At 42.1% G+C, this 144179-nt stretch overlaps 1 protein-coding gene and 1 long non-coding RNA gene across 4 annotated transcripts; both read right to left on the bottom strand.

Annotated features, from left to right (window-relative positions):
- Positions 1-38381: 38381 nt before the first annotated feature.
- Positions 38382-126108, bottom strand: LOC122224627. 3 transcript variants are annotated; one of them, XR_006204872.1, is made up of 5 exons: positions 126095-126108; positions 125076-125149; positions 49625-49805; positions 49378-49460; positions 38382-39041 (listed from the first exon to the last, which is right to left on the bottom strand). It is a non-coding gene; the product is annotated as an uncharacterized LOC122224627 (long non-coding RNA). The 3 variants fall into 3 exon arrangements; XR_006204871.1 differs by lacking the exon at positions 126095-126108 and adding an exon at positions 125243-125265; XR_006204873.1 differs by lacking the exons at positions 125076-125149; positions 126095-126108 and adding an exon at positions 54175-54341 and having other exon boundaries at positions 49625-49711.
- A 1806-nt stretch (positions 126109-127914) lies between these two features.
- On the bottom strand, positions 127915-129696 carry LOC122225394 (cationic amino acid transporter 3-like). The gene has a single exon (XM_042948305.1). It carries the CDS (start codon positions 129694-129696, stop codon positions 127915-127917), a length of 1782 nt encoding a protein of 593 aa, XP_042804239.1.
- Between the last annotated feature and the right edge of the window lie 14483 nt (positions 129697-144179).

The raw sequence follows: 144179 nt of genomic DNA, 5'->3' as shown, positions 1-144179 counted from the left end.
ATATTTAGTTTATCCCTTTCCCCTAAACACCACAGTCATATATTCAACTTCCAATTCAAAGTTTCCACTTGGATGTCTAATAGGCATCTCAAGGGGCACCTGGGCGGCTCAGTCAGCTGGGTGCCCAACTCTCTCTCCCTCTCTCTCTGACCTTCCCCACTCATGATTGCACTCTCTCTCTCAAAAATAAATAAACTAAAAAAAAATAGGCATCTCAAAATTAACATGTTCAATACAAAGGACAGTATTCATTCACTACCCCCCCCCCAAATCTCCTCCTCATGAAAAGTTCTCCCTTTAAGAAAATAGCACCATCATTCATCCATTTTCTTAGGCAAAAAACTTGAGTTATCTTTGACTTCTCTTTTACATAATATTTATCAAATCCATTGGATAATCTTATTAGGTCTAACTTCTAAATATATGCTGAATCTGTCCAATTCCGTGATTTTCTCTGCTACTACCCTGATCTAAGTCACCATTACCTCTCATTTAAAATATAGCAATAAACTCCTAGCCAGTCTTTCTGTCTCCATTTTTACCTGTTGGGTTTTATGACAGTAGCCATAATAATCTTTAAAAAAATAAATCACTCCCCTAACTCAATATTCTCCTGAAGAAAATCCTTGGCAACTTACCTGAAGAAACTGCTTATCACTCTTTCCCTTGATCATGCCGCTTAGCCACACTTGCCATTTTCTCAATATAAATTGGCTGATGAAATTAAACAATGAGTTTATAATAGCAAAGATTTGGAAGCAACTTCAATGTTACCCCAAAGGAAAATGGCTAAATAAACTGTGGCACATTCTTTTTAGTGGAATACTACACAGTAGTTAAAATGAATAAATTAGAGCTTCATGAATCCACATAAATATCAAAATCATAATACTGGCCGACAAAAGCAAGTTGAAGCATAAGTATGGTATGACACCACTTATAAAAATTAAGAAGCATATTAAACAATACTGTATATAGCTTATGTTACATGAATATGTAGTAAAAGTATAAAAACTTTGATAATAATGATAAGCATCAAATTCAGCACAGAGTTACTTCTGAGAATAGAGAGACAGTACTGTGATAGGGGAAAGGTTTCTATGGGGTTTCCATTATATCTGCGATGTTTTATTTCTAAGCAGGAAAGTGAGCACATAAGTGTTAATTTTCTTATTATCTACACTTTTTGTGTGACTGAAATATCTAATAATAAAATTAAATGAGGTAGCAGTGACTAGCATGTAATAATAGTCAATATTTATACTGAGCTTGCTTTGTGTTAGGCACTATTTTAAGTGCTTTATATATGACAGCTAATTTAAATTCTCACAATGAACTTGGGAGGTGAGTAGTATTTTTATCTCCAGCCTAAGGATGAGGAGAGGAAGACACAGAAAAGTTATGTAAGACTAGTGGTGAAGCTGATCTAAAAAAAAAAAAAAGGCAGTCTGGCTCTGGTTTTTACCTATTCTACCACATTGTCCTATATTCTTATTAACCACACAGTAGGTTCATTTAAAAAATTTTTTATTTTAGGGGCACCTGCGTGGCTCAGTCAGTTGAGCGTCCACTTCGGCTCAGGTCATGATCTCAGGGTTTGTAAGTTTCAGCCCCGCGTTGGGCTGTGTGCTGACAGCTCAGAGCCTGGAGCCTGTTTCGGATTCTGTGTCTCCCTCTCTCTCTGCTCCTCCCCTGCTCATGCTCTGTCTCTGTCTCTCAAAAATAAATAAATAAACATTTAAAAAATTAAAAAAAAAAATTTTTTATTTTAGAGAGGGGGGCAGAGGGAGAGAGAGACAATCCCAAGCAGGCCTCATACTCAGCATAGAGCCCAATGTGGGGCTCGCCCCCAAGACCCTGAGATCATGACCTGAACTGAAATCAAGAATCGAATGCTCACCCGACTGAGCTACCCAGGCGCCCCACACACCGTAGGTTCTTAATAGTCAGGTGAAATTTACAAGGTTACTATTTTGTAGATCAAAACGTTCAAACATGTCAGCAATCACATATGGTCCAACCTAATAAATTGCAAATAAAAGCAAATACAACTGAAATTATTATATCACAAGGCTCTATGATGATTCTGCAATTGCTCTTAAACATATTAAAATCTTGCCTCCCTGGGGCGCCTGGGTGGCTCAGTCGGTTAAGCGTCCGACTTCAACTCAGGTCACGATCTCACGGTCCGTGAGTTCGAGCCCCGCGTGGGGCTCTGGGCTGATGGCTCAGAGCCTAGAGCCTGCTTCCGATTCTGTGTCTCCCTCTCTCTCTGCCCCTCCCCCGTTCATGCTCTGTCTCTCTCTGTCTCAAAAATAAATAAACGTTAAAAAAAATAAAAAAATAAAGTCTTATGCATGCATGTCCTATATGTTGTTACCCTTAAAGCATGAAAGACTTAAGTTAAATGCCCAAAGTTAATTCCCAATCATTAATATTTGAATCAAGGGAAGAAAGGAAGAGTGGTCACAATCAGTACAGAGTGTACGAAAACCAACCATAGCAGGAGCATAGCTGAGCTGCCCTCTCAACAGCCCAAGCCTCCCTTCCCTTTGCCTCTCTGTTTGTTTAAGAGGTTGCTTCACACCAGCCAGGGCTTAGCCATGGGTTTAGCTCAGAAGTCCTTGTCTGCAAGCCTCTGAGTGAACTCCTGAGAAACCCAGACAGGGAAGTAGGCTTCCTTATTACAGCACCCAAGGGCATGAGAGCAAAGATCCCTTTCCCCCAGCTCCTGGCTGTACCCCAACTCCCAGGAAATTAGAAATAGAAGGCAGGACACAGATACACATTACCCTAGAATCAATCTGTCTCATCTTGGCAGTTAGTCCTTTTTTTTTTTTTTAAGTTTTATTTATTTATTTATTTTGAGAGAGAGAGAAAACAAGAAAGCATGCATGCAGGGGAGGAGTAGAGAGAGAGAGGAAGAGAGAGAATCCCAAGTAGGCTTTACGCTAGTAGAGCCTGTTGCTGACTCAAACTCATGAACTGTGAGGTCATAACTTAAGTTGAAATCAAGAGTTGGACACTTAACCGACTGAGCCACCCAAGTGCCCCAGTCCTTATTTTTATCTAAAGTTTCCAGGAGCCACTATTTGTATCTGTTCAATGGCAGAGTCTCCTTCTCAGTCTTCCTGTCTCTAGTGATGAAAACTTAACTCCCTTTTACATACAGTTAAAGGAGTAACCTGCATGAAACACTGCTTTCTTCATGTCCTTCCTCAAGAAAAATAATTCCCCATATTCAGTTTAAAATCCTTAGTGCAACTTCTGCAACTCCTCATCTCTTTTATAGGTGCCCCTCTCATCCCATGTCAACCTGAACAAAACTCACATCAGTGGTTGGATCTACCTTGGAACCTGGTGGAAACAAGAATGGTCAGGGTTATTTCTGCAGTGTAGTGAAATCATGTTGCACACTATTACATACACACTGTTTCTATGGGGGGTGAATGTATGTGTATGCATGTGGGGAGGGGCGCATGCATGAGCGCACAGATGTAGTTGGTAAGTGTGCCTGAAGGTGGTGTGAGCATTTTCTAGCACCCTATGCTTGGAGTTTTCACTCCATAAATCTCTTTTACTGGCGGTACTCTGAAAGCCAAGGGCTGTGTAATAATTTACACTGCATTGTCCTTCCTCTCTTGCTCCCCTTCACTAGCTTAGGATGAAAAACTAAAGATTGATGGTGATGTCCCTTTGGAGGAGCCAGGAGTGTCATTCATCCCCCTCTGTCAGTCTATTCCTCTAGAGCTTCTCTTCTCACTCCACTCCTGCTTTCTGTCTCCTCGTCTTTCCCAAACATTCTCTACTGGCTCCTTCTGAAATGTCCTCCTTTTCGGGGCGGCCACCCTGGGTTAAGTAGAACAAGAAGGATTTTTCAGATGACCCAATCATGAGACTGAGAAAAAAACCCTCTGCCAAGATCCAAATAGCTCCAAAGTTCTCCTTCATCCACTCAAAGCCATTTTAGTTGGACTTTCAAAGGCTCCAGAGAAGATGAGTTCATACTTCTGTTGGTCCTCAAGTAGAGTATTTCTAACTCTCAGTGCTGTGCTTTTTATCCTTTCCACTGTGGTTTTCACCATATTCTCTTGAGATTGTTTTATTTTTGCTATATAGGAAGTTCTAAGTGAAAGATAAGGGGTAAGTATGAAAACAGAGACAGAGCTGTAACACTTATTTTTACTTTGTGCCTTGCAGCCTGTTAGCAATATATATGGGTTCACAGAGAACTAGTAATCATTTTGTCTGTGCCTTGCCTCTTCACCTCTTCCCTTCCAAGTGAATTATAATCTCTCTAGTGTTCAACGACCCCCAAGCAACCACCCCCTGCTACCAAACAAAATGAAATAGACTCCATTGCTTCAATAAGCCAATGAAACTTTGCAAACCCTCATCCACAGGAAACCCTTCCTGAGGTTAGACCAATTCTCTCTTACACCAGCTTTGGCTCTAACTCCATGTAAGATAGATTACTTTGGACATCTGCCTCCCATGAAAGAAAGAAAGAAAGCCTCTCTTGATTTACCATTCCAGGTTCTCACACCTCTTCAAAATTCAATTCCACCACAACTTTAATTTTTTAGGAGAGAACATAGAATGTCTCTGTGATCTCAGGGTAAAAAAAAAAAAAATCTTAAGTTAAGATACAAATAGAGTAACTCATAATGGAAGAGATGGAGAAATTTGACTACATAAAAAAGATTATTTTCTTCAACTGTCTCCATTTTAAAAGTGACAAGACAAGCCACAAACTGGGGGATATTTGCTACTCAGTTGACTTATAAAGGATTTACACACAGAAGATACAAAGAACTGATAAAAATCAATTGAAAAGACAAACAGAACAATAGAAAAATAGGCAAAAGACATGAATACGTCATTCACTTAACTGGAAATCCAAATAGCCAATAGAGAACTGAAAAGATGCTCAAACCTTCTAGTAATCAATAAAATGTGAATTAAAACTGTCAGAGGTGAAATTTTGTTTATTTTCTATTTTTTTAAAGTTTATTTATTTATTTTGAGAGAGAGAGAGCATGTGTGCAAGAGGGGGAGGAGCAGAGAGAGAGTGAAAGAGAAGGAGAAAGAGGGGGAGGGGCAGAGACAGAGAGAGAGAGAAGGGGGAAGAAAAGGGGGCAGAACCTGATGTGGGCTTGATCCCACGAACCCAAGAGATCGTGACCTGAGCCGAAGTCAAGAGTCAGATGCTTAACTGACTGAGCCACCCAGGTGCCCCAGAGGCCAAATTTTAAAAGAATGACAATACCGAGGCACCTGGGTGGCTCAGTTGGTTAAACATCCAACTTTGGCTCAGGTCATGATCTCGCGGTTCATGAGGTTGAACCTCACATCAGGCTCTGTGCTGACAACTCGGAGCCTGGAGCTGCTTCGAATTCTGTGTCTCCTTCTCCTTCTGCCTCTCCCCTGCTCACGCTGTGTCTCTCTCTCCTTCAAAAATAAATAGAAACCTTAAAAAATATTTTTAATTAAAAAAAAAAAAAGAGGATGACAACACCAAATGCCGGTGAGGGTGTGGAGCAAAATTCTTATACACTGCTAGTGAGAGTGCCAATGGCACAACCAATTTGGAAACAATTTAGTTTTATATTCTAAAGTTGAAGCTACCCATACCCTATTATCCAGCAATTCTGTTGATCCTTTGTGTGGGGAGGAGGGTTTAAAATATAACAGAAAATTTATCATCTTAACCTTAGGTATATAGTACAGCAGTATTAACTATAGGCACTTTTACACTGCATTGTCCACTGGCTCTTTATCCGTTTATCTGTTGATAGATAGTTTCCTTTTTTTATTTTATTTTATTTTTTTAATTTTTTAATATATGAAATTTACTGTCAAATTGGTTTCCATACAACACCCAGTGCTCATCCCAAAAGGTGCCCTCCTCAATACCCATCACCCACCCTGCCCTCCCTCCCACCCCCCATCAACCCTCAGTTTGTTCTCAGTTTTTAACAGTCTCTTATGCTTTGGCTCTCTCCCACTCTAACCTCTTTTTTTTTTTTTTCCTTCCCCTCCCCCATGGGTTTCTGTTACGTTTCTCAGGATCCACATAAGAGTGAAACCATATGGTATCTGTCTTTCTCTGTATGGCTTATTTCACTTAACATCACACTCTCCAGTTCCATCCACGTTGCTACAAAGTGCCATATTTCATTTTTTCTCATTGCCACATAGTATTCCATTGTGTATATAAACCACAATTTCTTTATCCATTCATCAGTTGATGGACATTTAGGCTCTTTCCATAATTTGGCTATTGTTGAGAGTGCTGCTATAAACATTGGGGTACAAGTGCCCCTATGCATCAGTACTCCTGTATCCCTTGGATAAATTCCTAGCAGTGCTATTGCTGGGTCATAGGGTAGGTCTATTTTTAATTTTCTGAGGAACCTCCACACTGCTTTCCAGAGCGGCTGCACCAATTTGCATTCCCACCAACAGTGCAAGAGGGTTCCTGTTTCTCCTGATAGATAGTTTCCAATTCTAGGTAGTTATGAATAATGCCGCAATGAACAAGGGTATACAAAATATCTTTCTGAGATCTTGTTTTCAACTCTTTGTGATAAATACTTAGAAATGGGACTGCTTGGTCATATGGTAGTTTTATTTTTAATTTTTTTGTGGAAACTTCATACTGTTTTCCATCATGGCTGTACCATTTTGCATTCCCACAAGAAACAGCGCAAAGCTCCCAATTTATTTATACCTTCACCAACATTTATTATTTTCTGTTTGTTTGTTTTTTATATTGGCCATCCTAACAGGTGTGAGGTGATAGCTCATTGTGGTTTTGATTTGCATATTCCTAATGATTATAATGTTTAGCAACTTTCAATATGTTTGCTGGCCATATGTATATATATATATATATGCGTATGTATATATATCTTCTTTGAATAAATGTCTTTTAAGGTTCTTTGCCCAATTTCTAATTGGATCTATTATTGAGTTGCAGTTTCTTTGTATGTTCTAGATATTAACCTCTTATCAGATATATAGTTTGCAAATATTTTCTCCCATTCTGTAGGTTTTTTTCAACTGTTTATTGTTTCTTTTGCTGTGCAGAATTTTTAAGTTTGGTGTGATCACATTTGTCTATTTTTGTTTCTGTTGCCTGTGCTCTTGGTGTCATATCCAAGAAATCATTGCCAAAACTTTTCCTATATGTTTTCTTTTAAGAGTTTTATAGTTTCAGGTCTTACATTTAGGTCTTTAATTCATTTTGACTTAATTTTTTTATATAGTGTAAAGTAAGCGTCCAACTTTATTCTTTTGCATGTGAATAGCTAATCTACCCAACATCATTTGTTGAACAGACTACCCTTTCCCCATTGTGTAGCCTTAGCACCTTTGTTGAAGATCATTAGATCATAATTGTGAGAACTTATTACTGGGTTCTCTATTCTGTTTCATTGGTTTATGGAACCAACTGGTTTGTGTCTGGCTTTATGCTAGTACCACACTGTTGTGATTACTACAACTCTATAATATGTTTTGAAATCAGGAATTGTGAGGCTTCCAGTTTTGTTTTTCTTTGTGAAGCTTGTTTTGGCTTTGGGGGGGTCTTTTGAGGTTGCATATGTATTTTAGAATGTTTTTTTTTCTATTTCTGCAAAAAATGCCATTGGAATTTTGATGAGGAATATATTGAATCTATAGATCTATAGATCTATATGATCTAAAATCTGTATGATCTAGATCTAAATGATCTGGAATCTATAGATCATTTGCATGGACATTTTAACAATATTAATGCTTCAAATCCATGAACATGGGATGTCTTCCCATTTATTTGTGTCTTTTTAAATTTCTTTCAGCACAGTTTTGTAGTTTTCAGTGTATAAGTCTTTTGCCTCCTTGGTTAGGTTTATTGTTTTGTATTTTGTCTATGAGATTGTCAGTCAGGTGTGGCCACTAAAGGAGACAGAGGAGGAAAACAAAGTTTCTCGTGCCCACAAGTCATAGAAGCAGGATGCATGACAAGACCTGCAAAGCCACATGGAAAAACATCAAGGTGGTCAGAATACAGAAGATAAGAGTAAGGGTAAGGTTTAAGTCATAGCCTTTATTGGGTTTTCCATGCAAAAGGCAAGGCAAGGCATGGTGGACAATTTAGGATTGGCTAGTTTGAATAATTTGGCGGTTTTGAGCTGTACGTCTCTAGTTTCCTGGTAGCTGGCCTTGGGATGATTAAGGCAGGGGAATATTGCTTCCTGTGTGCATTGGCTAGATAAAGGAGGTATGACTCTGAATTGGTTACTTTGCATATCAAAGTCATGGTCCCAGCTGAGCTCTTTACTGTTTCTAAGAATTGGCTAACTACAGGAAGGGTGGTCCCTCCCCAGCCAAAAAAAAAAAAAATTAAGGTATCAAGACATCATAATATAAAGAAGAAAATGTAAATACAGGTGTTTTATTCTTTTTGATGTTATTGTTTTTTTAATGTTTTATATTTGAAAGATAGAGGGAAAGAGAGAGAGTGTGTGTGAGCAGGGTAAGGGCAGAAAGAGAGGGGACAGAGGATTCAAAGTGGACTCTGCACTGAGAGCAGACAGCCTGATGTGGGGCTCAAACTCACAAGCCGTGAGATCATGACTTGAGCCTAAGTTGGACGTTTAACCAACTGAGCCACCCAGATGCCCTTGTTTTTGTTTTTGTTTTTGTTTTTTGTTTTTCATTTTTAATTAAGCTCTGTGACCAACATGTGGCTTGAACTCATGACCCTGAGCTCAAGAGCTGCATACTTTACTAACTGAACCAGGAAAGCACCCCTGTCTTTTGGTGCTATTGTAAATGGGATTGTTTTCTTTTTTTTTAATTTTTTAAATGTTTTTATTTATTTTTGATACAGAGAGAGACAGAGCATGAGCAGGGGAGGGTCAGAGAGAGAAGGAGACACAGAATCCGAAGCAGGCTCCAGGCTCTGGGTTGTCAGCACAGAGCCCGACTCGGGGCTCAAACCCATGGACTGTGAGATCATGACCTGAGCTGGTTGGACGCTCCACCGACTGAGCCACCCAGGTGCCCCGAGATTATTTTCTTAATTTCCCTTTTAATTGTTGATTGGTTTTTTTTATGTTTATTTCTTTTTGAGAGACAGAGGCTGGAGGAGGAGTAGAGTGAGAGATACAGAGGATCTGAAACAGGCTCTGCATTGACAGCACAAACTGCAAGATCATGACCTGAGCCAAAGTTGAGCACTTAACCAACTGAACCATCCATGTGCCCCTGTTGATTGTTAATGTATAGAAACACAACTGATCTTTGTGTGTTGACTTTGTATCCTGCCACTTAGCTGAATTTGATTATTAGTTTTAACAGTTTTTTGGTGGAATCTTCAGGTTTTTTACATACAAGTCATATAATCTATGAACAGAGATAATTTTACTTCTTTCTTTCCTATTCAGATGCCTTTTATTTCTTTTTCTTGTCTAATTGCTCTGGCTAGAACTCCAAGCACTTTTGTGAACAGAAGTGGTGAAGGTGAGCATCCTTGCCTTCTTCCCGATCTTACAGAGAAATTTTTCAGTTTTTCACCATTGAGTATGATATTATCTGTGACCAGCAGTTCTATTTGTAAATATATATCCTAGAGAAAATTCTGCATGTGCATTCCTGAAGACCTATATAGCAACGTTTATAACAGTATTGTTTGTAAAAACAAAGATCTGAAAACAACTTGATTATTGACAGGAGAATGGCTAAATAAGTTGAGGCATATTCACTTATTTAACTATTTAATACAGCAGTTAAGATGAACTAAAGTTATATGTTGCAATGGGGATGAATCTCACAAACATGATGATGAGAGAAAAAAGGAAATCACCAAAGAATTTATACATCATGACAGAGTATTTAGAAAAGTTCAAATACATTAAAATTTAAGTAATTTATTGTCAAAAGATCTGTATGTAGTAAAACATAATGAAATGCAAGGAATGGTAAGCACAAAATTTGGAATAGAGGTTTTCTCCAGGAGAAAAGGGATATAATCAGACAGATACACAAAAGAGGCTTCACTAATATTAATAACAGTCTATTTCTTAGCTGGGTGGGAGGCACATAGTTATCTGTTTTACTTATTTAATATTTATATTTATATGTATTCTTTTAAATATGAAATATATATTCATGTATTCAAATATATTAAATATCTGAGAATAATAAAAATATATTCACTTATTCAAAAAATAATTATAAAATACCTATTATGTCCCAGTCACTGTTCCAAGTGCTTGAGATATAGGAGTAAATAAAACAGAAAGAAAAAAAAAGGATTTTGGAGTTAGAAGATGAAAACAACACACATTTAAAATAAGTCAACAAATCAATACCACAATGAGATACCACCTCACACCTGTCAGAATGGCTAAAATTAACAACACAAGAAACAGAAGGTGTTGGTGAGGATTTGGAGAAAGGGGTATCTTCTAGCACTGTTGGTGGGAATGCAAACTGGTGCAACCACTCTGAAGAACAGTATGAGGTTTCCTCAAAAAACTAAAAATAGAACTACCCTAGGATCCAGCAATTGCATTATTAGGTGTTACCCAAAGGATACAAAAATACAGTTTCAAAGGGGTACATACACCCCAGTGTTTATAGCAGCACTATCAACAATAGCCAAACTATGGAGAGAACCCAAATGTCCATTGACTCAAGAATGGATAAAGAAGATGTGGTATATACACAATGGAATATTAGTTATCAAAAAGAATGAAATCTTGCCATTTGCAACAATATGGACAGAGCTCAAATGTATTATGCTAAGTGAAATAAGTCAGTCAGAGAAAGACCAATACCATATGATTTCACTTATATGTGGAATTTAAGAAACAAAACAGATGAACATATGGGAAGGGGGGGGAAAAGAAGAGAGAGAGAAACAATCCACAAAAGATTCTTTATGATAGAGAACAAACTGAGGGTTGATGGAGGGAGGCAGGTGGGTGATGGGCTAGATGGGTGATGGATGTTAAAGAAGGCACCTGTTATGATGAGCACTGGGTGTTGTATGTAAGTGATGAATCACTGAAGTCTGCTCCTGAAACCAATGTTGCACTGTATGTTAACTAAAATTTGAATTAAAAAAATTAAAATAGGGGCCCCTGGGTGGCTTAGGTGGTTAAGCATTCAACTTCAGCTCAGGTCATGATCTCACGGCTTGTGAGTTCAAGCCCCCATGAGGCTATCTGCTGTCAGCACAGAGCCCACTTCAGATCCTCTATCCCCCTCTCTCTCTGCCCCTCCCTCATTTGCTCTCTCTCTCTCTCTCTTTTAAAAATAAACATTTAAAAAATGTTAAAATAAATAAATAAATAAATAAATAAATAAATAAAGGCACCTGGGTGGCTCAGTCAGTTAAGAATCTGACTTCTGCTCAGGTCATGATCTCACAGTCTTTGGTTTCAGCCCCGCGTTGGGCTCTGCGTTGACAGCTCAGAGCCGGGAGGCTGCTTCGGATTCTGGGTCTCCCTTTCTCTCTACCCCTCGCCTGCTCACACTCTGTCTCTCTCTTCCTCTCTCAAAAATAAGCATACATACATACATACATACACAAAAAATAAGTCTTCCAGCCAGGAAAAGCTTTAGTATATCCCTACCAAAATTTGTTAGGTATGACTGACAATAGGCCAGGAGAGAGCACCCAAATCTGCTATTTCAGAATGAGGCAGTATTTATAACTAACTTCCAATTTCTTATCCTGGGCAAGAAGTACAATTGTGTGGATAACCTCAGAGAAGGATTTATATACTCAACTAGATCAATATTACAGGAGGGAGGTGGAAGCAGAATTCACACAAAATAGTAGTTAATCGAAAACATCAGTTAATACAGGGGCACCTGGGTGGTTCAGTCGGTTGAGTGTCTGACTTCAGCTCAGGTCATGATCTCATGGTTTGTGGGTTTGAGCTCCACATTGGGCTCTGTGCTGACAGCTCAGAGCCTCAAACCTGCTTCAGATTCTGTGTCTCCCTCTGTTTGTCTTCCCCTCCCCCACTTGTGCTCACTCTCTCAAAAGTAAATAAATAAACTTAAGGAAAAAAAGAGAAAACATCAGTTAATCCAAATAATAGAAAAAGAGCAAATAGCTTTTTGCATTTGTCTTTGGGGTATATTGCCCTGCAACTGTAGCATAGTGTCTTAATGCACTTTTTTTTTTGCACATTGGAAAAGGTGGTGATGTTAATTTCACATCAACTGCCTGGGACTGCCCAGTAGAAAACTGCTGCTGGTTCAGTTACTCACTCAACAAAATGCTTATTGGCCTCTAGTAACATGTCAACTATTGCTCTGGGCAGATACAAAGACAAAAAAAATTTGATTCTTGTCCTGAATGAGATTAGTTTATGGAGGGTAGTAGAGAAAGAGAGATTTTTTTCAAAAACTTGAAAACAACACGATAAATGTTAAAATGAAAATATAAGCAAATTGCTATGGGCACACAGAGGACAGAGCATCTAACTCCTTGGAAGGGAATGTATCTGTGCAGTGTTGTTGGAAGTGGTGATAGCTGGGCAGTATTGGAAGACAGGTAAGAATTTTCCATACGAAATAAGCATGTGGCTTCACAGAGCATGGGACAACATGGAAGCTCAATGTGGCAGTAGCCTAGAGTGACCCATGGGGAGCTGGACTGATGGGCACTTAGAGGCACACCAAGGTGCTTGCCTGTGTCTCATAGAGAGACAAAGCCAAAGTTTGAGCAGAGGAGTGACCCCATCAGATTCATATTCTAGAAAGATAATTCTGGTGGTAGTCGTGGTGTGGAAGTTGGGCTGGAGATGGAAGACACCTAGTAGAAAGAAGTGAATGGTGGATGTTGCAATAGTTCCGGGTATTGGCGATCAGAGTCTGAACCAAAACAGGGCAGAGAAGAGAAATGTCTTTAAGAAATGATTCTGAAGTACAATTCCATTGGTCACAAGCCCGGATGATCAACTTGATATAAGTGAGGATAACTGCAAAGGTTTTAGCTTGAAAGGCTGTGGATGGTGTTTCCATAAACCAACATCAGGAATGCAGGAGAAGGAGGCGTTAGAAAGATGATGGAGTGAAGGGTGAGAGGGAATTGAAGAAGTTTCAGGGGAAAGAGATTCAAAGAAAGGTTATTTTGGGTGAGAAAAATGAGAACATGGGTCAAGAATGGGTAAAAAGGAAGATGGAGTGGGAACAAAAGTGGAGAGTTTGTTCTGAAGGTAGAGAGGCCATATAATCCTCTAATTAACATGAGACTTGGAGGCAAAGCCACATGATTATAACATTTTAGAGGTCAAGGGGAGGGAAGTTGTAGGAATTAGCATTAGAAGGTTTTAATGGTGGAGGGGGAGTAGGACGGGAGCTCATGTGTTGAGGGTGCATGCATAGGAGGTGTGAGAAAGCACTATTGCATGGACTTCCCCATCTGAATATATTAACAAGATTGAAATTGTAAGCCTGTAGTTACAACCTACAGTTTAAACGCTTACTGTTCTCATAGATGTCTGGCTTATCAGTCTTCATTTCTCTTAGAACTTCTGTCTTCAAAGTAGACACAGACATTCACAAAGTTAGTTGACACCAGAACAAGTTTAGTTAACATACCAGTGTCATTTCTTCCCAGCTTTATGATTAAGTGTAAAATTGGAACCACTGAGAACTGAGACACTTGCAAAAGCATCTTGATGTGGCTCTTTCAGTTTGGGCAATCCAATGAGTGTTTAGCAAACTGCTTAAACGTTTGAATTCTAATGAATCAGTGGGAATTCCTAAGAAACAACGACCTCTGTTCACCATTTATTGAGAATGTCTGTCCCAGGCACCGCACTAGATGCTAGAGATTAAGGACCAGTAAGAGGTAGCCTTTGTCCTCCCGCAGCTTACAGCCTAATGGAGCAGTTTTGCTGTGGTGTGTAGAAAGCAGTATGTTTTTACATACAATGAGATCTAGTGAAATTGATACTCTGTTTTTGCTTTTAATGTAGCATTACATCTGTGTGCAGATTATTAATATATAGCTTTTTAAAAATTTTATAAATTTTAGCATAAGTATACATTTGCAAAACCAGCATCACAGTCAAGGTAATAAAACATATCCCCCACCACCATAAGTTTCTTCTTCTTGCTCTTTGCCATCTTCCCCTCCAGCCTTAGCCCCTGCCAAGCAACCAGTGATCTGAATTCTGTCACTATGGAATAACTTGCATGTTCTAGAATTTTATATAAATGGAATCACACAGTATGTTCTCTTTATTATTTGGCAACAGTCAGCTTTGACAGACCATATTAATGGAAGGAAATGTGGATACTTTCTTAAAGTAGATATCTGTTGTTTTAAATCATAAGGAAAATATTTAAAAAATAAGTTAATACTCAAGATCATGGGAACTGATTAATCAGATCTTCTGTAATTTGTGTGGGAAATTTAAATGCATGTAAATGAACCATTGGCAAAAGTGAATTACTTGGAGTGTGAGTATTGTGCAGATTTTGAAGGATTGACTATGAGTAGAAAGTGAACACGTTTGGGAGGCAGAACTACATTCACATTTAGTTTCCCCTAGCTATACAAGAATGACTCTGAATGAATTACTTAGCCACTCTGAGTTTCAGTTGTTTAATCCATAAAATGGGGAAAATAATGACCTCTTTATTGGGTGACTGGGAGGATTCAATTAGACATGGATATGGAAAGTGTCTCACATTCAAATATTAGTTCCTCTTCCCTTAACTGTGATTCTTGTTTCTATGAGGATATTACTTCAGAATCGTAAAGAAAGTCATCTAAAAACTACCCAACATAAAAATAGCCACTTACCAAGCTTTATAAGAACATATCTAGGGTGCAGAGCTGTATTAATCTACATAATATTTTTTACAGCGGCAGGTTGACCTTCCTAATTCTGCTCCGTCCTAATGACATGAGAAAGAATTTGGTATTAGTGTTCCCTGACTTCTCCCTGATAAAGGGTGGGAGAAGATAGCCAAGAGGCCAAGGAAAAGATTGGGACTTGACCAAAGAAATGACCATGGATAAACTCAAAAGTGGATAACCCACACAGAAAAGAGAGTGAGGTGATGGTACATTCCAGGCTTTGTGCTGAGGTTGTACCTGAACTGCTGAATTTAACCTTCACAACAAACCTTTGAGTTAATTACCATTACTTGGCCCATTTTATAGATGAGGAAATCAAGGCTTAGAGAAGTAACTTACTCAAGTTCAAATAGATAGATGGACGTGGCAAAGAAGGATTCAAACCTAGGTCTCTGATTTCAGAGCTCAAACACTTAATGACTTCTAGAGAGGCACAGAGCAATCCCAGGCCTAAACCTTGTCCATAATTTGCAAAACACTCAATTCTCTTCTGGTAGGCTCCTCCTTTAGAAAAGGAGAAAAAGAAACTACTACCAAAACTGTCCTGAATTTTAGGAAAGCAGCCATCCATAATGACTTAGTAGAATTCAATCACTTCTTGATGATCTTTTCTGGACTATCTGACCATGTGTTGTCAGGAAGACAATAGGAAGACAATAGGAAGACCTATTCTAGGCCTTCCCCACCCCTACTCAACACCCTCAACATTGATTTCCCTCATTCTTGGAAAATTCCTCCTGTGGCTGAATCTCAGTCTTTCATTGAAGTGGAGGCCTTCCATTTCTGGCTAACACCCACTTCCCTCCAGGGCTATTTGTCGAGGAGGGGGTGAGTAGGGACTTAATGACATGCTTTCCTTAACAATCTTCCAAACCTATCATCTAGGATAGATTCATCAACAACACCCTAACAAAGTAGGTTAGTAGGATGAACCCACTACCTGTTTAGGAATCTGGAAGGCTGAGAAATATTTTTCGGGACTCAGGACTCAGGGGTTTTAGCCCCAGCCCCTCCTGTACCACGTGGGCTTCAGTAATTGCTCAGCTGCTCTGCTTGTCCATCTTCTACTTACCTTCCCTCCACCCCCACTGCCATCATCTCTGTGGCAGAATGAAGGCTAAGTTTTGCCTTACTTCCCACAGAACTAATTAAAGTCTACAAAGTACTTTGAGAACATTCAGTGTGGGGTTCTTGCCAAGACAGAATTACAGGTGGGAATGGCAAGGAATGTGAACAAACTAAAACTAGGGTAGTTGACTTGCACTACAGAAGGCTCCAATAAGCCTCTCTCCACTGAATCTTAAGGCTCTTTCTTTCCTGTTTGTTCAGCCATCTCAAAGAAGAGTTCACTTCTTTTCCCTTTTCACAGCCTCAGACACAAGGCAAAGCGGTACCTGAGTTCTGCAGCTCTGTTTGCCCTTTCCCCTTAAAATCACACACAGACCCTTTCAGTCAACACTTATCTTAGGAAAAGGAAATGGTTGGATTATGTCTTAGACTGGAGCAAAGTCCTCAGATGCAGGATGTTGATTGTTTTATTTTCTGGGCTTTCAGCTGTGGTTGGTTAATCACTCCTCTTGAGCTTCTGCTCTAGCATCTCCTTGACATGGGCACCTCTGGGGGGAGATTAAAAAATTCCTCTGAAGAGTCAGGCCCTACCCAGGAGTTTACCTGTGAAGGCAAAACACACACAATAAAAGCAACCCAAGAACAATTACAAAGCAACACATTACTATAGGCAAATGAAAAAGCACTGGAAGGATTAAGGTTAGACTCCAGAAGAACTTCCTACCCATAACAGGTGTTATGGATTCTTTGTTTGGTAGGTTTAGGAATATCCCTACTTGAAAGCAGGAGCCTTTTGGCTTTTTTGAAATTAAAATTAAAATTTTATTTTAATTCCAGTGTAGTTAATATACATTGTTGTATTTGTTTCAGGTGTATAATAGAGTGATTCAACAATTCTATATATTATTCAGTGCTCATCAAGGTAAGTGTTTTCTTAATCCCCATCACTTATATCACCCATCCCCCCACCCATTTCCCCTCTGGTAACCATCAGTTTGTTCTCTATATAGTTAAGAGTCTGTTTCTTGGTTTGTCTCTTCCCCCCTACCCCCATGTTCATTTGTTTTGTTTCTTAAATTCCACATATGAGTGAAATCATATGGTATTTGCCTTTCTTTGACTGACTTATTTCACTTAGCATAATACTCTCTGGCTCCATCCACGTCATTGCAAATGGCAAGATTTCATTATTTTTAATGGCTGAATAATATTCCACTGTATATATATATCACATACTTTTGTTTTTTTATCCATTCATCTATCAGTACATTTGGGCTTCTTCCAAAACTTGGTTATTGTAAATAATGCTACAATAAACACAGGGGTGTATACATCTTATTGAATTAGTGTTTTCATATTCTTTGAGTAAATACCCAGTAGTGTGATTGTTGGAATGTAGAGTAGTTCTGTTTTTAACTTTTTGAGGAAACTCCATACTGTTTTCCAGATGGCTGCCCCAGTTTGCATTGCCACCAACAGTGAATAAGGATTCTTTTTTTCTCCACGTTCTCACCAACACTTGTTTCTTGAGTTTTTTATTTTAGCCTTTCTGACAAGTGTGAAGTGGTATATTGTGGTTTTAATTTGTATTTCCCTGATGATTGGTGATGTTGAGCATCTTTTCATATATTTGTTGGCCATCTGGATGTCCTCTTTGGAGAAATGTCTTTTCATATCTTCAGCCCATTTTGAATTGGATTATTTGTTTTTTAGTGTTGAGTTGTATGTAGGAGTTCTTTATATTTTTTTGGATACTCACCCTTTATCAGATATGTCATTTGCAAATATCTTCTTCCATTCAGTAAGTTGCTTTTTAGTTTTGTTGATTGTTTCCTTTGTTGTGCAGAAGCTTTTTATTTTGATGTAGTCCCAATGGTTTATTTTTAAGGATTTTTTTTTAATTTTAAGTAATCTCTATGTCCAACATGGGGCTTGGACTCACAATCCTGAGATCAAGAGATGCATACTCTACCAACTGAGCCAGCCAGATGCCCCCCAATAGTTTATTTTTATTTTTGTTTCCTTGCTTCAGGAGACATATCTAGAAAAATGTTATGGGCAGGAGAATTTTGGCTTTAACATATTTTATGTTACAAAAGCCTCAGTTTGGAGGGCCTTATGTCCAGTTTTTAAGTAGGTCAACTGTACTTTGGGTGTTTCTGCCATTTCTTCTCTCACTGTCCTATAAAACATTTTCTGGCTTCATTTACCCCTTTCCCATATCCCAAATAGCAAAAGCCTTCTACTGTCCAAATCAACATACCCTTTTGTGGGACATGTCATGGAACTTGTCAGTATACTACCAGGTGAGCAATATCATTTAATATTCTTTATTACATGTCTCAAATGTACAAATGCTGACATCATGGGGCAGGGAGGATTAAGGCTGGCAGAGATGTCTACACCTCCTAAATTCTCAGGGATTAAGTTCCACATTCTTTAAGCCAAAGGCCTCCAAGGCCTTTGACTATTTTAGGAAGGGTTTTCTGTTGTCTCAATTGTCCACACTTCTGGTGGCAAACTACGACACTGATAGCCAAGATAGGAGATCTCTGATGCAGTGTGGAAAGGGTCTGATCTAGCAAGAAGTGCTTCTCTACTAGTAATGGATATCAGGAGGGATTTGTTTCATTGTGGGCTCACAACATGATAGAGTAAGCAGACAGCCAAGCTCAAAGATACAAAGTATCAGGACAAGCTGGACCAAGACAAGACATTTGCTGTCAATGATTCCAAAAATGGAGAACACACACAGATTCCAAAAATGGAGAACACCCAGAGATATGGGAAAAAAGGAACAGGCAAGGAGAAAAGGAAACTCATCAGAAGAAGAAACAAGGAAAAATAGAAGTCTAGTTTGGGGAAGGGAAAGGGATTAAGAAGATGACCCCCAGCGCCAGGATTACCCTGAAGCTGTGTTTTCAGGCCAGAGTTCATGTTTTCAGACTGGCAAAGCTCATGCCTGTAGCCCTGGAAGAGAAGATTCCATTCAGTGTGTGGGCTCAGCCAAGTCTGATGGGCCAGATTTTCTCATCCACCCCTATTTACTGCACAAGTTTTCTATTCTTCCCTACCACCTTCAGTGTACATGTATGTTCCTACCTTCTGTTTTCTTCGAACCACATATAAGATTTTTGGACTCCCCTAGATGCATTTAGGAAAGTGGATCAACTGTATCTTAATACAGAGCAAGATCCTCTGATATAGATCAAAATAACACATTTCATGGGTTTAAACTGGCAGGTGGGCCAATAATAATTATTTGGTACCTGGGCAGGAACCCTGCCCTAAAACCTTTTGTGCAATTCAAATATATCAAAGAATAATATCAAAGCATACCAGCTCCTAGAGGAGCTTACAGTCTAAGTGGGAAAACAAAACACAAAGGTACATGAGAACAATCACAAAGCTCATACAAATCTAGGCAAAATTACATAATGCACACTAGAAAAGGAGGGACTGAAGCTAGTTTGGTTTTTTCCTCTGAACTATCATTTTTGAGCATTCACCATCAGCCAGGCACTGTGCTAGGAGGTACCTTATGTCCTTCTTTTCTATTAATCCTCACAAACCTTTGTGGTAGGTATTGTTACCACCACTTCAGAGATAAGATTAAGTGACTTGCCCAGGAATGTGAGTTGGAGCTCTCCTGGATTGAAATCCAGATGTATGTGACTTGAAATTTATGCCTTTAATCACCATGACGCATTGCCTCCTTCTTCAGAGGAGCTTCCTACCTTAAAAGAAGTTATAAACTCTTTCCTTGAGAAGAGGCTGTACAACTCTGAGGCAATAGTGTAAAAGTAGTGAAATATTTTGTATGAACTTCTATCTTCTAGTTGCCTGATGGGCCCATCCAGCACTAACCCCTGAGCTGAGGGAAGAACAAAAACAGAAACAAAAAACTATAAGCTCAAGAGTTATTAAGGTTGCATGAGCTTCCAGAAGCTTTGGGCTAAAAGGCACTTTGAGAAATCATTCTCCTGCTTTCACATAAAAACCTTTTTAGACTCCATGGTATTCACTTTAGGAAAGTGGATGAACTACATCTTAATACAGAGCAGCTTCCTTTGACAGAGAAGATCACATAGAACATTTCACGAACCACTAGATTGATTAGTCCTCAGTGTAGCTTTCATTGTTCCACTGGACTCAGGAAAATTAACAGAAAGGGATATTCTAGGAATCTGTCCATTGACTTTCTAGCAGGCAGTTTTTCCTTATGTCTAGTCCCAATCCTTGCTGCTGCAAAACAAGCACAAGAGTTTTACTCAATATACACTCCATGAAATATAAAACTATGTAAAATAGTCATTATTGTCCAAGAATGTATGCTCCTATACATGGGTAATTATAATAGAGGCAGGATTCAATATGGGAAGAGTATGAAAACAGCCCTTGGTTCTTAGTACCAACAACCCTTTTAGTCAATGATATTTACCTAGATGCCAGTGGAGCCATAATCTATTTGAGAAAGTTTTGAGTAAGAAAGCAGGACACTTGGGTCCTGTGCTTTAAGCCCACCCTTTCCCAGAATTCATGGAACATTTATTGGGCACTTACGGTGTGCAAGTACAGGGAATACAGATATGACTGTGATGTGACCCTACCAGCAAGGCGCTCCCATTTACAGTGGGGAGCTGTGTCCCATCCAACACATCCACTTTCAGCAAGGAAGTTAATTTGGGAGTGTAAGGGGAACACAGACATTAATGCTAAGAGTGCTGAGTCAACAGTTTCTCCACTCCCACTTCCTCAGTAAGTGGGGGAGTTAGAGGAAACCACATGAGTTTCACTAATCCCCCATCAATAGTACCCACTGCATTACTGGCCTCATTATTTCTTAATAGGACCTTGTTGATTACAGACTGCTTAATTACAGTGACAGCTTCCCTCTTGTTTGGCGGTGGGGGGGGGGAGCTGGGGCAAGAAAATAAGGGTGAGAAGGTATGGGGGAGGGAACTATGAGTACAGGCAACCCCCCTACTCCTGCTATCCAGGGCTGGAGCTAAGGTGAGGAAGAAGTTTCTGCCCAGCAATATTGGCCCTCTCACCACTGCCTGCCCCCCAAATAGCAAAACTTCCAGGGATAGGGAAAATTAATCAACTTCTTCTTACAGGTGTTTTCCTAATATAGCCTTCTTTATTAAGATTTTTATTTTTTTTTAATTTTTAATGTTTATTTTTGAGAGAGACAGAGTGTGAGCAGGGGAGGGGCAGAGAGAGAGAGAGGGAGACACAGAATTCAAAGCAGGCTCCAGGTTCTGAACTGTTAGCACAGAGCCCGATGTGGGGCTCAGACTCATGAACTGTAAGATCATGACCTGAACTGAAGTTGGATGCTTAACCGACTGAGCCACTGAGACGTCCCTTTATTAGGCTTTTTAAATATCTGCTAATTAGGAGAAACAGCAATATTGTGTCACTATCAAACCACGAGTACAATATAATTCTTGGTCCATAGTAAGCACCTAATAGGTATTTGTTGAATAAATGAAAGATTACAGAGAAACAAAATAAAAGAGACAAAAGCATACAAAAAGCAAATTGACAGTGGATCTATGTTGGGCGACTTGAATCAAGCTGCCCTTTCAGGAAAGCACTTTTCCCCTACTAAAATTACCAGTTGCATGACAGAGTTGACAACACTAAAAGGCATTTTTACCTCTTTTAAGATAGGATTAAAATTTTTTTCATGTTTATTTATTTTAAGGAAGAGAGATAATGATTGCAAGTGGGGAGGAGCAGAGAGAGGGAGAGAGAGAGAGAGAGAGAGAGAGAGAATCCCAAGCAGGCTCCACACTGTCAGTGCAGAGGGGCTCAATCTGAGCCACCCAGGTGCCCTAATCTCAGGCAACTCTTGATCATTCAAAAAAAACGAAGTGGACAACAAAATATTAGAAATTATCAGACTAATTTTTAAATTTGGCTTTGCCCAAGGAGTTTACCAGAGCAATTATGATTTTTACATAAGCATCATTGCAAAGGGTTTGCAATGCCAATTTGGGAATGACCAGAGTAGGGTAGCCAAGATGCATGCTGACAGGCAAGGAACAGTCAGGTTAGGATTTTAAATTTTCTAAAGATAATTTATATGCCAATATTTATGAGTTGACTATTTGTACCCACATTCTGAACTATATAATTTATAGAAATTTTTCTAATGTCCCCATCTTTCATTTGTCATATCCATCATCAGAGGCAGATATATCTGAGTGTTCTTTCTGTCTTCTTTTATATAAACTGGCTTATTCCTTATGCTGGTAGAGTATTAAACTGTCTATAAAACTCCATAAATTAATCACCCAATAGTTTAAACATAATAAACATGTGAACTGCCTCTGTTAATTGGCCCAAGAAATTGTGTTCAACCCTAGAATCATATTTTTCTCTCTCTCACATTTCCCCTGTCACCCTGAGCTAATGTCATAAGCAAGAAAAATTGTTCTTGACAAATGCTAGATTCATATCCAAAATTAGAGCCAGAACTTAAACAAGAATTTCAGCAATAATTCGCTGACTTGGAGAATCATCAGATGATGTGTGGGCCAGTCACTTCTGAGATGACCACCTTGTGTTCAGGGAGTAGAGGGAAATCCAGCGGTAGGCAAGGATATAGTCCCTTCCACCAGAGTTCAGTCCTAGGTGGAGATGGGACGGCACTCATGACATAAGGACCACAATAAAGGGAGACAAGGAGAGCCCAAGAAGCACCTTACTGAGCTCCAGAGATAAGTGTTGGAAAGCTGTGGAAAAACTAAATTGAGAGAAGCCAAGTCAGGGAGTAAAGGATTAAAATGGAGGCCTATGCACAAGATTTTATGTGTGTGTCTACATGTGTGTTTTGCAAGGAGTGGCAGGAAAAAGCGGTGAAAAAGGAGTGAACTTAGATCTGTAGAGAGAAGCAAGGAAAGGTTCCTATGTCCAGGGAAGAAAGCTAGGAGATACGAGACAGGAGGGCAAGTTGAAAAGGCTGGGGAAAACCAGGCCACCAACATTCTGTCCTCCCTGACTGTCTATTCAAGTCCACACTCACCGCCAGCGGGCAGGCCAGTAGCTTTTCGCAAGGCTATTTGACCCATGTGAAGTATGTCTTCTGGGTCCAGAGAATGAAAAAGAGTGGACCCACTTACATTATTCCTCTTAGCTTCCACTGAGAAACACTTGGAGTTAAGTCCACTCTCATGTGAAATCATGGGGACTGGGGGACAACGGTCTTCAACAGCACAATGGGCTTCAGAACTCTGAAGAATTATTACTCACAGGACCACCAGCGGCTATTCTTCATTCTTTCTGGGGAAATAAAAATCACAACGAAATAGAAAAAAAGCTGCAGAAACAGGGATTGAGTTAGAGGAAACATTCTCTGAGTGAAACAACCCCCCTCTTTGGTAGCTTATAGGGCAGTCATCACAGCCACCAATCAGGATGACTTAGACACCAATTAGCAGAGCTTATTAGAAAATAGTGTTAAATTCAATGTTTCATCATATGATCCAAACATATGTAAAATGGGTAAAATCTGTAAAATGGGTAAAATAATAACTTTTCACAGAGATGATGTGTGAGAAAATGCATAACTCTACGAGAGGCCCCAGTAAGGTGTGTGTGTGTGTGTGTGTGTGTGTGTGTGTGTGTGTGTGACAGAGGAAAAAATCATTTCCTCAGCAAGTAGGGATCCTTTTTCTTTGTTTCCCCTCAGTTTTCTTAAATAAAATGGGCATGGACTATATCCTTCAGAGGGCTTGGTATGAAGATCAAAGGGGCTCAATGGATGGGAAACATTTAGAAATTGTAAACCACCGCACACAAAGGCATATGTTGCCCTTAGACCTCTGTGACAGTGTTTTACCAGCTGCCAACATACACAGACCCCTTTTGTTACAGGTCAGTGTCTTTGTTTCATGAATGTGGGCTATATCCATAATGCTTTCCACTGGCTCAGAACAACACCCCTGCACTGCTGAAGAAAAACCAGACCAAAAACTCACACATCCCTGCAGGTGGCTCACTCCTAGCATGGGAAAAGAAAGATCATAAGCTAGGAGTCAGTCAGGTCTGAGTTCAAATCCCAATACCACTTTTTTTAAGCTTATTTATTTATTTTTTGAGAGAAAGAGAGGATGACAGATGGAGAGAGAGAGAATCCCAAGCAGGCTCCACGCTGCCAGTGCAGAGCCAATGTGGGGCTCAAACTCACAAACTGTGAGATGAACCTGAGACAAAATCAAGAGTCAGACCCTTAACAGATTGAGCCACCCAAGCAACTCCCACCACGACCGCTATTACTTAATATTTTTTAATCTTGGTTTCTGCATTTACGAAATGGAGATAAGTAATATCTACCATTTGTATAGTTTTGAAGTTTCAATAAAATAAAATATATAAAGGGCCTGGTCTATTGGGAATGGTCTTTAAGTATTTGTTCCCTTTCTCTTTCTCCTTGACCATCTCATTTTAAAAGTTGCTTCACAGCACTCTCAACAATAGCCAAATTATGGAAAGAGCCTAAATGTCCATCAACTGATGAATCGATAAAGAAATTGTGGCTTATATACACAATGGAGTACTATGTGGCAATGAGAAAGAATGAAATATGGCACTTTGTAGCAACGTGGATGGAACTGGAGAGCGTTATGCTAAGTGAAATAAGCCATACAGAGAAAGACAGATACCATATGTTTTTACTCTTATGTGGATCCTGAGAAACTTAACAGAAACCCATGGGGGAGGGGAAGAAAAAAAAAAAGGTTAGAGTGGGAGACAGCCAAAGCAGAAGAGACTCTGAAAAACTGAGAATAAACTGAGGGTTGATGGGGGGTGGGAGTGGGGGGAGGGTGGGTGATGGGTGTTGAGGAGGGCACCTTTTGGGATGAGCACTGGGTGTTGTATGGAAACCAATTTGACAATAAATTTCATATATTGAAATAAATAAATAAATAAATAAATAAATAAATAAATAAAATTTTTAAAAGGTTGCTCCAGTGTGAGTACATGATACTTTTCTGAGATTCTTCCCCTGAAAAAATGGACCATGTTTGCATATCCCATTCCATGCTATAGAAAGGAGGAAGGCGAGGTGGAGGAAAAGCCAAAGTCTGCAGGTGTGTTCCAGGTGCACCCACATGCACACACATTAGAAAATGCATCTGAATGGGGAGAGAAGGTGGCATGATTTGTATCTCATATCTTGTAATTTGTATCTTGGGAGGTTTGATATTTGGGTGAATGGATGATTAGTGAGTGAAAACATTAGGTAACTATTGAAGTGTAGTGTGTGTATATAGATACCACTGTCTACTTAGCATGGCATGGGCATATGTGTCAGTGTTCATTACTGGGAAATATGATGACAGAAAGCCACATGGAGATAGAACTCAATTAACAAATCAAAGTGGAAAGACAAAGATATGTAGAAAGAGAGATGAGAGAAAAAGAGATCTGGAATTAAATTTATCAGACAAAAGGCAAAAAAACTCACTTTTCCATTCTCAGTCTGTCTCTCAACCTAATTTCAGACTAAATCACTAGAATAAAAGCATCATGAAAGCAAGGATTTTGATTATCTCGTTAATTGATGTATCCTCAGCACCTAGAACCAAGAGTACCTGGCACATAGTACATGTGAGATAAATATTGAGATAGATACTAGAATAAATATCTTATAAATGAACACATTATTTACTTAAACCACCCGTGGGCCCATTCCAGCCCTGCCAATTAACGGGGATTTGGGATGATGGCAAGGACAGACTACAATCAGATGAACACTGATCCTTGAGGAAGAGAAGGCATGTGAGGAATGAAGCTGGAAGAATCAATCCAGGCAGGCACCTTGGAGGGATGGAGGGATAGAACAGAGAGCTCTCAACATTCTATGCAACAAGTTATCCACTGAGTGTTTATTCTCTAACATTTATGAGTATCTGCTGTGTGGAGGACTCAGTATTTGGTGGTATGGTTATAAAGATGAAAAGGCTGTGGTTTTTTTTTTTAATTTTTTAAATTGTTTTTTTATTTAAAAAAATTTTTTTAATGTTTATTTATTTTTGAGAGAGACAGAGTGCGAGCAGGGGAGGAGCAGAGAGAGAGGGTGAGACATAGAACTTGAAGTGAGCTCCAGGCTCTGTGCTGTCAACACAGAGCTGGATGTGGGGCTTGAACTCACGGACTGTGAGATCATGACCTGAGCTGAAGTTGGACGCTTAACCGACTGGGCCACCCAGATGCCCCTAAATTGTTTTTTAATTTATTTTTGAGAAGCAGAGTACAAGTGGAGGAGGGGCAGAGAGAGAGGGAGACACAGAATCCGAAGCAGGTTCCAGGCTCTGAGCTGTCAGCACAGAGCCTGATTCAGGGCTCGAACTCATGAACCATGAGGTCATGACCTGAGCCAAAGTTGGACACTTAGCCTACTGAGTAACCCAGGTGCCCTGAAAAAGCTGTGGTCTTGAGGTATGCATTTTGGAAAAGACCAATATGAAAACATACAACCATTTAAAAACGGACATAGACCTTAGCCGAGGTCTGTAAAAAGTGTCATAGGAGCAGATAGGTTGGGAGAGGAGTCAGGCTTTAAACTATTTGAGCTAGGTTTTGAAGCATGAGTTCTCCTTCACTTGGCAAGTATAGAAGGGGAAAGGGTTTTCCAAGCAGAGTAAGGCCAAGTCCAACAGGAAGGGGCTCAGCTTATTGTGCTGGAGGCAATGACACAGAGAATGTACCAGGAACCTAGGTTTTTAGATGCAAAGATTTCCTAGAGATGTTGTCTTGAAGTCAGATTATCTATAAAGCAAAAACCTAACAGCTCATGTGCTCTATCCTAGCTGCACATGACACTGCTTTCATACTTGGAGTCAACAGCAGAAAGAAGCAATGTGTGGAGAAAGGTTTTAAGAAGTTACATGGTGATTTTTATGAGACAATATCAAATGAACATAGTTATAAAATGCAAATGAAAGGAACAAGGGAAATGGCTACCATAGAAACCATCTGAAAGAACATAAATCCACTTAAGGGTACATGGGACCGATAGAAAAATGGCTTGAAAACACTTGCAAAGCAACATATAAGTAAGTGCAAATAAATACAGTACACACTGAGTCCCCTAGTGAACATGGAACACACAAGAAACCAAAATTGGGTGAGGAGGACTAGGGACTGCTTCCTGGATGATGGAAATTTAATTATTGCAAATGCTGGAGTATGTGTACACCACATAGAGTTACCTGGGAATGAATCAACCCGCGGTCAAATAATAGAGTGAGAAAATTGTCAGAGACCAGCCAGAATTTGTCCCCCTGACTCACTTCCAACCTGGGTTGATTTTTTGCCTACCACAATGAACATGTTACTCATTGGCCACTTTGAACAGTCTGTTTTCATTTCTTATGCTGCAGACACCTCCTCAGATGCCCCATTCAGTTTCTCACAGACAATTATGGCTCTCAGATTTTCTGTGGCTCCAATGGTTCTAGGGCTCAGGTTGCCCTAGACCACAACGAGGCAATTATCCAGGTAATTTAGGTGTCAAACTACTTTATTTGAATAATCAAGCTCCTCCATCCAATTTTCTGTTTCCCAGAACCCTGGCAGCTAACTATCCTGAGACCAGCAACAAAGCACAAACTCTTGGACAACCTAACAACCTGCAATAAAACATGGCTGTGTGGATGTTGTGTGGGGTATTTTGGGTCCCTCAACCCCCTTTTCTCTCTGTCATTTGTTTTGACACGCACAGAAACCTTCAAGAGCCTATGTCAATGTCCCACAGATGGAAGGGTGCAGACAAGCTCCTGGTTTTGTCTGCTAGGTTTGAAAATCAATGTATGTTACTCACCTAGATGAGGAACGTGAGTCCTCACCATGGGGATCTCTAAGCTGGAAGATTTTAGCGCAGACTCCCATCAAAACAGCCTTCCTCTCCTAGAAGTAGATTTGAGAAACAATGAAGAGTTAAAACCGAGAGGGTTTCATCATTTAAATAATGGTGGAAAGAGAGAGAAGGAGTCAAGAATGATGACCAGGTTTCTGGCACAGGCAACTGAATGTGCCTTACTGAAGTAGGGACGTCAAAAGGGAGAACAGATTTAGAGGAAGCAGAGACGTTGTGCTTTTGGGCACCGTCAAATCTGAGCTACTTGAGGGTGGACAGCAGCTGGATACTTCAGTCTGCACGAGACTTGCTTGCTCTGTGTACATATTCAGGTTCCTTTCATTCACATGGTCTGGCCCTCCTACCATACTTCACATCCTCAGAGGATAAGTCAGAGGGCTAATATTTCTTTAGTATTCAGCTTCAGAGCTTGCAGTTGGAGCTAATACTTGTTGTTGATGAATAGGCTGGAAAAAAATATTTGAATGACCTTAAAGAGAAGCCTCCTCCCTCACAGCTCCAATCCTTTGTTTGTCTGTCTGTTTGCTTGTTTGTTTGTCTCAGGGGAGAGTGTTTCTTTGGACCCAGCATAGCTCAGTTTAGACAAAAGTCTTTACTGCTTTGGTCTGCTCATTTTCTTTTTTGAGATGGTACTGGTGTATCTAGTCATTGGGTTTTTTAAGTTGTTAAACTAGATATTAAGCTGAAGATAGGAAAGGTGATTTCATAAGTCTGTCATCCTGACTGCATTTCTTTTTATTCAACTTTATGCCACAAAATGGATCGAGAGCCAAACCCAGCTTGTTCAAACCCCATTGCAAATGTACACATATCAAATAGTAATACAAGGATACAGGGAAGGACTCTGATCCAGGAGACCGGAGACTTTTGAACCACCTTTTTGGTGATACAGACAACTTAAGTCACCACACATTAAGGAGCACTAGGGTTGACGCTTATCTCCTCACTGCTATAAAGAATACCTTTACCCACCTCCATCCCCAGGCCCCCAGGTCCACAAACTTGGAGCTAATTTTTAAATTTACCTTAATATTTGCAATATATAATCAAGCTATTACCAAATCCTTCTCATTCCTCCATCGTATTCTCCATTGGACTTCTACTCTTCTGATTTCTTAGCTCTAGAAATCAGAGCCTGGAGCAGAAGTTTATGGGACAATACCTTATTGAGAAATGCAATCCCAGGGAAGCAAGAGTGTAGGAAAAGGAAAACAATGCAGGAAAAAAGAAAGAGCAAATCAAAAGGAATGTGTTACATAGCTGGCCAGAGCTTCTTGAAAAGTGGGTTTCTTCACATGGAAAGGTGTCTTCTTACAGGCCACATGAAGCAATGCATCGCCAAACTGTATTTGAGGGAAGTAGGAGAAAGATTTAACTTCTAGCTATTATTCAATTTGTGTTCCTTGAGGTGTTAACTAACTACCCTACACTTCTGTGTGTTGTACACATATGTACTGTGCACAAGCTTCTTACTCATCAGTGGCAACAGGGAAGACCCAGGGTGGGGGACAAAAGATGCATAGCATAGGTGTGAAGTGAGGCCAGTCTGTGCATGCTCACAAATTACCTGAGGGACCTTGTTCAACTGTAATCAAGCTGCCTGACCCTCCAGCAACAGCAGACACCCCAGCCAGAAGGCAGAGCAAGACCTAGATCTGGCCTGGCCTGGCCCATCAACTGAATCTGACATTTGCGTTAGTCCTAAACGTGGTCTAGACCAAACTGGTTATGTCTGGATTATCTTGACAGACTCCTAACCACCTTTCACGCATCCAGTCTTTCTCTTCTTTAAATTAACCAGTCACTGGTAAAAACTCAACAATCCATAAAAGCTGTTTCATGCCAGTCAGAGTGGCCAAAATGAACAAATCAGGAGACTATAGATGCTGGTGAGGATGTGGAGAAACAGGAACCCTCTTGCACTCTTGGTGGGAATGCAAACTGGTGCAGCCACTCTGGAAAACAGTGTGGAGGTTCCTCAAAAAATTAAAAATAGATCTACCCTATGACCCAGCAATAGCATTGCTAGGAATTTACCCAAGGGATATAGGAGTGCTGATGCATAGGGGCACTTGTACCCCAATGTTTATAGCAGCACTTTCAACAATAGCCAAATTATGGAAAGCCTAAATGTCCATCAACTGATGAATGGATAAAGAAATTGTGGTTTATATGCACAATGGAATACTACTTGGCAATGAGAAAGAATGAAATATGGCCTTTTGTAGCAACGTGGATGGAACTGGAGAGTGTTATGCTAAGTGAAATAAGTCATACAGAGAAAGGCAGATACCATATGCTTTCACTCTTAAGTGGATCCTGAGAAACTTAACAGAAGACCATGGGGGAGGGGAAGGAAAAAAAAAGGTTAGGGAGGGAGCCAAAGCATAAGAGACTGTTAAAAACTGAGAACAAACTGAGGGTTGATGGGGGGTGGGAGGGAGGGGAGGGTGGGTCATGGATATGGAGGAGGGCACCTGTTGGGATGAGCACTGGGTGTTGTATGGAAACCAATTTGACAATAAATTTCATATTTTTTTTTTAAAAAAAAGCTGTTTTGGGGCGCCTGGGTGGCTCAGTCGGTTGAGCGGCCGACTTCGGCTCAGGTCATGATCTCACCGTCCGTGAGTTCGAGCCCCGCATCAGGCTCTGTGCTGACAGCTCAGAGCCTGGAGCCTGTTTCAGATTCTGTGTCTCCCTCTCTCTGACCCTCCCCCGTTCATGCTCTGTCTCTCTCTGTCTCAAAAATAAATAAACGTTAAAAAAAAAAAATTAAAAAAAAAAAAGCTGTTTTAATGGGGTCCCCTCATTATGCTGTAGCGTAATGTTCATCATATCACATCAGAGCTCCTCGGTTTGGCTTTAACTCACCTCTTGTACTGCTTCCCCCTTCCCCCCAACTCTAATCCCTCCCTCTAATGAATTTCTTTTTTTTTTCTTAAGTTTATTTATTTTAAGAAAGACAGAGATAGCACAAGTAGAGGAGGGGCAGAGAGAGAAGGCAAGTGAGAATCCCAAGCAGGCTTGGCACTGTCATCATAGACCCCGACACAGGGCTTGATCTCACAACTGTAAGACCATGACCTGGGCCAAAATCAAGAGTCAGATGCTTAACTGACTCAGCCACCCAGGCGCCCCTGTAGGTTTCTTTTCTTATGTCTTTGTATGGCTTTGATATCAGGGTAATCCTAGCCCCATAAAATGAGTTAGAAAGTATTTCCTCCTCCTCTATTTTCTGAAATTTTTAGCATTGGTATAACTTCTTCATTCAGTGTTTGATAGAATTCACCAATGAAACTATCCAGGCTTGGTATTTTCTTCAGAGGAAAGTTTTTAATTATAAATTGTTTCTTTTTTCTTTTTCTTTTTTTTTTTTTTTTGTTTAATTTAAATTCAAGTTAGGTAACATACAGTGCAGTCTTGGCTTCAGGAGTAGAACCCAGTGATTCATCTCTTACATATGACATCCAATGCTCATCCCAAAAAGTGCCCTCCTTAATGCCCATTACCCATTTACCCCATCCTCCCCCACCTTCCCTCCAGCAGCATTCAGTTTCTTTAATAGAACTAGAGTTATTCACATTTTGTGTTCATTGATTAGTTTTGGTAACTTGTGTCTTTCAGGAATTTGTCCATTTTATCTAAGTTATCAAATTTATTGATATAAAAGTTATTTGTAATATTCCTTATTAGCCTTCTAAATTCTCTTGACTCTATAATATCTCCTGTTTTATTCCTGATATTTATAATCTGTATCTTCCTTCTGTTTCTCTTTCTTTCTTTTTTTTTTTAAGTAATCTCTACAAACAATGTGGGACTCAAACTCATGACCCCAAGATCAAGAGTCACATGCCCTACCGAATGAGCCAGTCAGGTGTCCCTTCCCTCTGTTTTTCTTAATCAATCTAGCTAGAAGTGTATCAGTTTTATTAACTTTTTCAAAGGATCTACTTCTAGTATCACTGATTTTTTCTATTGTTTATTTTCTATTTCACTGATCCCCACTCTAATCTATTATTTAATCCTTCTACTTACTTTAGGTTTATTTTGCTCTTCTTTTATAGCTCCTTACAATGGAATCTTAGAACACTGATTTGAGACTTTTCTTCTTTCCTAATATAAACATTTAGTTATACATCTTGCTTTAGGTTCTGCTTTAGCTAGATCCCACAAATTTTAATATATTGTTTTCCTTTTCTTACAGTCAAAGAATTTTCTGTTTTATCTTATGATGTCTCCTTCTTTCACAGACTATTTAGAAATATCACATTTAGTTTTCTAAAATGTGGAGATTTTCAGGGCTCCTGGGTGGCTCAGTCTGTTGAGTAGAGAGCTCTTGGTTTCAGCTCAGGTCATGATCTCACAGTTCATGGGTTCGAGCCCTTAGTCGGGCTCTGTGCTGCCAGTGTGGTGCCTGCTTGGTATTCTCTCTCTCCCTCTCTCTCTGCCCCTCCCTGCTCTTGCTCTCTTTGTATCTCTCAAAATAAATAAATAAATAAACTTTAAAAATAGATAAATAAATAAATAAAAATAAAATATGTAGATTTTCCAGATGTACTTTTTGTTAGGTTTTTAATCTAATTTTGTTGTAGTCAGAGAGGATACTCTGTAAGATTTCAATCTTTTTAAATTCAGTAAGACTTGTCTTATGGTCCAGTAAGTGGTTTATCTTTGTGAATGTACCAGTACTTGGAAATAATATATATTCTGCAGTCACTAGGGTAATATCCTATAAATAGCTAGGTCAAATTGATTAGTAATATTGTTCAAGCCTTCTATATCCTTACTAATATTCTGACCATTTGTTCTATTGATTCCTGAGACATGAGAGTTAAAATCTTCAATTATAATTGTGTATTTGTCTGTTTCTCCTTATAGTTATGATAGTTTTTGCTTTATGCATTCTGATATTCTGTAATTTGCCAACTATTTTTTTTTTAATTTTTTTTTAACGTTTATTTATTTTTGAGACAGAAAGAGACAGAGCATGAACGGGGGAGGGGCAGAGAGAGAGGGAGGCACAGAATCAGAAGCAGGCTCCAGGCTCTGAGCCATCAGCCCAGAGCCCGACGCAGGGCTCGAACTCGTGGACCGCGAGATTGTGACCTGAGCTGAAGTCGGACACTTAACCAACTGAGCCACCCAGGCGCCCCGCCAACTATTTATTATTATTATTATTATTATTATTATTATTATTATGTGCTTCCAATGACCTAAATATTTAATTTATAAAATATTTCTTTATTTCTGATACTATTCTATGTTTACTTTCTCTGAGATTAACATAGTACCTCCAGCTTTCTTGTAATTTGCATTTGCATGTCACATCATTTCCCACCCTTTAACTTTTAACCTGTCTGTGTCCCTATATTTAAAATGCATTTTCTGGGGGCACCTGGGTGGCTCACTTGGTTGAGCATCTGACTCTTGGTTTCAACTCAGGTCATGACCTCGCACCTCGTGGGATGGAGCTCCAGCACAGAGCCTGCTTGGAATTTTCTCTCTCCCCCTCTGTCTACTCCCCCCCCCCCCTGCTTTCTCTCTCTCTCTCTGTCTCTCTCTCAAAATAAATAAAAATAAGTAAATAAAATGCATTTTCCCTAGACAACATATTGTTTGGTCATGATCTTTTAATTTTTTCTGACAATTCCTATCTTCTAGTTGGAATATTTAGGCCATATATATTTAATGTAATTAGCAATATAATTGAGATGAAGTCTATTGTTCCCAACTGTTTTTTGTTTCCTCTTGCTTCTTTTTGAATTAATTTCATTTAAGATTCCATTTTTATCTTCTCTACTGGCTTAAAAGCTATACTTTTTATGTTATTATTTTATTTGGTTGCTTAAGGGTTTACAATATGCATCTTTAACTATCAAAGTCTATATTCAGGGATGCCTGTCTGACTCAGTTTTTGGAGTGTGTAACTCTTGATCTTGGAGTTGTGAGTTTGAGCCCCACATTGGGTGTAGAGATTACTTAATAAATAAATAAATAAATAAACAAATAAAATAAAATTTTTAATTTTTTAAAACATTTATTCATTTTTTAAGAGAGAGGGACAGAGTATGAGCAGGGGAAGGACAGAGAGAGAGAGAGATACAGAATTGGAGGCAGGCTCCAGGCTCTGAACAATCTGAACCTGACAGAGCTAGATGCAGGGCTCGAACTCATGAACCATGAGATCATGATCTGAGCCAAAGTCAGACGCTCAACCGACTGAGCCACCCAGGCACCCCAATAAATAAAAATCTTTTAAAAGTCTATATTCAAATATTATACCATGTCAAATATAATGTAAGAACTTGACAACAGTTTACTTCCATTTCCTTTGTGTTATTCTCATACATTTTATTTCTATGTATAATCCCCATCATGTATTATTATTTTTGCTGCAAACATCCAGTTATCTTGGGGCACCTGGGTGGCTCAGTCGCTTGGGTGTCCTACTTCAGCTTGGGTCATGATCTCATGGTTTGTGAGTTTGGAACCGGCGTCGGGCTCTGTACTGACAGCTTAGAGCCTGGAGCCTGCTTCGAATTCTGTGTTTCCCTCTCTCTCTGCTCCTCTCTCGCTCATGCTTTGTCTCTCTCTCCTTCAAAAATAAATAAAAACTTTTAAAAATTAAAAAAAAACCCATCCAGTTATCTTTTTTTTATTTTTATTTTTTCCAGTTATCTTTTAAAGCAATTAAAAAATTTTTTAATGTGTATTTATTTTTGAGAGAGAGAGAGAGAGAGAGAGAGAGAGACAGAGCATGAGCAGGGGGAGGAGCAGAGAGAAGGAGACACAATCTGAAGCAGGTTCCAGGCTCTGAGCTGTCAGCACAGAGCCCAACACGGAGCTCGAACCCACACACTGTGAGATCATGACCTCAGCCAAAGTCAGACGCTTAACAGGCTAAGCCACCCAGGTGCCCCTTAAAGCAATTTTTTAAGAAGAAAAAAGTCTTTGAATATTTACCCACATATTTACCATTTCTAGAACTCTTATAGGTCCCAGTTTCCATCCAGTATCATTTTTCTTCAATCTGAAAAAGTTCTTTTAACACTCAAAATTCAGTCAGCTTCAGTTTGTTTGGAAAAAGAAAAATTTTTTTATTACATCTTCATTTTGAGAAACATTTTCACTAGACATAGAATTCTACGTTGACACATACTTTCAACATTTTCAAAATGTTCTTCCAATGTCTCCTGGCTTTCACTGTTTCTGGGAAAACATCTCTGATGATTCTTATCCCTGTTCCTTTATATTTAATGTCTTTTTCTCTGGCTACTTTCAAATTTCAAGCAATTTGATTATGATGTGCCTTGGTGTAATTTTCTTTTCTTTCTTTCTTTTTTTTTTAAGTAGGCTTGACACTCAGTGTGGAGCCCAATGCAAGGCTTGAACGCAGGACCCTGAGATCAAGACCTGAGCTGAGATCAAGAGTTGGACACTTAGCTGACTGAGCCACCCAGACATCCCTACTTGTCTTTGTATGAGGCCAGCTTGATGTTCAGGCTCTTGAATTTGTAGGTTTACAGTTTTTATCAAATTGGGGGGAAATTGGCCATTGTATCTTCAAATATTTTTTTTGGTCCCATTACATGGATGCTAAACTATTTGATATAGCTTCATGGGTCATTAAGCCTCTTTCTTTTTGTTTTTCAGCATTTTTTCCCCTCTGTGCTACGGTTTGTATGGTTTCCATGTTTTTAACTTACTGATTTTATCTTCTGCAGTGTCTAATCTGCCCATCAAGTAAATTTTCCCTTTCAGATATTATATTTTCAGTTACAGAAACTATATTTAAAAAATCTACTTCTGTCTTCTTTATGTTCATGTCTTCTTTTAAATCCTTGTGTATATTTATAATCACTCTTTTAAGGTCATTGTCTATTAATTCCATCATCTTTGTTATTCCTAGGTCTGTTTCTGTTGACTGATTTTCCTTCTGTTTATGGATCAAAATTTGCCTCCTTTTGTGTGTGTCTAGTAATTTGCATTGAATTCTGACATTGTGAATGTTACATTGCTGAACATTTGGATTTTGCTTCCTCCTTTAAAAAAATGTTGAAGTTTGTTTTGATAAATATTAAATTACTTACAGACAGGCTTTACCTTTTTGAAGCTTGTTTTTAAGCTTTGTTAGGGATGAGCCTGGGCTAGTTTGGCCTTAATACTAAGGTATCACCTTTCTGGAGCCTCTACTGATTACTCCAGATGTTTAATGATGTCTCTACTCTGAGTGGATGGAATTGGAATGTTTCCCAGCCCCATGTAAACTCTAGGATTTGTTCAACTTACCTGCTGTTCTTTGTTCAGCATCAAGGAGTTTCACCCTACCCATACACAGATTAGTATTCAGCCAAAGACTCCAGGAGACTGTATTCAGACTTCTGAAGCTCCTTCCCTACATAGAGGCCTCCTCTCAAGTATTCTGACCCACCAGTTCTAGCTTCCTTTGCTTCTCTGAGCTCCAATTTCTATCTCCTCAACTTAGAATGACCACTCTACTCTGCTTGATGCCTCCTCTCTGCTATTGTTGTTTGAAAATTGCCTCCAGGTTAGAATCCAGAGTAATTATAGAGTTCATCTTGTTTGTTTTCTCCCTCTCAAGGATCACAGTCCTGCACCGCTTCTTATTCCAATGTCTGAAAACAACTTTTCATATAGATTTTTTAGGTGGTTTTTTTTTTTGTTTTCTTTTGTTTTGTTTTTTTTTTATAGCAGGAAGACAAGTTCCATATCAGTTACCTCTTTGTGGCCAGAATCAGAAGTCTCTTACCTGGCTCTTTCACCATCCCCTCCCACACACACACCTTCATTTGTCATGTTCTGCAATTTCATATGTTAGGTGTGGATATTTTTTTCTTTATCTTATTTAAAGTCCATTGGGCTTCCTAGTAACTTTAATCAGTTTTAGAAAATTCTGTCATCTCCTCAAATATTGCCTCTGCTCTATTCTTTCTCTCCTTTTGTTTTGGAACTTTAATTAACATGTGGTAGGTCTTTTCACTCTGTCCTCTATATCTTTTAACCCTGTTCCATATTTTCATATTTTTTTCCTCTGTGCTGCATTCTGGTTTTCTTCTAGTTTACTAATTCTTTTTTCAGCTGAATCCAGTCTGCTGTCAGACTCAATCTACTTGGTTCTGTTTCAAATCCACTAGTTCATTTTTCATATTTTCTTGTTCCTTGCAACTATTTTCAAGCTTGTTTTATAATACATGCCTGACAACTTTGATATTGTCCAAAGCCTTTGTGAACCTGTTTTTGTTCTCTATTGTTTTTGGTGATTCTCATTCATTTGCCTTTTCTCCCTGTGTGCTTGCTTATTCCTTGCCTTTGAAGATTATTTGTGGGGATTTGAAGTTTAGGATGAAGGTGCATTCATTGAGGGAGGATTCTCATATATGCCTTTGCCAGGTGCTGAGGGGAAATGCTTGACTGGAATCATTTTAAACCAAATTCAAGAGTTGAGGTGTTTCCCCAGCTACTTGGGTAATGCAAATTCAGGCTGCAAACCAGTTTGGCTTGGAAAATTTCCCCCTGCTCTGCTCTGCTCAGCACCTAAGAAACCTTTTTGCAGTCCTTAGGCTGGAAGCAGAGGGGCTAGGTTTACTTCTGTTTCACCCCTACCTTAAAGGTGTAACCCTTTGATTCTACAGTTAAATGTGGGGAACATCTTCTATTAGACTCCCCACTTTGAGATCACACCGAGTTTTAACTCCTGAGACCATCCATTCAAACCAGAGTTCAAGTTTGCCTTGATCAACAAATACTCTCTGGTGAAAAGTGGCCTATTTGTTCTACCTACCAGTTTGAGTTTTCAATTTCCATTAAATTTGGCTTGGCATTTCCTTACTATCTTGTCAGATTTTTGATGCTTTTAAGGTGTTTTAAATATTTTATCCAGCATTTTAGTTGTTTTCAGCAGGAAAGTTGATTCAAATAACATACCTTGTCATGTTCCCAAAAATTAAAGTGGTTTTGGGGTTTTTTGAAAACAGATTCCATCAAATTGCCTCTGTAAGCAATCCAAACTAGCATTGATTCACTTTTTTGTTTTGGAGTTTTTGTTTCTTTGGTTGTTCTTTTTGCCAATTAATGTATCCTTCTGAAAAGAATGTAATTTTTCAAAATCAAGTAATTGAGAACATATTCTATAATATAATATGAGACTTTGTAAGAATTCAAATACAAAGCAACTTCCTCTTTTCTGAGTAATTATTTGGAGAAGATAAAACTTCACCTTATATTTTTTAAGGAAATACGGTATATGAAGGCTCTTTCACAATACCCAGCATAGAGCAAGTATTTAATAAATATTAGTCTTTCCCACCTCTCTTCAGCTCTTCAGGAACTCCCCTTTATAAAAAATCTAAGTGGTCTAGTTGTTTAAAATAATGTAAGACTGTTCCTGCTTTGGGTAGGTAGCATGGTCAGTATGACATTTCTCTAAGTCTCTTTCAGTCCACATTGGTAATCACATGAATTGTTCATACACGCACACACACATACATATATGTGGCCATATAACTTTATAAGTTACCGAGTTTTACAGGGATTATTAGGAAGCATAACAACCAATATATTATATAAGAAACTTGAGTTTCATTTAGAAAATAAAATTTTTAGTTCCAAATAGAAATAGTCTTCTTTTTTCACTTATACAGGACTTGTGAAATTTTAGGAAAGAAATGAATAAGAACTTAATGTAGTGCCTTTCTTCGGTGATTTAGTGAGGGTGGGCCAGACTTTCCACGGTAGAATAGGCATATGTCTAGATACCAGGCCACTGGGCAGAGAATGTAAGGCTTAGGCCATAGCCACTTCACCATCATCTAAAACACATCACAGCAATTTTTGTTAAGATTGCAAGAGGACAAGGAGGCATAGGAGCCTTCCCCCATCCTCACTAAAGATTCATAACTGTTATCACCAGAACAACTTACACATTAAAATGGCTTTTTAAAAAAATCAATTATGTCTTTTTATTCCTGGCTTAAACAAAAATATTTATTATGGTTCTGAAGGCTAGAAGCCCAAGATCAAGTCATTGGCAGTTTTGGTTTCTTCAGAGTCCTGTCTCCTTGGTTTGTACATGGCAATCTTCTCTTTGTGTCTTCACATGGCCCTTCTTCTGTAAGTTTCAATGATGTCTTTTAATTCTTTCTTCTTCTATTCTGTGATTTCCCTGCTTGCAGAGTTCTGTCCATATTGGAGGAGACCAAAAAAAAAAAAAAAAAAGAAAAAAAAGGTTCATAACATATTTAAAGTTTGAAAAATTCTTAGAGATGACTTAATTAAATACTTTCTTGTCCAAATAATTAAACCGAAAGGCCAGAGAGGTTATGAATTTTCCAAGGTTACAGGTCCACACTAGACTCCTGGACTTCTTGACTTCCTTGCTATTCACTACATATCCTTCTACACTATGCTGCCAGTTCCCTATATGCACCTCAGGGCTTTTCTCATCTGGACTTCATACTTGGAGACAGTAAGGTGAGGGCAGATATTGAGGCCAGCTGAATGAAGTTCTTTACATTTCTAGGGGAATCAGAAGCATTGGGAATATAGAAGGTCTGCAGAGTTAGAAAAAGCAGGCTAGAGAGAGAGAATGGAGCAGGGTTAGGAAGTAATGGAAGGTCAGGACTGATGAGAGAGGGAAAAGCATTCCAGGTGGAGAAAACCAATATTTGGAATCTCAGTCCAAAGCAAGGATGAGATATGTTGGGGGTGGAGTACAATAACAATAGTGATAAAAATATGGAATTCTAATTCAAGTCAACAATGCTCAGCTAACAAGGAAAATTTCAAATAATACTTTTCTCTTCTGGCATAAGGAAGATATGAGAACAAACTAACATTCAAGAAACATTATAAAAGAACTAAGACACTTTTATCTGGAAAGATATGAGGGACATGGATCTCCTTTCCACAAAGGGAAGTAATGGCTAGAATTGCCATAGGAAATTAACAGGACAACAGGGCAAACAGATGTGCACATTAACCAAAAGACCCTGAAAATTCAGGAAATCTTGAAATAAGGTCTGGAGGAGACACCCTTCAGTCTGGGATGGGTTAAGTTCAGTCCTGCCTGGAGGCAGAGGGAGGGATGAAATGTCCTGTCACAGAGTCTAGAAGTCTGGATCAGGGCCGATTCATGGAAACAAAGCGTCTCATTATGGAGAGAGGTGGAGAACAACAGGAAAAATCCCCAACCTATTTGCCTGGGGCTTCAAAGCAGTGTAGAAGCTCACTGGCTTGATCAATTTTAGGCTCTGATTTTCACAAAAAAAGATTTCAGTTAAGCCAAAATTAAAGAACTCCTACGGTACTGCAGTGAGACTTGGATCTCTCTTACTAGGAAGTTTAGCAATTGGGAATAACTTGCAAGAACAGTTTAGACACAACTGGGAATGGAAACAGAGAGAGGGATAAAATTATCACTTGGTTTGGGAATTTCGGATTCGGCTCTGAGGCCTTGATAGTTGTCAGAGGAGGTTGGTTAAGGGTCCTCCCAGCCTAGTGGCTATGTAAGAACCTGCTTCTGGGAACCCACAGTGAAGGCAGGGTGTGTCAGAGCGTGTGCTGAATTCCTGGCTTCAATTACAGACTACTAGGCGGCTGAAGAGTCTGTCATTGCCGATGTCATCACATTTACAAGATTCATAGGTCCCCTTTCCAGTAAGACACAAGAATGAGGGCCTCTCTGCACCTGCTGACATGTCCAGCGCTGTGTGCTCGATGAAGATGCACATAATTGAGGGAAGTAGAAGTGAGGGTCTCTCTGGTGTGTCCACTCATTCCCACCAGGAGAATGAGAGGAAATGGGATCTTGGAGAACTTATGTTGAGCCTCCACTGCCCCGATGTAGCCTCCGTGTTATAGGCTAGAAAATCTTCAAGGGGAGAGATTTTTGTTTATCTGGAATGAAGGCAGAAGCATGGATAAGATTATCTCTCAAACTTCAATTGAAACACTCTATGATACTTGGCTGGTCTATGAATTGTCCTTTGCCCATTCAAATCCATTTAAATTCCTCTACTGCCAACATCCTGGGGGATTCAAAAGAGTATGGGTGCTCAGTCTGTCTTCTTCAACTAGTTGTTTCTAGGCTCTGCCCCTGGAGATACCATTAGAGAACTGGCAGGTATGGGGAACTGGCTTCTCCTCGCAAAGTGAAACTCCCAAACAACCAGCCCCACATTCTTCTCTGACTCATGCCACCAAACCCCCACCATGCCCTGCAGGTCAGTGGGCTGGGAACCCTGCCACATCTGGAACAATTGCAGCTGGGATAAGATGCCTATTCTGATAGCCAGGACACACCTCCTCTCATCCCCAGCCTTGGATCACTCTGTGGCCTGTGCCCCAGGTATTATGATAAGATGCAGCCAGAGATGGGCAGAGGACAGTCAACAAGAGGTCTACCCTAGGGCTGCTGGCCTCATCTGCAGAGATCTGATCAGTCTCTGTGGTTCACCTCTGATTCCTCCACTTGCCATAATACAGAATCCTCCAAGCCCCTGAGAAGTAGGCAATTCTCATTATCCTAGTCAATGGATAAGAGCAGAGGCACACATAATTTTTTCACTTGTTGATTGCCTACCATGGGTCAAGTCCTGTGTTAAGTGGTGAGTATACAATGATGCACAAAATAGATGTAAGCCTTCTGTGTAGCTTACTGTCTAGTGGCAGAGACCACAATTAAACAGATTCATAAATAAATATATAAGCTCAAATATAATTGGTATTTTAAAAAGTGAAGTAAATTCACATTATGTTACCTACACAGAGTCATTCATACACATACATGTGCAAACATTCCATCTGTGTCCATCCCCAGTCCTAACACAATGTTTCTGCCAAACCCAAGGCAGTGAAAGTATGGAGTCTGCAAATCAGGAATGAAGAGTTGACCCAATGTTAGTATGAGAATTCACCTTGGCTATTCATCTAGATATGAAAATCATATCAAAAGTGGTCACAAAATTCTATTTGCACATCTAGGTTGAATACATTTCATCCTCAATTCCTCAAGGTCTTCCATCTCTGAAGCAGAAGGGCAAAAAAATCTTTGAGGAACCAGAGAGTCATGCAGTCTTAGGGAAGAGAGAGGCCTGAAAAGATCAGTGCAAATCACTCTAGCTTCCTCTCCCCATGTCCTATTCAAAATTCATTGAGGTATAGGTCTGAAGGCAGAACTTTGGAGATAGTTTCATCCATTCCATTGCTTCCAAAATCATACAGATAGTTGGTATTTGACCTAATTCTTGTAGCTCCCCAGATAAACTATACAATTTTCTTCCGTCACCTCAATAATCCACTCTACTGGGAAGTTCTTTCTTTGGAAATAGAAAAAAAAATAGCATTTTTTCTTTCTCTATAAAATTTAATTTCTTTCTTGATATTTTGTCTTTTTTTTTAATGTTCATTTGTTTTGAGAGAGAGAAATATCAGGGGAGGGGTGGGGGGGGGGGGAGAGAGAATGCCAAGCAGGCTCCACGCTCAGCATGGAACCCGATGTAGGGCTCGATCTCACTACCCAAGTCAACTTCAAGAGTCAGACACTCAAGCAACAGAGCCACCCAGGAACCCTGGTATTTTGTCTTTTAAGCCAAATTTTAAACCTAAATTTATTTATTATCTTTCCCTCCTCATTCATATTTAAACATTATATGAAAAGTGGTCACCCTTTCCTTCTGCTTCAGAGGAGAGACCAGAAGACATCCAAGGTGGAAATATTTACGTCTGGGAAGTTAGAGCCAGGACTCTCCTTCCAAGTGGTTAGTTCACATAACCCATTAGTTAGTTTACATAATCATATTAGAAAGACCTCCCTCTAACAGGCTGGGAAGATCTAGCGGCAGTGTATATTTCCTCCCTTCAAGCATGATCCATCCAGAAAGGTAGAGGTCAATGGACATGGGGTGCCTGGGTAGCTCAGTTGGTTAAGTGTCCGACTCTTCGGTTTCAGATCAGGTCATGATCTCATGGTTTGTGAGATCAAGCCCCGAGTCAGACTCTGTGCTGACAGTGCAGAGCCTGCTTCAAATTTTCTCTCTCTTCCTTTCTCTCTGGCCCTCCCCCACTTGTACTCTCCCTCTCTCTCTCTCAAAATAAATAAACTTAAAATTTTTTTTTAAAAGGCCAATGGACAGATAGCAGGTGTGAACGTTTCTTTGCTTTACCACTAAATCTTGTTTTACAGGAAAAATGGGTAGACTAAAGAATGCAAGAAGCAATGTGACTGGGTAAGTTAACTTCTGCAGAGTCATTCTAGGATTCCAGAATAGAACCAAGCAAAATGAAGTACAGAGTCCATTTGGATAATTACAGCTGATATGTAAGCAATATTTAAAAAAAAAAACAAGCAAAAAAAAAAAAAAAAAAAAAGAAACCCCTAGACCTTAAGAGTAGAGCAGAGACAGGTGTAGGCCCTTATTAATATAACTGGCCTTTATTCTTTACCACATTTAAAGGACCTTAGTAGATAGTAACCAGAGTCTCCCAAACTTCCATCCCTTTTTCTTAAAAGCTAAGGAAAAGAATAAAAATTTTAGTGTTCCAAAATTGAGCCTGGGTTAAGTGGCCAACTATTGATTTTGACTCAGGTCAAGTCTCACAGCTCGTGAGATCTGTGATTTTCAGCCCAGGATTCTCTCTATTCTTTCTCTCCTCTCTCTCTCTCTGCTCCTCCCCTCCACTCTCTCTCTCTGTTCTCTATCTTTCTCTCTCTCTCCCACAATAAATAAACATAAAAAATTTTTAGTGTTCCTAAAGTTATCTTATTTATTCCCCTGCCTCCAGCTGTGTTGGTCATCTAGTTTCTCTACCATTTCTACCTTAGTCTCTCACTGGACCCATGTCTTTTGATTTTTTTCTGCTTAGACCTTTGTGCTTCAACCAAGATAACCCATTGACCAAGCCCCACACTTTGACTCATCCCCACATCCAAGCCTGTGATTGAACATTGTCTCCTATCCCCAAGAATGTTGTCTTCCTGGCCTCTACTTCCCACAGTCTCCCATCAAAATCCAGCTCAAAACTCTTTCTTCGAAAGAGTCTTCTTTATTAACTCCAACTGATCTAAATGACTTCTTTGTCCCTGTTTCATCTCAGTATTTAGTTTCCAAAATATTTAATTGCATAAGTTAGCACATGTGTGTGGTTTTATAGGATAGCTTGAGAAATGACGTTTTCTGTCTCATTTGTTATACTATAAGTTCCTTGATGGTGAGGACCACGGTTCCTTTTTCTTTCTTTTTTTTAAAGTTTATTTATTTATTTATTTTGAGAGAGAGAGAGAGAGAGAGAGAGAGAGATGGCACAAGGGAGCGAGGGGCAGAGAGAGAGGGAGAGAGAGAATCCCATGAGAGGCAGAGAGACAGAAAGACAGAGAAAGAGAGGAGAGAGAGAAGCGAGGCTTGAACTCACCCAATGCAGGGTTTGGGCTCACCTGATATGGAACTTGAACTAACAAACCATGAGATCATAAACTGAGCCGAAGTCAGATGCTTAACCAACAGAGCCACCCAGCCTCCCTAAGTTTATTTATTTATTTATTTATTTATTTTGAGAGAGAGGAAGAAATAACCAGAAGGGGAGGGGCAGAGAGAGAGAGGAGGACAGAGGACCTGAAGTGGGATCTACACTGACAGCAGAGAGCCTGATGCGGGACTCAAACTCATGAACTGTGAGATCATGACCTGAGCCGAAGTCAGACACTTAGCTGACTGAGGACCCAGGAGCCCCATCTTGTTTAAAAAAAAAAATCTAGTCTCCCCACTCCAATCCTTAGAGTTCTTCAGTAAATGCTAAAATTATGGTTGAGATGGACTAACTGCTCATCACAGAATGAGACACAAAATAACCTTTTTGTATCAAGTTCTGAGAGATGGACATAATGAAAGCAATATCAAGAATGGAGAGAATGGCTAACAAAGAATAGACATCCTAATTCTGTGCTCCATCAGAGACTTCCAAACTTTCAATATTGTTTGGGAACATTAGATTAAGTAATTTCCCAAATCAGGCCAATATCCAAACTCCCACTCAGAAAGAACATGGAGCATAAGCTATATACAGGAGAAAAGCATGGTAATGTGAGCAGCGTCTAATACATAGTAGACACTCCGCTAGTATTTGTGAAAGGGAGGGATCAAGAAAGCAGATTCTAAATTTCTCTTTATTGTCACCTGTTAATGTTGGTTGACTTTCCAAGCAAGAGAAAGCTGGTCAATGACTTCTCTGACTAGAGAAACTGGAGGCTATGGGGTGGGTACCGAGTTAAAAAAAAAAAAAAAGTAATATCAATGTGGGGAAATGTGCTGTATGACAGGAAATAAGATACAGATAAACACAGAGAATAAACAGAAACATCACTAAAAGATTTGGGCTGAGGTCTAGTAATCTATGCTATAGAAGATGAGGAAAGGTTAAGGGCATTCCTGGAAAGGAGTCAGAGGATACTTTCTGGAGGAAAAAGAGGAGATAGTAAGCCAGAGTTTGGCAAGAAGGTAGCTACAGAATTGAGCACCAAGGAGTGGTACTGAAGAAGTGACTCTTGTGGGCCATTGGCAACAAGAGAGGCTATCAGCTAATCTTAGATCAGAAAGGCCTTGGGGAACCTGGGTGGTTCAGTTGCTTAAGCGTCATGATCTCACGGTTTTGACTCAGGTCATGATCTCACACTTTGTGGGTTTGAGTCCCACATCGGGCTCTGCACTGACAGGGCGGAGCCTGCTTGGGATTCTCTCTCCTTCTCAATCTCTCTCTCTGCCCCTCCCCAACTCGCTCTCTCACTCTCTCTCAAAATAAATAAATAAACTTAAAAAACAAAAACCAAAACCAGAAAGGCCTTGTTGGAAGTCAGGAGAACTAATGGGGTGGGAGAGTGAGAAGTTGATGGGAGGAACTGGAAAGAGGCCTGGGAAGTTTAGTTTTGTCTTCTCTTAAGTATACGAAACATAAGCAGTCAAAAAGTAGCCCATTCTTCACGTCCTACCAACAAGCAAATGGGAGCAGAGCTGTGATCCCTTCCTTAGACACCTGACAGGAAAAGTGCTCTCAGCGACATTATCATGGCATAAAGAAACAAGCTTGGCACCAAGAACAAAGTGAATACCTCTAAGCAAAGACACAGCCCTTTTTGGCGACATACAAAATCCTTAAACTAATCTCATTCCTAGAAATCAGTTTCTTCCAATATTCAGCTGCTTCTCCCTTGATCCTTGTTTCTCCCTGAGTGTCTCTGCACGACATCCCTTCAAAAGGCCTTTGTCAAGCAGGAAAGCTAATCTCAACCCAGTCCAGAAACCTTCCAAGGATGAATCTGTTTTCAGGGCCTTCTCAAACTTTTCAGCTCTACCTGCAGTCTAACTTAGATTACTTTAGATGCTCTGCTTTTACCATAGACAGAAGTTGAGAATACCCAAAGACTGATTTGGACAGCGCAAGATGGTGACATGTTTGGGGAAAAACTATAAGAGTAAAATAAACATAAAAACACAGCTTTTTCATCCAGTGAACTGATATTTCTTAAGGACCCATTGTGCAAAGCATTATGCTAAACACAGAAAGGAATTTAAAGTTAAAGTATATATAAACTCCACCTTCCAAAAGCTTACCATCTAGTAAAAGAGGCAAAAACATATATACATTACTCCAGTATAAAACAGTGCTACCATAGAGGTTCAAATAATGTGACATCATAGTTGGGGGAGAGACAGAAATAATTGTCACTAGAGAGATCTAGAAGTATTCTTGGAAAACAAGATTTTAAGCTGGGCTTTAAATGAAGGATAGGACCTTGGCAGGTTGATAAGGAAAGGAACGGCATTCTAAAGAGAAAGGACAGCATGTGCAAAAGTCTGAGGGCAGAAGAGCATAGAACAAGTTCAAGAACCTCAAATAGACCCATGAGGGATAGTCCAGGTTATATGAAGGGATGGAGACATAAATATAAGTAGTGTCACAACAGAGTTTGGATTTTATTCAGTGAGAATAAATTCATTATTCATTAGAGAATCAATGAATTATGATGATCCATGTTTCTTTGAAATTCCCAGATAACTGATTCAACTTTTGAAGTTTGAGGACAAATAAACTTCAAGTTATCATATGGAAAATGATATTTCACATGGACTCCACCATGGAAGCTACTGTCTTTTACTAAATTCATCTCCACCTATATAATTTCACTGGACATAAAAATGGGGAGGTCAAGGAGGACTATAAAATCTCCCACTTTGAAAGGCCTTTAATAGAAAAGAAATTTTTATTCACCTCAAAGGTGATGGTAATAGTTTTGTTTTCGGTCAGAAGGCTCATTCAGCTGGCCACAAAAAGTCTTTTCATGGATACAGGCAGACAATAGGACAGATACTAACTGCAAATAATACAATGTTGAGGAACTATAGAATAATGGAGTCCTAGAGGCCACCTAAGGCCAATAAGGCAGCTCTCTGGTGGAAGAGACTTTAGGGCCAGTTATACAAAGAGGAAAAGGCCAGGGCTGAACAGAGAGGACAGAGAAACCTCCTAAGTTTGAAGGAGGAGGGAATTGCCTGTATAAACGTTTGGAGACAAGTCCCAGCAAGCACATGTGGTGAGTGTCATGTGTGGGAGACACAGAACAAATGAACTCAGCTGGAATGGACAGTCTGTAACAAGAGCTAACAAGGATTCAGTCTATAGGTAGACCAGTTTCCAGCACAAAAGCAAGAGTCAACACTGAATGCTACTCTTGGCCTCTCTAGAAAGAGAGGTAAGGGTTTTAGTCTCCATTTTCCCCTTACACTTTCATGAGATGTGGGTTACATTCCCAGTTGTTCTGGACACTGACTCATCCTCCTGTAATGAATCTGAGTGTCCTAGGGTATGATGCTGTCTATTGTACTGAGGGATAAAGTGAGGCCAGGGAAAAGAAGACTGTTGGAACCAAATTCAAATTATACTTAAGAACTAAGCTCTCCTTGGGCTAAATTTGCATTATTAGAACCTCACTCCTCACCCTCCTTTTCCTCTGTTTCTGCTGAACATCCCTTAAGGGAATGCTGAATTCTACTCAAGCCAGGTAAGGGAGTGGTTAGATGTCAAAGCAGAGGTTATTACAGAATGACTTCCATGATTTGGGTTAGCTGCATGCCATAGCCCAGACTCCCTAGTCTCATTTCTAATCCCATCTGCATTCACAGATGCAAGTGGCTACCATGGAAATTTCCTGAAAAGTCTGAATGCTGGAGAAGAAACTGCTCATTGACCATTCTGAACAATCAGCGAAGCCATGTTAGCCCTAAACCATGAAGAAAAACTGAGTTCAGTTTTGCTGAGTAGAGCAAAACTATCGTACAGCCCAACTGCAATTAGAAGCTGGGGACTAAGGCGTCCCTGAAACCCAGCTGGGGAATCTTTCCCTCATGTTCTTTCTGAGCTCCACATTCTACCACAGAAGACAGTAAAAAGGAGGCTGCCCCACACCCTTCTGCAGAAAAAAGGTGCATTTTGGGATGGTTTGGAGGCATCAAAATGGTAAGCAATTTTAGGGTACAATTAAGACCTGGCTGCTGAACCCTACAATAAATTACCATCAAAGGCACTCACACGTCAATAGGGGAAAAAAAACACATGTGCTTGCAAGACGATGTGTGTTTGATGCTCATAAAAAAGATAAAAATATAGGTCATCATCATGTAACGAGCTTGTAGGTGTCAGAACGTGTGCTGTTGGGGGAGGTAAGGGAGTGGAAATGGAGAGGGATCAGCAAACCAGAAAGAAGCTGCAAATCAGACTCCTATCTCCAAGTTCTTCCCTTTGGTCGAAGTCCACAGATGCGCCATGGGGGCAAAAACAGACCCTTCCCCCATTTTTTTTATTTCAGGGGACATCCCCTTCCTTGCACCCCCCAGCCAGATTTCCAACATATTAATCACCTCTCCCATTTTGAAATCAGCCGGTCAGGGTATTATTCAAGCATTGTTAATGACACCATCGGCCAAGGTATCAATTAGGCAAGTTGGGATAAGAAGAGCAGAGAATAGGGCTGGCCAGAGAGCAGAACAAGTCTGTTTTGGTGTAAGTAACCCACATGTCCACAAGAGCTCCTACCTCCCCTTAAAGGCAACTGCAAATGCACTGAATTCTCCAGTCAAACCAAAACTCTACTTCCTAAGTATCCCCTACCATGCCCACTCAGTCATCCCTTAACTGGACTTTACCTATTCACATCAAATCACTCAGGATATGCAGGCAAAGGGCTATGACTAACCAGCTCTGGGCAGAGCGATTCCTGTGGTTGGGTCCTAACATGGAGGGAATGCTTCCCCAAACCACATTCTGAACTTACCTTAAAATCTAGCTCAATGTTTTCTCATCCAGGAAGCTTTTTTTTTTTTTTTTTCAAATAAGGAAAGTCTTCCTATTTGTTAATTCTTTATTTTAAAATTCAAGATAAGGATGTTATTTTCCTCAGCAGACTGAGAATTTCATGAAGACCAGAGATTTTTTTTTTTTTTTAGATCTCTCTGCCTCAGACACCTACCTATTCTCCTCTCAGTCAGGACAGGCTCTGTTCAAAGGGACTGTTCCGAACATGTGGGTGTAACAGCTACTGAAATTTGGATTCTGGAGAAAGGAAAGAAACAAAGACTAGAATCAAAACTACAACATAGTAGGAGTCAATTCAGTCATCAAGATGTCAGATTTCCTTCCCATTATATACTTAGGGAGGTTTTCGGAGTGTTTTGTTCTAGACTCCACTCTTGAGTCATTCCCCAGCTCCTTCTCACCTTTCCACTCTCCAGATGGATATAAGTCCTCCATGGCTTTCTATCCACACCCACCAATTATCCAGATCTTCAGACAGATGTGAGAGACTAGAGTAGGACAGGAGGTCAATGTTTCATATTTTTAGTGGCTTTCGTCCAAAAGAAGGTGGCTGGGCCAAACACCACAACCAAAACTAGAAATCTCAATAAAAAATATTCATGTTAGTGAGTCTTGACGATGCCGTTCCTAACTATTAGACTGACTAGGAAAGTGAATAGGTTTCCCAGACATTTTCCCAAAAGACTTAGCTCCTTGAGTTTCTTTACGCCCTTATTCTCTGCCCTTTTTTCTCCTCTAATGTCTTCCTGCAACTTCACCCTAAACTCCAAAGTACTAAGTTATAGTCGCCCATAGAAAATAAACACATAAACTTTCAAAATGGAGCAGCCGGTGTTTTTAAGATGGAGAATCAACAAAAAAAATTTTTTTCAATTACCTTGTATTTTCCCTAAGGGCAGGCACTATATTATAATTTTCTCTTTTAATAAAAGCTTTATTGAGATATAATTCACATACTATATGATTCACCTATTTAAAGTGTACAATTCGGTGATTTGTAACATAGTCACAGTGTTGTGCAACCACATCACAATCAATTTTAGAATATTTTCATCACCCCAAAGAGGGATCCTGTATCTGTTAGCTTCCCACTGCCCCCAACACTCCTAGCTCTAGGCAACCACTAATATACTGTCTCGTTTTATAGATTCACCTACTTGGAACACTTCACGTAAATGGAATCATATGATATGTGGTCTTTTGTGATTGGCTTCTTTCTGTTAGGATGTTTTCAAGATTCATCCATGTTGTAGCATGTATCAGTAGTTCATTCCTTTTTTATTGCCAAATAATATTCCATTATATGAATAGTCCCCTTTCTTTTTCTTCAGTTGATCGACATTTGGGTTGTTTTCACTTTTCAGCTATTATGAATAACACTGCTATGAACATTCATATACAAGTTTTTACAGGAACATATGTTTCCATTTCTCTTGGGCATATACTTAGGAATGGAGCTGCTGGGGTCTCATGGTAACTCTAGGTGTAACATTTTGAGAAACTGTCAGACTGTTTTGCAAAACAGTTGTATCATTTTATAATCCCACCAGCAATGTGTAAGGGTTACAATTTGTCCAATCCTCACCAACAGTTATTATTATCTTGTTTTTATTATTATTATAGCCATCCTAGTGGTTTTGATTTACATTTCCTTGAGAGCTAATGATGTTGGGCCTATTTTTATATGCTTATTGGCATTTGGAGAAATGCTTATTCAGATACTTTGCTCATTTTTAATTGGGCTATTTGTCTTTTTATTATTGAGTTATAAGAATTCTTGGTATATTGTACATACAAGTCTCTTATCAGATATATGACATGCAGATATTTTCTCCTCCTCTGTGGGTTGTCTTTTCACTTGATAGTGTCCTTTGAAGAAAAGAGTTTTAAATTTTGATGAAGTCCAATGTACCTATTTTTCCTATCTTATTGAGCATTTATCTAAGAAACCATTACCTAACCCAAGGTCATGAAGATTTGCATGTGTTTATCTCTAAAAATCTTATAGTTTCAGCTCTTACATTTAGGTCTTTGATCCATTTTGAGCTAGTTGTTATATATGGTGTGAGGTAGGAGTCAAAATTCTTTTTGTTTTTTTTTTTGCATGTGGCTCGCCAGTTGTCACAGGACTACTTAAAAAGACTATTCTTCCTCCACTGGTTTGTCTTAGCACTTGTGTTGAAAATCAGTTGGCTGTAAATGTAAGGATTTATTCTTGGACTCTCATTGTATTCCATTGATCTGTAGGTCTATCTTTATGCCAGGACCATACTCTCTTGATTACAAGTATTTTTAAAATTTTTTTAAATGTTTATTTTCTGAGAGAGACACAGCATGAGTGGGGAAGAGGCAGAGAGAAAGAGAGAGACAGAGAGACAGAATTTGAAGTAGGCTCAGGCTCTGAGCTGTCAGCACAGAGCCCGATGTGGGACTCAAACTCATGGACCATGAGATCATGACCTGAGCTGAGCCGAAGTCAGAATTTCAACTGACTCAGCCACCCAGGCCTCCCTCAGAGTATAATTTTTATATGTCTTTTGTTAAATTTATTCCTAAGTGTTTTATTATATCTGATGCTATTGTAAATGGAATTTTTTGTCTTAAGTTCACTTTCAGATGATTGTTTATTGCAAGTATTATAATTTTATTTTAAATAATATAGTGATAAGCGTAATTACTTACAGAGCACCTACCATGTGAAAAGTATGCTGCCAGGTTGAATGGGAAATAAACAGTATTAAGACTTAGTTCCTAAACTCAAGGAATGTACAACCTACCTAACTAGAAACAATGCTTTACACAGGTTTCACCTGTAAAATTTTTTGAAAGTATTTCAAATATTTCATCTTACTTGATTCCCAAAATACCATTCATTCACTTATTCAAAGGTATTTACTGAATGACTAATGCATGGAAGCACTTCGCTAGATGCTGGCAATTAAATGGAGAGGAAAAAACAAACACAGTCCCCATCTTCATGAGTACTACTGTCAAATTAGAAAGACAGATATTAATCAAATACAAATTACAAATTGTGATAAGTATCATAAAAGAAAGTAGGTAAGGAAGTAAGTAGGTTGAACAGTAAGTAGGGTAGGAATTATTACACCTATTTTGCAGAAGAGAAAACTGAGGTAAACAAGAGTATTCTAGACAGAAAGAGTAAGAATTCTATAAGAAGGATTAGACCCTTCAGCTTTAACATTGAGTTGTTTGATTAGACCTACAACATTTAGTTTCTGTCTCCTCCCTTTGGCCTGTGGTAAGGGAAAGAAAGAGGCAACGTGATCAACAGGGATATGAGTCGTCCTGTTGCAACCAGGTCAGGACACTTTGGCCACCAGTCTCCTTCTGTGCTAGACTCAAGCAGAGAGAAACAGTATTCTATGAAGTAGGACACTATGTGGTCTCTGAACCCTGCCTGCGGCTTCTCTGCTCTAAGCACTGCATGGTTTTAAACTGTTTTTCAGCACTGGGTGAACTAAGTCAAATGAGTTCTATAATATTTCACTTTCCCCAGGTTCCAGCCTTCTCTGTACTAGTCAATCTGTCCTAACTTTTGTCAAAAAAAAGAAAAATCAGTCTGAAGTTATAAATCCTCTTCCAAATAATTTTAAAATATCTTTAAAAAGATTTACAGAAAATTGGGAAAGGATAAAGGTTATAGGGAGCTAACATTTCATGAATGGATCATAGAATGAAAATCTTGGCTTTATTTCTTATGTATTATTCATACACTGGGTGGAGAGACAGTATATTTTATTTAGCCAGGGAAGTGGAGATGTGGAATTCATCCAGGATCTTCTCCTAATTTCCTCTTGACAAACAGTGATAGGGTCAAGTCACAAACTGCAGTTGCAGACCCTGGACCAAAACCTAGACCTACTGACTCCTATTACAGTGCTTTTGCCACTGCAGAGAGACTTAATCCGGGCACCTGGGTGGCTCAGTCGGTTAAGCGTCCTACTTTGGCTCAGGTCATGATCTCACAGCTCGTGAGTTTGAGCCCTGTGTTGGACTTTCTGCTGTCAGCAGGAACCGCTTTGGATCCTCCATTTCCTTCTCACTTTGCCCTTCCCCCACTAGCAGTCTCTCTCACTCTCTCTCAAAAATAAACATTAAAAAAAAAGAGACTTAACCAACCCTTGATCAATTCATTCAACGAGCATGGTATCATACGAAGGAGTAGGAGATAACAACGATGAATGAAATAAAGTTCTAACTCTCATCAATTGCTCCCCCTTGAGAATCCACCCTCACCTTGCCCCCACCCCGATTGCTCCTTTGTGCTTTCATAATACCTCATGCATTGTTTCTTTCACTATGCCTTACACATTGTATTATCCCTGTTTGTCAACATGCCCATTTCTTCCATGAATACTGTGAGTACCTTGCGGACAGGACCTTGTTCTCTGCTACCCTAGAACTGCACACAGCACCTAGCACATAATGGGAGCTCAATAAATCTTTGCTGAATGAGTAAATGAATAGCTGGTACAGGACTCCTTGCCCCACTTCATTCTGCTGGTACAAAACTATTGGTATGTGACCACATACATCCCAGGTAAAAACTGGAAATCTGATATGTCCACATTCTGATGAATGGCATCACCAGTAGTATGGATGAAATAGAACAGCATCCATGAAAACTAACAGAGCAATTTGACTCTCTCTTCCTACATACCCAAGCCAAAGTGAATTCAAATAAAACAACAAAAGTTGTTTCATGTGGATGTATTTAATAAAGCGGGATGTTTGTGACCAAACAATTCAGAAAACTCTCTTCTATATTATCTTATCATTTTGGTTTTCCCAACAAGTTAAAAGGAGCAATTAGGGGAATGAGATGCATATTTAAAGCTAAGTTGTTGCTGAGCCAACCCAGAGAGAGAGAGGAATCTTATTAAAACTCATCTATGTTATTTTTCATAAAATATAGTCATAAATGGACCTTTAAAGCAGTGTCTTGGAAGACTCTGTAGTTGGCTCAGCCCAGTCTGTCTGCGGGAGACAGGAAGGTGGTAGTGGATGGCTTCCCTCCTGCTCTCCACCGTGTGACTCTGGAGGCAGTTTGGAGACACACAGTTCCAATATCTGTCCCAGCTTCAGATACAGAATCAAACTGGGAGGTAAGCAGAAATGTCATAGAAATTAGATAATGATTTTGTAGTTGTTTGTAAACAATGTCTTAGGCAAGCCCTTTTGGGACAAAAGCACATCTCTACATATGTAAGCATGTATCTCCTATGTGGATAATGTGTGCTAGTCTGTTCTTGTCTCTGGAGACTGCTTAGGTTTGCTTCCTCCATCGGGCTTCTGTCAGTCCAGCCTGGAAAGACATTAGGTACAGTCTGACAAAAGGGAGTGTGCGTTCACCTGCATGTGTGCGCACCTGTGCTTATGTGTGTGAGGATGATAAAGAATGAGAGATTCGATTCTGACTTCATCACAAAGCCAAACTGAATTTTTTCTCTTAGCTCTCTCTTGGATAGTTGTCCGCTATTTCTCCCTTCAAGAGTGCAAAAATAATTGAAAGTGGACCCAACAGGTCCTACTAGCTATTGACCACACACCTGCACCCCCAAAAGCAAAATGAAGTTCATTCAACTGGTTCACATTTTTAGGGGGAACCTCTACGTAACACCAAATAAGTAAAGATTTTAGAACTGGTTTACATAATTTGTAAGCACAGATTAGCTAAGACCCAAAGTAGATTATTTGAGTCTGAAATAATCTCACTCTGGCTATCCATAAAGACTCAGTACCCTCTCTCTGAAAAAAGTTTATATGGACAACAAACATCTACCTACAAAATAGAAAATATATACATAATTGATATGTCTAAGTACTTGGAAGCATCAAGATATCAGTGAAATTTTCAGTCAAAATATGAAAATAGCTACAATTTCCAAAACCTATGCCTGAGAAATCTGCATAATTACCTCCATGCCCCACAGAGCTAGTGAGGTTATATAAATATATTTATATACCACTCTACTTAAATCTATGCACATGCACATAAACATTAGGTAAGCCACCAATATATATAACCTATATATGTTTATATGCTGAGATATATGGGGATTCATAGGCACATTTATGTTATTTATTTTATTAATTCATTTATTGGATTTCTATTAGACATGTCTGTTTTGGTTTATTATCTAGTGTGAATCTGGCCTCACACAGTCCTGCCTTCTCTCTTCTCATATTCCTGGCTGCCAGGAGGGTTTGTACCCTGAAGCCTGGGGTTTTTAGCTACTTTCTTTAAACCCGGGAGAAGGCTGATCATGGCTTAAATGAACCCATAAATGCTGCCCAAGTTCCTGGAATGTTCCTGCAGGGTCTGTCCTCTATACAATAACCTCTCTAAATAATCTTTTTTCTTTATGTAGACTGGAACAGTCCTACAATAGAACGGCCCCCTCTCTTGGAATGACGGAAGAGGGGAGCAACCATGACTTTCCGTCCCACCCAAGTTTAACTGTAACTCAGAGTTTGGATAGAAGTGACAAAACAGAAGAGACTCATAAATATGGAGAACAAACTGAGGGTTACTGGAGGGATTGTGGGAGGGGAGATGGGCTAAATGGTTAAGGGGCATTAAGGAATCTACTCCTGAAATCATTGTTTCACTATATGCTAACGAATTTGGATGTAAATTTAAAAAAATTAAAAATTAAATTAAAAAAATTAAAAAAAGAAGTGACAGATAAGCACTCTGCCCCTACACTTACATTATTTAAAATAACTATACAATGAGCCAAAAAGTCAAATTAGGCAGCTGAATTTGGGTTTCATGACCGTGTTTGCGTGTCTTTACTAATCACCAAATCCCCACCACTGGGTCCCTAACCCTGCATGTTAGCTGCACACCAGCACCGAGGAGTTTTAAAAAATACCTACGCCCAGGGACTCCCTGGTAGGGTGCAGAGCCCGCTTCAGATCCTCTGACCCTCCCTCTCCGCCCCTTCTCTGCTCGTGCTCTCTCTCTCTTGCTCTCAAAAATAAATATTTAAAAAATGCTGATGCCTAGACCCCACTCCACACCAGCTGAATCCATACATCCTGAAATAGGCATTAGGCTGATTAAACGTTCCCTTAGCTGATTCTGATCCACAGTGAGCGTTGAGAGCCACTTATGTACACTGACCTAATTCAGTATAAGGGATTCAGTATAAGAGGTATCCCAGGGATTGGGGGCTGGGAGACGATCAGGGCAATGCTAGCCGAAAACAAACCAACACAAAACAAAGTAAGGTTCCTTTCACAGAAACATTTTTCACCCTATTAATACCCGCTCACAAAGATACGGCTGAAGAAACTGGGCTGGAAGTGGGTCAGGGAGGGGGGAGGGGGATGCTTGTCTTTTAGAAGCCTTACATCCGGGAACCCATTCCCAGAGCAGTTACGAGGAGAACTGGGGCGTGCGCGCACACACGAACACGCGCGTGCACACATACACACCATGTGACTTGCAAGCAACTTAAAACAAAAAAAAAATTTTTAATTGAATTTCGGGGCCTGGGGAAGATCTGAACCTATAATTATTTCTTAGCAAACTTGCTGAACACAGGGTTTCCCTCCTCTGGGACGAGATGAGACGGGTAGCATAATGAACCCTCTTTAATTAAAAAATAAAAATGTTTTAGGATAATCATATTCTTCCAAGTTACATTATTTTTTTTAAAGGAAAAGAAGGATGGTGAAAAAAATGTCTATTTTCAAATGCCTGGTGTTAGGCTACCTCAAACGGTCTTGTTTCTCATTCAACCTTCTAGATTCAAAATTGGGTCCTTACGGGAGAGGTGGAAACCCTCCACTGTTCCGGGTGGGAAACTAACTCTTCATCACCCCAGCTGTAGTCCCTCTTCCCTTAAAAGCAACAGGCAGCTTCAGCGTCGATTGATGCCAGCCAAGCAAAACTGTAGGCAGGGAGCAGAAGTTGAGACCAAAACGGAGCTCTGAGCCCAACAGCCCTCTGACCGACTTTTATGAGATTCTCTAGTAACTGTTCTGTTCATGCACTGTTCATGCCTCATGCTTCATGCACTGTTCATGGTTCCCATTGTAGAGTTCTTCCCTGGCTCCTTAGGAGGTATTTGGGATGTGGATACACAGACAGAAGTGAGCAAATACTCACCTGCATCCTAGGACTATGGAGGGGGCAGGGAGAGGAAAGTAGACAGAGGCACATTCTTTTATTAACTGAAAATGTCTCTCTTCAGACATGGGAACAAAACAGAGATGTCCATGGAATTGGGATGGGAGGGATTTCATCCTGCATTCTACCTCTCAAAGGGATCTACATGTATTGGCGGCCTTGAGGGACAGTCCGTGATCATCCACCAAGGTAAATAGAAGACATCTAATTCAAGACGTTTCTTTTGTTATTTTCATTTTCTTTGAATCCTATTTCCTCTTCTACTTTTTCTGGGTCCAACGGCCCTATCACTGAAATTTATGCATCTAACGAAGATCTTTTTTTTTATTTTTTTAACATTTATTTTTATTTTTGAGACAGAGAGAGACAAAGCATGAACGGAGGAGGGTCAGAGAGAGGGAGATACAGAATCTGAAACAGGCTCCAGGCTCTGAGCTGTCAGCACAGAGTCCGACGTGGGGCTCGAACCCACGACCGCGAGATCATGACCTGAGCCAAAGTCGGCCACTTAACCGACTGAGCCACCCAGGCACCCCAAGATCTCTCTTTTTTTTTAAGAGAATAAGTAACGTATTGGAAGATCTAAATGAAAATCCTATTTTTCCCAAGCTTTTCCTACCCCATTTCCCTGAAAAGAAAAAGTAAAGATGTAAAGGAGCTAAAACCTATTACTGTCACTGACTTCACACCAAAGATTACATTTTCATAGAATGTGTCTATACTCCCAAGGGCAGGCATAGTGGCTAATAGTGGGCAGCTTCTTTAGCCACTTAAAATACATTGAAGCTCTTTCCCTAGGCAGTGTAGATCTATGTTCTCACAGCTAAATGGGAGACATCTACACTCCAAGCTACATTTAGACATACACACACACATACACACACACACATCCATGTACATGTTTCCTCCCTACAATCCTGACACTTGAGATGCATTCACTGATCTCAATTGCATTTACATCAGATACCCTGGGATCCATTTATGATTTTTTAAAGTGTATTGATTTTATTTTTGAGGGAGAGAGAGAGCGCACGCAAACAGGGCAGGGACAGAGAGAGAAAGGGAAAGAGAGAGAATCCCAAGCAGGCCCTGTGCTGTCAAAGCAGAGCCTGTTGTGGGGATCAATCTCACTAACCTAGAGATTGTGACCTGAGCCAAAATCAAGAGTGGGACACTCAACTGACTGAGACACCCAGGAGCACCCATTTATGATTTTAGAAAGGCAAAAGGAAGGTGGATGAACATTTTCTTCCTTCAAAAAAGTGCAGAAGTGGATAGGTAAAAGTAGTGGGAGTGGGAAACCCATTTTCTGAGACTTTATAAGGCAAAGTAAAGCAAGTGTGTGCGCTTTCTCCCTCCCTCTCTCCCTCTCTCTCTCTCTCTCTCTCTCTCTCTCTCTCTCTGCCTGCACCAGGAACATTCACCTGCTGTGGCTGAATGAAAAACTGAAGAGCCTGGAAATCTACCAGTGGGGAGGGACCTCATAGTCAACAGCCTAGAGAGCTTTGCCCTGGCCAGGTCTACACCTGCCCAGGGAGAATTTTGGTAATTTTAATAAAACCAAATTAAATCTTAAAGTAAGACCAGTTGGTGATTCAGTAGGGATGGCCCCAGACCATTATGGAGTGACTATAAAATAAAAATTATAGATGGATAAGAATAGGAGCAAAGCAAATAAAATCATTTTAATGGAGGAGAGAGGGAGCATGGCAGAGAAGAGGAAAAACTGCCAACTATGAAGAGGAGGTTGTTTACAGGATTCTCCAGGTAAATGGCTTTCGAGATGGGGGCCTGCTGATGACAGAGAAGATCAGTGCAGATCCTGGGATTTGTGCATCTTTGAGGAAAGGGGGGGATGCTTGAGTGAAAACGCCATTCCACCCAAGCAGAGAAAGGGCAGAGAGGCCTGTGGTGCTGGAGAAGGGAGAGGGATATGAAGGAGAGCAAGCCAGTGAGATCCCTGCACACAGAGGAGCTTATCTTTTAATTACCGGAGCAAGTTTGGATATGAGACACTACTGTGCACTTTCTGTACACATTTTAGTCCTTTCTCATGACATCCTGTGAGATGAATTGTCTATTACTCAACTCAGATTTGGAAACTGAAGCTCGAAGGGTCAAGTAAGTTGCCCAAGGTCAAAAAACTCAAATGTGGAGGATCTATGGTTTGAACCATGTCTGGGTCACTCCAAAGCCCAAGCATATTCTTTCTATCACCATGAAAGAGACCGAATATAACACTGATATTTCCCAAAGAGACACAGATCTGAAAAGACACTCTGTGTCAGTTTGTCTGGTTGACGGCTCCATATGCTAAATCCCTGACCTCCTCGCTGGAGCCCCTTCCCTGGCCTGAGCACCACTGTGCGCGGGGCGTCTTTGGCTGAGGTTGGCTTCTTTCTACCCCAGAACCACTTCACCAGAAGAAGACATCAAAGATTGCGGCAGAGCCATAAAGAGAGGGAGGGTGTTAGGAGGGAGCCACCCTGGGCTTGTAAACTGGGTGGGGGGGACCCACCCATTTGTCAGGCGACGCTGCACCTCACTTTCCCCAAAACCTGAGACCTCAGCTCTTGCTTCAGGGCAGGCAGTGAAGCAAAGTGCATGTGGCGAGAGCTAGGAGGACACACAGGGTTTGGAGCCATTCTGACATGGAAATGGGGCTACCTCTCTATCTCCACTACCCCCGTGAAGCCAAGACATTCAGGTGGGTTCATTTGAGACCTTGCCTGTAGTTTCGGTTCTGCTGCCCTGCAACTGTAAGCAGCTTCTCCCTGTCCCCTCAGCCTCTTTGCCTTGTTCTAGAGTAAATCATCACTGCCCTTCCCCTCACCTTGCTAAGTGGCAGACTGGAGACCACCAGTGGAGGCAATCCACATGGCCCAAATTCTCTGTGCTGCAGCCAGGCTACATGTCTTGAAGGACAGCTAGAGACACCAAAGAGTATCTGTAGTCTCTCTTTTACCATCTCTCTCTATCATCATGCAAAACAGAGCGTCCAACCTCTTGTTAGATGGTGTCTGAACCTGCAACAGTCATGCAAATTCCATAAAAATGCCTGTGTCTGGGGGCTCCATTAGCCTGGGAGCTCCCCAAGAACAGAAAGTAAGTCTTGTTCCTAGAGGATTCCTCCACTGAATTGAGAGCTCTGTGCACAGTTGGGGCTCTTGAAATGGATTCAGCAAAGTCCACATGAAACAAGAAGTCTAAGTTCTCCTTAGCAAATTGGATAATCACAATTAAAATTCTCCCTTCCTTATCATGTTCACCAAGAACTGCTTTTTTTCCCTACATCATCATAATCATAAACAAGCATTTATTGAACATTACTAAATAGGGTGGTGTCCGAGCACTTGATATGACAGATATCACTGGTCCTGTCATCAGGAGACATGACAGATACATTTAAAAATATACAGACAGTATCGGGATAGCATGAACTCTGGGTTGCAAAGGTCTGGGTTTAAATCTAAGCTCTCCTCTTTCCAGTCATGAGACACGGCAGGTTCTATAACTACTCTGTGTCTCTGTCTCCTCAACTTTGAACAGAGAAAACAAAAGTGCATACTACATAGGGTTGATGTGGTGATTAAATTAGATGATGCATATGGAGCACTTAGTATAGTGATAGTGCCTGACACATAGTGTGCACTCAACAAGGTAGCTATGGAGCAGAGAAGAAAAGTGGCATGATTAGGACTATGTTTTAGGGAGACAACAACAGAGTTTGGGATGGTTATGAGGGAGAGAATCGAAGGAGGGAAGTCCTGTTGGGAAGTGTTTACAACAAGGAAGCAAAAGCAAGAACAGCCCGAATCAGAGTGGAAGGAAATAATAGCACTTCATATTCTAGGAGACTTGACCTCTCCCGAAAGACCTGAAACAACCAGTATTATTCAAAAGCTGGATGTGAGAAGAAAAAGCCAGGGGAGTTGACATTATTTAGGCTGAAGAAGCCTGAAAAGAATGAATTATTTATAAACCCATAAGTGGATATTACACTAGAAGCTTCTAGACAGCTTTCCAAATCTTGATAGAGAGAGATAAACAGACAGGCAGAAATATCCCCCCTACCCCCAATCCCACTAACAGATCTAGTGAGAAGGTAGCAAAAGAGATTTAGATCAGGCTAAGATAAAATTGGCAGGTGGATCAAAAATTGCAGTGGGCTCCTATTCCTCTGATTGTTTAAGAACAGGGCATCCACATGTTGACTGTATGGACTAGAAATGGTGACCTAGAGCCTCTGGAGTTTCCTTCTAAATCACACTCATTAGAACATCCAAATTTTCATCAATAAAATATTATTAGCTTGCATATGATGGCACGTCTTCCCCAGTTTTCTTAATATTGTCTTGACAATGGGGTTAGATTTAGTTTTTTATACCTCATTTCTGGGGGGGAGTCACACCAAGACCATCTTATCCTGAACCTATGAATTAGGAACGCATTTATGATTTCATTAGAAACTGTATTCCCCACCCTGGAAATTCTTCAGAAAGGGTTTCCTAACTCTTCTTGTGATAGTTGGACATATGATCTTCGACAGCCTGACAACAGTCACTAGACTTTGATCAAATGCCACCTCTATTGCTTACTAGTTCCATAGCCTTAAGGAAATCATGTAAGTACTCTGTTTCTTTGTCTGTAAAATGAGGGTAAGAATTCCAAGCATACAAGGTTATTGTATGATTATAAATGAAAATACCCTGGAACTGTAAAATACCATTTAAAAAAATTTTATTTTTGGGAGAACACAAGCGGGAAAGGGACAGAGAGAGAGGGACAGAGGATCCAAAGCAGGCTCTGCGCTGACAGGCTGACAGCAGTGAGTCCCATATGGGGCTTGAACTCATAAACTGCAAGATCATGACTTGAGCTGAAGTTGGTCACTCAACCGACTGAGCCCCCAAGGTACCTCTGTAAAATACCATTTAAATGTTAGTTATTATTATTACTATAATATTTCAGCATTATAAGAAAGAAAAAGGAGGCAGCTGGCAGGAACTCTGACCCCAAGCCCCTTTGACTCCCATATTTTGACTTTTTTCTAAATCATATTACATATTTGAAATCCTCAACAAACTGGAATGCTGGTCTTTTCCAAGTGGGTTGCACCTGGGAGTCAGGCTTGGTTAAAGTGAGTTTTGTGTGTCATTCAAAGAATGGAGCTTTTGCAGTCTTTCATAAAGAACTGTATGTTAATACCTACCACTGTCACTTCCTAGTTAGTTTTAGAGGACTTTTAGCCTCCAAACCCTGTGGAGGAGGCTGGGACAAGAGCTAAATCTGCAATGGGAGAGGAGTGTAAATTCTGCTCCAGGCATGAAAATGAGGCCTAGAGGGAATACACCAAAGAACCAGGCACACCAACCCCCTTCCCCCAAGTCCTATCTACAGTGGTTACAGCAGGATTGGCAGTTGTGGGCTAAGGATAGAGGGGGGGAGGAGTGGAGCTTCCATGAGCCCTGAGGATAGCAACTGTCTTGAACTACATGTGTTTAGAGTCAGGCTGATGGTTGTCTGGCTTGCCCAAGGACTAAACAATAATGGTCCTAATCATGCCTTAACATCAGGAAACAGTCATTAGTGTCCTGCTCCTTCTCTCCCTTCCCAAGAGTAAGGGTCAGATAGACAGAAAAGTGACACATCATGACTCAAGTTAGCCGGGGAGAGGTACCAGGTTCAGGAAAAAGCTCCAGGTGTTTCCGGTTGTTATTTCATCCACAGGCACAGGTTTACTCCCATAAAGATCTCTATCCAGCCACCCTGGATGCCTATCTGGATTTGGGCAATAGCTACAGTGGAAGGGAGGTGTGGTAGAGCATAAGCCCTGTCATGAGAGGGCACAGGGCAAAGTGGAGCAACTCTGCGTCCCTGAGGGGGATGACGCTCAGGGAGCTGGACGAGGTCACCTCACATTTGGAAGCTTCTAGACTCTGCATTCTCAGTAATTTAGTCTCTCCATGATCTCTTTGCAACTAATGACAAAGTGCCAAGTCTTTCCTCTTGCTTTGCTTGAGTCTTGCGAAATCTCAAAGAAAAGAGAAAAGAAGGACCCTCAGGACAGAAGACTTCTCTCTTGTCCCCAAATTAGGGAGAGGGGCAGAGGGGAAGCACCTCATTCCAAGCAAGGCTGTTTACCAGGTGCCAGCCCAGACACACCCCCAACAAAATGCCATGGAGAATGATGTCGTGACTCATGGCTTGGCAGGTACCGGGATCATGCCCCAGGCTCCCAGATACCACACTGGCTCCTCTAGGTCGCTCTGGCTGGATCTCCTCCTCCTCCTTCTCCCCAGAGGCATTCCTCATCTTGCCCTCTCCTCCCCAACCCCTCCTCCCCTGAAATCATTCCATGCAGTGAAAGCGGGGGAGGGGAGCAGAATTGGGATTTGAGTTAGGCTTAATTTCAGGATCAGGATTAAGGATTGGGTTTGGGATAGAGCTACTTTGGAATTTGGTTTAGTCAGTGGACTTTTAGTTGGTAGAGACAATAGAACTCTACTATTTTACTTACATGCATTAAGGTCCTAGGGTTAGCCTAGATGTCTTAGTGGTGGGTCCACTTTCTTTGGGCTCAGATTAGAAGAGTTATAATCTGGTTTAGAAAATAGAAAATGTCAACACCTAAGGAAAGATGTAATCAAGAATCACCTCCTAGGAATCTGAGCAGAGATTTTTTTTTTTTTTTTTGGAGTCAACTACATTCCTAAGGATTGTAGATACCATGGAACAATTATGTCCATTCTCTAGGCACTGTGCAGTACTGTGTGACTTTACCTTGACCTCAGACTTAGAAGTTTCTAGTGCACCCAAGAGTCTTTCTTGTATTTCTTCTCCTAAGCCCCTCCTAGTCTTATCAAAGGAACTGTTCCTCTATCCCATCAGCATCAGGAAATGGCTAGGGGAATAGCTGAAGCACTGGGGCCCTGACATCTGGGTACCTCGGGCGCCGTCTTGGCGGAGAGACACTAAGCAAAGCATGCTGGAGCTTCCCAGACTGAGACATCTGTCAGCAAGGCTCAGGAGGCTCCCCTCAGGCAAAGGACAAGACATACTGCAAGTTCTGAGCTCAATTCCTGAGGAGAGGAGGAAAATAAAACTAGGAGAGACTGCGGAGCAGTAGGAGGGCCTGGAGCAGGAGGGCTCTCAGCAAGTCACAGAGGTCTTCCAGGAGAAGTTGCTAGATAAACCGAAGTGATGCCATTGGGTTGAATTCCTAGAAACACACATACATGCACACACACACCAACACCTTCTTACATAAATTGCTCAACCCAGAACAATAAACTAGCTGGCACCCACCCGCTACTGAGCAACCAAAATCTTTTCCATTTAACATGGGCCTCAGTTTCTCTTCCTCCTCTCCCAAGTCTCCTTCTTCCACATCTGGCTCCATAGGTACTTGGAGATCCTCCTGCAGAGGGGCTAGGAGAGTTCGAAGCTGGCATAAAACCCACCTGAGCCCCGCCCTCTCCATGAGCAGCAGCAAGACGGTGATTAGCAGCTCTCCCCAAGGCTCAGAGGTAAGGGATTTTTTCTTCTTTCAAACATGTCACATCTGGCACATCTGCTTTCCTAGCAATGATGCATCCCAAGGGGTATAATCAGCAGTTGGGGCGGGGCCGGGATGCAGGTCTGTACTGACAGAAGCCTGAGCCAGAGACGCCAAGAGCAAAACTTAAGAACACCAACCACCCCCACTCCCACTCTACCCCAGGGGCTGAAGATGAGCCCTATCTATCCCTGTGCATCTTTCTGCCTTAAAGCCAAGCACCCTCCTCACGGGCCAAACCTGTGTTAGGGCACAGAAATGATGCAGTGGTGCATTTTGCTTTAGGAAATTATACAATCCTTTCTCTTGTCCAACTTTAAGTTCTCCTACTGAAATTCGAAGGGAAGTGGAAAAGAAGCAGTTACCTTTCCCTGTCACAAAGCTCAGAAGCAATATTCAGGAAGGCCCTGGTGGTGGCTTCTCTAGTCTTCCATCCCCACTCCTGTTAGTTGCCCTCCCCACTTGCTATAACCCCTGCTATCTTCAAGCCCAGTCTCCCACCTCAGAACCCCATCACCCCAGATCTGGGCTTTCAAAGGTGCTGACCAAATGCCTCCCGACAACAGTTTGATGAAAGATCAACAGTGCTTTGACCACCCCCCTGCCCACTGGTATAAGCTTCCTCCCAACCCTCCCCTTCCCTGTGACCCCCTCATTCAGACACGTCCTTCCAGCTAGACAAAACTGCCTCCTTCCCTGCAAAGTTCTCTTCTTTTACCTTAAAGGTGGTTCTTTCTCTCCTCCAAGGCACCCACCTTTCCTTTCTCTGGGTGCTAATCCACTTCTTCCAAACATCCCCCCACCAGCCCCTCCTGAAGGAAGTCCTCTGTCGATAAGTCACCCATATTGCTTCCAGTAGTATTTCTCCATCCTCCACCAATGCCCTCATCCCCTCTGTCTGTGTGTTTGCTGTTGTCCCGGGTATCATATCAGTCCCATCTGCCTCCTGAGAATAGGGATGTTGCCTCTCCTTCCAGTGCTCTGTATATTCCAGTTTCTTGATTCAGTAAAAGAAGGTAACTGAGTGGGGGAGAGAGGCAGAGGGCCCAATACCTACTCTGCTCCCACAGAAAGACATAACCAACATATGTACACACACACACACACACACACACACACACACACACACACAAAGTACACATACACACACATCCCAAGTCATCCCAAAGATGACTGAGCTTGTCAGATATAAATCATGTTTGGCTTTCAAATGCAACAGTAATTACACGGTATCTTAACTATCTGTGCAAACTGTCAGAGAAAATATATTGGCGATTGAGAGGAAAGAGGAGGGGGAGGCGGGAGCATCCATTGAACACCACCCTCACCTTCTCTGAAGTCATCCGGAGATAGGACAGCACAGAAGGGCAAAGACATGCCAGGGCCAGTCCCAACACTTTCAGAACCTAATGGTTTTTTGGTGAGATGTGCTGTCACAAGCTCCCAGGGAGGAGGGGACAGTCAAGATGAACTATATTCATCATCAGACTCCTAACGTGTTACAAGCAGCAGCAGGAGGGATTTTGGCTACATTTTCTGAAGATATCCTGACAAGGAAGATTCTGGAAACAGAGGCCCTAGAGAGATTGAGTCCTTCCTTCCTCTGAGAGTTTAGGATTCATCTGGTCTAACCTTTTGCATCTAAGCAGAACTAGATCAGGCGATTCCAGCAAGGGAGTGATGTTTAGAATACCCCATTTAAGACATATCATATTCAAATAAGTCTCTGTATCTGAGATTAGGATTTTTAAATTTCTACTTAGTTATAGTTACAATTTAGCATGCTCTTCCCCCAGTTGCTACTCTATCTTAACATTCTTCCCAACCCCAGACTGATACTTGCCTCAGTTTCCCTTTTAGAAGCACTGCTTACCTGTTTCCAGGCTACTTTTCTTATCCATCTTTCTGCAGTGGTTTTGGAGAAAACAAGATTGATGGGTTTCAGAATGAGGGGCCCAAAGGGATGTCCTATGCAGGGACAGGCCAAGGAAGGAGACATGAACGGTGGGAGCCACAGTAAGGGGAGGGTGAAGAACAGTAAAGGGAGAGCAGGAGTGAGGGCCTGAGGTTGAGAATCTCATCCATGAGGGGCAGAGAGGTGGACGAGGGCAATGGGGGAATGAAAAAGCAGAAGTTGCCCGGGGATCCTCCAGCCCATCCCTCGCTCCCATGTATATTTCACACACACGTACCTGGTTACTCACCAACACCAAGCCAAAGAAATGTGCTGTCCAAGGCTGAGAAAAGAATAGTGTAAAAAAAAAAAAAAGAATAGTGTATTGACCAAGAAATTGCTCATGGACATTTCTAAGGGTGCATGTATAGATACTTTGGTGAGGTGGGCAAGAGGAGAAGGAAAAGCTGCTTCCCACAAAAGGCATACATGGAAGCAGAGGGCAGGGTCTCCTTCACTGGAGATATAGGAAAATCAGATGGAACTCCTCTTTCTAGAATGGTTCCGGATAGTTCATTCTTATATATTCCCAGGCCTTCCGGACCTAAGAAGCTAACAAAACAACAACCACAAACCAAAAACAGCACATGGCAGTCCCAATATAAATTTGCATGAAGAGTAGCCCCAATTCCCTAGTTAACATGTGGATGAACCCTGCTTCCTCAACACCCTAATTGTCCCACTAGGCCCTCTGTTAAAGGAATAAGATTCTCTCCATTTTTTTCATTTGGGGACCTTGAGCTCACAGGTCCCTATTTTAGAATATGCCCTACAGTATCCACATCTCATTCCCCAAAAGTTGATGTTCAGAAGGCTGATAACTACCCTATGAGCGGTCACTCTATCTATGGGCCACAAGTAGTAGGACAGTCACACAGGCAACAGAGATTCAGGACAGCAAAAGAATTGGTATCCCCTTGGCTGTGATTGGCACAGCCTTCCCACTTCCCCAGCAAGGTTAATTCACATGCTATGGGATGGGGAGTTGGAGAAGTGACAGGGGACTTTTTTCTAGTGTTTGGAAGATAGAACTCCAAGTCAGACCCTTCCCAAAATTCCTAGGGTTCCTAAAGATACAGTATTCTTGAACTCCACACACCACGGGCCTGAGATTTCCTGACCTGTCCCCACAGAGCTGTGAAATCCAGTTATAAGGCAAACAAGGCCGTGTTTGTCCCATAAAACCACCATGTGCGAGCTAATTAAATGACATCATAAAACAGGGAGATAAACGCAGGCAGCGGGAAGCCCTTCTAGGGATGGGGATGGGATCAGATGGGTGGCTGAAATAAACACATGCCAGGAGAAGAATTGGGAGCAAATATCCTCAACCCCAGCCTCAAGATTCTTCAGGAGCTGCCAACTAGCACCTACTGGGGAGGTGAAGGGAAGGAGGGTCTGAAGATAGAGAAAAGCTACACGAGGTGCTAGCAAAGGGAGCAAAGTCGCCTACACAAATGTGGATGTCCCCTCTCTTGACATATTCACTCACAGAGATTCCTCCATACAATAGGTAAATCGATTTGCAAATACACATCCAGTCATGTGTAGAGATGTACCTAAGGAGTCTCACATACACATTCTAAACAGATAACTCTCCTCCAGTTCATCCCATAACTGAGGTAGACATCTTCTACTGACACACAGGGATGCATAAGCCATGACTAGGGAGGTCCTCTAGTCCTAGAAGAGTCTTTGATTTTGTGATCTGTGAGCACACTAAGAATGCATATTTTATTTTATTCTGTTTAATGTTTATTTATTTTTGAGAGAGAGAGAGAGACAGAGACAGAGACAGAGCACAAGCCAGGGAGGGGCAGAGAGAGCGAGGGAGACACAGAACCCAAAGCAGGCTCCAGGCTCTGAGCTGTCAGCACAGAGCCCAACGTGGGGTTCAAACCCACCGTGAGATCATTACCTGAGCTTAAGTCAGGTACTTAACTGACTGAGCCACCCAGGCACCCCGAGAATGACATATTTTATTTTATTTTATTTTTAATTTTTAAAGTTTATTTATTCACTCAGAGAGAGAGAGCACAAGTGGGGGAGGGGCAGAGAGAGAGAGGGAGAGAGAATCCAAAGCAGGCTCTGCACTGTCAGTACAGAGCCCTATGTGGGGCTCAAACCCACACACCGAGAGATCACGACTCAAGCCAAAGTCAGACATTTAACCCACTGAGCCACCCAGGTGCCTGAGAACGACATATTTTAAAGTGACATATGCTCACTGCTTCCTCTAAACAGCAATCCACTGAGAATGTCAACAAAATGATGAGGACATGGAGAAAACAAAATTCATGTTTTTATCTGGTCACGAGGCCCAGAGCTCTGTTGTTTGCCATGGAATGGATAAAGGCTATAATTGGCAAAGGTGTCTGTCCCAGATGACTACACTGGCAGGTGAGGGGCAGGAACTCACAGAATTCTTGAAATAAGCTTAAAATTTAGTTTCATTTATAGATCTTCTCAGGCAAAGTAAGAGTGAGTCTCAGGAACTCCTTCCACCCCTCTCTCTTCTGTTCCCAGCCTGTGGACCTAAGGCTTCTCTACCCACTGCTCTGTCTAGGCTCATGTGCCACCCAGCGACATTGAGCTGAAGGTTCATTTCCTCATGCCCCTTCCCAAAGATGTTCTTGTTAGAAGGAAAAAATTGGGAGTAGGGAGGAGGCCCAGATAATAAGACAAATTCAGGCATCTTGCCACTTGCTTGTTTCTATACTCACTCAGCTTTAATAGTTATCAAGGGCCTTCCATGTACTGGACATAGTCTACCAGGCACATCAATGAGACAGAAGTAAAAACCCTGGCCCTAGTCTTGAAGAATGCATGTCTCCTTGGGCAAGGCTGTCTGGCTCAGTGATCCCAGGATTCTGATGTCCTGTAACACTTGCTTCAATTTTCACCATTCAATCATGAGTCCTTTTTTCTGCTGAATGTGCAGAAAACTGGAGCCCTGATTCACTAACAGTGGAGGAGATGGTCTCCCTGGACACCTGAGTTCCTTTCCTGGCTCCACCCTGACTCCCTGGGCAGTTCTGGACAAGTCATGGACTCAGTTTCTCTACCTGGGAAGCGGGGGAGGCTCCCACTGACTTGTTCTCAACTTCACAGAGCAGCATGGTGATTAATGGGTTAATGTCCGTGGGAGGCTTTGAGCTCTTGGGATGAAAGACATCCTAAAGCCCTGACTCTATTGGAAACTCTGCCCAGCCAACATGATACCCTGAAACCAGAAAGGGGGCCTTTGATCATGTATTAAGGGTTCTCTTTGGAAGAATGAACTAGAGGGAATGAGTTGAAACAGCAGCAGGAATTGAAGTAGCATGAAAAAAGGACTTTCTGGCTCCTGGGTGGAGTCCCTCACCCAAGAGTTGTTTACAGATATTTCACCTGCCTTTAGAGAGGGATGGTCTGGATCATCTCTGGAAGCTTCATCTGGACATCCTACAGTCAACTCCATGTCAGATACTCTCTGACAAATATTTCATATTCAAGATTAAATATTTAATCTTAAATGGTTATCCCACCCCAAATCTGAAACAAGCCATTTTTCCCACTACACAAGTTGGTACTAAGCATAAGAGGGATAGTCCATTTCACACATAACAAAAAATGTTTCAATTGTTTAACAAAATTAAATGTGCAGAAAATATTTTCTATGTAATTTATCCAAAATCTATCAAGTATTCATCATCAAGACAAAATATAAACATAGAGATTAAAAGCTGGGTTATGGAGTCAAATTCAAGTTCAAATACTGACTCTGCCATTTACCGGTTATACAACTTGGAGCAAGTTGCTGAAACACCATGATATTCAGTTTAATCATCTGTAAAATGGGAATAATAATAATTCCAATTTGATATGATATTGTAAAACTTAAATTGGAAAATTCTAGGGCTACTAAGAGTTTGGCAAGAATGCTAGAACAGCAGGAACTCTCAGATACTCTGGTGAGAGGGAAAATTGGTATAACTACCTGAAAAACAATTTGATATTACTAAGTAAACTTGAATGTTCACATACCCTATAACCCAGAAATTCCACCACTAGATATAGACCCTATAAAACATGCTACAGGTGCACTAGGATACATGTTTAAGAATGTTCAGAGCAGCACTGTTTTCAGGTGATAAAAACTGAAAGGTGAAGATGTCTATCAACAGTAGAATGGATAAGTCATGGTATATTCATATTATAAAATGTGTACACCAATGAAAATGAACAAATTACAGTGATGAGCAACAACATGGTTGAATCTCACAAATTAAATGCTGAGTAAAAAAATGTAAGACACAAAAGAATGCACACAGTTCAAGTATATTTATATAAGATTAAAAAAAAAGCAAAATGATATTGTTTAAGGATACATACATTGGTACCAAAACCATGATGAAAAACCAGAAAATTATTATTACAAAATACAAGATTGTTACCTTTGGAGAAGGGACAGGATTGTGATCAAAAAGGGACATAACACGGACACCTGGGTGGCTCAGTCAGTTAAGCATCTGACTCTTGATTTCACCTCAGGTCACAATCTCATGTTCATGAGTTCAAGCCCCACATCGGGCTCCACACTGACAGTACAGAGCCTGCTTGGGACTCTCTCTCTCCCTCTCTCTGCCCTGCCTTCTCTCTCTCTCTCTAAAAAAATGGGGGGACAAGAAGGGGGGTTCTGGGGCCCTGGCTACATTCTTTTTTTTTTTTTAATAAATGGTATTTGCATGGGCATTTCTAAGTGCCACATTAATTCATTAAAATGCACATACATTTTTATACACTCTTGTGAATATGTGTCATTTAACAACTTAAACACAAAAAAATTTAATTAGGCTACATATGTGAAGTGATTAGTAAATGTTAGCTATTATACCCATTCTTTCACATCTCTACTTCAGAAATGATCTTTACTGTTCTTTCCCTACCACAATCACTGGAGATATGTGGATATGTGTTTAGTAAACGTTTACTGACTACCTACTACGTGCTGCATGCTGTACTAGGCAGAGATGAACCACAAATCCCCATCAAAGGTGCTTACTACAGTGACCCGGATGTACCAAGACAGAGCCTGCTTTTCAAACCATCTACTTCACTTTCCACACACCTGGGTTAAATATTAACTCCTCAATAATAAAATTACAAACGGATTTTTGTCCTGAAGGAAACCCCCATCTCAAACCACCTATCTCCATCCCTATCAACCAACCGCATTGCTGCCCCAGACCATAGGTATCAATCTATTCATTCTGCCACAGACACACCACATGCAGCCCACATCATATCCGCCACACCCTCAACATGGCAGAGGAAAAAAGAGCTGTGACAAAAAAAAATCTCCCCAGTGTCTGCACTAGCCCCCTACTCATCCCTTCCCACCCCAACCCCACCAACCCAGCTTAAGGGCACGAAATACATTATGACCCTGGGCCTTCGTTTACATGTAACAAACAGAGGTCAATTTATTTCTAAATCACTTTTTTTACGGCTCTATTGAACTATTTGCCACATTATTTATACGTTAATGGGCCAGGCCCCTCTGGGAAGCTCCCCATCTAATAAATAACGTGCCAAATCATTAAGCAAGGTGATAAAATCAAAGCCATTTAAAAATACATCAACCTGCGTTCCCTTCCAGTGAAATAAGCTCCAGGGGACCAGAGAAGGGAAGGGGGAGAAAACACCTTCTATTACTGAGTTTTGTCAGGTGTAGGTTTTTTTTTTTTTTTTTTTTTTTCTGGGCTTGAAATAAAAATCAGAGCTAGGAGATCTAGCTAACCTGACTGCTTACCCATACCCCCAGCAGCTAGGGTGAGAGAGAGTGGGTAGTATTACAATAGCGATGGTTGCAAGTGAGCTTCAGGCAAGAGGAAGCAAGGGCACCAGACTCTACCTCCCACCTGCCACTTGGGGGTATTGAGGGCAGGCAGGGAAGCCCAACTGAGCCCTCTGGCTGAGAGTTTGATAGTTAAAGGGGAAATCCACAGCCTTCACCTTTCTGCCTGTATCCCATCACTATGATTCTTATGAATCTCAGTATTTATAATTGATCTGAATCACAGAGAAGAGCATTAGTAATTACTCTGGCTCCCCCACTCCCCGTCCCTCACCACAGAGGGTTCACCATGCGCTTCTTCCCTATCAACCCACTCAGAAAACCTGTACAGAGCTAGCACAGCAGTAGCAACAGAACGTGGGCTGTAAGACTCACCCTTGAGCTTCCTAGGGACTCTACCTTGAGTTCCTTCCAAGTAGTCCAGAGAAAAAGGACAGACACATGAGAGCCCAGCAATCTATTTTTTTTCTTTCTTTCTTTCTTTTTTCTTTCTTTTCTCTTTCTTTCTTTCTTTCTCTCTTTCCTTCTTTCTTTCCTTCTTTCTTTCTTTCTTTCTTTCTTTCTTTCTTTCTTTCTATTTTTAATGTTTATTTTACTTTTGAGGGAGAAAGAGGCAGAGAGACAGAGCATGAGCAGGGGAAGGGCAGAGAGAGAGCAAGACACAGAGTCAGAAGGGGGCTCTAGGCTCTGAGCTGCCAACACAGAGCCTGATGCAGAGCTTGAACCCAGGACCGCGAGATCATGACCTGACCTGAAGTTGGACACCACCCAGGTGCCCCCCCGCCCCCCGCAGTCTATTCTTATCCTGAAACTCCCTGTGGGTAGATCCCTGCCATGGGTTCTATAAGGAATGGCCCAGATAGATCATCCCCTGATTGATGGGACAAACAAGACCTCCTCCCAGAACTCTGACCCAGGCTGAAAACCTAAGCAGCAATGCAGATGAAGGAGGTACGAGTATTTAAGCTGAGAGGGCACACAGAGCAAAGAATTTACCTGTGGAATTGGGAGGTTTAAATAAATACGTAAGACCTAAGCAAACAAACCAAGCAAATATTGTTTACTTTAATCCTTACAAAAGCCTTGAAAGATAACTTACAGATTCAGAGAAATGAAGAGATTTAATCAAGTTCACACAACATGTGAGTAGAAGGCCAGGGTTTGAATCCAAATCTGTTTGTGTAAACAAGGCTATAGTCTTTTTATTAATTATCATGCCAATCATCATGAGCTTTGAGTTAAGTTCTAAAGGAAGAGACCCATCTGGATAAACTAAGAGAGTAGAGGAAGCAGCATTGCCAAATAAAATAGAGGATGTGCCCATATTGCATGAGATATTGCATGAGACATACACCAAAAATTATTTGTCGTTTATCTGAAATTCAAATTTAATTAGCATCCTGCATTTTTTAAAAATTTTAAACAGTATGGAGGTTCCTTAAAAAACTAAAAATAGAACTACCTTATGACCCAGCAATTGTACTACTAGGCATTTATCCATGGGATACAGGTGTGCTGTTTCAAAGGGACACACGTACCCCCATGTTTATAGCAGCACTACCACCAATTGCCAAAGTATGGAAAGAGCCCAAATGTCCATCGATGGATGAATGGATAGCATCCTGCATTTTTATTTGCTAAATCTGTCAACCCCTAAAACAAGCAATTCTTAAACCTTAAAGCAAAGCAAATGGCCTGGGTGAAGACTCAGAAGAGAAGGAAAATAAGGTTTTCAGGGAAGATGAGCAACAGATTTGCTAACTGGTACAGGTAGTCCCATACTGGGAAGTCAGACACTAGGGAGATGAGCTAGCTTTGAGAAAGGCCTTGAAGAAGGGAATGTTTAGAATTGATAACAGGGAATAGAAAGTCTTTGGTTCTAAGCTATAAACTTTGAAAAATAGTTTCATAGAATTCAGAACTAGAGGGTGCCTGGAAGTCTCAGTCAGTTAACCATCAGAGCCTTGGTTTCAGTTCAGGTCATGATCTCAGTTAGTGAGTTCGAGCCTTGCATGAGACTCTGTGCTGACAGCACGGAGCCTGCTTGGGATTCTCTCTCTCTCTGCCCCTCCCCTCCTCACACTCTCTCTTTCAAAATAAATAAATAAACTTAAAATTTTTAAAAAAAGATTTTCTCTCTCTCTCTGTTCTTCTGCCCCTCCCCTGCTCACGTGCGCTTGCTATCTCAAAAAAAATAAATAAAATTTAGAACTGGAAAGTACTCAGTTTATAATAACACAATGCCTTTTATTTGTAAGTATTTTACAGTTTTCAAAGTGCTTTTACATGCATAATTTATTTGATCCTCACTACCCCTGCATGGTGGACAAAATGGGTGTTCTTCCCACTAGCTGATCTCCATCCTCCCCTCCACTGCCAACATCCTAAAAGGCACTGCCCACCTCCACTCTACCTCTCTCCCGAAACTGTCCTCACAGAGTCTCCGGTGACCTATGCAATGGCTTCTTTTCAGTCTTTGCTCCACTTTACCCCTGTTTGGCATCCAACACTGTCAACAACCCACTCTATCTATGATACTCTTCATCTCTTGCTCTCTTCCTACCGCTTGGATCACTTTCTTAGGCTCCTTCACTGCTCTCTCATCCTTTCAGCCCCCACTAACTAGTAGATACTCCCTAGTTTTCATCCTTGGTCTTCTGCTTGGATGATTTTTAGCCACTTGAGTTTCAATCACTGGATGTGTGCTGATGACTCCCAAATCTATATCCCCCACTAGTTCCAGACCCTAGATTGGGATTTTATTTTATTTTATTTTATTTTATTTTATTTTTAGATTTTTATTTTTTAAGTAACTTCTTTTTTTTAATGTTTATTTATTATTGAGAGACAGAGAGAGAGACAGCATGAGCATGGGACAGGTAGAGAGAGGGGGAGACACAGAATCTGAAGCAGGGTCCAGGCTCTGAGTTGTCAGCACAGAGCCCAACACAGGGCTCGAACTCACAAACCTCTAGATCATGACCTGAGCCAAAGTTGGATGCTTAACCAACTGAGCCACCCAGGCACCCCAATTTTTAAAATAATTTCTACACCCAATGTGAGGCTCAAACTCACAACCCCAAGATCAAGAGTCGCATGCTTCTACCAACTGAGCCAGCCAGCTGCCCCAAGATTGGGATTTTAAACGCTCTCCTATTCCAATTCATCCTCCTACTGCGACCAAATCCAGCCATCTTATTCAATTAATGAATAGTCCCCCCCCCCTTACTTACATGATGAGCTCCAACTTTTTAGCAGGTTTATACATAGTTAATACAATTAGGGTAAAATTTGGTTGAGATCAGGAGGTTGGCAAGCTTTTTCTATAAAAGGACAAACAATAAATATTTGAGGCTTTGCAAGCTGCATGTGATCTCTGTTGCACATTCTTCTTTGGTGTTTCTTTTTTAATATAACCCTTTAAAAATGTAAAACACAGGGGCATCTGAGTGGGTCAGTCGGTTGAGCATCTGACTCTTGGTTTTGGTTCCGGTCAAGATCTCAGGGTTCATGAGATAGAGCCTTGAGTAAGCTCTGTGCTCACAGTCCTGAGCCTGTTTGGGATTCTCTATCACTCTCTCTCTGCCCCTCCCCTGCTCATGTGTGAGTGTATGCACGTGTTCTCTCTCTCTCTCTCTCTTTCTCTCTCAAAATAAATAAATTTTAAAGTAAATAAATAAAATGTAAACAACAACAACAACAAAACATTCTGAGCTTGAGGGTTGTACAAAAACAGGCCTTGGGTCATAGTTTGCCAACCTCTAACCTGGGTCCAGGCCTCCTGATACCCAACCTTGTTCTGTTTTCCTTGCTTTGGGAATTTAAAAACTTACATGTATGGGATATTCACAGTTTAAAAAAATGCCTTTTGCACACATTATTTTATTTGCTCTCTCTTCTTCGGACCTCAGGGAATTTTATCTGTGCCTCTCTCATGGTGCACACTCCAGCTCACAATTATTATTCTATTAGGCTATTTTTGAAGCTAATGATTATGTCTCATTCATTTTTTTAAATATTCCTTTGGGCAACTAGCCCAATGTGTTATTCATAGCAGGCACTTTCAAGTGCTTGTTGAATGAATTAATGACCTAGTTTGAAATTTTTACTTAAATAGGAAAAGTGAAGAAGGGTCTGAAAGCAAACCCTCATTCAGATGGCTGGTGCTGATCTGGACTTCAGGGATGGCCACGGGGATAGGAAGCAATGGAAAGGATCGGAGAAATTCCACAACATTCAGGTCTCTGCTTCTCCCACTGGGAGCTCCATCTCTCCAAGAGTTGAACTACCTAAGATTTACAAAGAGTAAGCCCAAGCTGTCGGGGAGCTATAATTGCCCATGAGGGTTCACCTGAGTACCAAGAGGCCTCCAGGCCTGATTGGAATGAAATCAGAGAATCAGAAGGGACCTTTGAGGTTCAGGTTACAGCCAACTACCAGGGACCTGGCTGAGGCAGCAGAGCTGTGACACAGCTCTCACCAAGTCAGTAGAAAAATAAAATAATTTCTTTTGGACTTCTAATGCAGCATTTTTTAATCTTCCAAAAATGTATCTCTGCCCTTAGAATTGTCTTCGGGATTATGTCTGGCTGGGAAATAAAGGAGAAGGCAGCATTGACTAGGAAAAGATACTAGATGAGAGTTGACACTATTCCTGCAGCTCATCTGAGGCTGGGGTTTAGGGTAAAATCCCTGTATTTTAATATCAGGGCTTCAATAAATATTTGTTAATAAATTGATTGATCTACTCTTTTCATGAAGCTTTGTTCTCCTATACTTCCTGCCTTCTCCTATTAGTTTGTGCATTTGGAAGGGGCTAACAAAGAATTCCAGACATCTGAGCTTAGGGACTTCCAGAGGCACAATCAATAGACTACAGTAGAAGCCTTGAGGCTGGGACACTTTCACCGGAAATACCTAGGTCTAATTCAACTAGTGACCTCAGTGGAATGGAGGCAGAGGTGCCTCCACTGGTGGCCATCAAGTAGGGTGCACTCAGAGCCTGCAGGAGACAGGGCCCACACCCATGAAGTCTGCCCATTGCTCACAGCTCTTTGCACAAAGATGTGTCAATACAATATCCATCTGCCAACCCCCCTTTTTTTGTGTGGGAGGATGGTAACTCCTATGGTTCATAGAACTGTTTTAAGCAAATGTCCTATCTATTCAGAAAATAACTCTGACAGTTCGTGACAACACGAGTCAGAGAATGGTTGATATGGAGAAGTAATCACGTGTAGAGCCTTAGTACCTAACATGTGGGACATGGGCCAACAGCATGTTCATCACTTGGGAGCTTATTAAAAAGTACAGAATTTTGGACCCCATGACAGCTTCACCAAACAAGAATATACATTTTAACAAGACCCTCTTATTAAGGTTTAAGAAGCACTGGTGTATTGGATATGGCTCTGTTACTTAAAAGCCATGTGACCTTGGACAAGTTATTTGGCTTCTTCATAGCTCAGTTTTCTTATCTGTAAAGTTAGGATCATGATAGTATCTCCTCATGCTGGTGTTGTAAGACCTTAGGTAACACATGTAAAATACTTAGGATTGTACCTGGCACCTGGCAGGCATGCAGTAGATGTTAACCATTATCACTATTCCCTTTGTTGCACTCCTCAAATCCTGCTAAGGGGAACTGGCTGAACTTAAGGTAACAGGTGAGGAAAAAGAAGGGGATTATTAGTCTGCGTGTATGGTGGGATGGAGAGAAGGGCCCTTGGAACAGGAGGCATAACCTTTTTGATTGTTAGTGAAAAAGTCAATTGTAGGAGCATTAGGCCAAGCTTGGGGTACATAGAGCTCCAGGAAGAGTGAATAGTCCTTCATATGATGGATTTATGAACATATCCTATAGCCAGGCCCTCTGCTGGATACTGGAAATAGAGTGGTGAATGAGACGGACAAGGCCCCAGCCCAGAAATAGAGAAGACCTGAAGTGTCTACTAACACCGAGGGAAGTGAAGGCCTATCGACATTATGTTACTGTGGCCCATTTAAACAACCCAGTTATGGGGCCTTGGAAACTTGGCTTAGCCCTCTCTCTAGATATTGTTAACCTGATAATCTCCTCAACCTGTCTTTCTTCCATGTCCATGTCCAGGCAGCCAGTTAAGGCAGTTCTGTAGCTCACATTGGTCATAGCAGCTGCTGAGCTGAACACATCAAGAGTAAGAACCAGCTGTCTTAGATGCCACTTGTCCACAGAGTCCCAGTTTCTGGAATAATCTTTCTAAAACACAGACCTGATCTCTGTTTAGGAACCTCTAATGGTACACAAGGCCATTCACACTTTAGCCCCAAACTATCTGGCAGCCTCATCACAAATTATTACCTGTCCCTGGTATGCACCTGTTAATTACAAGAGTGGTTAAAAACTGGGGCTCTGTTCAGAACCGGGCTCCAAATCCAAGCTTTCTTGCTTACTGTATGTGTGAAACTGGACAAATTATTCAACCTAAGCCTCAGGTTTTGCATCTGTTAATGAAACAATAAAAAACAGCCAATACAGGTGCCTGCGTGGCTCAGTCAGTTAACCGTCTGACTCTTGATTTTGGCCCAGGATGATCTCATGGTCATGATATCAAGCCCCACGTCAGGCTCTATGCTGAGCGTGGAACTTGCTTAAGATTCTTTCCTTCTCCTTCTGCTCCTCCCCCCACTTGCACATGTATGTGTGTGCATGCGCGCGCGCACTCTCTCTCTCTCTCTCTGTGTGTCTCAAAAAATAAAAATAAAACTTTTAAAATAGCCAATACTACTCCATATCAAGCACTGTTCCAAGTGCTTTCCATCTACTAATTCAATTTAACCTTCCTCCACAGCAGCACTACCTCATAGTGTTGCAAAGATTAAGTGAGCCGACACACACGAGTGTCTGGAACAACGCATGACATGAAGTGATATTAGCTATTATTGGTATTGGTATTAATATCACAAAACAAACAGGTTTAGCATGCCTTCATGCCTTTAATAGTTCCCTCCGCATGGTATGACAAGCTGCCCTTCTCTGTGCTAAAAATTCCTAGTGTGCCTCCAAAACACCCAGCTTTTTGAGCTTCCATATATAGACTAAATCATGACTTCCACACATGTCCTCACAGCACTTTAAATAGACATTCCTGTGTCTCACCTATCCTACTGCATTGAAAATCATGTTCGGATATCAGTCTCCACCACTAGACCATGGGCTTCTCAGAAGTAAAGGTCCCATCTTATTTACTTTATATCGCTATGACTGACTCTAACATATGGTGCATAGCAGGTACTAAATAAATGTTTGTTGAATGAATAAAGGAAGGTCTCACTGAATGGTTGAATACTTTTCAGGAAAGGGCCTAACATGAGGAATTTCAGAGAGAAGGAAAGGTAGGGAGAAAACAATCTGCACATCTTCTGCCTTGCATCCCTCACCCCTAGAGCAGCAAAGCCATTCACCAGCACAGGCTCCCTCACTGTCCCTGGATTGATTGCACTTCCCCACTAAGAACACTCCCAGGTACCCTCTTGCTGTAGACACACCACTCGCCTCTGGCAGCGACAGAAATAAAGAGGATTACATCATTTGTTACAACAAAATGGTTATTATAGTAATAAGTATAATTAGCATTAGACAATTACAATAATAACACATTTCCTTGCTGCAGAGGTACTTTTTTAAAAAACAGGTTTATTTAATGCCCCCCTCACACACCCCCAAGAGAAAACAACTCTTTTCATGAAGGGCAGAGGCCTCTTTCATTCTGCTGAGATGCTATCTTAATGAAGGAACATTATTGACAAACCCCATAAAATGGGAGCAGATTCCCTCGGAGCAAAATCTCCTTTGCTCTCTCTCTCTGGTTTCTCTGGGGAAAAGAAAACCTTGTCCTCTCTTTCGAGGGATTAGAACAGGTTGAGGGATAGAAAAGATGAAACCAGGAAGAGACAAAAGAAGAGAAAAATCTTCTCAAGTAGCTAGACCTTAAGATCTGTGGTTGGCTATCTCCTACCCCTCCTTCCTGGTTGGACAGCCCAGGAAGGGAGATGGGCTATTTATTCATAGTGGTGAAGGGGTGTTTCAGGTAGTTTTCCAAGCTCCATAGGCACAAGGGATGTCTAGGGTGAGATGCCTCCAAGGAGGAGATCGCAAAAGGATAAAGAGCAGGGCATGCATTTCACTCCACATGGACATACCTACATTAGATGCTTGTACTAAATCTAGTTAGGTTCTCCTGCTTTTTCCAAAAACATTTGGGAAAGCTTATGATAAAATGCAAAGCAAGAGACGCCCGGATGGCTCAGTCGGATAAGCCTCTGACTCTCAATTTCAGCTCAGGTCATGATCTCACTGTTCGTGTGCTGGAGCCCCGCATCGAGCTCTGCACTGATGGTGCGGAGCCTGTTTGTGATTCTCTCTCTCTCCCTCTCTCTCTGTTCCTTCAGCACTCTCTCTATCTCTCTTTCAAAATAACGTTATAAAATGCAAAGGTTTTCAGTAACACCAGACACAACCGGTGTTGGCGAGGATGTGGAGGAAATGGAACGCTCACTCCTGCACTGCACTGTCAGTGGGAATGCAAACTGGTACAGCCACTGTGGAAAACAGTATGGAGGTTCCTCAAAAAGGTAAAACCAGACCTACCCTAGGATCCAGCAATCGCACTACTGGGTATTTACCCAAAGAATACAAGAAACGCTAAGTCAAAGGGATACGTGCACCCCACCCCTAGGTTTCTAGCAGCATTATTTACAATAGCCAAGATACGGAAGAGCCCAAGTGTCCCATCCATTGATGAATGGATAAAGAACGTGTGGTGTACACACACCACTATGGAGTATACACTACTCAGCCATAAAAACAGAATGAAATCTTGCCATCTGTAAGGACATGGATGGAGCTGCAGAGTATAATGCTAAGCGAAATAAGTCAGTCAGAGAAAGACCAGTACCATGTGATTTCACTCCTCTATGTAATTTACGGAAACAAAACGAAATGAAAGAGTATGGAGGCGGAGAGAGAGAGACAGAGAGAGACAGAAAGAGAAAAAGAGAAAAAGAGAAAAAGAGAAAAAGAGAAAGAGAGAAAGAGAGAGAGAGAGAGAGACAGGGAGAGAGACTGGGAGAGAGTGGGAGACAGAGAGATACAGAAATCAAGAAACAGACTCTTCATTATAGAGAAATGATGGTTACCAGAGGGGAGGGGGTGGAGGGGTTGGATGACATAGGTCATAAGGATTAAGGGAGTGCACGTGCCCTGATGAGCACAGGGGGATGTATGGAAATGCTGAATCACTATATTGTACACCTGAAACCAAGGTACCACTGCATGTTAACTAACTGGAATTAAAACAAAAATACTTAAAGAAAAAGACCAAAAAAAAAAAATGCAAAGGTTTTTAAATTAGATGAGAAAATCAGGATACACACAGACAGTTCATAAATGTGTTGACATAAGACAAAAGTGCATGTGCACTTTCCGTACATGTATACAAATGTACCTCTACTCTACTGTATGCTCTCTACAGTTAGTAAATTAATGAACAAACTCACCCCTTAAAGCAAAGAAATACAAAAGTAAGTAACCCAAATAGATACAGCCTAAGATATAGGCCTGTTAATACATATAAACATGGATACAATAGGTATGTGAACAAAGTCCTCATGTATATAAAATTGACCACTATCCATATATATATGGAGTGCACCCACCATTTTATACACACACACATAAAATTAAGCCTCACCCTTTTACAATAGACACAGCCCTAGACATATAAGCACTTTGCAAACCCATATACACATATAAAACGCATTTCCACAGATACGTAGAGGTACACACTCACATAAACTCACATTCACACACACAGGAGCATAGAGATCAAAACACGTGCGTGTGCACACACAAACAGAATGTAAATCAAATAAGAACAGCCATAAAGATAAGCGTCTCTGCTCATCGCTCTTATCTTCTCTAAATGACAGTGCCCAGAGGCATGAACTTAATCTAGGGCTCTAGCCCATCACACCCAAAGCAAGAGAAGGCAAAAAAGGTTTGGGCCACCCACTAGGGAATCCGTCTGTCTCTAGGGCCATCCATGTATGTGTGTGTCTTGTTCAAACACCCGGGGATTTTGACTTCACCACAGATTGCTGGGAGTGAAATGTGTTGATCTACTTTCCCAGGTGCTCCAGATAAAGCTCCTATTTCCCCTCCTTGACATCCAGTGTCTGGTCTGTCCCATCATACTTCCCAGATGAACCTTCTTCCATTCTCTGAATTTTCAGTCAAGGAGATTGCTCCATAGACCAGAGATACTCCCCCTCTCCTCACCTACCCCATAAGAAGAGAATACCCTCTTTCCTTGCTTGATATCAGTGAAGCTCTCTTCCAAGAAGCTTCTCCAATCTTTCCCTTAAGACATTCAGCAGCACATGGAACAACCATGTTTTCTTTCCACAAATAGTTTTCCTTTCCAGTAATGTCTAAAATGCATTTATTCCAGCTGTCTTTAGTTACATATTGGTTTAATGTGCTATTCCATTATTTGCATGTCCTTTATGAGTATGTCAAGATAACTATCTTAGATTTTAAGTTTCTGATTCTTAGAATATTGAGCCTATCTGTGGATGCCTTTGCACAGTGCTGACACTGTTGTGTATTTTCATTCTATTTCCACTCTATCTTTAGATGGGCCCTGTCTTGGGTGTTTCAGGAAGATATACAGAGAAAAAGAGATATAACATCCATCTTAGGGGTTCTCAGACTGACCATAGGAACAAACATTAAGAAAGAAATGGATAATAAAGAAAAAAAATTCTATAATATCAGAGCTAGAAGAAGATTGGGAGATGATTTAAGTCAGACTCCTCATTTTCCAAGTAAAGGAATGGAGGTCTAGAGAAGTTGACTTGCCCAGAGTCACCTAGAAAAGTGAGTGGCAGAGAGGGAAGCAATTCCAAGTTCCTGTCTCCTAGTCCAATATTCCTTCCACGACGTCAGCATTTCAAACTGAAATTTCAGGAAATGCAAATGTCCCCAAAATTGATAAGAGGTTTTTCTCTCAAAGGGGTTCTGTGGCCTAATGATATCGCATATCAGTCCCCTCTTGGAGATTCAAAATGAATATTAATATGTTAAAGGTTCTGAGAAGTCCTGCAGTTTAACATTTTGGTTTGTCTAGTCCTATATTTCCCAAACTGAGTTGATCGTGTGATTGTTTTTAAGAAACCCCTATTAACATGAACCTTCTGAGGATTACACAGTTTAGGAAACACAACAACGGGGAAGGTCTGAGTTGAGTTTCTTCTAAAAAAGAGAGGCAATGAGCTGAGCAGAGATGTGAGCATAAGACAGCCTCCTTTTCTGTGGAGGAAAATGTGAGGCAGGTTTCTATGAAAAGCAAGGTGGGAATATCCCAAGAGGTAGAAACAATTCCACCAAAGGCTTAATGACAGGAGATGGTTAGGGTTCATAAACCAAATTCTCCCAATGGTGGAAAAGGAGAGAAAAGCTGTCACTATTACTGACTACTACTACTGCTATTACAACAAGATGCTAGGAAAGGGGGACTTTCAAATCATTTAGTCAAAAGTAAAAGCATCAGCACTCTCCAAAGTAGGAGCCAGCAAGCCCCCATCACGAGAAGAGAGAGCCTCTCTTTTCATAGTAGGCATTCAACAAATATTTGTTGAATGAATGAATCTATGAAGCAAGTCTCTTTGCCTCAAGCAATGGAGAGAGCCCAAGCCTAACAAATCTGAAGTTACTGATAGTCTTCTGCACCTCTTGGAAGGATTAATTTTCAATGGGAAAGAGGAGTAAGAATATATGACCAGAGACCCATAAGCACGGACTCTCTTATTTCCATAGGGTCTGAGGGATTTTTCCGGGCAAAACCCAGCAATACAACTGAGTGCAGTTGTGGAGGGAATGAGTCAGGTTGAGCTGTTTGTTTGTTCTCCAGGGCAGGGACATGCAAGAGTCAATAAACACACTGGAGCCTCTTTGACTGGGCCTTGGAGCAAGAGATCAGCTTGTTTGTTCTAGAGAATTTGAACTTGGGTCAAAATGGCTCTCAGGGCCTCCCTTCCCTGAGGTAGAGACCTCCAGGCGGCAACTGAGGTCATCCACTGGGCAGCCAGGTGCTCCACCTAACAATGCTTTCCACATGGGACGTCCCTTTCACCAAGCTGTTTTTTCATCGTAACACATAATGGATGCACCAATCTGCCACCTACTAGTTGCAGGATGTCTTGTTCTTTAACACAGGCCACAGAATTGGTAACAGCATCAGCCTAAGTCTCTGGCATATCCAAGGTGGTGCACAAGGTTACAGAATCCTGGGACTGAAAATAACCTTAAGAAGTCATTTCGAATACCTCCCTGTCTCTAACATACCCACTCACCTCAAAGACAGTCTCATTTCCTTCTTTCCTCTTCCCAAATACAGAAATAATTTAACTTTCTCAGACTGTCCAATCCCAACTGTCAGGTAACAGTACAAGATCCTCCCTGTGCATTCCAGCCCTTGCCATCTGAGTTTGTTGGTAGAACATACATTTCTATAAACTTCTTTCAAAATGCTTACAAAACAATAAAGCAGCAAACACAAACCAACAACTGGGCTGAAAAGAGGAAGAGCCAGGAGGATGGTTAGGGAAGGCTTCCTGGAAGAGGGAGTAGGAAGCTGGGCTAGAGAAGAAAGGGGCAGAAGGGAGAGAAAAGTGAAGGCATTCCGGCCTGAGGAGGGGAAGTGTGTGAAGGATGTTTCAGAGGCCAGAAAAGGTGTTTCATGGGCAGGAGGCCAGGAATAGAGGGGGACAGAAAAGATCTGAGTGGAAGGAAGTTGACAGAGGAGTCTTGCCAGTAAACCAGAGTCCGAATGTGACAGGTAGTAGCATGGTGCAGTATTAAAACTCTTGAGGTGTGTGTGACTCAAAAGATGTGGGTTCTAGTCTTGGGTCTACTACCATCTCAGGTGTCATAGGCCTCAGTTTTCCCATCTGTAAAACAAGGCCATTGGATCAGAGGGCCTAGAGAGAGGGTCCCTTGCAGTTTGAAAACTCTCGATGCTGAGATACAAGAGCCAGTAAGGACTGCCATGGTGGTTCCTCCACAAATCCATTTAATATTTTTCCCTTATACAAGACAAGTCTAAGTTCCCTTTATCCCTGCGACTGAATTACAACTTGAGCATATTTACTACGTCAAAGATTAATCCTCTAAACCTGGCAAGCTCGCTGGTTGAGCAGCAAGGAAATATCTCTATAAAAAGAATAGACTCTATAAATTATTGGTCACTTACCTAGGGTTGTTACTAAATTATTTTAAAAGGATATATATTCTGCTACTACACTCTCACTTCTGTCTCTCTCAGACTAATTGCTTCCTGAACTAGGAAGGGTGTCCAGGCAGAGACCTAGGAAGTTTGATATATTCCGGATCCTTCAACTGCTGGGATTCCAGATGATAAATAAACTGCACAGTGGAATTTGAATCAACCTATTCACAGACTAGAAGGGAGCAAAAGGGCAAGTCATTGAAAGTGCCCTCTTTCCCCCCCCCGCCCCTTCTAAGCATTCCTACACAGTGCAATGCTTCAATTGGCTTTAATTGAGAAAGTGTCAGCTTCTACCTCAGGCTTTACCATATTGGATTTTAAGTGGTTATTTTATCTGTCCACCACCCTAGACTGTAAGCTCCCTGCTGGCTTATTTGTCTTCAAATACAACTGAGCATAGTGACTAGCACCTGGTTAGTACTTGCATCTGACTGTTCAATGCAGGAATGCATAGATAAAAAATGGTAATCTAATTGAGAAAGACTTTCTAGTGTCTAGCCTTAGTTTTATGCTACCACAACCACTCATCCCCTCTGCCTCCTGAACCAGTAAATGATAGCCCCTGCACCTGAGTTAGATGTATGCCCTTCATCCCCATACCCCATGCACACCTCCTTTGTAGCTCTGACCATGTTGTATTATAAATGCTGGTTTACTTGTCTATCTTCCCACCAACCTCAAAGCACTCCACTCAAAAGGTAGAGATTTTGTCTTACTCATTTTTCTTCCCTTATCCAGAGTAGTAGCAATCACAAAGGACATTTCTCAACTGAATCCAAGAAGCATACTAGCTTATCTTTCCAGTGTTATGACAAAAGAAAGAATCCTTCAGGAGGATGTCACAGGTCAATCTCTATGACAAAAGATACACCCATAACATTAAGTCTACTTGACCAAAGAGGCTTGCAGAAGCAATCACATGGATACTCAAATTCTTTAACCATGTTTCAGAAAGACAGTCTTTAAAAAAAAAGAAAAGAAAAAAGAAAAGGAAAACGGTCTACATGGGTTAAATTACCCAGGTAACTATTCACCTCTAGCACCTTGAATTTTTTTTTTTTTTTTTTTTTTTTTTTTGAGAGACAGAGTGCGAGCAGGGGAGGGGCAGAGAAAGAGAAGGAGACAGAATCTGACACAGGTTCTTCTCTGACAGCAGAGAGCACAATGCGGGTCTCCAACTCATGAACCATAAGATCATGACCTGAGCCAAAGTTGGACACTTAACCGACTGAGCCACCCAGGTGCCCCAACACCTTGGATTATTATGAAGTCAGGCTTTCAGTTGCGCCAAGAGGGATGTGGGATGAAGCAAAAAGTGCCAACGCAGGCTCTGTTGTCAGGGACGCCCTGACTGAAACACATCAGTGAGGATGAACAGCAGGAAGCTGAAAACCATTAATGCTGTATAATTAGCCAAAGAAAGTCATCAGACAAGGTACGGCTCTGGGGTACTTGGCTTGGGAAATGAGCAGGAGTGGCCGGTCATTCACATTTTGACAAGCTGCCCTCTCGTTGGCCCAAAAGAGCTTCTGAGGTGTAGTGAGGAAAGCACAGACTGTTAGAAGGATGACAAAAAGACTGTCTAGTAGTTTGGGGGAAGTCAAACTACCGAAGTACAATATGAAACAATGTTCATATTCTTACATATGTCTTACAGGGGAAGAGTAAAGAGACCAAATCATCAATAAATAAGGTGGGCCAAGAGGAGGAGTGATGAGACAGGAAGCTCTTGGGCCTGATTCATGGAGTGTCATGAAATTGTTATAAAAACATAGGGGATCACTGGGAGAGACTGAATACGACCTGATTAATGGATCAGAAGACTGAAATGACAAGACTCTTGATGATGTATAATGGGATCTATGCTCCCAAGTTGCTTTACATCTCCATCTTACCCACCTCTACACAAGGGCCATTTTCCTCTAAGAATGAACTCTTCCTCTGCACACTTGCCTCCTCCAGGAAGCCTTCCAGAACAAATGACCCCCCCCCCATGCCCTTCCACACATAGCTATTTGGAGGTTGGCTGAGCTATGTACTACTCATTCAATTCCAGACCTTCTGTCACTCACTGTCTACCTCTGGAGATTGCAGTCTGTCTGCTTTCAGTAGAAGGGCACCTGGAATAGAAATCACATTATCCTCCTTTTGAATTTTGCTCCCAGAAGTTGTTCATGGTAGGAAAGCACAGACTGCCGGAAGAAGACAGCCATCAGATGGCTCCATTCCCCGCATCATGGAGTCTGCGAGGGGCTCCTCTCCACACTAAAGTTATGGAGCAGGAGTTATGGCTTTCCCTGTAAAAAGTCATTATAATTATGAAAAATGTCTATGGCTCTTTCCACCATTTAGGCAAAGCCTCTGGCTGTCCCAATGAGCAGAGATTTAAGATCCTGTTCTCCATAAAGATGGCTAGATAGCCTCAGAGATAGATGTGTTAACGCCTAATTGGTCATTGTTGAGTCATCAAATCTGTTTAAGGCAGCGGGACTGGACAGTCCTAACTGATAAGAGAGGGCAGCAAACAGCTCAAGAGGAAGGTAGCAGGGGATCACCATAGTGAGCCCTCTTTCTGCACTGTCTGCCCCCCTTCACTGTTCCTTTGCACAGGGCTCCTAACAGCAGTAGATTCCACAGTCTCTCAGAGGGAAGATCCTCAACATCCCCGCAAAGCAGTGTTTCTCCAAGTCTACTCCTAATCTTTCAGGCTGAAAGTCCAGCTGTTTCTGCTCTGGTCTCAGGGAAGGCCAGCATTCTCTTTTTCTCAAGCTTCAACACTTTAAATCCCCTGGTCAATATTCTCTCTCCTCCCTTCTTCCACTATCTTCCCCTCCTTTCCCGACCTTTCTCTTCTCCATATCAATCACAACTTTCTTTTTTTTAAAATATAATTTATTGTCAAATTGGTTCCCATACAATACCCAGTGCTCATCCCAACAAGTGCCCTCCTCAATGCCCATCATCCAATCACAACTTTCTTATTTATAATCTTTCACCAAAGCCATGTGACTTTTTAAAAAGATGTTTCTAGAATCCTTAATCATTGCAATGAATATCACTTAAATCAGAGTGGGTGAAACATACAATTCAAACAATCATCATTTCTGGCAGCAAACAGTGCAGAGATGTAAGCCAGACCCCAAGGACCTGTGACTGGGAGGGTCTTTCTGGGAGGAATGTGAGTGAAGAAGATGACGTTATTCATAATTTGTGGCTTTGAAAGCAAGGTAAAAGAGGACTATTGTGCGACTTCTAAAATGCTAGAGTGTGTGACATCTCCATTTCAAACTTTTAAACATAAAAGGGTATCTCTCATGTTTGAGTTAGATTTTCTAGGAGGTAAAACTAACTTTCCGAGAAAATAGGACAAAGTAACTTCTCAAGGAAAATCTGTGCTTCTTCTTTCTTCCCAAGGAAAATGATTGGCTTTGTGGAAATGGTAAAGGAATGGTGTTTGCACCCAGAGTAAAGATGCAGGCAAGATGGGAAGCAGCAAGGGCCCTGGGTCCCTGTGCCAGTGACATTCCTACCTGCCCGCCCCATCCAGGTGGCTGCAAGAGCAATGGAGAGGCACCTTCATTTGAGTGACCCCCTCAAAATACTCTGCCAGCTTTCACTATTATTAGGGACTAAACCCCACTCCTCTCAGGCAGAAACGTGGGATGTGATCGTGGCCTGTGGATTTATTCACTTAGGAGCACATACCCCTTAGTGTTATCCCCAGTATCTTTCTCTCTCTGGAAAGCTCTTTCACTTCAACCATCCAAGTCAGAGATAAAAGTTCTCTTTATTTAAACCAGTTCAGGGGCTCCTGGGTGGCTCTGTTGGTTAAGCGACTGGCTCTTGATTTCAGCTCAGGTCATGCCTCATGGCTCGTGAGATCAAGCCCTGCATCAGGCTCCGGGCTGCTTAGGATTCTCCCTATCCCTCTCTCTCTGCCCCTCCCTTGCTCTCTTTTCCTCTCTCTCTCAAAGTAAATAAATAAACTTTAAAAAATAATCTATTAAAAAAAAAAGCGGTTCAGAGAAGGTGGAACGTCTCCACCACTTCCCTGGTTTGACATGTTTCCTCTCTTTCCTATAAACTTAACCTAAGTCCTGAGCAGCTTTAGTGGGAACCCATTTTCTTTTCTTCTCATGCCTACCCATCTAATTGGTTTTCTCAAGCTCCCATGTACCAACCATTCTCCTCCCCCTTTCAGTCCTAGAGACAGGAGGTCAAATGAGGTGGTCATCCTCCATCCTCAAGTCCCGAATGCTCCTCCAGTCCCTCTTGAGATGCAAGAGCTGGAACAGAGTCTAGCTGCTGTAACTCTACACTCCTCAGACCACTTCACCTCCTAGAGAATGAGCATTTCAGAGTTTCCTGAGCTTCCACGGTGCTACCTGTCAGGCTGCAGAGGGAAGATGGCAGATCATTAAAGAAACCTTGCTAATGCCCTACCAGAATCCAAGGCAGATAGAGCAAGACAATTTGCCATTCCTCCAAGCCTGGCGCTCCCATGAGGGACAAAGGAAGCTGGATGCCCTGATTATCTAGAGTAATTGCCGCCGCCACCACCTTGACAATAATAACCCCGAACCACTGACAGCCTTTTTCATCTGAACGATCTCAAAGCACTTAGCCGCCAGGTGCTCATTAAGCCCTCTTGGATGAGGTTGGCTCTATGGGTCTGAGCCCTAGCTACAGACGGTCAGGGTCAGGGGGTGACTCAGAGAACCTAGGGAGCCAAATGTTGCAGAGGAGGGGGGCCCATCAGCTTCTTACACGTGGGAAAATTAGCCTCCTTGGCCCAGGTCTGGGAGCCGACTCCAGAGAAATGAAAAGGAGGCTAGCTCCTCCCCCAGCAGTCTACAAGTAGGGTCATGTAGAATTAATCCAACACAGAGCTCGTCTACCCCAAATACCAGACAGAACTGTTTACACCCCAAGAACTGGTGGGAGGCATGGGGGAGTGAGCATAGGCAAGGGCAATTTTGGAAGAGAGAAGCAGAAATGAGGGAAACATCTCCACTCAAAGGAGATGGAAAATAGCTAAAGAAACACTCCCTAAATCAAGAGGGATCTGAGGAGGATGGTTCTGGGAAACTCAAGTCTTTGGAGTGGCACTGGATGGCCAAGCAGGGAAAGGCTGGTCTTCATTTTCCTGGGTATAAAAAGAGGCAACACCAATTTTTCTATCGAAGTAGCTTATATACAAACCCTGAATGCAAACCCACAGTTTGTACATCAGAATGTGATTTCTGTTTACCAGTGTTCCTGTTCTCCTGCCCCACTTTACAGCCTCTGTAACACAATGCCAAAAGCTACATGGATCAAGTAAATGAAAACATCCCAACAAACCTGCCCAATTCCAGAGAGATCACCACACTGGAATGAAGCCAAAATTATTTTGAATGGCTCTTTCTGATATAGACCACAAAGCTTGCCTTTAGAAAAATGGACCACAAACTAATTCCATGAACCTTTTAGCTGGGTCATTAGACAATCTCAGCAAATCATATACTCTCCTCACTTATTTTTGCTACTACACCTACCACAACAAAGATTGAAAGGGCTTTTGCCTGATGGCATATGTGGCTTGTGTAGGGTCAAACCTATATCCAAAAATATACTTTAAAATAATGGCATTTTTGGTGACAATATGGAAATGCATAAATGGACAAGATTGCATACCTGTCTTGCTTTCTTTAGATGACCCAAAGCCAAATCACAACTGATTCACCTGGTGGCACTTGCTGGAATTTCAGGTATAGGTGCCTTCAAGAAAACTACCTTCAGTGTGCTAACTTTAGTACTCCAAAAATGAAGGAAGACAGTAGTCACTTAGTGGCCTTGGAGGCCTAAGGACTTGGAGGAAGATGACTCCCTGAGTATCAAACTCAGAAAACCAATTACTTAGGAAAATATGCCTTGAGGGAAGAGATGGGGTCAAGTGATAACTCACCAGCTTGCCTCTGGAACCAAATCCCAGAAGCCCCCGGAAATCCAAAGAGCCCCAGACCTGTTGTCCCACTCCTGAAGGTTTCCATCTCCAAAACTCTGCAGTCTGAAGAAATATTAGGAGTATACTCTTTTTATTTAGTATACTCCTCAAGGTCATTTCTACATTCTTCTGCCCCAAAGAAAGAACCTGACCCCACCCTCCAAACTCAATTCTCCCAGACCTTAAAAAGAAGAAGGCATCCATTTGCCCAGAAATTGGGGGTCCCCACCCCCAACCTCCAAGAAGTGAGGGAGGCAGGGTAAAGACACTCATTAGCAAGTTGCAGGTGGTGTTACCAGGGTATTATTTATTATTTGTTGGCTGCCAAAGCTTCCCTGAGCCTGCAAAGACAGAGCCATTGCCTCGGGGGCTGCAAAGTCTGAGACAGACAAACAACACACAACCCAGGCATGAAATCCATCCCACTGAGGAGCTGGAACTTCAAGGATAGGAGCCATCTTCCTCTCTGGAGAGTCCTCTGGTTCCTGAAAGTCTTGGGGAAGGCAAAATTGCAGGGAAGACTCTAGATCAGAGAGAAGTAGGCTCTCCAAAAGAATGAGAGGGGCTCCCAAGAAAGGAGTGCAAGCACAGGTTGAGGCAAGAGGTCTTAGAATGGTGTGAGAGGTAGGAGGAAATGAGATCAGGGTTACAGGCTGGAACAGCAGGCAGAGGAGGCGGGTTGGGGGGAGAGGTGTTGCTGAATGGATGGGGGAGGCCAAGAGATGTCATCAGCTGTTGCGTGGGGGAACACTGATGCCAGAACACAAGTTGTGGCAAGAACGAACCACCAGAGGTACCGAATGATTAGGAGTTTAACCAGAGGGGAAGAGGGGCTTGGTCATCAGTAACACCCTATGTTGAGATGTTCTTGCTCCATGATAACTCCTCCATTACTAGCATAAAGCAGACTGCAAAGGAAAAGTCTAGCATATAGCATGGTAGGACTCTTTAAGAAAACATGTGGCCATGTATCCCTTTGCTGAGAGAAGCCCAACCATCTCAGAGAGTGATGAAAGTTTAAGTCTTGTCCATGACCTCTTTCCCTAGGAAAGTAACTTGAGGTTCACTATCCCCTAGGACGTCTATCCCCTAGGACGTCTATCCCCTAGAATCTTTGCTCTCAGTCCATATTCTTGGTCTGACCTCATCCTCTGCATGCACCTCACTAAAACAAGAGAGCTTGTTTGGAGGCTTAGCAGAGAAGACTCCTCTCATCTAACCAAAGAAGACACTTCTAACCAAAGACAAGCACTTCCCCCCCACACACACTTTTTTTTAAAGTATGCAGCTGCAAGAGGGATGGACATGAAAGGGAGAGTGAAGGAGGGACTCCCATCTGGTCAACCCTGGAAACTGAAGTGGTGAGAGATGCCATAATGACACTTGGGCCTTGCACCAGACGCAGGGCAGCAGAAAATAAGGCCTGGGAGAAAGGCCAGAATGGCCTCTACACCAAATGAGTTGGTCATGTTGTGCTTACTGTCAGCAAGTCCTTTGCTAAGCCAGCTTCAGATTATCTCTTTTCCTCTTATTTGGAAAAGGAGAAAAGGAAGTACCCTTCTCCTTCATTTAGCTACCCCAGAAACCAGTTGTAAAAGCCCCAAGCCACGTCATCAAACCCCTGAACCTGTTCTAAACTCAGCACTCCTGGGTACTCTTTGCTGGGCTTTTCCCAAGAATACCAGGTATACCAAGCAAGGAGCTCTGAAGACAAGAAACCCACGAGAGTTTATTTACACCTCTCCTTCAAAATATGAACCCTTATTCTTTGGAGGGCTCTCCCCATAAAAACAACTTTATACAAGCAAATGCTGTGGGACAGCTCGCTCCTGCTCTTCATGCCCAAGCAAAGAGGCCAGATGCCAGCCTCTTGCTCTGGATTCACTAAAGCTGTCTGCAACAGGTTGGGAACTTTCTAAAGGTCTGGTATAAGATGGTTCTAGGAAACCATAGGGGAAGGGAAGGAAAAATAAATTACAAACAGAGAAGGAGGCAAACCATAAGAGACTCTTAAATACAGAGAACAAACTGAGGATTAATGGGGGTGGTGGGTTGGGGGACAGAGAAAATGAGTGATGGGCATTGAGGAGAGCACTTGTTGCGATGAGCACAGGGTATTGTATGTAAGTAATGAATCACAAGAATCTACTCTTGAAGCCAAGACTACACTGTATACACCATATGTTAGCTAACATGACAATAAATTATTAAATACATAAATAGCTCTAGGAGGGGCACCTGGGTGGCTCAGTCCGTTAAGCATCTGACTCTTAGTTTCAGCTCAGGTCATGGTCTCACAGTTTGTGATCTCTGCGCTGGCAGTGCGGAGCTTGCTTTGGATTCTCCTTCTCTCTCCCTCTCTCCCTCCCTCTCTCTCTCTCTCTCTCTCTCTGCCCCTCCCCTGATTGCACTCACTCTCTCTCTCTCCCTCTTTATCTCTCAAAAGAAATAAATAAACTTTAAAAATAAATAAGTAAATGGCTCTAGGAGAGACTTAAGCCAGGACATCTCTCTGTAGGGACACCTACAGGGTCACTGCAGAGAGAAGATATGACCTCCTCCAGTGTATCCCCAAACAGTAATGAACGGAAAAGTCTTCCGTCCCCAGCTCCCTCCTGTCAAACCACCTAAATGGGATAAGAAATAGCCAAGACCATAATGCAGAATAAATCTCTCTGTAAGTTTCCACTTCCACCCCGGATTGTGAATCCTATATACTCTATAAACACTGGAAATGGAGAACATAGGCAATCCAAAAATGTTTGATAAATTTTCTAAAATCCATTTGGCCCTGAAATGTATTATGCAAAATTTTTGTACAAGATTTATCTGTGTTATTTAGACAGACATGAGATTGCTTTTCCTTAACACATGCTTGCTTGGAGCTGTGTGGGAGAGGTAAGTCTAAGGTTACAAATTCCCTGCAAAGATGTCCTAGAATGGAAACGAAATAATTGACCACGTTTAAATGGTCATTTCCTACCAAACTCTCCATCACTCAGCATGGAGAAACCCAGACCTACCATGCATCCACCAGGGGGCCAGGCGGCCCGCAATGTTCCCCTGCAGCCAACACAGGGGCTGAGGCAAATGAGGTATTATTACTAACTACAGTAGGCTCTGAGAGCACTGAAGAGTCTACTCTCATCTGTTAATGGTGGAATCAATTCTATCCTTCAATTGGTTTTCAATTTGACTAATTTATTGGAAGCAGGGAGGCAATCAGACCCGGCACGGTGGAAAATTTCCTAATAGGAATGCATGCCTGTTAACCTCTAGGATCCTAGACTGGTTGCTTTAAAAGCATAGAATCTGTTTTCTTTTTCCAGCGAGGTCATAGGAGAGTCTGTCCTGAGGCAGCAGGCCTGGCAAGATGACTCTTCTGCTTGCTCAGAGTCTTGAATCTTCTCTCCTAGGGGAAGCCAGATCCAATATCCAGAAGGTGAGGGCTGCAGTGTTATTTTACAAACAAGCCCTCCCTATATCAACGCCACTTACTGTACTGGAAGCCGGTATTAAGTGAACCGCTAGTGTAGTGCATCAAGGGCTTATTGAATATTGATTCCCATTTACGTGACAGCAAAATGGCCTAAGAAATCTTCTCTGGATGCCTCAGCCCCTTGATAAAGAGGGTGTTAGTTTTGTTTTATGAAGCCGGGATCCAGGCCAGTCACATCTTATAGCTCCACTTACTTTTATTTAATAAAAACAAGGATGGTATGAGTGAGGAGGGGGGAGTATGTGGTGTCGTGTTGTTTTGCAAGAGGATTTGATCTGTTAGCAAAGCAAGAGGAGCAGGAGTTAGACTTCAGAAAGGATTTTTGCATCAGATCAGGGGCTAAGGAAGGGAATGGAGAAATCCTAAAATGGGCAACCCCAAAAGCAGGTTTAAATCTTTCTTCCAAGAAAAGAACCCCTACCTGGGTGGAATAGGAAAGGGATTTTGCTGGCTAGCAACTGCCATACCAGCAAACAATGGAAGAGACTGCTTTTGGTAGCAAGAGCAGAGTCGTAGAGTCTCTCTTTAGGGCAGCAGGGATCCAAAGGTTGCCGTATCTCTTCCCCGTATGCCAGATCTCCCCCAACCCAGCCCTTAATCTCTATGGGAATTCCTCCTACGCTCTGAGTTTTCCAGAAAAAAAAAAAAAAGATATTACACTATGTTTTCCACCCCACCCTCAATCTCTAGCAGAGAAAAATTCCTTAATGTTAAATCTTAGCTCAATTCACCAATTTCTTCAACTGTTCCCCCTGGAAAATAAGCCACAATATTTTTATGGAAATGAACCGACAGCTCCATCCCAGAACAGCATGGCAAGAGTAGGGACCACGGAGAACAGGGGTGAGGCTTGGAAGGTGAATCCTCTCCTGGCTCTTCACCCGCACCCCACTCAGCCTCCGCTCTTCAGGTGAGACAACATGACAAAACTACTCAGTATGGAGGGCCACAGAAGCCTTTTCCCTCTAGCCCAACTAGACTGGGTGCGGAGGCAGAGGGATGCCAAGATTGGAGACAAGACAACAAGGAGGGGGGTGAACAGAGGAGCTGGGAAATGACCACAAATCGGTCAGCCTGCCAAGAGCCACTGACCCCGTTTTAATATCCCAGAGGTTGGAGGCGAGAGTAGAAATCACAGGCTCCAGAAAAAACAATCTTTGAAAGAAAATTGCCTGTCGCAGCTAGAGATATATGAAAGCGCTGTTACAGTCGGGGGGGAGTGACTGTAAAACTACACCTGGTTATTGCACTGACTGGCTGACACCATGATGCTTTTGCACTCCAAACAGTTGTGTTCAAAATGAAAAATCCCTGTGGACTTGAGTAACTATGATGGTGCGGGCCAAGGTGTGTAGACGAACAGGGGGCGAAGCTGCTCAAGCCTCAGGGTAGAACCATCTCTGGTGACCCGATTGCAGGGAAGTATAGGAGGAGGACCAGGGACTTAGAACTTGTGTCCCGCAATAGCAAGGGGCAAGAAGAAAGCAGGAATGCTTTTGGCCCAGGGATCTTATGCCAGCTTCCACAAATGAATCGTTCATCCCTGTCTTCTGGCAGTCTTATCTGGCTTCCACTCATGTCCTTGCCTTTCCACCTGACTTTATCTCTCCTTTTCTTTCTCTTTCCTTTCCTTGCTCCTCTCTCCGTGTCCATCTGCATATCTATCATGGTCTCTCTGCTTCCTCCTGGTATTCACTATCTGTTCCTCAAACTCTAACTGTGTTTGTGTCCCTGTCTCCCTGGTGTCTGTCCCTCTTGTTGTCCTCCTGGTTTTCTTTTTTTACAGTCATCCTCTTACGTCCATCTACTTGGCCATCACTCTTTCTCTGAATCTCCACTCTATCAAAAAGTGGCCAAGGAGCACAGAGAGGGAGTTCTAAAGAAAATTGTTCACTGGCTTTTACTGAGTACTCAAGCTCTCACTTAACAAACAGTCTCTTACTTAATCCGTACAACTAGTCCAAGAAGTAGGTCTTATTATTCGCATTTTACAGATGGGAAAACAAGATCAAAGATTCTAAGTAAGTGGTAGAGCCAGGATTCAAACTTACGCCTGCTGACTTCCAATATCAAACCCTTAACAATTAATGGGCAAGGAAAAAAAGATAAAAACAGGCAGAAAAATAGTAAGAGGGCAAGTATATGGGAAAGATCCTGGAAAACACTATGAAGGCAGGAGTAAGTAAGTGTTCCAGACCAATCAGTAGGAGCAACTAGGTGTCAGTCTTTAACCTGCATTCCTTAAAGCCTGATAGACAAATTACCAGATCTGTCAGGGAGATTATCAGCCCTGCCCTAACTCAAAAGTTGGGTGGAAGGGAAAAGAGAACCACTAGCCCCAAAAGGAGCATCCTCCCCCCTGTCTGGGCCAAGTCTTTTCTAAACCTCCTAAAATCAGTCCTTTTCAACTGAGCCCTCAAATCCTTTGTGGGAAAGATCTGGTTCCTTGTGGCTTGAGATGACACTATCTCCACAGCCAAAGACACTTGTCCATTTGTTATGCATAAATAACACCACCAAAGCTATGTTGGATCACAAAATTCTCAGGCTGGAAGACAGGTCTTTTATCTGTCCCCAATAAATCTCTTTTGTTTTAAAACTACAGTCCCCTCCACGCCCCCCTTCTAGTACTTCACACCCTTCCTGTCACAGTTTCCCTTAGCAACCCCTGTCTCTCTCTCCTGCTAGAACTGAGTCTTGCTCATAGCACTCCAGTCATCCAATTGTATAAGGGATGGTGTCTTCTAGCTCCCATGAGTGCCTGGCATGTGCCATGGAGCATGAGATGGGATCTCTGTTATCTCAGCATCATTACAAATGGAATAATTGGTCATAAAAATTATGCAGCCTGTTGGAAAAGAAATAACAACACACACACACACACACACACACACACACACACACACACAGAGTCATTAAAGATTCTTGAGATACTTCTCCTGGCTAAAATTTCATGACTTCTCCATTTCCCAGTCATCAGCAATATCCCCCCACCTCTGAATATTCAAAACACTGAGTCTGCTCCAGAAAGAAGTCAGAGATAGAATACAGGCTCAAAACTACAGCCTTGTCACAAGTTCTGCCCAACTAAACCAACATGACCTGACTCAGAAGTTGAGGGGTTTTTTAAGAGTGCCAGTAACCTCTCTCATAATGGAACTATGTGTAAACAAGCCAACATCTTAAGTACTTTTTGAAGTAGGAAGGTGGGATTCCCTTAAAGGAAGCGTTCAGTCTGATGGAGAAAATGGACACGTTTAGAACACTGAAATAATGCACTGAATGCTAGAGCAGTGGTTCTAAGTTCCCAGATCTGGTACAAAGTACAAGAGTGAGATATCCTGGTGAAAGATGAAATGACCAACCCCGTGCTGCACTGCTCCCCACCCCCCCAAGAAGAGAGAAGTGAGGAGGTATTATTATTTACTGAAATGCTGGAAACTAACTGTATTCTGAAAGGTCTGGGCTACACTCTCCTCCTGGTCCTAGACACCAGGCCCAGGGCCTCACCCTGCCACCCCCAGTTTTGCAATGACACTCAAGGACTAGATTATAGCATGTGGTAAAAGGGCACTGCTTCTGAGGGTAAATGCTTTTGCAGAGATGACAAGAGACACACATGAGTTCTTTGCTCAGGTTGGATGTGATCTGAAGGCCTCTGTTCTAGAAATCACTTCTAGGAGAAGACCAAGAAATACATGTCTCCACTAGTAGAGCAAAATCCAGAGACCTAGAAAAATGGGGGAAAGATTCAGAGTAATCTTTTCCATAACTCTGGGGGAAAAACCTCTCATTACATTATTTTCCTACACAACATACCATGTTTTCCCAATTCCCCTAAGCTGCTTTGCCCTCCAGCTCCTTTATAATCCCTTCATGCCCTAAAGAGTAAGCAGCAGGGCCAATGGATCCTGCCATCCTCTTCTGGAGATAAGCAAGGAGGGCAAGGCACTAGCCTAAAGAATGTCAAACTCCTGCCTCTGGCCTATGCTTCTGTGCCTTACAGCTGTCCTACATCTGGAAGTGGGAGAGCAGGGGGAGATGTTACCTGTTCCCTTTAATTCCAGTAGGGAGAAGGAACAGAAAAAGAGGGAAGCTGAATAAGAGCCAAGCAGACTCAGAGACTGGCTCCTAGTTTTCCGGGCTGTGGACTCCACTTCTTGGAGTGAGAGCAAAGAGTGAGATGAGGCGTTTGCTATGTGAAGAACAGGTTTGACTCCCACACCCTGTCTCTGTTCTTCATGACTCTCCTCACTCCCTCTCCATGGGGTGAGGAAGGAGAGAATTACACCAGCACCTCAGCCATTCTGGGCTATGGTCAAACCTCCCACAAAATATGAATCAGCACCAGCCATGGAGACAGAAACAAGGAAGGCTATCTTGAAGGCTGAAGCTCTGCTTCCCCTAGCGCTCGATGACAAATATCTGCTGGGGAACAAGTGCTTAATTCTAGAGGAACACCACCAGCGAATCTCAAAGTGAATTATGGGAAACTTTGCCCCTGGTCTGCCTAACCGTGAGACAGACACCTAGGGAGGTCCTTCCCCTTGAGGTCCTTAACCTTGAGAACACTGACTCCTGTTCCTTTTCAGCTTTCTAGGCAATTCTGATAGAGACTCATAAATTCAAAAGACACAAAATACCCTCCTTCCTCCTCCTCGAAAATAGCCACACAGTTTGAATCTAGCCTAGAAGCTTTACTTAGGTAGCTTTTACTCACACTCACCTGCAATATAAATTATTTGTTCCCCCCTCCTACAGAGGTGCGTCTCTCACTTAATGTACATGTCAGTAATCTGGGGATCCTGTTAAAATGCACATTCTGGTTCAGTAGGTCTGGCGGGGGGGGGGGGGGGGGGTGCTGAGATCCTGCATTCCTAACAAGGTCCTGAGTTAGACTAATGCCCCTAGAGCCCAGAGCACGCTGTGAGTGTTGAGAACCTAGAACAGAGTACCTGAACCCAGAATGGATTTCACCTCCTGCCTTGAGGCGGCCTCCAGTCTGAGAGGGAACAAAGACAGAGATAAAAAGGCAAGAACAGGGTAAGAGCAACCAGGCAGAATACTACAGAGATTAAGAATGGGAGTCATATGGGGTTCCTGGGTGGCTCAGTCGGTTAAGCGTCTGACTTTGGCTCTGGTCATGATTTCACTGTTTGTGGGTTCAAGCTCCATGTCGAGCTCCATGATGACAGTATGGAGCCTGGAGCTTGCTTCAGATTTTTTGTCTCCCTCTCTCTCTGCCATTCTCTCTCTCTCTCTCTCTCTCTGCCCCTCCCTCTCTCTCTGCCTCTCTCTCTCAAAAATAAATAAATATTAAAAATTTTTTTAAAAAGAATAGGAGTCATATAATAGAGGCTGGTACATCTTAGAACATCAGGGAGGATGTCTTAAAACAGGAGAATTAAGAACAGAATATGAAGATAAGGGCCAGTGGGACTGAGGGGAAGACTCAGGGGCAACATGTGCAAAGGGTCAGGTAGGAAAGAAGGATATTCACACAAGGGCATGAGCCTAAATTTGCCTCTCAGAGTGAGATTCTCGGCCAAGAAATGATAGGAGCTCATCGGAGTGAGTCCATAGGGGCCAGTGGAGAAGGGTCTTGAAATTCTGTCGGAGGAGCTGAGATTTAATAGAAGATAAAATAGAGCCTCTGTGATGAGAATGGCACCTTAAAAAACTGAGTAAAATGGTAGTAGTGCAGGCATGCCAGGGGCTGGGGGCAACGGGGGAGTGGGGAGTTGCTGTTTAATAGGCACAGAGTTTCAATTTGGGAAGATGAAGACATTCTGGAGATGGATGGTAGTGATGGTTGTACAACAATGTGAATGTACTTAGTGCCACTGAACCGCACACCTAAAAATGTTTAAAATGGTCAGTTTTATGTTATGTATGTCATACCAAAATAAAAAATCATAGTGGATGGGGCGCCTGGGTGGCTCGGTCCATTAGGTGTCTGACTCTTGATTTTGGCTCAGGTCATAGTCTCGAGGTTCATGGGTTTGAGCCCCACGTCACACTCTGCACTGAGAGCACGGAGCCTGCTTGGGATTCTCTCTCCCTCTCTTTCTGCGCCTCTCCCCTTTAAAAATAAATAAACTTTTTTGAAAAATCATAGAGGAGGCAGAGGCCATAAGAAGTTGGTGCTATAATCTAAATATGACTAAGATCCAAGCTCCCTCTAGGCTGAGGAGATACTGAAAAATGGGCCTCCTGAAGTCAAAATAAAATCTGGAACCACCTCTCAGCCCCAAACTCCCACCTCCATTTCACTGTTCCACCATAAGATAGGTCACTTATGTTCTTGAGGATTTGAAAGAAACAACCACATTACAAATGGTTTTCTGTTGTGACTCTGAGCTAGACCTGCTTGGTTTGAGTCACCGGGCACTGCTCTGCAGGTGCCATGTGTGCATCTCCTTGCCCAGCAGCCAGCAGAAGCAGGATTATGAAGAGGAAAGGTGAGCTCTGCAAATGCCCAAGCTTGGAGTCCCAGGGAACACACAGCTGTTTTCTGGTTTCATAAGGGACTTGGGGAGAAGAGGGATAAGCTGAACTGGTGGAGAATGAAAATAAACTGAAAAGAACCCACCAACCATCAAAATTGGAAACATTCCCAAGAAGAAAATAGTGGTGTCTGCCCTAAGAAGCCAGAGAAGCAAAGAAACCGCTCTGCCTCAAGTCAGAGACATGGGAGACGCAGACCAACAAGAGTGGAAAAAACCCAAAAGTGCCACTTAGGTTAGCGAAGGGACCACACAACAAAATGCCAGCACAATGTGCAAACGTTTCTACCAGGCACAGGCTGTGAAGTACGCTGGCCTGAAAATACAGGATGAGCCTCAAGTCAGACAATAGGAAGAAATTCCTGACAGGATTATTGGGGGGGTGGGGGACAGAGAAGGGAGTTTGGAAAACCAAAAACATTTTTTGGGGTCAGTCTGGAGGTAGACAGAGGAGAAAGGAAACTCTAGAGAAGTCAGGCAGTTGCCCTGAAGCCAGTTAGGCTGACCCATCCAGTGTGGAAGCATCAGAATGATCCCCCACTGCACCCTATCCATAAGGGTGAGCCCCGTCAGCAAGGGCTCCACCGAGGTGGGAAGAGTCTGGCTTCCCACCCTAGGATTCAGGGAAGTTCTCTGCCCCTAAGCAGCTTCTGTCCCTGCTCTCTGCCTCCACCCTCTGTAGGTAATGGGGTGAATCCAGCAGCTGCTCTTAAGTCATTAATAGGAGCAGAGCTTGATGATATTTTCTGACTCAGGGCAGCCTCGTCAGACCCTTAATTTCTTTTTGGAAATCCATCATCTGGGATCAAGCGTCATACCACTCTCCCATGTAATCCTCGGGCTCCTCCCCAGTCATCATAGCGATCCCCTGTCTCCAACGATAACGCAAAGGAATTGCACTGTGATGGGGAGGATTTCTTCTGTTATTTATGTCCTCATATGTAGGTGGTTAAGGACTCCTTTCTGAAGTCTGCCCTCAATCCCTAGTACTACATTGAAAAGCATTTGTTCTCTTCAAGGCAAAAAAAATTTATTTTATTTTATTTTTTGTTTTTTTAAATTTACATCCAAATTAGTTAGCATATAATGAAACAATGATTTCAGGAGTAGATTCCTTAATGCCCCTTACCCATTTAGCCCATCCCCCCTCCCACAACCCCTCCAACAACCCTCAGTTTGTTCTCCATATTTATGAGTCTCTTCTGTTTTGTCCCCCTCCCTGTTTTTATATTCTTTTTGTTTCCCTTCCCTTATGTTCATCTGTTTTGTCTTTTAAAGTCTTCATATGAGTGAAGTCGTATGATTTTTGTCTTTCTCTGGGACATGGATCTTATTGGCATCAGAGGTCAAAGAATTTCCATTTGCAAATAATGAGTAAGTAGAAAAGAGACTAAAGGTTGACGCAACTCATAATTATTTAAAATTATCTTTTGAGCTGTACTATTTGTAGGAGGAAAAGACTGTCCTCTATTTCCACTGAGAAGAGGGAATCACAATCTAACATTCACAAAGTTTTTAGAGAACTTTTACACCCATTATTTCAACCAATCTTCACAAACATCCCATATGGGGCTGGGAAAAGTAGGCATCAGTATTATGATGCCCATTTTAATTAAAAAGTATGGGTGAGTAAGGGTGCCTGGGTGGCTCAGTAGGTTGAGTGTCCAACTCTTGATTTTGGCTCAGGTCATGATCCCAGGGTTATGGGATCAAGCCCCACACTGGGCTCCAGTCTGAGCATGAAGCCTGCTTAAGACCTCTCTCTCTCTCTCTCTCTCTCTCTCTCTCTCTCCCTCTTCTCTTTCTGTCCCTAAAAATAAAATAAATCTTTGAAAAAAAAAGTATAGGTGAGTAAATGGAAGCCCAGGAAATGATCTTACCTGCAGGACAAACTAAGGCCAGACATTGAGAAGAACTTACCATCTGTAGGAATTGTGAAACTTTGGAATGCACTACTAAGGGATGTGAGTCAATCCAACTTGTCGCAGCTGAAAGAGGACTCTGGAAAAAGGCCAAGGGGCTTCGCTTGTCACATTATATCAAAATTGAGTGAGTTCTTTGTGCTTTCTCAAATTGCTTAGAGCCTGTGTGCCCTCAGAACCAACAAGGGGACCTGGCACATAATAGGTACTCGGTAAATGTTGGATGAAGGAAGGGGAAAAAGCGAGGGAAAAGGAGCGTAAACAGGGCTAAGGACATTGTAGGGACATGAGCAGAGGTTGACAGGAAACTAGGGGAAGGAGACAAAAGCTAAGGGGACATAGGAAAAGGTGCAGGAACTACCGGTGGAGAAGAAATGGGCATTGGGGGGCATAGAAGCAAGAGACCTAGGGGCCACCATGATACTAGTGGAACCAGAATGTGGCAGGGTCACAGGAAAAAAAGAAGGTGGGGGGAAATATCTGCACAAGGGGCATTCCCTTATAGCCTCACAGTTGGTGCCTACTGTTGGAGGAGGTACCTTCTCAGGGACCCTGTAAGTTAGGTGCCAAAGATATGACTGAGAAAAACAGCACAGGACAGACAAGCAGGAGACAGATATTTTTTCAGCAAACATCCCCGTAGCAAATCTCTGAGAATGGAAGAGCCAGCTTTGGCAGCTGCCTTACTCTGAAGTCACTAGACAAGTCAGGCAGGTGGAAGGAATTTGGGGAGCACACAGAGTCTACTGTGCCTAAGACATGATCTCATTATGCTGGGGACCTGGGCACCCACTTAAACTCAGAGCTGATTATGAAGGGGTATAACTGGAGCAAAAGTCAGGGTACTCTGGGACAGGAAATGAGTTTGAATCCTTAGTATGCTGGGTATATCTTTTGGTAAGTCACTCAAGTTCTCTGGTCCTCACAGGGTGAACAATTCTTTAGCCAGGAGTTTTACAATATCCAGGCCTTACACATGTGACACTTGAGCTGTTGCAGCTACAGCTTCTTCACTGGCCTTTCTTACCCACCCACCATCATCAACCTCTTCTCCCATGATTCAATGCCCAGTGCCTAACAGCAGTCAGACTGTGTTGAGGGTTCTTGAAGAGACTCAGAAAAAAGTTCCTACTGCCACGAAGGCAATTTCAGGAGGGATCATTGGACTATGAGTACCCAAACTTAGTCTCTGGTTTCAGAGGAGAGGTCCAGCTGGCTACACTCAGACCAGATGGCACTACTTGAAGGACTCCCTGAAACCCCAGACCACTCCACTGGCAAGAAGGGTCTCTGGATTCTGCTGCTTCTTTCCATCCACAGACTTTTTAAATATAACTAGAGATATAAGGAGATAACTCAATTAATCTTGGAACTAGAGACTCTACCCCCACCAAAAACCCCTACTCTCACCAACCTCCCCAGCCCTAGATCTTGATTCTTTTGGGGAGGTGAAAAGGTAGCATTCTCCTTTATAGCTTTTCCTGACCTACTGCAGAAATCAGGAGAATAGAAATGAAGATTTTGGCTATCACCATGGAAACAGGCAGTCTCTCTGTCTCCTCCTTACACACACACTCCCCCTAGCACCTCCTTCCCTCCCACCTTTATGTCACATCAGTTCATAAGATTTCTTTGTGGCCAATACACCAATTCATCTGAAACAAAGAACAGAAAAATCACTGGTTTGCAGGGGAAAGGCTGACCTCTGGCTTTCTAACCTCTCACCTGAGCTGAGGTTCCCTCCCAGATCATCATTCCTCTTCTGCTCTCTTACCACACCTCTGAGCCCTCCTCCCTATTCTCACACAGTTGTCCCCATCTAGAACTCCCTGTTCTACTGGTCCCCAAATACAGATCCTTTAGCTTCATAAGCCCCCCAGTGCAGACCCACTCACCCTCAGACTGCCATTCTCTGAGGCCATGTGCCTTCACCCCCATCTAGGCCCTTTTTTCATACCACCCCCATTTTACTACCCCCATTTTCATGTTCCAGAGCCTCCATTCTTAATATCCTCCAATTCAGATTCCTCATCACGTATCCTGCCCCCAGATTCTCAAGCACTCTGTAATAAAGAGTTGTTAGAAAATATCAATATTTCCCATTATCCATTCCCCTTTTGCCTCACGGTCCTATTTCAACCTCCAAACTGGATGTTTGAACAGCGGGGTCCCTTGAGAGAAGAGGGAGAGAAGAGAAATCTCTCAGTGCTCCCTTCTCCTAACCTTGGTTCTGCCCTGGTCCAGCCCTGGCCCCCAATGGGGGCTGTGAGACTTAATTAGCCTTCCCAGATTACCCTGAGATTTTTGAGAGAAGATCCAAAGACTATACTGAGCTGGGAGGAATTTTATCGGCGTCTTTTATGGCTTTGTTTGTTCTTCAATTTCTTCAGCTCGGACTCTTTATCCGAGTCTCTTCAGTCATAAAACAACCTCAAAAGGACAAGCTGAAACCAAACTGCATAGAACCACCTTGATGCCTGCCCTCAGCCCCACCCTGTGATTGGGAAGGGGCACCTAGATACCCACTGCTGTCCCCCAACCTTCCTACCCACCCACCATGTACCCATCCCCAAACATAGTATCTCACTGCCCGCCCCCATCTGGGAAAATGGAAGCAGAAGATGACTCAGGGGGTCAGGGAGGATCAAGGCTTGTTTAGAGCTTTGAGATCTCTGGATGAAAAGTAAAAGGGTGGGGAATTGTGAAAAAGTAAACTGAAGCGTCTGGGGCTCAGGAGCAAATCACTGTCCACCCCACCCACCCACTTCCCAGACTGAGGTTTTTAGTCTTTCATAAATGGGTGCAAGACAGGTTTGCATCGAAGCATGAGCACTTTAAGCTAACCTAAACAGAACTGCCCAAGTATTTACTTCTTCTCTAGGGAGTTGAAAATTGGGAAGACAGACACATTTATTTAGGATAGACTCTGTCTGTTTCAGCCAGATGAGCTAAAAATTTTCCATGAAAATCCAGCCTATTATTGTCCTCGTCAAGATCCAGAATTCAGTGGAGAAGAGAATTCTTACAGAGGACTGAGCATAGGGTCTTTTATGTTTCCAGAGAGTTATTTAACCTCACCTCTCAAGAACAAGACAAGTAAAGAGCTGGTGACAACACCGGAAGACATTAGAAGTGGTCCTATAATATACTCTCTCCTTTGTGATGACACCTCCAACTTTCTACTTTTCCCTTTGGCCCCCAATTTTTTTTTCAATTATCTCATCCATCTATTTTCACAGCTTCAATGATTATTTCTATGTGGGTGAATTCTGAATCTGTCCTTCCAAACCTGACCCCATTCTCTCTAGCCTTCCACTTCCAATGTATGATGAATTTTCCTGGTGGTGGGGAGGTTCTACCAGCAATTTAATCTAAAACAGAACTCATATTCCAAAACCAGCCTCTTCTTCTAACTTCTTTTTCTGTTAGAATCACCACTATTCTACTAATCGCCAAAGCTAAGAACCTCCTGGGGCGCCTGGGTGGCGCAGTCGGTTAAGCGTCCGACTTCAGCCAGGTCACGATGTCGCGGTCCGTGAGTTCGAGCCCCGCGTCAGGCTCTGGGCTGATGGCTCGGAGCCTGGAGCCTGTTTCCGATTCTGTGTCTCCCTCTCTCTCTGCCCCTCCCCCGTTCATGCTCTGTCTCTCTCTGTCCCAAAAATAAATAAAAAACGTTGAAAAAAAATTAAAAAAAAAAAAAAAAGCTGAGAACCTCCAGCTTCATCTTTGACTCCTCTTTCTTCTTCCCTCTTCTCCCATCTTACACACCCTCCCCACCACTAGCCCATCAAAGTCCCTCAATGACCAGGTCTGTCCATCATGCTTTCACAATGCTGGTACCTCCACCCTTTCATGTCTATTCCCACGCCATTGGCCTAGTTTAGTCTTGTAGTGCCTCTCATCTAGACTTCATTAGCATACTAACTGGTCTCTCTGCCTCTGTCTCTTCTCCAAGCTATCTTCCCACTGCCTCAAGAATAATCTCATTTAAACCACTTTGCATGTCATTTCATCGGCTCCACTATAGCCTACCATTCAATTCGTATCTCTTAAAAGATCCTCACATGAATGTTCTGTGCTAGATAAATGGGTCATTCATTTCTTCCACAAATATGCATTCAACATCTAGCCACTATATCTTTGGTGTGTTGAGAAAGCAAATGTGAATATATATCATCCTTGACCTTAAGAAGCTCAGAGAAGGCTCTATTTACTATCCCTAGAATATATCTTTGGCTTTCCTGCTTCCATAACTTTGTGCCATTCCATTCATGCAGAAAGTTCTGTCTAGTCTTAAATTTTGTCTTTAAAATCCTACCACTTCCATGCAGCCTTCCTTAGCCATCCCATCATGATTTCCCCTCCTTTTTCAGAATTCTAGTAGCACTTAATTGTCTGTATCACTCACTAGTCATTGTCTTACTGCCTTGATGTATAGTTTGCCAATGCTATACTTAAATATACACTATAAGTTTTATATATTGCTTATATACACTATATATGATATACATATAATCACCCCAAATGACTTCAAGCACCAAAGGGTAGGGACTCTGGCTTTCTCTTTTTTTAATGTTTATTTTATTTTTGAGAGAGAGAGAGAGAGACAGAGCGTGAGCTGGGGAGGGGCAAAGAGAGAGGGAGACACAGGATCCAAAGCAGGCTCCCTCCAGGCTCTGAGCTGTCAGCACAGAGCCTGATGCGGGGCTCGAACCCACGAACCATGAGATCAGGATCTGAGCCAAAGTCAGACACTTAACCTACTGAGCCACCCAGGCGCCCCAGGACTCTGCCTTTCTTATTGTCACCCCAAGGCATTTAGTACAGTGCCTTAAGCACATGATTGTGCATATAATATGATTGGAGACACCATACTGGCCAACTGAAGAAACAGACTTCCAGGATGGAAATGCAGTGTAGAGTTATGGAAAAAACAATGGTTCTCAACCCAGAAGAAGTGAGTTTGCTTTCTAGCTCCACCAGCTATTAGAGACCTTAAATTCTGAGCCTACTGTGCCAGGTTTTATGAGGATTTAACTTCATGAGAAAACATATGGAAAGAGTAGATCAGTGCCTACCACCTACAAATAAATGCTCAGTAAATATTTGTTTCCTTTATTTATTTCAGTTTGGTTGTGGTAAGAAAGCAGGTTGGATGGAATAACCTCCCTGGACCTTCCAGCTTCAGCCTGTGCAGGTCTCAGGAAGCTAACAGAGAGAGAAGCACTATCTTATTCAATCACTGCTGGCTTTCTCTCCATCTTTATTGTTAAAATCCTCAGTATTCAGCCTATGTTTTATAATTACATATCCCAATCCCTATTTTCTAGGAAGCTTCCCACTCTACTTTTACCTGGGATTCCCCAAGCTATAAAATTAATCCCAGAACTCCAAGTCTGGAGAATTTATTTTCTCCATCTTACCATTTCCTAGACCTGACATCATCTATTAATCTTTTCTGAAAATGCTTAGGCCTTCTAAGGTATTAGGTCACAGGGTCTTAACTTCCCTTCAAGGAGTCCAATCTCCTCATCAACCTCAACCCCCACCTCTCCCAGAATCTCACAGATACTGTCAAAAATCTTAAGACACTGACCTGAGTAATAAAGTGGCCATAGAAGGCTCAGGAAAGTCTAGCACCTCCCCATGCAACTGAAATAAATCAAGGGTCATCCATCCCAGAAGAAGGGGATATGACTAAAACATTCCTTCCATTTTTCTTTAGATTCAAGTGAGGATCAAAATACAAACAAACAAACAAACAAAACACAAAAGGATAAAACCCAGGGGTCCCGGCCCAGTAGAGGCAGAGGCATCCTCTCCCATCACTGCTACCTTGAGCAGCCATGGCAAGTCTCCACCGGGGCCAGGAGAGCTCCTCTAATGGGGAGAAGGGGAAAGGGAGGGATGAGTCAGCAGGAGCTGGAAACAGAGGGTTTTGTTCAAGAGGAAGATGTCTATGATGCAAGCTCTGGGGAAACAATGTGTTCCCTGTATCTTCACCCCCTCCCGTCCACCTCCTCTCCCCACACCCCAGACAGGTCATTGACCAGGTCTTTGGTCAGAATCAGGACAACAGGAGACGCTTCCTAAGAGCCTCTGGCTTCTGTCTAACCATTCCACACTCATCAACCATGACTTTCACCGTCATCCTGATCTTTCCTTTTCTCAGGGGCTGGAGGTAGCTCATAATCCTCACTCATTTTAAATTATTATTTGTCAGAGCACCTGGGTGGCTCAGTCGGTTGAGCGTCCGACCTCGGCTCAGGTCGTGATCTCACGGTCTGTGAGTTCAAGCCCCGCATTGGGCTCTGTGCTGACAGCTCAGAGCCTGGAGCCTGCTTGGAATTCTGTGTCTCCCTCTCTCTCTGTCCCTCCCCCGCTCATGCTCTCTCTCTCTGTCAAAAATAAATGAACATTTTTTTAAAATTATAAATTATTATTTCTCAGCTTAAGCTTTAGAGCTTAAGCTTCAGGCTGCAATTCCACAATGCCTTCTTTGCTTTAAGCAAAGCAAATCTGTTTCTATTCTTTCTGCCTCCCAACCTTCACACTGACTTCACACATAGCACATCCTTTTCTCTTTTTTACCTAAATCTATCCCTTCCTTTCTTTCAAGTCCTGCTCAGTGTCCTCCTCCTCCAGGAAGGCTTCCTTAAGTAAGCCAAATGTCCAATTCCAAGCTCTCTTTTACACTATGTACAGTTAGTATCTGGTACTCCATTTGCAATTTCATGTGTATGTATCTGTCAGACTTGAACTTGTATAGCCTGATGCTCCTCCTCCCCCTCAATAATTTTGAGAGTTTTATGTTTGTAATCAAGCATAAAAAGAACCCAAGTTACAGAGTTATAAAAACCAGAATGGGCAACCTGGGGAGGGAGGAGGCAGGCAGTGATGGGTGGAAGATCATGAAGGTGGGAATATGGGATGTAGAATTGATGTAGGAGACAACTCGACATAAGAGCACAATCATTAAGCTTTTCTCCATCATCTGTCTACACTTACTTCTGGGCTGAGTTATACAGAAAGAAATGATATAGATAGGCTTCCTGCACGTTCAAGTTTCGTAGTATAGTCACAATGATATAATAAATAAAGGACAGATGAACCCAAAAAAATCAAAAAGGAAAAATCAGAAGGCTGAAATATGAAATAATAATAATATCCCACAGAAATTAGAAGTAAGTGTAATTGCGAATAGAGACCAAGATGTATACAAAATGAGAGGGAAGGACAGGGTTTGAGAAAGGGAGTGGGGCAGGGATATAACATGAGGTTGGGGTCAGGGGCCCAAGTCCAGCCATTGTGAGCCCAAGGAAGTCGCCAGCTCTCCTCTAATCCAAGAAGACATCCTTGAAATGAAGGAAATTTTGGAATGGTTTGAAGGATAGGAAAGGGATGGTTCGCTAAAGAGCACAGACCCTGTTTGAGAAAAGGTGAAACGTAAACAAGTAGAAGAGGATTATAGCATATAAGCCTGAGTGGGAGGCAAGTTGGGGGCAGTGTTCTGTTCCCATCTCAATCCTACACTGGTCAGCACTATAATCCCAGGTCTCCATAGCTCCCTGGAACAGAGAACTGTTCCCAGCAAGACTGGCCTGCTGTGAATGAGTTCCACACCTTAGTACCTCTTCTCTTCCCTTGTGGAGTGCAAAACTTCAAATCCTGAAATAAATCTGTTCACCAATAGCGTTTACAACTGTGGCATACTTCACAATTTTCAAAGCACTCTCATAAGTCTCTTCTCATTTGAGACCCCCACTCACTACTGAATTTCTATTCTACCCTCTGTGCATAATAGTTAAACCCTGTATCACAAAATAGACACAGTGCTCCTAGTTCCTATTTCATATGTCTGGCACATAGCTGGTGCTCAATAAACACCAAAGAATAAAGGGTCGATAACTGATCAAATGTTTTAATTTCAACAGAACGGGGCGAAATTTGATATCAGAAATGACTTCCTACCTGTGTGGATGGGAAAATAGTAAAAGCCAAAAATATTCATGGGCACAGAATTGTTCCACAGATAATCAGGCCAACACAGACCTCTCAAATGTCTTTTCCTCCATCCCTCACTTCTAAGAAAGAAGGAAGGTGACACTTGGTATCTCCCCAGTATGTGCCAGTAGTAGGCGTGTTTATAAATATAGTATTTCATTTATGCAAGCCATATTCCAACCCAGCCCTTCCAGAAAAGTGCTTATACTTTTTCCTTTAATATCTTGCAGAGAAGGTAACTTCACACATTTTACATGGGGTCTTCCTACTTCCATTATTAAGGTTTTCCTTTTGACTAAAGGCAGTACTTTATGGTGCAATTTAAACTCATTTCCATTCAAAGTTTCACTCTTATAATCCCTACCTTATCCTTCTCCCTCTCTTATCCCCGCATCCCTACATATACCCTGCATATACTTTATTTTCTTCTCTTCTCGGTTCCTTGCTCCCTATTTCCACCCCAAAGGCAAACAACCCTCCCTAAACCAGTAAAAGGCAGATGGAAGGGAAGGAGAGGACACTGGGCTAAGATGGAAGCCTTGAGCCCAGAGAGACTAACGAGGGAGGGAGGAGAGAACCACCCGCCCTCCGTCAAGGTGGCTTTGCCTGCAGTTTTTATTATGCATCGATTTTCTTATCCATCTTCTTTAGAGCCTCTTAGATCTTCAGGCTGCGGCTGTTTCTCCAAATTGTCATTCACTCCAAGCTCTCTAGCTCCTTGCAGCAGCTAAGAGGGGGTGGGGAGAGGGCTGCGGTGGGGGGGGGGGGGTTGGTGAGGGAGAAGGCAACCAAGAGAGGTGAATGAGGGTTGCTAAGTAACCGTTGCCAAGGAGCCAGTACCAAGGAGCATCCCAAGCTGCCTGCTTATTCCAACCTCCCCCCTTCTTCATCCTCCCCTCACTTAAGTTCTCTCAGGTCTATAAAGCAGCTTGATTCTGTCACCTTCACCAGCTGCAGAGCTATTTCCTCAGCTGTTCAGGTGGAGGGCTGCAGATTCCAGTGGCTGAGAATCTCCCATTCCCAGCCCAGGGCTGGTCATCATGGGCACTCATGTGTGGTTCAGAGGACGCAGTTAAAAACAAATTATTAAAATGTTTTAATTTCATTAACAAAAAGAAAAATCCCATCTGCTTAGGCAGGTTATTTGTCATGGTCTGAGTTCAGAGGGTGGACCTGGTGGCCAGGTGTAGAGCCAAACTGTGTCCAGCTCCCTGAGAGGATCCGAACCCCTCAGGGAATCTCCATCATTTGATCTGAAATTTTGCAAATTTGTAGAACAGAAGATATGTCCTATTCCTACATCAGGATCATTTCCAAACTAAAATGATATTTTAATTATTCAAATTTCAGAAGATTTGCTGATTAGGATTATTCATGACTGTGCACTCAGTTGAGGCAGATAGACCAGATAGCACTACATAATATTTTATAACAAATTTACCTTATTAATTCCATTTGACTCAAATAAATAGGAGTTTACATCCCTGCAGAGGGAGTAGAAGATGTATACAGCAGAAAAAAACTGAAGGGGTAAACAGGGAGAGTATCACTGAGGAAAGCCAGTCTAGAATTCAAATTCTGCCACAAATAATCCAGAAGGCAGATAATCATTCTTCTGCCAAAACTCACAGGTAACCTCAGAGTCACCATCCCTCTGAGGCTAGTTCAGGGGAACTTGGGCATTACCGTGGGCTCTCATAAGTATCCCCATGGCTAAATCGACTGAAGGCATTCTCTTTACTAGACCCACAGCTCCTATCATATGCCAGATATTGTTCTCAGGATGGCCAAAAGCATCCCCTGTCTTTGGTCAGAAGGGTCTCTCAGTTGTCCTCCTGTCATTACTGAGGAAAACGTATTCCACAGTCTCCTTCAGAATCTGCCAGTTTTCTACTCCCAAGAGTCAATACATCTTAAATTTTCCTGATGCTGCTTTCAGGCCGATCAGCAACACTAAGGATAAGAAGTCTTTTTATCTAAAGATTTCCAGGGGTGCCTGGGTGACTCTGTGGGTTAAGCATCCCACTCTTGATTTTGTCTCGGGTCATGATCTCATGGTTTGTGAGTTCGAGCCCCGTGTCAGGCTCTATGTTGACAGGGCAGAGCCTGCTTGGGATTCTCTCTCTTCCTTTCTGTATGCCCCTCCCCTTTCCCTCTCTCTTTCCTTCAAAATAAATAAATAAAATTTAAAAAAAAAGTTTTAAAGATTTCCAAAATACAGTTGTACAGTATAGCGCCGTGGTGGGTAAAAGCAAGGCTTTAAAGTCAGATCAACATAATTTCTTGAGCAAAGAACTTCACCTCTCTAAGCTTCCATTTCTCATCTATAAAATGAAAATAATATCACCTATTTTGTAGAATTCTTGTGGAATTACAGAAGGTGGGATATTATTTAATATTTGTATATATTGTGAAATGATATGTATAGTGTCTTAACATAAGTGCTCAATAAATAGTTGCTGCCATTATTACCATCATCCCTATTATGATGATTCTGGTCTACTCAAAATTAGGCAATGGATAAATCAACTCATCAAAAAACCCGAAGTTTATGTGGCCACCCAACTTTCAAACCTGAGCTAATTACCAATGAAGTGAAGCCAGAAGGCTGAATATACATATCTAAGGAACCATATGGGCCAAAGAGGGTAGCCTCCATTGAAGCTGGGATCAAGCTGCAATTGAGGCCATAACCTTGGCCCATACTATCTTCTTAAGGATCCCCAATTACCTTATAAGCCCACAAAACAAAAGTCTGAATTAAGAAACTGAGAAGAACGAATGGATAAAGGAATATGTTCTATAGGACCAAAGGGAACCTTTGCTTTGATCCCTTAATCTAACCAACTTTATTTAAGTCTCTGTCACTTGCACCTCAGCCCCATCTACTAGGGAAGATGGGTGAGAAGGCACCTGCCCCAAAGGCCACACAAGTCAGCGCTTATCAGCTTCTTCTTGATGTCTGATCACCATGCCTCTTACTGTGCCTAAAGCCCACTCCCTCACAGATGCAGTCCTGAAAACTTACCTTCCCATCTCTTCAAAGTTGGAATCATATATTAAGAAAGTTGAGAGGGAAAGAGAAGTGGAAAGGAGAGAAAAAGAAGGCACAAATAACTGACTAGTAAATACAGCAGAGTTACCAGGATAGGAGGTGAGGAGGGAGACATTGCAGGGGGAGAATCAAAAGACTGAAGAAGCAAGAGTAGCAGGAATAAAATGTATAGAACATTATCCCCAACTCTACACGGTGGTTATAGAAAGAAACAGGCCTGGTGAGGAGGGAAAGAGGAAGAAGGGAGAGGAATGGAGAGGAAGGCAGACAGCTTTTCTGTAGGAAAACAACATGAGTTTAGGTCTAAGGGGAAATTTCCCAATACACATACTGCTTCGGTGTTGCAGAGCCTTATTCTGGAAAGGACTTGGGACTTAAAGCTGTTTCCTAGAAGAGATGGGTCATAGGAGTATCTGCTGAAGGGAAACTTGACAAGATATACTCACATGATGTGGAACGGAGGACCAAGGAAGTTATTAGCAATCTATTTTCAATCAGTTGGATTGTGGTAGAAAAGGGTTAATGGAGATTGTGATTCCGGCTGAAGCCTCCCCTTCTCTCTCATCCCCTAATCCAATGGACCCAGAAAAGATAATTGGACCCTTTCCTTCCTCTATCTGCCATCCCCTTGTCTTCTATCTTTTGAACAAAGCTCCTTGAGAAAATATGTCCATATTCACCCGCATTAATGTCGGCTCTGGCACCAGAATCTGCCCTGGCCTGCCCTGAGCTACATGCCCTATCCTGTCTGCCTCAGAAGAGAGCCAATAATGCTGCTGCCCACTGAGGGAGAGACTCCAGAAAGGACCTTCAGCTAGAAACTAGAGTATTAGTACAGCTTACAGATTATGAACTCTGCCCCGTATATAAATCTGGGCACCTTGGGTTCAGGAATCAGCTTCCCCATTCCCCTGCCTCCATGTATGTTCTGGCCTCACTCTTCCTTTTCCTCTTCAAGCAATATTCATTCTATCCTACCCCATTTCCCTGCACCCATAGCATGAAGTCCCCTGCCAGATGTAAAATCCACTTCAGCTCATCTCTGGTGCTGGCCTTAGTGCAAATGTTAGAAGATATACCTCCTGCTTCAGGCACAGCAAGCCCAGCTTGGACAAGGACTTGGCTGTTTGACTTCAAGGGCTATGTGGGTACCACAATTCCAAAGTGCCTGTCCATCTCCGATATTCAGAAGTGTGTCTTATGTATGCCCTGAGCAACTCAAACGAGGTATAATTCTTCCTCTTCCAACAAGTATCTCTTCAAACAAAGCAATGTGAATCGAGTCCTCTAGGCACAATTCTGGACTATGGAGCAGAGAGGTAGGGTTCCTCTTGAAGCAGAAAGAAGTACAGCCTTTACCCTTGTGCAGGATACCACTTGCAGAGAAGCTGGGGTGGGTGAAGGCTGAAGAGAGGTTAGGGCTACAATTTCAATGAGAGAAACTTCTGGTAATCTCAGTAAGACGTTCTCAACAGTCTGAGGTGTCCCTCAGCATGACCAAGGAGGTCAGGATCTTTGTGAGGAGGAAACCATTACTCTTGAGCCAGCAACCAAAATGTGTTATCCCAACAGGAGACAGGGCTCAGGAAAGGTTAGTGGGTATAAAAGCTCCAGGCACCAGTCTCCTATTCTTCTTACCCACTCCCAAGCCTTTCTTAATGTGACCACTCCTCTACAAGAGGCAGAAACTAATGCTACCAACTTGTGCCATGAGAAGGGGAGGAGAAAAGTAGTCAAAGGAGATCCTGGTAATTAAAGAACTACCTGAGCCTGCTGGGAGATTGGCAGACTCTGTGCTCCTCACAGCCTTGGTTGTCTTCAACTTTGGAGCATGGATCCAAGAATGACCAGGGCAGGTCTCAAAAGTCACTCAGGGGATATCTTCCCACTCCCCAAAAGCCGAAAGCCCTGACCAGCTCCCCCATGAAGTACAGAGCCCAGAACCCACTGACACTGAGACGGGAGGTAAAAGGGAGTCTCTGTGACAGCAATTTGCCTCTCTGTGTACTTCTGTCTCCATCTCTTCCCCAGCTTCTCACATCCTGGGGCATTATTTCAGAGGCCTGTACCTTGATCTGTCTCCAAGTCTCTAATAAGATCAAAGCTCCTAACACCTGTTTTGCTTGCCGACTCTTAGGCTAGAGAAGAGGGGGCAGGGTCCATCCCGAGGCAAGGGGAGGGCCTTGACTTCCCCACTTCCCAAGGCAGAGGGGAGGCTGGGAAGTTGGACCAAAGAAACTAAACCTAAGGTTGGGTTGACAAAAACGCCCCCTGGTGGGAAGGCTGCTATTCTTATTCTGTTATTGATTTTATTATTACTTCTCTTCAGGTTACAAATTGAATTAACTCATAATAATAGTAGGATATATATATTACAGCAACCACAAAGGTCTTTCTCCTAACCTCCATGCCTAAAGAAAATTCCCTGTTATTCTTTATCACAAGATCCTGTTTATTTCCTTTGAGTGTTTAACACAATCTGTAATTATTTGAACATTTGTTTTCTTGCTTATTGTCTATTTCCCACTAGGAAAACTATATATTTGAATGAGAGAAAGGATTAATGATGAATAAATCGACTATATGGGAATAAATCTACTGGTGGGATAAAAATTTCCTGATAATATGATCTATATCTGAAAGTATCATGTCCATTTAACAATAATACCCTTAATCAATACTCATAATGCCCCTATTCTACATCTCTACCCATAGCCTCTTCCCCTACAACTGTATGCCATGCACAACAGTTATTTAACAATTCTTTAGCTCTGTGTTAAGCACTACAGAGAGAATATAAAAATATACAGGGTACAGTCTCCCCATTCTAGTAGCTTACAGTTGAGTAAGGGAGAAAGGGAAGACACACGGTAACTACCACTGAAGACAGTGTGCAGAAAGACTGACACAAAGACTGGAGGAGGTCAAGGGAAATAAATTGCTTCTGATGCAGATTATCCAGGAAGGCTTGGGCAGGAGGTAACATTTAAACTGGACTATGATGGGGGCGCCTGGGTGGCTCAGTCGGTTGAGCGTCTGACTTCGGTTCAGGTCACGGTCTTGCAGTTTATGAGTTCGAGCCCATGTCGGGCTCTGTGCTAACAAACAGCTCAGAGCCTGGAGCCTGCTTCAGATTCTGTATCTCTCTCTCTCTCTCTCTCTCTCCCTCCCTCCCTCCCTCCCCTGCTCATGCTCTGCCTCTCTCTGTCTCTCAAAAATAAATAAATGTTAAAAAAAATTTTTTTAAATAAACCAGACTATGATGGGGGCACCTGGGTGGCGCAGTCGGTTGAGTATATGACTTCGGCTCAGGTCATGATCTCATGGTTCATGGGTTTGCGCCCTGCATCAGGTTCTGTGCTGATGGCTCAAAGTCTGGAGCCTACCTCAGATTCTGTGTGTCTCTCTCTCTGTCCCACCTCCATTCATGCTCTGCCTTTCTCCAAAAACAAATAAATACAACATTTTTTAAAAAGTTTAAACTGGACCATGATGATTATGTAGGATTCAGTAGTCAGAGATTGGGAGGATAGAATTCCAAGGAAAAGACACAGCTACTGGGAAGGATTTCTTGACTTTGGGCATCATTTGATATTGAATTCTGTTTATCATTAGAGAGTGAAATGCAAGGACCAGCGAAATTCAAGATAAAACTGCAGAAGCCAGAGGCTTTGAACAGAAAAGATAGGAGCCAGGACCTGGGCCCCACCTTGGGTTCCATTTATCCCCACTTGTCTTGCATCTGATCTTATTTAAGGGGTATATGGTTCAAATGGGACAGGGTACCTGTTATGCCTCCATCTATATGTCTCTCATCTCCTCTCTCCCCCCACTGAGTTCTTTATTAACAATGAAATGATTTCTTAATCTCATTACCGAGAAGAGCACAAAGCACAGAAAAGCATATGCTACACAAATTAAGTTAGGTAATTTGCATACCTGGAGAAAGAGAGAAACCCCCTCCTCCTCCTTCTATCTCCATAGTCAATTTTCCTCGATCTTCTGACACTCTACGTCAATAAATATCTATATTTCCTCCTTCTCTGGACAAGAGATGCTGTTAAATGTCAAATGTAAAGTAAAGTTTGTCATAAAAATCCCTCATAAAAAAATCTCCCAACTACCGGCATTGGAAGCTGGAGGAGGGGAGATCCTGTGCTGTGTTTGCCTTTGAACCATGTGTCCCGCCTCCTGTTTCCAGGAGCTTTGCTTCAAGTTTTCTAAAGAAGTAAACAGAGGGACACCTGGGTGGCTAGCTGGTTGAGCGTCTGACTTCAGCTCAGGTCATGATCTCACGGTCTGTGGGTTCGAGCCCCGCGTCGGGCTCTGTGCTGACGGCTCAGAGCCTGGAGCCTGCTTCTGATCCTGTGTCTCCCTCTGTCTCTGCCCCTCCCCCACTCTCACTTTGTCTCACTCCGTCTCTCAAAAATAAATAAAAAATTTAAAAAAAGAAGTAAACAGAGACGTTCAACTCCTCTTACCATTGCTGCTTCTGTCAAAGCTCATTGCTTTCTATGAAATTAGTTTCACAAATGACCAGTTTCTCACAATCTCAACCCTAGATTCCTTAATTATATAATTTTTAGTTCTATTTTTTCTGGGATGGCTCAAATAGAGAGTCCTACTTGGAAGCAAAGAAGTAAATGAAATGACTCCTCTTAGTACCTTCCATGAGGGGGTTCTAGGAGAGGGGAGGTGGTTACGTGGGTGGTGTACATACAAGGGCGGCTGTGTATTAGGCTAGAAAGTAAAAGACAGGAGGGGATTGCCTTGCAGCTGCTGTTTCTCTTTCTCTACAAACCTCCTCTGATTATAGCAGATTTATAGGGGCCCCAAAGCAGCCCAGCATCTTAGCCATAAACTTCCCAGAAAGAAAACTCATTGAGGTTCCCTTGAGAGGTGATGAAAATAAATATCAGGGTTTGGTACAAACACATCAACCAGGGCCAGGGGTAGAAGGCAGCCAGTTCCTTATAGCTGGTTTAACTCCTTCAGGATTTGTACACACACACACCTCATACCCAAAAAGTCTAACAAATATGTTCATGTTTATAGACCTACTGAGATAAATGTACCCCACTCCTTGGTGCATATTTCCACTCAAATTCAAACATTTATGTCCATATAGTAGGCACATACACATGATTTTCAATGAGTTGCTTTATGAACATAATATACGCAGCCTCTCCCCCTTCCCAAGCTCCTAACTGCAGGGTGGGGCACGGTGAAGGTGAATGAGAGAATGTCTGAGTAGAAGCTTGCATGTGTCACTAAGTGTGTCTCTGACTACATGCCACAAAACAAATAGAAATTGTGTTTTCATTATTCACTATTTGGAATTATCCGCCGTCTTTCAATTACCTCTATGCCATCAAGTTTCAATGGCCATCTATCCCTTACTAAGCCGCTATTCCGTGCAGACTACAGATTAGGAGTTAGCAGCAAAAGCTTTGCTCAAACTTGGTACAAATCCTAGCTTTACAACTCACTTTGCACAAATGCCTTAACCTCTCTGAGCCTTAGATTCAACTTTTGTAAAATGAGGATAACAATACTCACCTCACTGAACTTCTGTACTAAATAGGTGATGATGGAAAGTGCTTGGAACAAAGTATAGGACAAAGTATTCGCATATGATAGCTATATTTTCATCATCACTCTATGGGCATTGGAGATAGAAAGAAGTATTATGCAAAGCAAAATAAGTCAGAGAAAGACAAATATCACATGATTTCACTCATATGTGGAATTTAAGAAACACAACAGATGAACATAGGGGAAAGGAAGGAGAAATAAAATAAAAACAGAGAGGGAGGCAAATCATAAGAGATTCTTAAATACAGAGAACAAACTGAGGGTTGCGGGAAGGGAGGTTGGGAGGGGTGGGCTAAATGGGAGATGGGCATTAAGGAAGGCACTTGTTGGGATGAGCACTGGGTAGTATATGTAAGTGATGAATCACTGGGTTCTACTCCTGAAACTGATACTACACTGTATGTTAACTAACTTGAATTTAAATAAATATATTTTTTAATTTTTTTAACGTTTATTTATTATTGAGAGACAGAGAGACACAGAGCATGAGCAGGGGAGGGGTAGACAGGGGGAGACACAGAATCTGAAGCAGCCTCCAGGCTCTGAGCTGTCAGCACAGAGCCCGACGCAGGGCTCGAACCCACAAACTGCGAGAACATGACCTGAGTTGAAGTCGGTCACCCAACCAACTGAGCAACCCAGGCGCCCCAAAATAAGTAATTTTTTTTAAAAAGAAGTTATACATAAAAGAGCTGCTCTTTTTCCTTATGAGTTTTTAAAATCTCATCAATGAAACAAGATAAGTACCTGGAGAATGGAAAGACATAGAAACCTAAAACTCTCATTCAAGCCCTAAAATGCAATTTATTCTCTTAAATCCAAGCCCTGTTTTAAAATTTTTAGCAGATTTCAATGTTCTAATAAGATTGCTTTTTTCTTCCATCATTCATCATTCCCATGCCTCACTGTCTTACATACTCCACACATCCACCTCAGCTTCTCATTTGAGGCGTTGACTGGAGAATTCTTGGGATAAAAAAGATAATGAGAGTTCATTCTGTGCATTTCCCTCATTCTGGGCAAGAGACCGTCTGAAGCATTCCAAACCCAAGTGAGACAGCCATACACATGGCCAGAGACTGCACCTTCCCATCTCCCCTGGTCACCCTTTAATCTCAGAAAATTCTTCCTTACGTTCAATCTCAATCTGTTTTCTTTCAACATTGGCCTCTCCTTATGACTCATCTGATTGGGGGTGAGGTACACAAACCCTCAAAAGCTTAAGAAAATTCTCCAATATCCACATGATAACATTGTTCTATTGCTTATCACCCTAGGTCTCTGAAATTTTAGGTCCCATGTATTTTGCTATTAACCCATTAAAAATCATCAAAAGATCCCTCTAAAAGCATTAATTTGGTCCCTACCAGGGTGTAACCCCTTATCCAGTCATCCGGTCTCTCCTTAAACTTTTGAAAGATGAAAATAAATATCTTTGAGACATGAAAATATCATGATAATATCTTAACTGCCAGGACAGTTAAGAACTCCTATTTCAGTCCCTCCAACCCCCATAGTCTCTTCAATTAGTATCACCAAATTATCACTCATTTGACTAAGGGACAGTACAACCCTGAGGCGAAGCATGACTAACATGACCTCCCCAGTCCCTTCCAGTCCATCATATGAAGTAGGGGAAACAAAATTGGCAGCAGTCATGAGCCATGCAATGCTTGCCCCAGGGGAGCCCCTGAGGACCAGGCAGACTCCAGCGTGGGCATGGCAAGGTATTTTCCCAAAGTGGGCAGAGTGCCAAACCCTGGCATAGTGACTGGCGTGGGAGGCCTGGAGACAGAAGAGGAGCCAGGGCCCACACTTCTCCCTCTTCCCCAAACTCAATTTCCCCAGCCTAGGCCCCTCCTCTTAGACTCCCAATTCCAAAGTTTTCAGGCCTTCTATAGTGCTCATGTGAGGACAGACATGTATTATCGATCATTTAAGGCCAGTGCTTCTCAAGCCAAAAAGAGCATACAAATCACTTGGGAGCTTGTTAAAAATGCAGATTCGGATTCATGAGGTCTGGGTTGGATTCATGAGGTCTAAGATTCTGCATTTTTAACAAGCTCTCAGGTGGCACTCATGCTGGTGGTCCGTGGACCATACTTTGAAGAGCAAGGATCTAGATAGATGACTGTAGTAGTTTCTACAACTGTCTCCCAGGAAGAGTCTATCTATCTATATCCTGTCTATCCTCCAGATTGCAATAAGAATCATATCTCATCTTCCTGATTCAGAAATCTCACTCCATGGCACAAATACACAATACAAACCTGGCTCATAAATTCCCTTCAAATGTGAAAAAACACATCCCTCACAAGACTTATTCTTTCATGACTCTTAAAGGTCCATGTAGCCTAGAATTACCGTCCCATTTCTTTTCCAGCTCACCTATCCTTCTTTTATTTCCCAAATTTCTCCATAGGCATCCTCCTCCAGGAAGTTTCTCTTGGCCAATACCTCTTTCTCAGTTTCTACTCATACCTTCCCTTCCAAAGTCATGATGTCTCAATCCTTAACCAGTTCCTAATTCCTCTTATTTCAGTCCAATTTTTCTCCCCATGCAGTATAAATTCTCTCTCTCCAAAGAATCTTAGATGATCTCACAAGGTTTTTTCAGCAGTCTCTCAAAAAGCGTCTAAAGGAGTTGGTAAGTATATGGTTAATTCTCCCTCCAGCAGGTTTCTCTGGAGTCAACTGCTCCCTGTTGCAAATATGAGAAATTCCACAAGTAAGATAGTAGCTTCCTATCCCCCTCTCTCAGGGCAGGCCCCATACATAAATAGAAAGACACTGGTCCTTCTATGCCAAAACATAGAACTCTGACTGCTTCAAGAAAGATGTCTGTTGTGCCCACGCTGGAGACAGTCTAGACTTCAGGGATTCTGTGGAGTCAGGTAGAATGGGTTGGGTCTTCTATCAATTTCACTACTTCCTGCTCCTCCCCAAATCCCATGGGAATAGATGGAGAAGGACCAGAGGAGGTAGGTTCAGGCATTCTCTTGCCCCAGGGCTGTATTTTCCCTGTTGCTCTTTGAATGAACAACACTGTTCTTTCTGCTAGGTCTAGAGGAAGGAGAGAACCTCCCCTCTTGCCCTGAGCAAGATTCCACTGTGATGGAACAGACAGGATAGGATAGTCACCAGAACTCAGGCAGAGCCAAACAAAGGAAAAAGTAGAAGTGCCTGGGTACAGTTCTAGACGCTGGGTTCTAGATGGAGAGAAATGCCATTTGTCAAGGGGACTGTCCTAGGAGATAGTTTTAAAGGAGTAGCACAGGGGCACCTGGGTGGCTCAGTTGGTTAAGCGTCCGACTTCAGCTCAGGTCACGATCTCACGGTCTGTGAGTTCGAGCCCCGCGTCGGGCTCTGTGCTGACAGCTCAGAGCCTGGAGCCTGTTTCAGATTCTGTGTCTCCCTCTCTCTCTGCCCCTCTCCTGTTCATGCTCTGTCTCTCTCTGTCTCAAAAATAAATAAACGTTAAAAAAAATAAAAATAAAAAAATAAAGGAGTAGCACAGTGCTAGCATGAGAAGAGGGAGAATTTTCTACACCAAAGACACATGTAAGGTTTAATTCAATTTAACATAAATTGATTAAATGTTCATTATGTGCTTGGCCCCCAGCTGGATGATCTGGGGGAGTGAACAAGATACACTCCTTACCTATGACCTACAATCTAGTAGAAAAAATAAAGACACACAGATAACCGTAGTATTTTATTTTTTTTATTTCAGCTTTAGTGAGGAAGTATAACTGACATATAAAATTGTAAAGCTATGTAAAGTGGACATTGTGGTGATTTGATATACACATACATTATGAAATGATTCACTATGATTTCCCCACTGTGAAAGACTTAGCAATGGTATTTTAATCTAAATGTTTCATTAAATGAAGGTAAATGTTAAAAGGGCACCTTTGTTCCCCTCACTTCATCTTTACATGTGGAAGGGCTTCAGCAGGAGCTTTGGTTTTTAAAGTGTGGTCCCTGGACCAGCAGTGTCAGCATCACCTGAAACCTGTTACAAGCTTGTTTTCACAAGCCCTTCAGGTGAGGTGACAGACACTCACTGAAGTTTGAGAACCACTGAGCAGAGTACTATTCCTGGCCTCTCTCCACATCCCCTCTCTCACTGTACCTGATTAGTGAGTTGAAGAGACAGCACTGAGCATGCCCAGCTCAGCCTCTTCCAGTTATTTGTTGGTTTTCTTTTTTTATCCAGGGCTGACCTGCCCACAGGACACATGCATTCAACCTGCTCATACATGAGAAAAATCTAATAAAAGCAGGCTCTCTACTGTGATGGATGGCCGGGGGTGCTCAGTACTACTCGTGATGAGTAAGTCTGTCTAAAGTTGACGGTTTAACCACCTGTCTCTGTATCTTGATTATCGATTGGTTCTAAACATAGGAGGGGGGACATGGGGTGTTATTTACTGTACCTCTATTGCTCCAACAGTGGGTCATCGTGAAAAGTGGGCAGGATACAGGTTTAGATTTCGTGCAGTAGACAGACCTAGTTGAGAGAATAACAGGACAGAAAAAAAACAGAGGAAATCCTTGAATTTTTTAACTAAGTGGAACTTTAGAAATGTCCTGTTCTGGGGACCTGGGTGGCTCAGTCGGTTAAGCATCTGACTTGGGCTCAGGTCATGATCTCATGGTCCATGAGTTGCAACCCCATGTCAGGCTCTGTGCTGACAGCTCAGAGCCTGCAGCCTATTTCGGATTCTGTGTCTCCTTCTCTCTCTGCCCCTCCCCTGCTCAATCTCTGTCTCTCTTTCTCTCTCTCTCTCAAAAATAAAATAAAAACATTAAAAAAATTTTTTTTAAAGAAATGATCAGTTGTGACCTCTTGTGTTACAGATAAATAAGCAGAGTGTTGAAGGAACTGAGTGGCTTGCTCGAGGCCACATTGCTAGTTAGTGGTGGAAACAAGACAAAACCCAGGACACCTGGCTCTCAACTACGCACTTTCTGAACAAGTGGACCAAAGCAGACAATAGTAGAGAAACTTTAAAATCCAGGGATACAGATATTAGCAAGTAGAAAAAACCAACCCCAGGGATTTTCAGCATGGGCGGTGGATTCAAAGCCAAAGTGCTTTGTGCTCAGAGGAAGGCTCTGGCTCCAATCCACCTGTGCATGGCCTGTTGCCCTCTCACACAGCCAAGCCTCTGCTTCATTTTCCTGTGCGTTTCCTGGTGTTACTCTCTCTGCTACAATCTCTCCCTGCTGCCCACTTATGGCAAAATCCTATCTGTCCCTAAAGAGAGCCAACTCAAATGCCATTCCTCAACAAAGTCTTCTCTGATTTCACCGATCAACCCTCACCACTGTGCCAGCCACAAATGATCAACCTCCACTCCAAATTTCCAAGACCTTTTATTTGTATATTACTAATGACAACACTTGAAGCTATGCTTTACCCCTTGTATTAGAATATAAGCTCCTGGGGCACCTGGGTGGCTCAGTCAGTTAAGCATCTGACTCTTGATTTTGGCAGGTCACGATCTCACAGTTCATGAGATCAAGCCCCACATCGGGCTCTGTGCTGATAGTGCAGAACCTACTTGGGATTCTCTCTCTCCCTCTGTCTCTCTGCCCCTCCCCTATGCTCTCTCTCTCTCTCTCTCTCAAAATAAATAAATAAACATTTTTTAAAAACACAGAAAAACACAGAATATAAGCTCCTTAAGGGAAGGGACCATATTTCAGTTATATAGATTTTTTGTCTCTTTCTAGTTTACTTTTTTAGTGAAGTATAATTAACATACAGTTTCAGGAGTACAATATAATGATTCAACAATTCTATACATTTCTCAGTGCTCATCAAGATAAGTACACTCTTAATTCCCTTTATCTCTTTCACCCTTTCTCCCACACACCTCCCCTTTTGTAACCACCAAGTTTGTTCCTTGTATTTAAGAATCTAGGGGGATTTTTTGTTTGTCTTTTTGTTTATTCATTTCTTCTATTTCTTAAATTCCACATCTGAGTTAAATCATATGGCATTTGTTTTTCTCTGCCTGACTTATTTTGCATACTCGAGGGGCTCCTGGGTGGTTCAGTCGGTTGAGCATCCGACTTGATTTTGGCTCAGTTTATGAGCCCAGGGTCATGGGATTGAGCCCCTGTCAGGCTCCACACTGAGCATGGAGACTGCTTAAGATTCTCTCTCTCTCTTTACCTCTGCCTCTCTCCCCCCCCCATGCACTATAATAATAATAATAATAATAATAAGCTCTAGCTCCATCCACGTCATTGCAAATGGCAAGATTTCATTCTCTTTTATGGATGAGTAGTATCCCATTGTGTGTGTGTGTGTGTGTGTGTGTGTGTGTGTGTGTGTCACAACTTTATTCTTTCATCTATCAATGGATGGGTTGCTTCCATATCCAGGCTATTGTCAATAGCACTGCAATAAAAATAGGGGTGCATGTATCTTTTCAAATTAGTGAAAGTGAAAAGCTTTTGCATAGCAAAGGAAACCATCAACAAAACAAAAAGGCAACCTATTGAATGGGAGAAGATATTCACAAATGATATATCCAATAAGGGGTTAATATCTAAAATACATAAAGAACTTACACAATTCAACACACACAAAAAACAAATAATCCAATTTAAAAATGGGCAGAGGACCTGAATTGACATTTCTCCAAAGAAGACATACAGATGGCCAACAGACACATGAAAAGATGCTCAGCATCACTAATTATCAGGGAAATGCAATTTAAAACTACAATGAGTTATCACTTTACACCTGTCAGAATGGCTAAAACCAAAAAGACAAAAAAATAACAAGTGTTGGTGAGGATGTGGAGAAAAAGGAACCATCATGTGCTGTTGGTAGCTGTTGGTGCAGCCACTATTGAGCCAGTATGGAGGTTCCTTAAAAAATTAAAAATAGAATTACCATATGATCCAGTAATTCCACTACTGGGTATTTACCCAAAGAAAACAAAAACACTTTTTCTAGTTTCTTTTAATAATAACTTCTTAAAACCAGTGAACAGTTACAGACACAATTGAAAAGCAGATAAGTTAAAAAAACAAAAAAAAACACTTTTTTTAAAGACGAGAAAGGATGTGAAGACACATCCTTCACAATACATACAGAGCTCTATTAGTGTTTCCCCATCAATATCCCATGGATGTTGTGCTCCAAAGTACCCTCCATTATTGTGCAAGGAAACCAGACAGCATCCAGGTGTGATGATGTAAAATCGAATATGTACAGGCACTGCAGAGTTCAAGGTCCACAATTCTGGTCCTAACTCAAGTGGGGTTAATCCTGCATGCATGGTGGATCCCATAGCCAAAGTAGATAGCAAACCCAATCAGCATCCAGACACCAAAGAGGGCCCAGGTGCCAAGTGTCAGCTGCATCATAAGGTAAACATTCATAAAGACGCTCATTATTGGGAGGAAAGGCAGAGCAGGGACCTTAAAGTAAAGGAGAGTGGGGCTCTGTGGCTGTCTCCAGATGACCCCAGTGATCCCAGTGATGAGAATCAGGAGTAGCACAACCACTATAATCAACAGTGGGTTTTCGAAAAGCAGTAGAACTGGCCACTGGACCAGCACCAAGCAAAGAAGAAGGAGGAGCAGAGCAACCAGTGAGAAGCAAACATAGACAACCCGGCCAGAGAGTGGAGTGGGGGTGGAGCTGCCTGGACAAAATAGTCTCCACAGAGTCAGCTTCTCTGCTGCAGGCCCATTCTCCTCCTGTGCCTCTGCTTCATTTTCTTCATCATTCAATTCAGGCTGATACCTGACAATGAGAATACAAACAGCCACCAGGGAGTAAGTAAGCAGGGTCCCAAATGACATGAGGTCCACAAGATCAGTGAGTCTAAAGAAGGATGTCATCAACGCTGTGATAATGCCCGAGACCACAGTGGCCACAATGGGGATGCTTGTTTTGGAGTCTATCCTGGCAAGGACACCGAACAGGAGGCCATCATCTGCCATCACGAAGGTCATCCAACGAAGGAGAAACATAGAGTCCAAGATGCTGGTAGAAAGAGCACAGAGGGCTCCAATAGCCACGACATAGCGGGCAGGGGCCCAGCCAATATGGAGAAATGCCTCAGGCAAGGGGCTCCCAGGTTGAAGCTGGTAGTAAGGCACCATAAGTGTAAGTGCTGAAGAGACCCCAAAATACACCAAAAAGCAGATGAACACTGAAATCACAATGCCCATGGGGACAGAACGCTGGAGATTTTGGGCTTCTTCGGCAATGGTAACAACACTGTCGAAACCAGTAAATGCATAGAAACAGGTCGCTGCTCCACGGAGAATCCCCTGGAAACCGAAAGGCACAAATCCTCCATAGCCCAGAGGGCCCAAGGGAGAAGTGTCATTGAGTCTAAACATGGTCATTATGTAGTCCTCTTCTGTAAGCCACCAGTTGTGCAGTTTCCCCTTAAGAAAGCCAGAGATGATGACAAAACCAAGAACCAAAACATTCACCACTGTGAACACTGTAGTAACTAAGACAAACTCACTAGCCCTGACAGCCAGCAGTCCGGTGAATAACAACATCAGGCCCATGGCAAAGAAGTCTGGATATTCTGCAAAGACATGGGGAATATTCAGTGGGATGCTCTCATGCAAGGTCTGAGAGATCTGGTTCCCAATCAGGTTGTCAAAAGCTAAGCTCCAGGCCCGGGCCACACTGGCTGCACCAGTAACATAGGAGAGGATGAGGTTCCAGCCAGTGATGAAAGCCCAGAGTTCACCTACAGTGACATAGTTGTACAGATATGCAGAAGCAGAATGGGGAACCCGGGCGCTAAACTCTGCATAGCACAGAGCAGCCAACACAGAAGACAGGGCGGCCACCAAAAAGCAGATCACAATGGATGGTCCTGCTTTATCACTGGCTACCTCACCAGCCAGGACATACACACCTGCACCCACTGTGTTGACCACACCCAAGGCCACTATATCCAGAGTGCTCAGCCTTCCGGCAGTGGAAATCTTAGCCACGTATTGCTCCAGCGTATGTCTCCGTACCAGCTTTTGACCAAATCTGCGAAGTGCCTGATACAACATCCTAGCTGGAATTGAAGAGGGTTCTAGGATCAAGCCCAGTGAGCAGAGAGTCTCAGATTGGGTTCAGTGAGGCTGAGTTAAGCCGAGTTGAGTTGAGGCTGCCGAGTTCGGGTGCTCAGGTTTCAAAGCTGCTGCTTCGTATTTCATCTTATATGTGCTATCCCTCCATAATGCCTAAGACATAATAAACAATAGATATTTACTGAACCCATATTCAACCAACCAACCAAAGCTCAGAAGTCACATGTCACCTGTTGCAGCCCCAAATCACAGAAATTGACACCAGAGGACACTCCAGAAAAATCAGCCCTGCTTTCCCCCCAGAAAAAGTGCCAAATACCTCCCAACATTCTGCTTTTTTACGCACCACATGACATAATCCCATTTGGGTTCGTCTAACTCATGTAGCTTCATGTACTAATTAAGCTGTAAGACACAACAGGGCATGAATTTATTGTGCAATAATTCACACGCGGGATGTTTGCGCAGTGCTTGGGCGTGAGTTATGACACATTAATTCACGGCCTAGAGGGCCTCATTGCAATTACAGAACCATTTTTTAAATATCATCTGAGTTTAAAATACAAATATTGGTCCCCCAGTCTTAACACCCTTAGCCCCAAAATCAGCTAGCCAAGGTCAGACATCACTTTGGTTTCCTTTCTCCTCATTCTGCATCACCCATTTAGCTGTACTGATGGAAAAGAAAGTACAGTCCAACCCTTGGCTTTACCTACCTAGGCCCACAGAGGCGCTGTGAGAAGAGAGGAAGTGGGAGAAAGGAGCAGGGCCTTTATAACTACCTGTAAGAATGAGAGGAACAGTCTGTCGGGCAAAGAAACACTGGAGAAATGAGTGTAGCAGCCAACAAGGGTCCATTACTAAGAAGGGAGAAGAACCAGAAAGGCCATTTTATGAATTCTGACATTCAATATACTTCACCCAAAGCAACCAGGCAAAATTCACTACAATTTTTATGTCCACAGTTATGAGAGTGTGATGGGTAAGGAGAAAGAAATAAGTCACCTAGCTCAGTAGCTCACAACCAAAACAATTCTTTCTGTCTCCTCCCTCTCTGGGTTCCGGGAGAGAAGGTGAGCTCACTTCTGCAGACGACTCTCCTCTCTGGCCACCCCGTGCTCTATAAACACATCCGTGATGTCAGCCGCCAGCCACCTGGAGAATCTGCCCTGCTCTGTGAGCTTGTATTAAAACACTCACTTATAACTCCCTATTAATTTTTCACGAGGAGTTATTTTTAACTCGCTCAAACCATTGTCTGAATATGCCAAATATATTTTCTTAATGAACGAACCCGGCGTGTGGTTCCTCCTTCCTCTACTCCCCTGCTGCTATTCAAATGGTCCCCTCCTCATGGGGAGCAAGGCTTTGGATGAACAATTCACAGCAATGCCCCGGAAATGAGTAGTGGAGAACAGAGAAAACAAAGTCACACAGCCCCCATTCTCCTCCCTACTCAGGCTTTGGTTTTGAAAGAATTTTAGGGAGTATTGTCAGGGGGTTTCAAAGACAAAAGGATCAAGTCAAATTTGAAAATTCTTCTCTAAAGATTATCAAAAGGAACCCTTAGATTATTGGGTCAGCCCTTCCATCTACAAATCCATCAAGATTCCTTATTTGCCACCCACCAGTTCCGATGTTCTGATTTACTAACAAGCATACGAGATAGACAAGGAGGTCTATTCTTAACTCACGGAACCTTTATACACTATAAATGTGATTGAGGTGTCCCCACCCCACCCCCAGGCTTCAAACCCTTCAGTGATTCCCTACTGCCCTTCCTTCATAACCTGACCTGTTTTTATTCCTCTAGCTTCATCCCCTGCACAGTTCATGTTCCAGCTGCGAAATTCTACACTCATTCTGTTCCCTTGCTTCTAATGCCCTCTTTGCCCCCTTCATTAGCTAAGCCCTCCTTATCTTTCAATTCCCAGCTCAGAAGTTGCTTCCCCAGGAAGGCTTCCCTGACCCTTATGCTGCCCTTTCTGTGTACTGTCATAGCACCCGGGCTTACCTCATTTGTCACTTATCCTAATATATCAAAATTCCAGTTCAACTACCTGTCTCCTTCTCCTCCTCCTCCTCCTCCTCCTCCTCCTCCTCCTCCTCCTGCTCCTCCTTCTCCTCCTCCTCCTAACTGTGAGTTTGGTGCTTAATAAATATTTGTTGAACAAATGTACACACAGAGAAGAGAAACCTGCAAGAGCACATAATCCAGAATATCCTATCTACTTGACTTTGAGATACATACCTTGCAACCAAGCAACCTTATAAACCTGGCTCAGGTAAATATATAAATGGCATTACCCTCCTTGTAGAAGGCAATCAAAATGAAAAGTGTGAAGGGAAAACCAACTGTGATAAAACCTTGACCACAGATCATTCATGGCAGGTATAAGCCATACATAGGTGATAAAACATTGTCTGCCTTTGAGGACACTTGTTTTAAAAATATCAGGCTGCCTTGGGTTACAGGCAATGAACCACCCACACCCAGTTAGAGAAGTCCTCCTTTTTTTTGAAGGCATCACGTTCAGAATCTCTAACCCAGGTAGGATGCCTAGGGCAGAGGTTCTCGCTTCAGGGACAGAGGGAGACATAATGAAGACAACTGGGAAACATTTTCAAACTTCAGATCCTCTCCCTCTGGATATTCCTGTCCACCTAGCCCCTCACTTCCCATGACTGCTCTAAACCACCCCACTTGACAGGAAGCTGTCCTCAGTTTCAAAGGGAAGAGATTCTTTTTTTTTCCAAGTGTGTAATAGTAATTTATTTAAATAGTCATCCCTCCTTTTATTAGCCTCATAGATTTTTTTAAATTTTTCACTGTTAGTATACATAGCATTTCCCTTTTATTTTTTTATTTTTTTAATATGAAATTTATTGTCAAGTTGGTTTCCATACAACACCCAGTGCTCATCCCAACAGGTGCCCTCCTCAATGCCCATCACCCACTTTCCCCTCCCTCCCACCCCCCATCAACCTTCAGTTCATTCTCAGTTTTTAAGAGTTCAAAGGGAAGAGATTCTAAAAGCTTCCTTCACAGGAAGGCAGCACAGTTTAGTAGTTAAGAATAAAGGCTCTGCAGGTAAATTGTTCAGGTTCAAAACTCAACTCAACCTCATAGCTGGGTGACTCTGGACAAATGAGTTCACCCCTCAGTGGGAGTAAAAGTAATCACCTCACAGAGTTGTTGTCAGGAGTAAGTGACATGATGCTTGGAAAGTACTTATCTTGGTGCCTAGCCAACAATATACATGTAATATAATCTACTTAATATTTAATATTAAAATCTGATCCAAAGTCCCCAAACTTTGAAAATCAATTAATCTTTATAAATGTCTAGCATCAAAATCATGCACTAAAATTCAAACTGTTAGCTAGCCTTCATGATAAAATGAAAACAGTCTTAATCCATATATTTCACCTTGAAATTCTAAGGACTCTTATTAGACACCCACATACATGCTAGTGCTAAACACTTTGGGGTCCTAGGCTGACTGAGTTAGACCAGGCATTGAAAAATGCAAGTCTTGGGACACCTGGCTGGCTCAATGGGTAGAGTGTATGATTCTTGAACTTGGGGTCATGAGTTCAAGCTCCATGTTGAGTGTGGAGCCTACTTAAATTTTTTTTTATTTTAATTAGAAAAATAGAGTAGAGTTTAAAAAAAAGAAAGAAAAGAAAAATGCAAAATAATAATAAAAAATTTAAAAAAAAATAATAATAATAATAATAATAATAATAACAATAATATCTCTGGAAGGCCCCTGAGTGGCTCAGTCGGTTAAGCTGACTCTTCATTTTGACTCAGGTCCATGATCTCTCAGTTCACGAGTTCGAGCCCCGAATAGAGCACTGGCAACTCAGAGCCTGTTTAGGATTATCTCTCTCCCTCTCTCTCTCTCTGCCCCTCCTCCACTCACATGCTCTCTTGCACTCTCTCAAAATAAATAAATAAACATTTTTTAATTAATAATAATAATAATATCTTTGTCTACAGATGCCTCATCTTATTTCTGAAAGAGTCAGTGCTGGGTACAGTAGTGGTAAGAGCAAAGAACATTATGTCAAAACTTTTGAATTTGAGTCCTGGCTCTTCCACTTGGCTATGTAACTAGAGTAATTTGCTTAATCTCTCTAAGCCTCAGTTTCCTCCTCCATAAGGAACTTTACTTGACTTCCCTTACTGGATCATCATGAGAAGTCTATGAGAAGATACAGACTACCACACACTGCTGGTGGGAGTATAACTGGTGCCACCATCTTGAGGCATAATCTTAGTGGAATTAAGAGTGCACACCCCCTCCAACCCCACAATCCCTCTCCTAGGTACATACCCCAAGGAAACTCTCTGCTGAGTCCATGAGGAGACCCATGTGAGCATGTTCATCACAAAGTCCTACAGTATTTGTCACTCACCCAGCTACCTCTCAGCCTTCTGTCTCTCTCTCTTCCCACTCATTTTTCTCTAGCCACTGACCTTCTAACCATTCTGGTCTCCTAACATACCAGACAAGACCCTACCTCAGGGCCTTTGTACTTGCTGTCCCCTCTAACTGGACCACTTCTACCCCAGATATCCACGCAGTTTCTTCCTTAACTGTGTTTGTTGAAATAGCACCTTTGTTGCAACGCCTTCCTTAATCACCCCATATAAAACTGCAGTCTGGTCCTGATCCCCCTCAACATATCTTATCCCCTTGCCCTGCTTTTTTTTTTTTCCCATAGGGCTTATCACTATTTGAGGTACTACATGTTTGACTTATTTATTTGTTCATGATTTGTCTCACTCCAAAAGAATGTAAGCTCCATGAAAACAGGACTTTTTTTTATTATTTTGCTCCTGGTTGCATTCCCTGCAACTATGACTGTGCCTGACACAGTTGGCACTGTGTGGTTGTTGAGTGGATGAATGTATCTAAATACACATATAGAGCACAGATTGGAGGAGCATTTGTTAAAGACACTACACAAGTGCCCCCAGTGAGGAGGGGAGATGGGAACAGAGAAAGGAAAGAAGAAAATGAATCGAAAAGGGGCCTTACAGAAAGGGATGGAGCCAACATGCCATGATGGAGGAAGGGATTGATTCCACTCTGTGCACTTCAGGTTCAACAAAGGAAATGCATGACGTACTGTTGTGAGAGGACCTGGTACATAGATTGATAAACAGCAGACACTCAATATATTTAAACTGAAGGGGAACCAGAGTCCTGCCATCATCAGAACATGGAGAAAATAGGGAAGGAATACCTGCTAGAAAGAGGGTGGAGAACAGGGGAGGATGGGGCACTCTTCTTACCAGTTCCCCTGAACCCATGTCTCTTTTCCCAATTTCTCTTTCTCCCTCAGCTCCTTCAACTGTCTCTGGACGTTCCTGTGGTTGGCCCTAGGGATGCTTGTACCATGTTTCTCTCTCTGGGGAACCATCCTCAGCCACCTACCTCCCAACAAAGACACAACAGTGGTTCTTAACGTTTGTTGAATCACAGACTCCCTTGACGTTGCCCTTCTCAAAAAAATGTCCTACACTCTCCTGAAGTTCAGCCATGGGCCCCGAGCAAGAATCTCAAAGGAGGACCACCTGAATGGCAGGGTCATACATGCTTTTGATCATTTCTGTTTCCCTCCACTTTGTTATGCAGGATGGTCCTTGGGCTCTTCCCACTTTTACTGAAGATGAGTGAAAGTGGGCTACAGACGAAGTACGAAGATACCAGAGAAGCAACCCAAAGAACAAAACACATGGAAGTTAAATAATCATATCTTATGACTCAAACAGAAGCAAGCAGAACAAACAAATGAACAACCAAACTTGTAGAAGAAGAAGCAAACCCATGATTGGGAATCCTAAGCAAGTCTCCTTGCAATCCAGCTTATACCAATACAGAGGAACATCGTCCTCAAACGTCATGTTCAGAAATACCCTTTCTCTTGTAATAATCTGCAATCATTCCAAAAGTTTATATTCAGTCCAGACTCTCTGACCCAGCTGCCAGAGCTCTGCCCTAATTCTCCCCCTACCCTCAGGCCCATCACCTCCTTCCTCACTCAGCTCCTCATATCCTGATTTACCCTTCCTGGGATGAGCCTTTGGCCTGGGTAAGTTACCTGCCCTGCCAGGGATGCCCTCCTCACTCCTTTCTTCCAGTCTTGACCCTCCAGCTCTTTTTAACTCTATTCTACAACTTCTCCCCCCACATCTAGGAAGCCATTCCTAAGCCATTCTGACTAATCCCCCATTTCCAACCTTCCTCCCCTTGTCACCAGCACTTACAGCTGATCCTGATGTTCAGCTGAAACTAATTTCCCCTTTCTGGTGGAGTCCTGGGTGTGTCACTTAAATTCTTTTACAGTCCAAAAGCTTCCAGAGGGCAGGGCCAGGATTCATATACCTCCTCCTTCTGAATTCCACACTCCTATCCCCAGCCATCACTACCCAAAACAAGGATCTGCTCATAATTGTACCAAGAAACCAAAAGAGGCATTTAAGACAGAGGAAATGTACATATAGTGTATTGATTGGTTGCTATATCTTGAGATTCCTAGAAGTAAGGTTTTTTTCATTTTTTTTTTTCTTTTTTGGAAAGAGAGAAAGGGCCAAACAGAGGTGGAAACAGGAGACTAGAACAACTAGAACATGCACACTCATCTATTTCAAGAGCATTTCCTGAGGACATTTCCTAATGAGGGCCCCGGGCCTGTGAATCTCAGTTTAATTAGGAAACAGTCTCTCCCAAAGGAGGTGCTTGGCGCAGGGGAGGTACTTAAAGAAATGCAGAGAGAGGCCAGGGAACATGAAGCCAGCTTGTATGAATTCCATAATGCCCCCCGGCTCCCCGCTTCTCTCCCTCCTCCTCCCTGTGTTTCTCTCAGTCTCTGAGCTCATTCCAAACTCCAAAACAAAAGTTCCATCCCAAGTCGCCAAGAAGAACTCCTGTCAAATCCAACAATCCACCCACTAAATTGCAGGCTGTCTTGCTTTCCCAGCCAGCCCCACCCACTCTCCTCCATCCTGGAGGTCACTGTGTTCACTCCTCTGTCTCTAAGAAGGGTACTGCCCTCACTCTGGACCTTTCCTTTTCAAAACATTTTTCCAAGGCAGTTAAGTTCCACTGCCTATTGTTGGGTGTTACTACCCCTACCAATCAGGAAGCTGGCCCTGTGGCTCCTCCTGTAGAGCTTCAAACACAGTTTGGATAGAAGTTTGATAAAGACTTGGGAGGAAGGCTAATGAGGCTATTAAATAATTATTTTCTCAAAGGTTCTCAAAATTTCAGAGAAGTGGACTTGAAACGCAACATCTCCAGAGATGATATTAATCTCTTTCCATCCAAGCATAGCTTCTTCCTGAGCCCAAATTATATAAATTCTCTCCTCCACCTTAAAATTTCAGGAGAATGAAAAGTCCCGAGCCATTCAAACCAGTGGCTCTGAAACAAACAAGTGTAAAGTCTCCTGGATAGCTAAGCTTCCCAGAGTTTCCCAAGTCCTAATTCAAACATCCCTGCAACTCTGGGAGGTGGGGAGCAGTCAGGAATACAAGAGTAGAGGCTCTGAGTTCAGGGCAACAACCTTAAATAGTAAGTGTGGTGTATGTGGAACACAAACACTTCCAAAGTGGAAACAGTTCAGAATACATACGAAAAAGTAAACAGAGCAAAAGCCACCATGAACACGGGCAAGTCTCATAGCCAAACGTAGAACTTAGTTAACAAAATGAAATGAAAAATGGGATTTTCCCATTTTCTCTTTCTGTCTGTGCCTTCTCTAGAAGTGTATGTCTAACCATGGTCATTCATTTATTTATTCAACAAATATACTGGTCCCCAGTTATTCAACACTGCTATAAAGCAAAGAAAAACACAAAAATCCCTCCACTCAAGATGCTTACATTTCTGTAGGAGGAAGCAGACAATAAACAAATAAGTAATAAGAATATATATTGTGTTGGATTTGCGATCAGTGCTGCAGAGAAAAGTAAAGCAAGAAAAAGTTCAGATGTGCTCAGGACGTGTGTTGGGATTTTAAAATGGGTGATCCTTGGGGCGCCTGGGTGGCTCAGTCGGTTAGGCCTCCGACTTCGTCTCAGGTCATGATCTTGTGGTCCATGAGTTCCAGCCCCGCGTCAGGCTCTGTGCTGACAGCTCAGAGCCTGGAGCCCGTTTCAGATTCTGTGTCTCCCTCTCTCTCTGACCCTCCCTCGTTCATGCTGTCTCTCCCTGTCTCAAAAATAAATAAACGTTAAAAGAAATTTTAAAAAAATAAAATAAAATGGGTGATCCTTAGGGCGCCTGGGTGGCTCAGTCCATTAAGCATCCAACTTTGGCTCAGGTCAGGATCTCATGGTTCATGGGTTCGAGCCCTGCATCAGGGTCTCTGCTGACAGTTCGGAGCCTGGAGCCTGCTTTGGATTCTGTGTCTCCCTCTCTCTTTTCCCCTCCCCCACCCACACTCTGTCTCTCTCTCAAAAATAAACATAAAAAAAAATTAATGGGTGGTCCAGGGGCTCCTGGCTGGCTCAGTCAGGGGAGTATCAGAGGAGCACGTGACTCTTGGTCTCAGGGTTATGAATTGAGCCCCACTCTGGGTGTAGAGATTACTAATAAATAAATAAACTTTTATAAATAAATAAATAAAATGAAAAGGGTGGTCCAAGACAGCCTCACATTTACACTGTTGTGCAACTATCACCACCATCCATCTCCAGAACTTGTTCATCTTCCTAAGCTGAAACTCTGTACCCATTAAACAGTAACTCCCCATCCTTCTCTCCCCCCAGACCCTGGCAACCACCATGCTACTTTCTGTCTCTATGAATTCAACTACTCTAGGTACCTCATAAGTGGAATCATACAATAGTGTCCTTTTGTGACCAGCTTAGTTCACTTAGCATAAGGCCTTCAAGGTTCATCCATGTTGTAGCATGTATCCGACTGTCCTTCCTTTTTAAGGCTGAATAATATTCCGTTGTATGTATATACTACATCTTGCTTATCTGTTCATCCACTGATGAGTATGTGGGTTTCACCTTTTGGCTATTGTGAACAATGCTGTTAGGAATATGGGAGTACAGATATCTTTTTGAGTCTCTGCTTTCAATTCTTTGGGATATATACCCAGAAGTGGGATTGCTGGATCATACTGTAATTGTATATCTAATTTTTTGAGAAACCATCATGCTGTGTTCCACAGCGGCTGCGCCATTTTACATTCCCACCAACAGTGCACAAGCGTCCCAATATCTCCACATCCTCGCCAACACTCATTATTTTCTGTTTCTTTAATAGCAGCCATCCTCATGGGTGTGAAGTGATACTTGGCGATCTGGGGGGAATAACAAGGAGGCCTGTGGGGCCAAGATGGAGTGAGTGAGTGGGAAGAGGTAGGGGATGAGGTCAGAGAGAAAGTAGGAAGCCAGATTCTTCACTTAGGGTCTGAGAGTCACTGTGAGGACTTTGGCTTTTACTCTGGGTGTGATGGAAACCCTAGAAAAAGTGATAGTTTTATATGTTGGCTACTTATTTTCATGTTCTTTGAACTAAGCATTTGGTTCTCAAACTAAGGAAAGGCCTCCTCCAGAGTTCGAAAACAAGACATGGAGACGGGTTCTGCAGAACTCTCAATAGACGTTGTTAGATGTCCAGCGCGTCTAACAACACAGTGAGGGCTGAACAAGCTGCGTTCTTGCATCTGCCTCCCTCTCGAGATGCCAAAGAAGAGATGCCATAGAGTCAACCATGGGAGCATAACATGATAGATTGCTTTCATTGGAGCTGTTCACTTTATGGATTATCTCTAGGCAGAATCTGATCACTTAAAAATCAAACAGAAGTCATTTTAGTATCATTCACTATTTTAGGTTATTCCCACCATGACTGGATAATCAAGAGCTGACATGGATACAAAGGGCCCTTTTTCTGGAACCTGGTGAAATAAGGGGCTGCAAAGACAGGGGTAGGTAGACTCTCAAAAAGGGAGCAGGAACCATGTGCATCAGGCACTCGGAAGCCTTGCAGAATTAAATAGATGAATCCAGTCCCAAGCCCCAGATGCCTCAGGAAGGACTGTCAGAAATGTCTGAGATGATCAGAGCTGGAGAGAGAAAGGGCCCCAAAGGGAAGCCTGAAAACACATTTCTGAGAGGCAAAGAGTACCTCTCATAACCTCACTTCCCCCAGGCGACAGGGATGAAAGCTTCTACATCAAAATGAGAAGTCCAAGGAGTTATAGATTTTCTCAACAATAAATAATCCGGAGAGAATGGCCGCCCAACCACCGTTTATAAATGTTAGAAAATACACACTTGTGTGGGTGGGGAGGGGGGAGATGGAGGGTAGAGAAGGAGAGAAATATGGGGTTGTCCCCACTGCGAAAGGAGGAGGGACAGAAATCAATTTTCACCAGGCCATGCTTAGGATTCAAATGGGAGTTAGAGGAGGGAAGTATAATAAAATCTGGAACCCTAAATAACTAATTTCTCTCAGCAAGGAAACAGACCATGTACTCTTAGGTTCTGCATGCTGTGTTTCTTTCCATCTGACGACCACCTTATTCACCGTCCAGTCTCAACATAGTATGATCACCACCCACCCCCAGGGTAAAGAGACTCCACAGCTTGCCTCACATCATAGTCCCCACCTCATTTCCCTTCTCTATGGGCTCATTACAGAGGTCTTAGGTTCCCTTTAAGCCTTCAAACATGTCTAATAAAAATGGGAACAGGATATAGGAGAAGGCTGCTCTTCCTCCTCTCCTCAAGTAGAAAAATAATAGACCTAGGTAGCAGTAAAAGTCTTTGGTCATTCATTCATTCATTCATTCATTCAATAGTAAGCACCTTCTTAGAAGGACACCTTCTAAGTCCTTGTGCTTGATCTTACAAACACAATGGGAAGGAAGAAAACATGCTCTCTGCTTACATGGCACCCCTTGTCTTTAAGAATGTTCTTATATAATATTACTGCCCAAAATGTGTAACCTGAATCTAATGATAAAAATGATCAGTCTAGGGGCACCTGGGTGGCTCAGTCATTTAAGTGGCTGACTTTGGCTCAGGTCATGATCTCATGGTCCATGAGTTCGAGCCCTGCCTCGGGCTCTCTGCTATCAGTGCAGTTCCTGCTTCAGATCCTCTCTCCTCCTCTCTTTCTGCCCCTTCCCTCTCCTCTGCTCATGCACACTCTCTCTCTCTCAAAAATAAATAAAAATTTAAAAAAATTTTTAATGATCAGGCTACAAAACAACCTTCTACAGCAAGTTAACTTTCTATAAAACTGTTCAAAACTGTCAGTGTCAGGAATGACAGCCTGAGGAACTGTCGCAGATTAATGGAGAATAAAGAGACACAGGGGTGCCTGGGTGGCTCAGTGGGTTGAGTGTCCGACTTCAGCTCAGGTCACAATCTCGTGGTTCACAGTTCAAACCCCATGTCAGGCTCTGTACTGACAGCTCAGACTGTGGAGTCCGCTTCGGATTATGTGTCTCCCTTTTTCTCTGCCCCTCTCCTGCTCACACTCTGTCTCTCTCTATCTCAAAAATAAATAAAATATTTTTTAAAAGAGAGAGACACAACAATGAGATGCAATGCAAAACCTTGGATTGGACCTGGATCAGGGAGAAACATTTTACTATTAAAAAAATTGGACAGTTAGTAAACTATGGACCATATTTCATACATACACACACACACACACACACACACACACAGGAGCACTGGAGAGAGCATGCAAATGTAGAAAAATATTAACAATCAATCCTGGTGAAAGATAAATGGGTGTTAATTACACTATTCCTGCAACTCTCTATAGGTTTGATATTTTTCAAACCAAAAAGTTAGGAAGAAAACAAGAATGTCCCAGTAGTAAAAGTTACGGATTCTTATTCCCTGAATGGCCTTTATAAACAAGCTTGCCATCACTTTTGGTTGCAACAAAATCCCACCCAGAATGATCTAGCCCAAATCAGCAACTTTAGATCAGAGGAGTGGGTGGGAAGATAGAACTCCTTTGTCTTTGATTTACAACCAAAATTGTCAGCAAGCAAAAATGCCTGGAAAGAAACCACAACCTTGGCTCATGTTAGTACGGTTATAAAAACTACATACTGTTATTGTCATTTTGTGGGACTAACACAAATTAATAAATCAGGGCCCTAGGCTTGAACTGTAAGAGGCATGGGGGGAACATGTGCAGAGGCTGGAAGCAGAGAAAACTTATATCAGGCAAATAGGGGGACCAGATATATATGAAAGAATTAGGGATACATGGAGAAAGGGGTGAAGGAGAATCAGAATTTGTTAAGCTGTAATGCACATATGTTCCTTCATTTAACCCCCATAACAACCCAATGAAATAAGTGTTATTATTCCAACTTTAAAGACTGAGAAGTGAGACAACTATCCTAAGCTCATACAGCCAGTAAAAAGAAGAGCTGGAATTTTAACTTGGTTCCTTGTTACTTCAAAGACCATGTTCTTTCTACCGTGGCACCTTGCCTCCATAAAGGGTCAAGACTGCAGCATGGCTTTTAAAGGAGTGTTTGAGCCAGTTCTTATCTTTGTGTCTAGGTCACCCTCTGCCAATGTCTTCCCTTTCATCTCAAATAGATACTGATGGGCCAGAGCTAGAAGTGGAGGAATCATTAAATCTGAAAGCTCCATCTAAACCATGTCCTGCTGGGGCCCCTGGGTGGCTCAGTCGGTTAAGCGGCCGACTTCGGCTCAGGTCACGATCTCGCGGTCCGTGAGTTCAAGCTCCGCGTCAGGCTCTGTGCTGACAGCTCAGAGCCTGGAGCCTGTTTCAGATTCTGTGTCTCCCTCTCTCTGACCCTCCCCCGTTCATGCTCTGTCTCTCTCTGTCTCAAAAATAAAAATAAACGTTAAAAAAAAAAATTTAAAAAAATAAATAAATAAATAAACCATGTCCTGCTAAAATCCTAATCCAATCGACTGGGGAAGGGAGCAGGTACCTGGCTGGCTCAGTCAGTACAGCATCCAACTCTTAATCTCAGGGTCTTGAGTTCAAGCCCCACATTGGGTGTAGAGTTTACTTTAAAAAAAAAAAAAAAGGAAAATCTTAACCCAATCTAGCGCCAAAATGTCTCCAGACTATATTTTTAGATGTCAGGAAAGATTCCAAACATCCCCATAGCCATCCCAATAGTTCCCAGATATAATTTTACAGCTAATTATAATTCCTACCCACAACTTTAACCCACCTCCTTTAGCTTGGCTTTTAGTAGAAATATAGGATAATAGATCTCTAGATGCCAAATATAAGTCACCCTCCTGAGACTTCTTTCATCGTTTTACTCTTTCATTGTCCTATTCCAAATATTTTCTAGTCACTACCTCATTCTTGAGAATAAAAAAAAACATATTCAGTGAGGTTAGGAAATGCTAGAGAAGGTAATGAAACTTTCATTCTCATTGCATAAAGGAAGAAGGGGGTGGGGAGCAGGTATTTTTTTTAATGGGAACCCAATAGCAGGAAGATGGTTGCAGTTTCCCTGAAAGCCTAAAAACCTCCAGTTTTGGCCTTCCCAAACCTCAGCCATCACCCAAGCCTTCCAGATGTTGCTGGCACACACCGTTAGGAAACATCTGTCACAAAGGACAGCCCCAACTGGGACAAAAGAGAGTAGTAAGGCAGACGGTGCCAATTTAATGAGGATGGTTTAACAAAACATCTTTTCAAGCTTCCTAATTCACTTGGCCATTTGCTCCCCAGACTTGGCCCCCAGTCAGGAGCAGACTGGGAATGGTTGCCAGAAAATGGCAATCTCCTCTTTATCCTTAACCCAGAGGAACCCAGTACCAGAAAAATGTCAGCTCACCAGTCACTTCCAAAATATGATTCCCCCATTGCAGAGCTAAAACTTCACGGTGATGCTGGGGAAAAGGACTTCAGCTGTGTCAGGTTGATATTCTGATTTGGTGGTTGTTGATAACCAGACACCTGACCGAGTAGAATATAAAAAATGAGCACCAGCCTTCCCCATTGTGACCCATGTCTGTGACCAGCTCTGAGCTCACAGCACCTAGAGCATTGTTAGTATTTATTAATCATCCTTGGAAATAAGCACGAAGACTGATGGACATCAGACATCGATATGGACCTCTTTGTCTATTTTTGTATCTCCTCATTATTTTTTTCAAGTTGTTAAAGAATATGGACTTAAGATAAGGAATAATCGGTATTCTGAACATGCTATTAGTATAGGAAGATCAAAAAAGAAGGTAAAGGATTGCCTTTCTATTTTAGTTTCAAAAGGAGGAAAACCCTGAATATGTCCAAAAACAAGACCATTGACAAAGCAGCCTCTAAGGATCCTGACTTTATTGGGGGAAATTGCATAAAAATTTGGATTAAATCTGAGGAATTCCAACTGAAATCATTGGTTTCAGATATTTGGGGATCACCAACCAGCCTTCAATTCAATTCAGCTGACATGAA

Source organism: Panthera leo, chromosome B4, assembly GCF_018350215.1.
Source record: "Panthera leo isolate Ple1 chromosome B4, P.leo_Ple1_pat1.1, whole genome shotgun sequence".
NCBI lineage: Eukaryota > Metazoa > Chordata > Mammalia > Carnivora > Felidae > Panthera > Panthera leo.
The sequence above is the reverse complement of the archived record's forward strand: the minus strand, read 5'-3'. Positions and strand labels throughout refer to the sequence as shown.

Excerpts from the sequence above, each read along its gene's own strand:
- LOC122225394 (XM_042948305.1), bottom strand. The coding sequence starts at position 129,696 with ATGTTGTATCAGGCACTTCGCAGATTTGGTCAAAAGCTGGTACGGAGA.